General features: G+C 42.2%; 4 protein-coding genes across 5 annotated transcripts; 2 read left to right on the top strand and 2 right to left on the bottom strand.

Annotated features, from left to right (window-relative positions):
* Positions 1-16,773: 16,773 nt before the first annotated feature.
* LOC308305301 (free fatty acid receptor 2) lies at positions 16,774-17,847 on the bottom strand (the record flags this gene model as incomplete). The annotated part of the gene is made up of 1 exon (XM_080750070.1): positions 16,774-17,847. The coding sequence occupies one exon, from the start codon at positions 17,845-17,847 to the stop codon at positions 16,774-16,776; it is 1,074 nt and encodes a 357-aa protein (XP_080606196.1).
* Positions 17,848-27,152: 9,305 nt separating this feature from the next.
* On the top strand, positions 27,153-29,884 carry LOC308305352 (uncharacterized protein). The gene is made up of 9 exons (XM_080750131.1): positions 27,153-27,330; positions 27,517-27,588; positions 27,835-27,891; positions 28,040-28,110; positions 28,234-28,311; positions 28,425-28,504; positions 28,656-28,742; positions 28,850-28,927; positions 29,159-29,884. The coding sequence occupies exons 6-9, from the start codon at positions 28,466-28,468 to the stop codon at positions 29,261-29,263; spliced, it is 309 nt and encodes a 102-aa protein (XP_080606257.1). The 5' UTR covers positions 27,153-27,330; positions 27,517-27,588; positions 27,835-27,891; positions 28,040-28,110; positions 28,234-28,311; positions 28,425-28,465; the 3' UTR covers positions 29,264-29,884.
* Positions 29,885-69,385: 39,501 nt separating this feature from the next.
* On the top strand, positions 69,386-75,467 carry LOC308305342 (uncharacterized protein). The gene is made up of 6 exons (XM_080750118.1): positions 69,386-69,716; positions 70,260-70,316; positions 71,149-71,514; positions 72,929-73,168; positions 73,748-73,850; positions 75,001-75,467. The coding sequence occupies exons 2-6, from the start codon at positions 70,265-70,267 to the stop codon at positions 75,062-75,064; spliced, it is 825 nt and encodes a 274-aa protein (XP_080606244.1). The 5' UTR covers positions 69,386-69,716; positions 70,260-70,264; the 3' UTR covers positions 75,065-75,467.
* A 17,756-nt stretch (positions 75,468-93,223) lies between these two features.
* Positions 93,224-121,015, bottom strand: ago3a (argonaute RISC catalytic component 3a; the record flags this gene model as incomplete). Of its 2 annotated transcripts, XM_080750029.1 has the most annotated exons (18): positions 93,224-93,650; positions 94,611-94,810; positions 95,748-95,849; positions 97,512-97,646; positions 97,744-97,938; positions 99,322-99,412; positions 101,912-102,071; positions 102,469-102,653; positions 104,488-104,621; positions 107,060-107,182; positions 110,340-110,459; positions 111,103-111,250; positions 112,470-112,557; positions 112,753-112,887; positions 115,454-115,590; positions 118,700-118,908; positions 119,856-119,976; positions 120,900-121,015. In XM_080750029.1, the coding sequence occupies 18 exons, from the start codon at positions 121,013-121,015 to the stop codon at positions 93,542-93,544; spliced, it is 2,508 nt and encodes an 835-aa protein (XP_080606155.1). In that variant the 3' UTR covers positions 93,224-93,541. The 2 variants fall into 2 exon arrangements, with proteins under 2 accessions (XP_080606155.1, XP_080606156.1); XM_080750030.1 differs by lacking the exon at positions 95,748-95,849.
* Positions 121,016-144,179: the final 23,164 nt, after the last annotated feature.

The following is a 144,179-nucleotide window of genomic DNA, read 5'->3' as shown; positions in this document are numbered from 1 at the left end:
GGGATTCTTTTCATCCAAAACGAGGAGCAGTCGATGAAAGTGTAATATAATTTGTAATGTTTTATGTATTTGACTCTTTTTTGTTTTGTCATGCTGTTAACTGTATTATATGCACATATACATCATATTTGTCCATATCATGTGTCTCTCTCAGACCAGCTTGATAAATTATCGGAAACAATGTAAAGTCTCTGGTCCGTGACTGTAAGTCGGCCCCCATTCGGCCAGAGCACTGGGATGTGATTAGCAGTTACCTGTGGCTGGCTAAGTGAAGAAGCCTGGGCCCCCCCCTGACCCTCCTGCCAGCCTGTGATGGCCCCCATAAATCAAACTCAATCCCGCCACTGACAGGAATTCTCTTCAAGGACAACCTTGCATTGGTGCGCCGCGTCCCTTCTCAAAACGTGTGCCCGCGACATGCAGGCAGGCATCGGCCCTATGACCTCCCCTCCCCTCCCCACAACTCACGCATACATACATACCCACTATGTCCAGACGCCAGTGAAACCCCCTTCTTCACAGAAACATCGTCACATATCGCTGTGGCTATATGCAAACGCACCTCATAGAGCCTGGAACGAAGGGACGGTTTCACCTCAGCTGAACTGCGACTATTCCTGTGACCTTACATATACCACTCAGTATTCAGTAGGTTTGTCAGAATGTGTTTTTATGTTTGCTTTTGTTTGAAACCAGCAATAACCCCCCCAAACTACTACTGTGCGAAGAGGCATCGGATACGGCTCAAGCTGTGGTGTGATATGTTAACCCGGTTGCCATTGACAAGCTGTAACAAAAGTACGTTTGTTGTTGTAATATTGCTCCGTACGGTACTCTTAAGATGATGTGAAGCGCTGTGTAGACGGCATGTAATCTAAATCAAAACATGTTGTGCTTAAGAGTCTTTGTCAGTGAACAACGCCCTCTGAGATGCCGTCAATCTTTTGGGTCCGTCTGTATGACAAAACACACATCAGTTGTACACATATTCTGTTGCTCGGAAAAAACATCACAACGGACTCCATTTCAAGCACAAGATGCAGGTCGTTTGGTCAGTGCTTCTATATTTTCTGTCTCAGACGCTTTTATTCTCTCACAGCCTCCTCCCCGGTCTCTCTCTCTCTCTCTCTCTCTCTTTTGACATAATGTATGCACCGTTCTCCATGTCAGCATCCCGCTGGGTTTGTCAGTGGCATAATAACATCTGTATGTACATAATCTGTCCTTGATGATGAAGAAAAAGAACAAAAACAAAAGAAAACATAAAAAAATAAACAATCTGTCATGTTTCTCAATGTGGGTTTGAAGAAGAAAAAAAAAGCACGTCAATGTGAGTTCATGGGTGGATTTTGAAAAAAAGAAAAGAAAAAGAAAAGAAAAAAGACAGAAAGCAAAGCATTGTATATTGTGTTTGGATTTTTTTTGGCGGGGGGGGGGGGGGGGGGGTTATCGGTGGAGAAACAGAGAATACAGTAATGGGGATAAGTAAGATATTGTCGTTGTTGGGTGGAAACCTTGTACAGTATGTCATTTTAAAAATAATTTAAACTAGTGAAACACGAGGCGTTGTGTTTTCACTATTTTCACTACTTTTGTGCGACGGCCTTGTATGATGAAGCAGGGCTTTACTTAGCAAAAAAAGGTACAAATTTAAAACTTGGAGATACAAGATTTCTGCCCGACAGTGACGATAATGTGGACATTTCTACAGAAAAAGAAAAAAGGCAATAAGAAGTGTCACGAATGAGTCACGATGTGTAAATGCTGTCCGCAGGTGGGAGAGAGGAAGGAAAGCTGGAAAGGGAGCAGAGTGGAATCCCGGATGCATGCTGCAAGGGCATCTGTGTACCTGTTTGAAGTCAGTCAGGCCCACTGTGTGTGCCGTGGGAGGAGACCTAGACTACACAAACCAGAGCGCTCTGGGCCAAAGGGAGACGCCATGACAGTAACCAGGCAGTGAGCTATCCTTTTTTAGGAGGAATACAGGCAAACACTCATGTTTCAAAGCTCAATCATGCCCCCCCAAAGGATGGCACACCACGAGTTATTTATGGTTACTCTATATGAATAATAGCATTTACATAGCTTTGATCACAAATACAGTATGGCCCACTAATTGTGGATGGATTTATCAGCCTCTATGGCAGAGGTTCAGTTATTCTATAGTTAGAATAAGATATTGCTTGGTGTATAATTACTGTACACCCAGCACACCCTGGTGTGAATGTATTGATTGGCTTACAGTATGTAGCTGAACCATGTGGTGGCAGCACTCAGATGTATGAGATAAAGCTGTGAATGCTGGGCATGGTTGCAGTCATACTGTATGTGACACTGTTTTCTATGTCCATAAATATAACCTTTTTAGAGTATGGGCTTGTAAAGTACTTTGACATGGCATTCAACATTTCAATAATCAACAGAGTGGAGTTTAGCATATAGATATTAGATGTTATAAGTGACAGAATTTCAACTGTTGGTGCAATAAGCTTTAGTGACATTTTGAAAAGAGAGCCCATGGCATGGTGGCGAAATAGCAACTGGAAGCAGGTGTGAATGTACTGTAGTCTTCTCTTGGTTTTATACTGGATGGCCAGCTCTACAATACCTTACCATACTCTACAGAGAACAGATCCTTGACAGACTCAATTCAAAACGCAATGGTTAATCAATACATTCGACAGAATGGCTTTGAAATAGAGCAATTTCTCCCAGGCCTGCACTACCAGGTCCTCAGAAGCAGGATTGATCAAGTGTCTATGGAGCAGCCTTAGAATAGAGAGCATAATTCATCATGCTTGATACAAGACACCCCTAATTGTGCATTGATTTTAGGCCCTTCCCCGAAACTATTTGGCTGAGCTATAATGTCAGCCGGGTAAACTGTGTATTCAGAGGCAGACAATGAAGAATTAATAATTTAGCTCTTCTTTTCAAGTCAGTCCAACAGTGAGGATTGTTTTTCCCCTCCCTGCGTTGATGGTTAATGCATGTTTACCATACCCATTTGCTGGGGTCTTACATTGCAATACATTGCATTATATTTGATTAAAATGATTGAGACATAAAATGTTGGTTTTGAAAGTGTCAGTATTGATACTATGTATCTGTCTGACACATCTGTCTGACACATACAGTCACTTGGAGGATGTACAGTAGAGGTTAGAAAGATAAGCCAAGGGCGAATGATGGAAATATAATAAATGTGATGGGAATAATTTGTATTTAATTTATTTATTTTATCGTGGCAGACTATCAACATAATATTTTGTATTCATGTCATGTATGTGCCGACTGGTGTTGACATGCAGAGTAAAGAATATGCTTAAATTCCCCTTTGCCTGTTACAGCATAGCCCATTTGAGTCTTAAATAAAATGAATACATGTTAACCTGTAATCTACAGGGACACTCACTTTTCATAGGCAAAGTTAATGTTGTGACTCTTTAAGGCACCAGTGGTTTTCCATGTCTACACAGCTTATCGATAGACAGCCTGTTAGGCAGTACTGAAGCAGAATAAGGCTTTGAAAACACAATCGTGCGTCACACCATTTCGTGCTTCAGATGGCAACAGAACATCGATGTTTGTACATATGGAACCAATTTGTTTCCATTTGTACACTGTCAAAGTTAAAGGGAGACCTTTAAATTTTGTAGTTTGAGAACAACTGCAGTAGGAGATAGATAGATAGATAGATAGATAGATAGATAGATAGATAGATAGATAGATAGATAGATAGATAAGATTGATGGATTGATGGATTGGTTGATGCTGTGCTCATTGTGTCATTCATTTTCTGTACATTTTTAAAGCAGCAGTTTGGAAAAAGATGCAGCTTGGCTTTAGTGTAATCATGCCCACCTCCTCCTTGCCGTCACCACAGATGGTGTCTTGTCAATCACTCACCCTAAGAATGTGAGTGTCTGGCTAATTAGCAGTTCCGCTCAAACCACCAGTTGAGCAGCACAGCATGTAACAGGGTGGCATGAAACAAGCTGCACAATGGAGGAATCTCGCCCACTATGCCTCCTTTAGTCATTAAGTCGCCCACCTCACATCCTCAGCATAGAGAGAGCCCCATTACTTGGCCGTTTTGAATCAACAACCCACGCCTTGCCCTTGGTATTTTCCTTGTCAATCAAAGTAGGGGGTAAATATTGGTTTAGCTGCTGAGGACTGTAAACTTGGAAAAACTTGCCTTTCGTTGCCATAGCATCAACTAATGTTTTTGTTATATTATTATTATTATATATTTTTTTGTATTGATTTATTTTCCAGGTATGAGGGGGTAGGGACTCTGTTTAGCTGAAGCCACTGAGGCAGACTAATAGTAGTGTCTTATTAGCCTACTATTTTTGCAAGTTGTACTACATGACAAGGCTGCGATGATGGGGAAAGGCCAACATGCGCGCATGCATTGAATGTTAATGGAAATGTCATTTTGATTAATCTGGAAATTAATAACATATGAGTCCAATGCGCTACATTAGCGTGAGGACGTCTTAAATCTAATTGACACTTTTGGCGTATGGCGGTGTTGCTTGCCAAAAAGAAATTCTGATGATTGGGTGAGCGACACCATAATGCGACAAAATATAAATCAGACTTAGATTTCACTCTCTTTCTCTTTTAATGAAGACAACATGCCCGAGTACATCACTTATGTCCTGCCACTTTCCTTTATGCCAGGGTTGCTCGCTTTGGCATAACTGTGGTAGTGTGTGTGCGTGCGTCTGTGTGCGTGTGTGCGCGTGTGTGTGTGTTAGCCTAAAGTATAATAATGAAAAAGAGACACTGTCTCAATGTGTATTTACTGGTTAAATAAAGGTTAAATAAAATATGCATGTGTGCGTGCGTGCGTGCGTGCGTGCCGTGCGTGCGCGCACGTGTGTGTGCGCGCGCGCGTGTGTGTGTGTGTGTGTGTGTGTGTGTAAGTGTGTGTATCCTGTGACGTTTTCAGGGCATTTTGGTTTTGTTCAACCCCAGACCTCAGTTTCTTCTCCTTGCTACTGTATACAGTATTAGCATACTGTGTGTTTTTAAGCATCTTGCCAATGGAACCACATAGGATAGTCACTGAACAGATGAACTAAACATTTGTCTTCCACCCCCGATTATGTGTTTTTCTTTCCTCTGTGCTGTGAAGTGATGACTAAGCTTCTTTTGATTAATTTAACTGCCAATCTGTCTGACATTTATGTTTTTCTGTGTAGGCCTATTTTATTTGTCTTTTTCTTTTTTCTTTCTTTCTTTTTTTTCCAAAATCCATTAAGTGGAGTCAACATGATATCAAATGGAGGGAGAGAAAAAAATAAATAAAAAAATACATTTTGTTTTTAACTGAAGTTGTTGTTTGTGGTCTGCTGCTGTGTTCTGGAGTCTTCTTGACCTCTGTGGTTAAGCCTGAGGTACTGTAGATTGTATCAGTTTGTCTTGCACTTCCTGCTGAGCAAGTCCTCGTGTGCTTTTGTGGTGTTTGCAGTTTTGTCTTTGAGACATTTTCCTTTGCACTAGAATGGCTGCTGTCTGTTTAATGCGTTGTCATCAAAAATGCTACTTATGCAATGTCAGGTAACACTCGCTAGGGTCACTGTAATTGTTGTTTTTTAAATCATTATAAGTAGGGATGTCCGATATTGACTTTTTTTTACCGATAACCAATATTGTCCAAATCTTCATTTGCGATACCGATATTAATCGATATTGGCCAACTCTTAATTTCCGATACCGATATTAACCGATATCGATATATGCTGGCTTTTTCACCAAAAGTCTATTAATTGGTAACATTAGATATCTATTACAATAAAATAACTATAGTATCAATATAATATCTAATAGATCTCCTTATATATATATATATATATATATATATATATATATATATATATACACAGTATATATATATATATATGAAAGCAGAACATCACATCAAAAGAATGAGATATTGTTTAATTAGATTATAGTTTCGAAACTACAGCTCATAGATCTGAAGTCAAGTTAAAAACCTTAAGCAGAGAAATCACCATTTGAATGTCACACATTCAGAGATACCAATTATTCTGTTCTCCTTCAAAGCCATCCATCTATCCCATCATGCTTTGTGTTGTTTAGCATTTCTGATGGGCCGTTCTTTGTTTCCTGTATGGTCTTTGTTGACCAACATTTTGTTGACCAAAATAGCATTTTTGAAATCGCAGGCTGATACGACGCGCTGTGAGATTGTAGATCGGTTATTTTCAAATGTATTGTAATGTTTAGCAGACTGAGTGAGGCAGTTCGCTCCCAAACCGGGAAGCGAACCCCAGCCCCCCACTCAGCAGACAAGGCAAGCAAGGGTCGTTACGCTACCCCCTCCTCACAGGGGCGCTCCCTCGCGCTTCACGCTTCATGGCCGAGTCCCTCACGTCCCTCACGCGAGGGCACGCACCACGGGTTCGCCTGTCTGACACCAATGTAACGTTTAGCAGACTGAGTGAGGCAGTTCACTCATCAGACAAGGCAAGCAACCCGCGACGCCAAGAGAGCTAGCTCACTTGGCATGGCGAATTCCGGCCTGATCTCTTGCAGGGTCATTACACTATGCTACGGTCATAGACTGTAAAAAATATGGACAAGTGAGGGAAGGTCTTCACTCTGTACAGCCAGTAGAAGCCCTAGAAACATACCATAGTATATAATCATTTATTAAAGGCATATCATGATAATTGAAGAAAATACATGAAACTAGCGTTTGAAAACATAGTAACAAAAAAAACAAGTATTTATGAAAATGTGTAGCAAGGTAATAAAATCAAAGTCCGGCCAAAACCTCATTCACTTGAATGTAGTGTTAGTACTTCTGCCGCCAGCAGGAGGGGAAATAACGATATCTGCTGGGTCATTCATGAGAACTGCATGCTGAAAATCACTTCCTTGTCGGCTTCAAATCATGGCGCTTCCTTGCCGCCTGTGTACGGCATATAAAATATCATACAAATTAAATAAATATAAATGTAAGTAAAATAAATATATGAACGTTTATTTAGATACAAACAAGGAAGAAATCTACTTCTTTCATTTACCTATTAAATCAATCATCAAAATCATCATCATCACCAGCCGCCATTATCATCAACACAAACTGTATATTTTGGGAACGCAGTGGCTCAGGATCGGTAGAGTGTCCGCCTGGGAAATGGAAGGCGGCCACCCCGGTGGTGTGTGTGTGTGTGTGTGTGTGTGTGTGTGTGTGTGTGTGTGTGTGTGTGTGTGTGTGTGTGTGTGTGTGTGAATGTAAGGCTCATTTAAAGCACATTGGATAAAAACACTATATAAACCAAATGTAGCCCCAGGCACAACAAAGGGTTAATCCTGCCCTGCCTGTAACATTCTATCTTGGTGTACGCCACACATGCACTCGCCCACTTGTGAAGAAGATGGTGAAAGAAGACCCAACTGAGTCTTCAGTAACCATAGTCAGTCATGTGATGTACACCAAGAGAGAACGGTAAGGTACTATAGCGGCTATAGTACTGACTATGTTACTAACTATGATTACTGACTATGGTACTGACTATAAACAAGATCGTAGCCCAGGCAGCACAAAGGGCTTACCGTTCTCTCTTGGTGTACATCACATGACTGACTATGGTTACTGAAGACTCAGTTGGGTCTTCTTTCACCATCTTCTTCACAAGTGGGTGAGTGCATGTGTGGCACTGTGCCTGGGGACCTTTGGTGTGCCCCTGAGAAGGCTCAAGTGTGCCCCTTGAAACTGCTTTAAAGCCACCACCTCCACCCCTCCCCACCTCTCCCCCGAGAGAACAATGGGATACATGTGCTGCCATTGAAACTAACTCCATTCACTGCAGCTACTCTCATACATAGAAATGCAAATAGGTCTTTTGTTTTCGCCTGTACTCACCTGGCAAGGTACGGTATAAACAGGGTAATTTTGCCACAAGCACCCCCCGTATTATGCTTGTTGGTGTGTATGGATTCTTGGGATATGAAAAGTGTGCCCATGCAGAAAAAAGGTTGAGAAACACTGCTATAGCCTATAGTCAGTACCATAGTCAGTACCATGACACTAATACTGACATGATACTGACCATGATACTGACATGATACTGACCATGATACTGACATGATACTGACCATGATACTGACATGATAATGACCATGATACTGACATAATACTGACCATGATACTGACATGATACTGACCATGATACTGACCATGATATACGCATGATACTGACATGATACTGACCATGATATACGCATGATACTGACCATAATACTAACCATGTAACCTTGCGTCACCAGGCTTTCCCGGGTGAAAGCCTGGTATTCGTTTACAACAGGCCGTTTGATCCGGTCTAGGCGTAAACCACAAGCAGAAGAAGAGGCGTCGCTTTGTTTTGTTTCCCCCCGTTTGTTTCCCCAACCCCTATTAAAATGCTCGAGTAGCCTAGTGTAGTCTTGCCAGTCACTACGGGTTGGACTAAAAGATGCATATACCAAACGAAATTTCCAAAAGAAAAACTACGCCGCATCAAGGGGTTTATTAGGTAGGCCCTAAAAGTATGTCCTTGAGCGCAGGGGAATTATTTTGGGTTGAATCCTTTTTGATCTTTCCGGACAAATTGTAGTCCTTTGAGGACTACAACATGATGTAGAGTGGTTTCCGCTCCTGACCGTATCAAACCCGGAAAAGTGAAGGGATCCCAGGCTACTGACCATGATACACATGATACTGACATGATACAGTACAATTTGTGTTACCGTGGCTGTTGTTGAAAAGACAGTAAATACCTATAAACTTCTTTCATTTACCTATTTAACCAATCATCATCATCATCATCATCATCATCATCATCATCATCATCATCATCATCATCAACAACAACAACAACAACAACATCAACAACACAAACAGTACCCATACTCAGTAACCATTGTACCACAGTAATCAAAGTCAACATTGAATATAATTTTTTAAAGCTCATAGCAGACACGTGTCTAACTATTTTATGTATGCATCTACAGTATATCACACCCAAACTTGGCCTATAGAATAATTGAAAAGGCTTTTGCTTTGTGTTGCATGCATTGCCCCTGTCAGCATGCAGACAGGGGACCTACTTTTCTGCAAAGGCTGTGTAGCTTTTTCACTTAACAGGCTCTGAGATTTGGGTCTGTGTTGAAGCATGACCTATTAATGAACCATCACCCCGAGCCACAGAGTGAACTTGGGGAGGAAGAAATGTAATAAAAAGCTGACATCAGATTTTTTAAGCAGAGGGGGCTTCAATCCCCAGACGGGCTGAGAAATTATTTCATCACTCAGGCTTGGTTTGAGGAACAGCGCCATGACAAAATTGCTTTACCAGGGTTTCTTTCTTTTGATGGCAGGACCATCATCAGGTCAGTGTGATGTTTATTACATCTTCTGAAGAGAAAATTGCCTTTTTTTCTACAAACCTATGAAGTATTTTTTACATTTCTAAACAAAGGTCTTCCTCTCTATGGGCATTCATTCATTCATTCATTCAATCTTTATTTAAAACAATCTAATATAATTCTCTATTAAATATGTATACACACACATGCACGCAATCAAGCAATGTAGTATATATTTTTATGCAATATAGACATTTCATTCATCCCAGCAATACATTTCACATTTTTATAATGTTCAGTATTGTTCGACCTAAAGAACCTCAGAAATATATGTTATTCACATACAACCACGCACACGCACACGCACACGCATACACACACGCACTTACACACAGAGTAATCAGTAAGAAACTTTGCTGTATGACAAGAAATAAGTGAAAAGCAGTAGAGTGAGACTACAGATTTAGCCATAACTCATGGTATACTGTGGCGGAAGATTGTACATTCTTTTGAATATGTGGGCTATATGTATGATCTCCAAGAAAGCCAAGAAAGTGTTTTATATTTCTTAGGTTCGTTAGGTCGAAAAATACTGACCATTACAAAAACAAATGTATTGCTTGGATGAAATCATTTGTTATTTTAGAAATGTCTATATTGCCCAACACTACAGCATATACTGTACTGTACTGCATTGTTTCACCAATGAAACTTTTATTCTTGTTCCATGTGGTGTGACATTGTTTCAGTGGTGACTGCCTCTGCCCCGGCGGTGCCCTCAGGGGGGCTGAGGGTGAGAGAGCACCCCCCTGCCCTGAACGTGACGCGGGGTGACACGGCAACCTTGACGTGTCACTTCAATGTCGACTCCGACAAGTACGGAGTGCAGTGGTTCAGAAAACTGGACCCGGAGGGGCCGATCTCCAACTCGTCCAGACGGTTCCTCTTGGAGAAGAAGAACCAGACTTCATCCTTGGTGATCCATGAGGTCTCGCTGGAAGATGCTGGGTGGTACTACTGTCAGGTAGTGTTGGTTTGTCGAACTAAGACTATGACGAAAAATGTTCATCGACTCCTTTTTTTTCCACTGCTGAAAACTAAGAACTTAGTATTCAGCATTGAAAAAATAAATAAAAAATAAGCTATGATGACTAAAACTAAGACTAAAAATATTGACAATTTCGTCAACAAATAGAAACTAGAATAAAATGTTAGGGAGGGACTATAAAAGATCCAGTAGAAATAAAAGTAATTATGTTGTGACGCGCTGTGACCTTGAAGATCTTATATTTTCAGCACGCAACCAAGTGTGAAATCAGTCATTATTTACTACGCCATCACGGCACCGCCAAAATGTATTTTTTGTTGACAAAATAAACCGTAGATTTAGTCGACTAAAATCTTGATTTTTACTCGACTAAAACTAAAAAATTCAGATGACTAAACTAAATGAAATGTTACTCAAAAGATTATGACTAACACTAAATCAAAGATTTGCTGTCCAAATCAACACTTTACTGTCAGGTCAACGTCCTGATGAGAGATCCGGAGACGGGGAACGGCACGGAGCTCTTAGTCCTGGGTGAGAAACAAATGACTCAGATAACAAATGAAGGCGCCTGGTGCTGCGACTACATGCTTTATTGTAATTCATTAGCATCGCTCAGTGTCGTTTTTGTTTGTGGGTTGACGTCGCGCTTGCTTGTAATTATCTCTCATTTGTATCCTTTGAACAGTTGAGCAAGGATGTTTAGTGTGCCGAGATTCGATTTAAGTGCTCGTGTGGGCTATGCATCACCATAAAGAGACTGGCCGGGCTCTAATCTATAAAAATTCAAGCCATGTGAAATTCCCTGTGAGTTCATCTTTTTGCCTGAGCAGTTTCATGACAGATCTAGGAATAATCACCCCGGTGCCATGCACTGCGGCTTGTATTGATCTTTCTCTGGGAATTGAAACTCGGCACAAAACAAGGCGGGGAGGGATGGCCAAATTATTATGTGGAAATCCCTCATGCGGAAGAGAAGCTTCCTTTTAGATTTTCTCCGCTTGCTACGTTGGCTCTACCCCTATATAGAGATACATACGGTATAGGGGAAACCATTTACATCTACGGTGTATGCAGTGCTGTAAATCATAGGACTATACATCTTCATTAACTTCCTTTTCTTGCTTAACGTCATTGAATTATCGTTTTGCTATCTATAGCTTACTGCCATTCAACCATTGTAGGCTACCGTATACATCTTATTAATTAATATTGTTACTGTTGTTATTCGTCACAGTCGGGCATAAACCTTGTATCTTCAAGTTTCAAATTTGTATTTTTTTGTAAATTAAAGCCCTACTTCATAATACAAGTGTCCCACAAATCTAGTGAAAATAGCAGATCTACAAGCACACAACGCCTCGCACCACAAGACGCTGTGTGCTTATAGATCGTCTATTTTCACTACTTTAACTTGTTTTTAAAATAACATAAAAAGGGAACGGTTTTGGACATACAAGGTTTCCTCCCGACAACGACGTATTGTTGTTGTTATTATTCACAGAGCTCTGACACACTCTGACAGCACACACACACACACACACACACACACACACTCACTTCTTTCTCCCTTATTCCCTTACACTTATTCCCTTATTCCCACACTGCCAGCATCTCCTTCGGCCCCCAGGATCTTTCTCCAGGTTCCTACCAACCCACAGGAGGATCAGTGGGCCCTCCTGTGCATCACCGGGGGATTCCACCCGAGCCGACTGACTCTCACCTGGACCTACCAAACCGACGCGGGTATTGACCGCCCGTCAGTCGTCAACTGCACACTTCCATCCATCAATCATCCCGTTGACCTCCTGGTGGGGCTGGTCCCGGGGGTCCCTACGGCGTCAGAGCGGCAGGCGGCCCCCGTGCTGAACTCCACCACATCTCAATATCCACCCGAGTGCTTCCAGCTGATGGACAAACACAGTCGGGAGGTGTACCTTGTCAGCGTTCTGCCCCTCCCGCCGAAGCGGTCCCTGGACGCCGGGATGGCCTATGTCTGTAGCGTACACGACCACCCGGCTCTGAACACCACGCTGTCTGCTGCTCCCTTCACCTGGGGTGAGAAGCAGATATCTGTGTTTGATGGGTAAAGTGTGCATGTGCAGTACTGTATCTGCATGTCACTGAGGCCCTGGTGTTATAGGCTCACTCTGACGAGTCATGATGCGACACGCTGAGAGCTTATAGATAAAGTCTGGCTAGAATGAGTGCATTGTGGAGGTTGTGTGTGTGTGTGTGTGTGTGTGTGTGTGTGTGTGTGTGTGTGTGTGTGTGTGTGTGTGTGTGTGTGTGTGTGCGCGCGTGCGCTTGCGTGTGTGTTTGACCAGCAGTACCATGGAGACACAATAAGTCAATGAAAAAAATATTTGTACTCGAATAGGGTCCGTAACTGGCATAACGTCAAACGTTGGGGAGAAAAAGGGAAGCAAAAAACATTTACTTAATGGGATAGTTCACCCAAAAACAAACGTTTTTCTATCGATTACTCACCCCATGGAGAATTCATGGATATTTATTTTGTTTTTGTCGCATTCCTAAGCCAATTGATGACGAACAAGAGTCTCTTCAAAGTATTGGCTTAGGAATGCGACGAAAACTAAAAAATATCCATGAATTCAAGTCTCCATGGGGTGAGTAATCAACATAAAAAAGTCATTTTGGGGGTGAACTATCCCTTTAAGTACAGTACTCAAGTAAATGTTTAACTTACTGTCCACCAAGGGAAAGGACCACATACCATGAGACACTGCCACAGTATTTTCCCTGCTGTGTTAATGTGGGTCATGCAGACATTGATCATTCCAAGGCAACGCGTTGCCTGCAATATTGCATACTTGAGCGAATTAATGATTTCCCCCCAATCGATGTTTAAACACCTCTTCTCCCCGGGAGGAAGCAAACGTCCATCAACTAAAGCCAGTTCAACCTTCCTGATTTAATTCTGTCTCGCTCAATACGACCAGAAGTCTGTACTAATCAAGTGTTATTTTGTTGTTGCTGTTTGTTGTTGTGGTTATTCGTCGTCACCTCAAATGCCAGATGCTTCCCCTAATGAGGTGATTGCGTACCTGAATATTCTGAAGATGTGTTTCTTGTCCGCAGTAACCATGGTGTTTTTACTTGAAGGTAACCGATACATTTATCAGATCAAATCTTACAGCAAGTAGTTAAGAAAAGCTAAGAGGATAATGGGTGATTTTGTCGTCACAGGACTCAAGCATCTTTGCATGCGAAAGAAGAGGTCTCATCTGTGTGAGTATACCCGCCTACCTTTGGTAAACATGTCAAAAACGTCATGAGCCCATGAAATACAGTATGTCAGAAAAAAGACAACTGTTGTACAACCACTATTGTGCGTTATGTGCTGTTAAATTTACCAAACAATTTAAGGTATAGTGAAAAGCCTGTGTGGTATTTCTGTTGTTGACAGTAGCCTAATAATCCTGCTGCACTTAACTATACTGTACTCAGGCCTGAATCATTCTGCACTTAACTGTACATTATTGTTAATGTTACATATTTAATACAAGTTGCTCACTGCTTAACGGCAAGCAGTCTGTGTGGTCCCCCTTGTGTGTTAATGTGATGATGTCATCAACCGACAAGTAGACTTGCAAAAATCAGAAGTCGTTGATGACCTACGTATTTGGCCATGGCTACACGGAGCTGGATATTTCCGAAGCTAGACATTTTTTTGTGCTGTTGGGGCTTGCAGCCACATGAAGCTGGATATTTTGGCTGCGAAGCTGGATATTTTTTAAACCGGATAAATAAGTGAAGACACTGAAAAATATCTGATTCACTGGATCCGTGTAGACAGGGAACCCGGATATCTCTGAAGACTTTACTGTGTGTGTGCTTGTAAGACCTAGATATCTTTGTCGTGTGGACCTAGATATTTTTCTATGTGGATATCTGAAAAACCGGGATATATGAAATATCCAGCTCCGTGTGGACCTAGATATTTGTCTATGTGGATATCTGAAAAACCAGGATATGAAATATCCAGCTCCGTGTAGCCAGTTTTTCTTGTCGTTCTCCGTGAACGGCCTTGCTTTTTCCTTATGTGCTTTAAATTATGCCAATAATATTATTCCTAGTTCGAGCAGTTGTAGTTTATCATCTCGTGATTGAGTCACCAATGACTCAAGCCCAGGGGCCTGGCCCTGCACACACACATCGATAATCTTTCTTTAAAGTCATATCTCGTTATCTCCATAACCAGCCACTGTTATACAAAATGTCAACAATGTTGCAATCCACATTTGACCGACTATACTGTCTTCCAGATAATAAACCATGAAACACATGAGACCGCCAAACAGGAGGACTGTGCTGCTTTGTCTGGCTCATCTCAGCAGACCAGCCCTTGACAAACAGCATTGTACAAATTCAGATCCTGCATCACCTCGAGAGAAGAATGAGAAATGAGCACAACTACCAGTTAATGTCATGTCAGACTGTGAGTGTGCTGTCAGCCCTGTCCTACATTATATTATCCAAGTTGCTGTCACGTTCAGAATCCCCTGCTGTAACATTTTTGCTCGTTTCACTCTCTACCAAGTACAGTAGCCTATTACGCAATGGCAATTCTTTTTTCCCGTACATTGTAAGTGTTTTAACTTTGTGTCTTTGTGTTGGTGAATTCAATACATAGGACCACAATGGAAACAAGAACTTATTGGATATTTTTGATGCTTATCTTTAGGATCATTGTATAATTGTACCACTGTCTCAGCTATAATTGGCAGCCGCCATATACAGTATGCCATGGCAGAGACGCGGTTACTTATACACCATAGAGTACTGAGTGACATGCTTATTGTATTATGAAGACATAAATACTGGTTAAAGTGTGTGTGTGTGTGTGTGTGTGTGTGTGTGTGTGTGTGTGTGTGTGTGTGTGTGTGTGTGTGTGTGTGTGTGTGTGTGTGTGTGTGTGTGTGTGTGTGTGAGAGAGAGAGAGAGAGAGAGGGAGTTGCTGGTACTATACTGTAACTGCATGACTATATTAGTCATTCACTCAGGTCCGTAGTGTACGTCAAAAAGAATGCTTCATGCATGATGTGCCTGTCAAATAGATGCAGTAATCAGCTCAACCTTATAGCTGAAGTCTAATCCCCTAGATAACAGGATTAGAGGTGATGCGAGTGCTTCCTGGTGTGATAGGATTGTTTATGTTTGCGATATGTGGGGTGTGTTCTCAATTCACATACTTGATGAAGAGGGGTTTACTGTATATTTTCTCCCACTCACACTGACAACGATACACAGGAACAATAACTGTACTGTATATAAATGGTTAGTACAGTATTACATTCAGGGTATGCAGATGTATAAATACATAATTGACAGGCATTCAAAGCTGTAACCATTTTTTCTTATTTCTTTGCAATACAAATGTTTATATTTACTTCCCTGCCCGGAAAGAAAGCTTTTGTTATAGGCTATAAGATATGTATTTGTATATCCCACTTCAGTGCCCCATGTTCTGATATCTATTGATAAAACAAACATGACTCATTTCATAAATTCATACAGTTATGACGCAATGGATCTTTAAACATTACCTTCACATTTAGTCAAACCTTTTTTGCTTTGCTTTAAATCTCTCTCTCTCACACACGCACGCATGCACGCATGCTCACACACACACACACACACACACACACACACACACACACACACACACACACACACACACACACACACACACACACACACACACACACACACACACACACACACACACACACACACACACACACACACACACACACACACACACACACACACACATGAGCGCATGCACGCACACACAGACAGACAGACAAACAGAATTACCTGCTACATAAATATAGCTGGTGTTATTTGTGTGAACTGCTTATCTCTCATTTCTAAGAGATGACGTTTGAAGGTGTTGCTTAGATAGTCCATTTGTTGGCCTCTAGCCAATCTTCCTAGAATGTCTGTTTGGATAAAGGAACCACAATATTTCACCATCTTGCAAAGTCTAATTGTCATTCAAGTCATTTTTCATTTGAATCTGGCAATCCACAACAACCACTGTATTAAGGCAAAGCATAGTCACTGAATGGCAGCATTAATGTTCAGGAAACTGCTATTTTTTTCTTTCTTTTCTCTCTCCTCAGATAAAGGTCCACATATCCTGTCTCTAATCTGAGTAGGAAGTTCACCAATGGATGATCAAACATCGTAAAATTACAACTTCTCACGTGTAAAGGTAGACACATGGCTCACATTTCCTGCTTCCAGGAAACAGTGAAATAACAAATTAGTGAAGTCAGCCACTCACGACTCCCATTCAGTCAGGTTCAGATAGCATTGATCTCCTCTTGTTTGGGTGTCTTATCTTTTGCTGTCTTGGTAACTCGCTTCCAAAGGGACTGGAGCATGTGACAAGACATGCACATTCGACTCTTCACCCCGTCCAACACGCTGCCCACAGTGCCCCTCACCGCAGCCGAGGAGAAGTAGAAAATAAGAGGGTCCAAGCAAGCGTTAAAGGTGCTACACAGCAGGGCCTTGTCTCTCCAGTCAGGACTCCTCCATGTAATAAAACCCACAACGTGGGTCATGTTGTAGGGCCCGAAACACAGGGCGAAGACCAGCAGCGTTCCCAACGCCATGCCTATTGCCCGGAGGCGCCTGCGTCTGCCGATGTGCTGCAGCCTCAGGAGAATCTTGATGAAGTTGATGTAGCAGAAGCTGCATATCAGGAAGGGAATGCAGAAGAGCACCACGCAGAGCTCCAGCCTGACGGGCAGGAGGACCTTCAGCTGTGCCTGCGTGAAATTCTCATAACACACCTCTACCGTGTCATGGGGCAGGCCGTGCCCGCCATGCACGAGATCGGAGCCGTTCAGAGAACTGACGTTCAGAAGACTTTCATTAACTCCTACGCCGTGGGTAACGTTCAAAGGAGAGTCAGGGCTTCCAGTGCCGATTAAGGGCATGATGAAGACGATGCTCAGGTTACCGAAGGAGAATATCCAGAAGAAGAGGCTGGCGGCCACGGCGTACCTCGGCCGGCGCTTCAGGGTGTGCTGGATGGGGAAGGCCACGCCCAGGTAGCGCTCCACGCTGACGGCGGTGAGGAAGAAGGTGCTGGTGTAGATGCACATGTAGAAGACAAAGCCGGACATGGGGCAGAGCACTAAGGGCATGTCCCACAACATGTTGTTCAGCACCTCCTGCATCTTGAAGGGCAAGAAGAGGAGAAAGAGGAGGTCGGAGATGGTCAGGTTGAGGAGCAGTATGTCGATGGGCGTCGGCTTTTGCCACACCTTTCTGCTGAACGTGTAGAAGGCGAGGGAATTGGCCGGGAAGCCCGTCACAAAGGTGATGAGGTAAACCGACAGGCACAGGCCGGTGTGGCACTCCTGCATGGTGGCCTTGATGCTGGACAGCCAGTCAGTGCTGAGGCAGGGATGTGTCACATCACGTCTTGGACTCACAAGGGAGATGAGAGCACTCCTCTGTCAGACGGTTTGAGGCTCGGGAGTCCAAAGAGTATTATTGGTCGGCAGTCCTGGAACAAACCCAGTAGACAGTGTGGTTTCCCTGTCCTCTCATCATCTCCTCAAGGGCTTTGAGCTCTGCAGATAAGGGAGAATGGGAAAAGATTAGCTCACTGACACTTGCACTTAGAGTCCACGGCAGTAATTTATTATTTGTAGTATTTTTTCATAGCATTCTTAAACAGACTTGCTGATTTGTCTTCCAAAACTGGATAGAAAAACTACAAAACATTTGAAAATAAAAATGGACTTTCAAGGTTTATTTCAGTGACCCGATGCTTTGCCATAGCAATACTGGAGTGGAGACATTAAAAATCAAACCAAGTTTGAAGTGAGCGGTCGTGCGTGTGTGTGTGGCCGTGTGAGTGTAGCAGTTCATTCCAGGGTGTGTGTGTGTGACGCAACAGTGCCCCTTGGTCACCAGCGGTATTGCAGTTAATGCTCAGGCTACATACACACATAGATATTTAGTAACAAACCTACCTACACACACACTCACGCTTAGGGGTGGTGTGATCACCACTCAAAAAGAAACCCCAAATTTATCCTCATGCACTCTGCCCTCGCATCAAGAGATGTGTCTCTCCCCATGTGAAAAGGCCTTAAAATTTGTCTTCTATCGAGCTTGAGGACACCATTCAAAGTACCAGGGCAACAGAATAGAACAGGGCGGCCACATTCATTGCGTTCAATTGAGAAGTGGCACCCAGTTCTATTTGGTTCCTCAAGCTATAGTATAGAGCACCAGAGACCTACATTGTAATTGCCATCTCTTAGGCAGTACAATCACTAGTAGATGTCATGTCACCACACAGACATAAGATCCAATGGAGCACGGTGGCGCAGTCGCCTCACAGCTAGAAGGTCCTGGGTTTGATTCCCGCCGGGGGACGCTGTGGGCGTCATCAGCGCCCACACCCACACCCTAGGTGGGGTTGGCGAAAGGGCCTTTCTGTGTGGAGTTTGCATGTTCTCCACATGTCTCCTAGGGTAGAGACCCTCACAAAAACATGCAGTAATCCTGGTCTATAATGCCAGCCGGGGCACCTATGATGGAGGGGAAAGGAACCGGTTTGAATAACATGTTCCTTCCACACGCCTACGTCCAACCGGGGAAGCTTCCCCCTGTCAGGCGATAAGAAGCGGCCTGCTCACTCCTCATGCACTGAAGGACGCATGAGCTCAGTTCGGGACCCTCCCCAGGTTGGCAGAGGGAGAGCAGAGCCCAGGATTACAGCTTAGGCAAATGGCACTGGGTGAAAAATGGGTTACAAAATCGTGGAATAAACATTTATATATAAAAAAAAATCAAACCTCGGTTCGAAGTGAAGCGGTGAACTTTTATTCTATGTGTTCTAGAGTTATGAACTCTGTGATCTATACATTCTTTATATTCTGAATGAATTAATGATTTTATCTGGAGGGCCGAATTGTCATGTGAAGCTTGACCAATCCTCAAAGTATCCAATCATCAGACCGGGACGGACACTACACACACACATACGTACGTACGGACGGACGGACGTACGTACGTACGTACGTACGGACGGACGGACGGTCGGACAGGACAGGACAGGACAGATAAAAGCTATTCATTCTGAACTGAAATGGCCATATATGGACATGGGACACACATTTTGCTTTTTGAAAAAGCCTATTCATTCTGGACTGATATTCTGGACGTACGAGACAGAAAAAACCTGTTCATTCTGGACTGGAGTGACCATATATGGACATGAGGTGACATACATTTTGTTTTTGAAAAGGCTGAAATGACCATATATGGGCGTGGGACACACACAGCCACTCATTGGAAGTGGTTTTCACCGCTTAAAAAAAAAGATCCAAAAGAGCTGATAAAACTTGTTCATTTTAGATGAATTAAAAGTATGACAAGTTTCACATTAAAGATAGATGAAACAGTGAAAGTAGTGTTACAACTAAATGGAATGTAACTGTCGATCAGATGGGGTGTTGGTGGGCAGTTGCTGTCGTGTGATTGTTAAGGCATTGATAATGCAAAACGGGTGGTTGCTAGGCTAGAGCAGGCGGTTGCTAGGACAACATCAGCGAAGGACAGTACTTCACTGTGATTGGTCAAATGGTCTTCTTTCTCATTGGAAATACTGTAGAACAGTGGTTCTCAACCTATTTACACCAAGTACCACCTCAGAAAATATCTGTCTCTCCAAGTACCACTAACTGATGTTAAAATACAGGTGTATAGACCTACCCCATCCTATTCTCATTGTTAACGCAGAGACCAATTTATTCCTTGAATTCATGTAGATTTCTTTGTTTTTGTTGCATTCAAGCCAATAATTTGATGACGGGTCAACGGACAGATTTAGCTTTCTCAAATCTTCTATTAACGGCTAGGTGTGCTGTCATTCTCATTAACTACCTGTAGTATAATATCAATATTTCACTCCACTTTTTTTTTTCTTCTTTTTTGGGAGACTTCTCTGGGTACCACCAAAGGGGGGCTCAAGTACCACCAGTGGTACATGTACCACAGGTTGAGAACCACTGCTGTAGAAGATATACTCAGGGCACATTCATACGCCTGTCTGTCTGTCCGTCCATTCTTCCATGCAGCCTTCATTCCAGACAGTACCAATGTAAATATTTAACAAAAACTGGAGACACTAAGTTGGCCTACTGGCAGTGTGCACAAAAAGAAATTAGCAATGCAGTCCAGTGGATAAGTGGTTTGCGTGCACTCATGCACTCATGCCCTTACACACACCTCTTACAGAACCACATAAATAAAAATCTTTGAAAAAAATTCTTCAGAGACTGTATCAAGTTAAAGTAATAACAAATAACAGAATAAAGGTTGTCTCTTAATTCTTCATTTATGATGAAAGTTGAACCATCACAAAAGTTAACTATGAACACGTTCCATAAGGACACAGAACTGTTAATTATGGCCCAGCACGTTTTGTATGCAAAGTATGATAGCATAGTTTTACTGCTTCCTCTGTCACAAATACAGTACTATAATAAATGTCTTATCGTTAACCTACAACCACCTGCAAACAAAGGACAGGTTGTAAACTGAAGACACAATGTTATGCTTTGTCACGTAAAGGTGTTGCTTGCTTAAAATAACAGATTTTCAGCTACAGTGGTGAAAACATTGCAACAAAGCACGATCAGCCTCAACAACACATGTAATTAAATGTTAAAAGTGTCTTGCAAATGTACATGCACACGCACGCACGCACACGCACGCACACACACACACACACACACACACACACACACACACACACACAGTCTTTTCCTGCTGAAGCACCTACTACTGTAGGCTAGCGTTTCTGAGACGGATCCAGATGTGCCTTGGAATTTTGTTACAACAACATTATTATTGTAATACACACACCTACAACAAGGGGATTGATTGATTGATTGATTGATTGATTGATTGATTGATTGAAAACTTTATTAGAAGTTTGCATAGGAAAAGGTACAGTTTCATGACAGTACAGTTCACTGGTACAAGGTCAACTAAAAGGATACACCCAAAAAAGCCTATGGCTTGTTTCAATTGAGGTCCTTTTTTAACTCATATTGAATGACAGACAGATAGAACCAGTGGTGGAAAAAGTACTCAAATATTTTACTTGAGTAAAAGTATCAATACTGCAATGTAATACTCTGTATACAAGTAAAAGTCCAGAATTCGAAATGTACTTGAGTAAAAGTACAAAGGTATTGGCATCAAAAAGTAATCAAAGTACCAAAAGTAAAAGTACAAAATGTTTGAAAATAGCAGATCTACAAGCTCACAACGCGTCACGATGCGACACGTTGTGAGCTTGTAGATAGGCTATTTTTAAATAGCCATGGTATAAAATAGGGCTAAAGTGGTTTATGTATGTTTTATAATATTATAATTTATATCTGCAAACTAACTAGTAAATAACGGTTTCAAATAATTGTAGTGGAGTAAAAGTACAATATTTGGACCCGAGATGTAGTGGAGTAGAAGTAAAAGTATTGGGAATTGGAAATACTCAAGTACCCAAAATTGAATAGTATAAGCAAATGTACTTAGTTACTTTACACCACTGGATAGAACACAGTACTATGCAGAAGATATCATCAGAAAAACACAATGCAAAATAAATGGTATTTACAAAAGAAAGTTCAGGGGGAGGTATGGATAGGCTTTTTTTCTTGACCATAGTGGCAAAAAAGAGAAAAGCTTCTGGGAACCCAGATTAGGATGACCATAGCTGAGTGGGCAGAGAGACAGTTTCAGAATCAGGATGTCCCCGATTCATCTCCCGGCCTCTGTCTATGTGTCCATGAGAAAGACACCTAACCTAACCCCTAACTGCTCCCCACACTCTGTACTAATAGCGCTGCTCTTAAAAGTTAGAAATAGTAGAGGTCAAATTTCACATAATGTGCAAATATTGAGTGACACAGAATACCCGAAGGAGTGGGAACTAAATGATTAATTATTGTTAAGATGCTTTTAATTTGTCAGTACTTTTTACATTTACATACATTTCATTTACTAATTTCCCAATACAGAGGCAAATTCTACAACCGTAAACATATATTTTAACCAGTTCAACTTGGGTATTTTGGGCATGTCATTTTGGATAATTCCAGCCATTCAAATAATCAACATTACGGTAAAACTAATCACTGTTAAAAGTAAAATATAAAGAAATAATATAAAAATAACACTTGCTAATAGTACAAAATAAAGTCTAGTTATTTTCCCTATGTACAGGCTATACTGTACCAAGTAAAATTCAACAGATACTATATATATTTAAAAAAATATATGTTTTTAAATAATGTTCCTGTCTTTTATTGACCTATATGACTAAATTGGGGAACTTGTCTTTACCACAGTGGAATGTAATGAAGAATTGACAACCAGTAAAACACATTCATCATCTTCACTGTGGCGGTTTTGGTGCTACACGTATGTTTATTTTGCTATATTTTCTTCTCCCTCTGTTTAGTCATTCAACGGCCTATGTCTTTTTTATATATATATATTCTTAAGAGAAGAGGTGAATTGAAGCTTACCTCATTCCTGTATTTCTTGGCACAGTTAGCTGTACAGTAGCTATTACTCAACATGCTGTGTCGTGAGCCCCTCTGTTCTGCTGCCTGGAGCTGCTACCTGCTGTCGACTGGCACGTCCCTCTATTTACTAGATAATCTAAACATCCAGGGCAGATAATGGAAATTATTAGTAGGCAGATACCGCCGCAATTTATCTCCCACGCTCGCCAAACACAGTTTCCGTAGTAACAACTGGCCTCTCAACATGAGCGTCTATGGGTGGCCATGGGCTCCACACGACTGTCTGCTCTGTGTTATTAAATCTTGGCAGTTACAATATCTAGCCCCAGCACTCCCACATACACCTTACCAGGCACATGCACAGTGCACACATAGACATCAAAGGGGGCTTGAGCCCCTGCCCTTTTATCTGTCTGTAAAAAGTGCCATACCTTAAAGGACCACAATTTTAGTATTTCAGCATACAACAACTGGTCATGATGCAAAATGCATCATATGACCAGTTGTTGCATGCTGAAATACTAAAATATCTAAAAACACAGATTGAAAGATTGAGTCCCAAACAATAAAATAAGATCTGGTTGTCCCAGAGGTGAAGTGGTCCTTTAAGGCAGCATTCAAGAGAATTGCCTTGTCCAAACGCTCCTGAACTTGAATGCAGCATCTTATGTTGAAAGAATTGCCCTCTTTGTGTAGAAATCCATGCCGTTACGCCACACATCTCCAGTATTGGTGGGATTATGCTTAGTTTGGTGTGGTATCAAGCACAGAAAAGGAGGTCTGCTATTTTTGATATTTTCACCAAAAGGCCCTTTTAGGAATGTCAGTCCCTGCCTCTCTAACATTCTCTGCACGTCCCTGCACATATACACCTTACTGCAGTGTTTCTCAACCACTGTGCCTGGGGACCTTTGGTGTGCCCCTGAGAAAGGTCAAGTGTGCCCCTTAAAACTGCTTGAAAGCCAGTATTGTATTGTAGTGAAAACAGCCAATCTACAAGCACAACGCTTGTAGATTCTACAAGCACAACGCCTCGCGGTGCGAGGCGTTGTGTGCTTGTAGATCTGCTGTTTTCACTACTTTTGTGCGACAGCCTTGTATGATGAAGCAGGGCTTTGCTTTGCGAAGAAACGTACACATTTCAAACTTGGAGATACAAGGTTTTCTTCCCGACAGACAGTGACGATATTTACACCCCCGTATTATGTTGGTGTGCCCATGGATTCTTGGGACATGAAAAGTGTGCCCATGCAGAAAAAAGGTTGAGAAACACTGCCTTACTGTATGTGGAAGGACAGGTGGAAAGACATGGACACAAAACAGCCCCTCCTCTACAGGGACACCTGCTCTGCTATTCAAACAGCTCTGTTGTTGAACTGTCTATACTGCACCTAATAATAACCATGATTTACAGGGGAATGTACATAGAGTGATAAGACATAATGTATGGGGTTATTATTAGGCCAATACTAATTCGTATTCGTACTTTGCCTTTTTTTTACTCGTAAACATTTTTACCAAAAAAACTATACGTAAACAAATTAATTGGAAAAAAATATCCGTAAAAAAAAAAAAAGTATGAATGTTTTTGGGGAAGCTGCAGTGATTATAATGCCAAAACAAAAAAACAAGACAAAATACGAATATTTTCTTACTGATTTACGAGTGGTTTTGTTGGTTACTTCATCACGAATGCTTTCGTCATCTCACGCACACGAATCTGTATCACGCGCACACGAATGCATGCCTGGAATCAAACGGCCAATAATCACGTGATCAGCAGAGAGCCAATGGAGTGCGGCCTTTCCCACTAGCCAATCATAATTCTCCATTCTTGGCAGCGGTTGCCATGTCTGGTAAAAGTGAGTAATCTCTGCTTTCTGTTGTTTGTTCCTCACATAATATGCCCTATATAAAACCTATATCCACACGATATTTGTTTTTAAACTATTGACTAAATTGACTAATCAATCATTTTTATACATTAAATAAAATAGAAATGCATATATTATTAATACACACGATAAAAGCACTGATAAAGGTAATAGCCTAATGTATTTTATTATTCTGTCATTTAATGTTGTAGGAATTGATAGATAGGCTACCCCAGTGTAAAAAAACACCCCAACATCTTTTTTATTTCTCTTTTTAGTTGACCTTGTATCACTGAACTGTAGCTGTCTTGTACTTTTCTTTTTAATACTTTTAGTATAGTATTCAAGCAGAAGGGGGAAGGGGCGGGCGCGCAGAGGCGTTTTGTGTACTTCCGGTTCGTCCACAGACAGTGTTGTGTTGTTGTCGTCTTCGTTAGATAAAAATGCTTTCTTTTCACTTTTTTCTACTTTTATCACTTGTCAAAATACGTTTTATTTGGATGCTTCATCTTTTTACCGTTCATTTTTTTTGTTAGTGTTGTCATCGGTTTTTATTTATAAAAGGGAAACGTATGTAACTATGCTACAGTCTTCATAGCCCTAGAATGTCTCCAATATTCGGTCGATTGACTCTCCGAGTAATCCCTCAGATGTGGAGCCATAGAACGCTCCCATGTCGCGGCGGTTAGCACGAAATCTCCGCGGCACTAAAGTGCTGCGCGCTTCTTGTGTACTCACCCAATAATTAATTCCTCAGCCTGGGAGAAAGATATTGTCCTGTAGTGTCATATCCATTTGAAAGTTCTGGCTGAAAACGTGTACTTTGTAAAATATCTCCACTTATCTCGAGCCAACACGGACGACTTACACGACCGGGCGGGAGGGGCCCGGAATGACTGCTGGACTGAATATATCAAAACTTCCTTTTGGAAGCACAAAACGTACGGGGCACACAATCACGCAGGTGGTGTGATTAGTCACCCCACGTCAATCACAAGCACCTGTCAATTGTGTGCCCCGTACGTTTTGTGCTTCCCAAAGGAAGTTTTGATATATTCAGTCCAGCAGTCATTTCGGGCCCCTCGCCCGGTCGTGTAAGTCGTCCGTGTTGGCTCGTGATAAGTGCTGATATTTTACAAAGTACACGTTTTCAGCCAGAACTTTCAAATGGATATGACACTACAGGACAATATCGTTCTCCCAGGCTGAGGAATACATTATTGGGTGAGTACACAAGAAGCGCGCAGCACTTTAGTGCCGCGCAGATTAGTTGCTAACCGCCGCGCCATGGGAGCGTTCTATGGCTCCACATCTGAGGGATTACTCGGAGAGTCAATCGACCGAATATTGGAGACATTCTAGGGCTACAGTCTTCACAGCAGAGCCGACAGACAGAGAAAGGTAAGATAACGTCGCTATTATTATCATAAAATACAGCAATCTATCTATTAAAACGTTTGTTAAATGTGCTTAGCAGTAGTGTCTTTTAGGGTTTAGTCCGGGGTCTTTATTTGATGTAAAGAAAGTTTAATATTAACGCTAGCCTCATTAGCATCTTAGCTCCGTCTATAATAGGCTACTACATCATTACGGGTCCATAAAGGGTCCATTTGGTTCCATCTGGACACAAACGTACCATTACATTAAGCTGCCAGCACAACAACTTCTATAGAGTGTCAATGGAACCAAATGGACCCTTAACGGGTCCATAAAGGGTCCATTTGGTTCCATCTGGACAAAAACGTACCATTACGTGTGGTAAAAGTACTCAATATTTACTTTAAGTACAAATATCAATAATGTAATGTAGAAATACTCTTTTACAAGTAAAAGTCTGGAATTCAAAATGTACTTGATAAAATGGCTAAAGTGTTGGCATCAAAATGTACTTAAAGTGCCAAAAGTAAAAGTACTCTATGCAGAATGTCCCATTTCAAATATTTTGAAAATGGCAGATCTACATGCTCACAATGAGTCGCACTGTGAGCTTGCATTGGAGTAAATGTACTCCAAAGGCACTCAGCTTGTTGTGTATTAAAGTACAATAATTTTGATCTGTGATATAGAGGAGTACAAGTATTGGAAATTGGAAATAATTCAGCTTGTAGTGGAGTAAAAGTAAAATATTTGGATCTGAGATATAGTGGATTAAAAGTATTGGAAATTGATAATACTCTAGTCAAGTACAAATACCTCAATATTGTACTCAAGTACAGTACTTAAGAAAATGTACTTAATTTCTTTACACCATTGTGTTACCCTTGATTTTAACCCTGTATTCTCCTTTTATTTTCAGTATAACATTTCAGGATGATGTATTCTATGGAGGAGCTGTGTGCTTTGGTTAGCGTCAAGTATGTCAGGGGCAGACATGACGAGGCAGAGACTGTACTAGAGAGCAGTGAAAGCAGCGAAGAAGGTTTGTGGGATAAAAAAAAATAGAAAGAAAAATAGGAATAAGTCAGCTCAGTTTAATGATGTGTGTAGTGATTCTGGCTGTGGTGCAACTTGTGTGATTAATTTGGAAATCAAAGTGTTTTAATCATGAATTACAATAATTAGCTGCTGTATTCAGTGTTCTAATGATAATCTGTATCTTTCCAAGATGCACTTGATTGTGACCAAGTTGATGCTGCCAGTGCTGGGTCAGCTGTTTTGATTCAATCTGGGAGTGAAGGTATGTGGTGTGGTGTGTTATGAATTATAGTGCATAGAAACACATATGTGTGGTTTTGTATTGTACCTGCTGTCCTAGTTACAAATCCCTAAACATGCACTAAGTACCCATTTTGAATTGTTGCTGTACTAGTTTCAAACATAGTATTATTACCTTAACACAAATTGTTAATCAGTATCTGCTGTAGTATCACAATCTTAAAAAGTAGCCATTTCATTAATTTGTGTGACCTTTTTCCCCTTTCAGCAGGAGAAGCAGCAGGAGAAGCAGTTGTGGAGGACTCATCAATTGAGGAGATTGAAGGTTTGTCTTTGTCGCACGCACACACACCCACTGAGAGAGAAGTAAGGTTTGTGGTAAAACAGATTAAGGGCAAAGGATGCAACATCTTGGCAATGTAATTTCTACTTTGCATTCACTGTACATTGTGTTCCTCTTATGTTTTTACCAGAGGGTTTGATTCATCATGGAACCTTAAATTAGAGTTGGATAATCCTGGTGCTGCTGAATCTGGATATGAAGGTAATATTAATAGCTGTATAGAGTCTTTCATACAAAAACATGACGCACACATGTGACACTTTGCATTATTGTCAATGCTGCATGTTTTCTATTTGACATTCAGTCTCTTCTCTTTTTCTGCAGCAGAAGTTGTTGCGCCTCACTCAAATGAGGGAGGCGAAGAAGGAATTGAGGATGACTACTTAAGTGGGGAAGAAGAAGGTTGGTGTAAAACTAACAAGTGCCAGGGAACCGAGGCTATTGGCCAGAGCAAAGCCTGACACTGAATTGCAGGTGTGTTAACATTGCATTCATTTTGTTTCTTTCTTTCCCAGATCCACTCGACCACTAACCCTAACATCTAAACGTGACCAACATGGTGATTCTTCTGGTGCTGCTGAATCTGGATATGAAGGTATTATTATTAATAATCACTGTAATAAACACAAATAGTGACTGCTGAATGTTGCATTTTCATTTTTTTCCTTCAGAATCATACTGTACATGACCAGAAAGCGCCTCACACTTAATGTGAGAACATCTCATATTTCTTTTCTGTTCTTTAGGTGCAGACAGAGTTGAGCCGGACTCAAATGTGGAGGATGAAGATTCTGAAGGAGTTGAGGATGACGACACAAGTGGGGACGAAGAAGGTTTGTGTACAACCAGGCTTAAGTCAGCCAGAGCAAAGAATGCAAAGTCCTAGCAACACTGAATTATGTCAACGTGTGCATTCTGTTTGTTCCTCTTTCTTTCCCAGATCCGCTTGATCGAAACTGGACACCTGAACGTGACCAACATGGTGATTCTCCTGGTGAATCGGAATCTGGAAATGAAGGTGTTGTTGTCATTATTAATATGGACACATTGATGCACATGTGTGTAATGTAGTATCTTGCATGGTGCATGTTTGCTATTTAACTCTTTTCTTTCAACTACACATCCATACAGTACACATGTACATACCCACACAGATGTGCACGCAAGGGGCTGCACAGATACACACAGAGAGACTCGCACACTAATGGTCTGAATGACAAATCTTCTCTCTTTTTGTGACACAATATAGGACTTGAGGTGGAAGAAGACTCCTCAGGTGTTGATGCTGGTCTCTGTAGGAAGAGGAGAAATCCAGAGGGCTGGAAGAACAACATCCAGAAGAGGCGTAGAATGATAGGCCAGTCATATCTGGCCTAGGAAGAATAGAGAGTCAGTGTTAAAGGAGGGAAGAAAAATGGGTGTGTCATGTCAGTCTGCAGCCGGCCACAGGTCCAGTAAACTGCACTGCAGAGAAGTGGAAGAGTCGAAGCGAGAAGAGATCTTCAAGTACTTCTGGGAGAAATTAGACTGAGAGAGGAGAGGAAGATTTATGTTGCATCATTGGTAGAGGTGAGCAGTGTAAAGCGACGGAGGACAGGAGCAGAGAAATCCAGGAGGTCGGCATCCATTTTCTGTCACCTTGTCGTAGATGGCAGGAGACTCGGAGTGTGCCAACGCATGTTCCTGTCAACCCTAGGCTTGAAGCAGTGGTCTTTTTTGAAGTGGGTAGGAAGAAGAGGGAAAAGCCCTACTGAGGAAGATAAGCAGAAGCGGGTGAGGGTAAGGAAAGAGGAGTCTGACTTCTTGAAGACCTTCCTTCTGGACCTTCCAAAAGTTCCCTCGCACTACTGCCGGTCCTCGTCCTCTAAGATGTTAGCCTGCTTCCAGACCAGAGACCCCGCCCACTCTCAGAGTGGACTCTTTCTCTGGTCTGGAGCTGAGTACAGGAATCACTTTTTATTTTCGGCTGCTCCAATGAGCGCGGGGGGTGGGGGGTGGGTCTAACGAATATCCAATCCGCGCAGCAGTTGAAATGATTCAAACGAAGTTCACACACAGGCAGGCTGAGGAAGGCACACACACACACACGCACGCGCTGAGTTCACCAAGCTGTTTATGTTGATTACATGTTTCTGGTTGCAGTTCTGTCACTGGCACAGACAGAGACACACACACAATCACACACACACAGTCCGCGACCGTGCGTCGCGTCCACCGTGCGTGTCGATCACTCGCGCGCGCTCGCAAAAAAGTCCCTCCCTGTAAATCGCTTAGAATAGAGCACAGTTTCAGACTAAAGCGTGAGCTGAGTCTGAGATCAGGCTACTAAGATGTACCTGGAGCCTGTGTTCAAGTCCATCAATCACCTCCATGCAGAGTATATCCGTTCCAGTGCAGACCATGGCATCCAGGCGCTGTCAAGGCAAGTGTTCACCAGAATGTTTAATGTTTGAATTACTCTCTTTTTCACCCGAAGAAAGACCAGTGTGATACCTGCTGTGCGTTCAAGGCTGGGAACATTGAGGCTGCCACATGGAAGGAGCACTGCAACAAAAAGGACACTGCACAAGCCATGAAGCAGAAGGACAAAGACGAGGCAGGTGAGAAGACCTTGGTGACATGCATGGATCTTCAGGGGCTCCTGCTCTGCTCCAAGCTACAGGCCTCATCCCTCTATTTCAAGACCAAGCTCTGTGTCCATAACTTTACCATGTATGACATGACTTCACATGATGCATCAAATTACTTATGGCACGAGGGTGAAGCTGGTCTCTCTGCCAACGAGTTTGCTTCGTGCATCGTGCACTTCCTCGAAGAACATCCCTCTTATGATGAGTACATCCTGTGCACAGTGTGATTGAGAGAAGACTGAGGAACAGAGACATCTGCGTTCCAGCTGAGTATGTCGTTGCCATCCGGGAAGCCCGTACCAATCCCAGGCCATACCAAGTGAAGTATGTAGACCACACTTTCTTCAAAAACCTCAGCCAGGTGAACCTCTGCAAAGCCATCCGCCCGGGAAAGGTCACTGGGGATCCCACCGTGCATGACCTCTGAGCAATCAGGTATTTGAATACATAATAATGACATGGCTGCGGAAACCAAAACAAACATTATTTAATGAGTATTAAAACCTGACTTTTCTCCCCTGTCACTGTCCTTGTATTCATCCTAGGTACAACGTTGATGGCAGTATGGAGTACAAGATCGACCACTCAGACGCCTGGAAGCCCTACGAGTCCCCATCACTGAGGAAGAAGAGCAACATCACAGTGTCCCCACTCTACACCTGCCGCCGCACCATTAAAGCGATGAACTTCAAACATCTGCAAGAAATGAAGCAGGTGTTGCCCAGTGATTTCCATGGCTTCTACAACGCCCTCCGCCATGAGCACGAGGAGTGATGGTTTCTCTGTTTTTCTCTCTCTCCGTCTGACATCACCACATAGAATCGCAAACTTGACTGAATGGACACCTTTACAAGATTTCATATTTAGATTGTAATTAGAGAAAAGACAAGATGAGTGTTAAAATGTGTTAATTTTCTTCTATAATTTTAGCAATTTTGATTACATTGCTTTCAGTGCTTGGGGACATGTGTACAATGGCTAAATATGTATTTTTAGATACAATAAGTCCATTCAAAAAGAGGCACCACAATCTTTCATGGGCAGATGTTACTTATGGGGGCTAGTAGTGTCACTGTAAATTGTAATAAAATAAATTGCCAGCTTATTGTGTCTAAAAGGACACATTTAGGCACTTGCACACATGCACTGAAATAAAGTATTTAAAATCGCTAAAACAATAGAACTAAATGAAAACATTTAACTCTCCCATCTTTGCTTTTCCCTAATTACAATCTAAAATTATGAAACCTTGTATGATATTCTTGCTCTGGGGTGGCATCGTTACCAAAGTTCCTAATTCCCACTGGGTTCATGTTCCTCCCTGCCTGGACAGGTGTTATGTCGACAAGTGTTCTGCTCAAAGTGTCGTCCTCCCTCGTACAGTCTTCACTACCTGGAATCCAGCACACAGTGGTTAATGTGTGTCATGTGTGCTCTGTTACTGTTTAAAAATAGTTTAGGGCAGTGCAATGTTTCTTTATTTGCTTATTTGTATTCTTATTTATTTGCCCATTTCTAATATAATTACAGCAGAATGCACTTTTGAGATGTTGAAATTTGACACCACAGTAGGGACATCTATCTTCATTGTTGAGGTCAACTTAGCCAATGAGTCTAGCCTTAGTAGGTTGAAGAGCGTTGTAGAGCTGAACAGACACTTAACCTATGGTCCTTCCATTTTCAGTTCTATGTAATGCCCTTTCCAGGCACTGTATTACTGTTACAACCAGGCCTGGAATTTCATCGTTTTAGGGGCAAGGCCACTTGGCCTTTAGTGTAGTCCATTTTTTGAGGGTCCAAAAGCCAAATGCCGGGGCAGGAAGGCCATCAAATAAAACAACAATTTTAGTCCATTTAAATAATGAATTTAATTTAAATGTTACATTTAATATGTAGAATATCTGCTGTGAAATAAATAAATGGGTATTTACAATCTGATGCTCAGCCTCATGCCCTGAGGCCACTGTGGCCTCAGGGCATGTCATATTTTGGAGGGGCACAAGGCCAAACTGAGGGGCAACGACGGCCATGGCCTTCATGGCCTCCCTGAAATTCCTGCCCTGGTTACAACACCTACATTAGAAATACTGAAACCCTCCTCCAAACATCCTTTACATCTCTAAACAATCACATCGATAATTTTGTACAATTAATTCTGCAAGTTCTATTATAATTAGTTTTCATGTAGAAAGAAACTAACAAATAAGATTCAGCAATTGAACACATCATTGAAACGGGGACTCGGCAGGAAAATCTGTTTGATTAACCTGGTTGCCACACACTGTGGAGCCACTGTCTAATAAAATATAATTCTGTGCATTTGTATTTGACTATTGTAGCATTTTTTCCTTCCAGCCTAAAGTTGATCTTGGTCATCACTGTCTGCTAACATCAATGTGAAATAACCTATTGTACATGAACACTTATTTAGCTAGGTTATAACATCAGAGGGTCTGCTGGTAACTAAATAAATTACATTAGGAATTGATTGCATTCTTTATTAGCAAAATGTTCATTAATCCAGGTTGTACAGTCAAAGTTGTACTGTAATCTGTTATGAAACACTGTTCATCATAGTAACTAGTTTGTTTTGGCCAAATGGTCTGTTTTTGTAATCATCCATTTCACATTTCATGGATGCTATGTACATTAAATGACAGAATAATAAAATACATTAGGCTATTGTGCACATTGTATCATCAATCATAAGAAAAAAATAAGAAACAATAAATATTGTATTTACAGTAAAAAGGTCAGGGCCGGAGGTAAGGTTAATTGTCTAGTTTTGATTTGCAGCATCTGTAAGTCAGTGCTTTTATTGTGTGTATTAATAATATATGCATTTCTATTTTATTTAATGTATAAAAATGATTGATTAGTCAATTTAGTCAATAGTTTAAAAACAAATATCGTGTGGATATAGGTTTTATATAGGGCATATTATGTGAGGAACAAACAACAGAAAGCAGAGATTACTCACTTTTACCAGACATGGCAACCGCTGCCAAGAATGGAGAATTATGATTGGCTAGTGGGAAAGGCCGCACTCCATTGGCTCTCTGCTGATCACGTGATTATTGGCCGTTTGATTCCAGGCATGCATTCGTGTGCGCGTGATACAGATTCGTGTGCGTGAGATGACGAAAGCATTCGTGATGAAGTAACCAACAAAACCACTCGTAAATCAGTAAGAAAATATTCGTATTTTGTCTTGTTTTTTTGTTTTGGCATTATAATCACTGCAGCTTCCCCAAAAACATTCATACTTTTTTTTTTTTTACGGATATTTTTTTCCAATTAATTTGTTTACGTATAGTTTTTTTGGTAAAAATGTTTACGAGTAAAAAAAAGGCAAAGTACGACTACGAATTAGTATTGGCCTAATAATAACCCCATAATAATGGACTTACATTTCATTTTTCATTTACTACCATGTCAGTTCATTTTGTATCCTATAGCCCGGCTGCGGTGGAAAAGTCCCAAGGGTGCACTCCAAGACATCTGAGAGATCAATGTACTTGCAGGATTTGGGTCAAGTTTCTCACAAGGAAGTAAAGAATTCCACACAAGTAGTCATGATGATACATTTCAAAAGGTTTGAAAAGGGGGGGCTTTGGCAAATGTGTACAAAGAGTCCTTTTGAAGATGGCTTAATATATGTAAATTGATGTGAGACATACACTCTGAGCTTGGTTCTCACAGATTGCTTTTAAATACTTGGTGAATAAGTGTTGGCATTTTGTTTGTGACTTACGCCTTGTCTCTATTCAACGTTTGTTCAACATGATTTTTAAGTCCTTTATTTGTCCCTTAATGCAGTGGTTCTCCCTGTGGGTCAGGAACCCCAAATTATTGTTTTGTTGTTACTGTTTTCGCACTCAACAGAGTACAATTCCCTTACTGAAGTTTTGTTTACTGCCTTGTTCATCCGTAGACATTTATTTTGAGTTGCCCCCGCTACTCATGAATTTACATGATCAGACTGTATTATGCAAGTTTGTGGATCCCATTCTAGGTAGCGCTTTTTAAAAGTGACATTGGAGAAGATGCGGTGTTGTAGTGTGATAGATATCATCACGGCAATTGCAATAGAAAAATAAATTACATATTGTAGTTCAATATTTTCCCTCATAAAGTACAGTAGTCACAAATTTGCTTCAACACGGTAGATTTACAGTATTAACAGACTACTATAACACCACAAGAAACAAGGACAACATAGTTAGTTTAAATGTATTTATAAACAGCTCTCTTAACAGTGGAAGTAGGCCCCGATCTGATCAGCAACTACAGGCCAATCACAAACCTGCCCTTTTTCTCAAAACTTCTCGAAAAAGGAGTTGTATGTATACTTTAACTTCACACTCGTTGGATTTAATTATTGTTGCTTTTAATATTGCTCTGTTTTTTATATGCAGCCCTTTGGGACATCATTTGTGATATTGAGCTATAATATAATTTGACTTCACTTGAAATTCGACATTTAAATTCATTAAGTCCTTTCTGAAGCCTTTCTGAATCAAAAATAGATAATATATTTCATGAACAATGCATGGATAAATGGAGAGTTGCAGTACATAGGAAAAGATCACATTACTTTTAGAAAAGGAAATAACAAGAGTTATTGAGAACCAAGAACCAAACAGATGTAGGCATACAATCTTCAATACAGCAGTGAATAAAAGCACAATACTAAATTCCTCTATACACATGAGTTTGCGTTGTTGCGGTGATGTCCAGAGCTGGACAGACTGGGGCAGTGCAGAGCCTTAGCAGGACAATTAAAGCAGCCTCTCCAGTCTGCCTGATAGCTTCTTTAGAAGGACACTGGATGCTCTTCTGAAGGCAGAGGAGAAGAATATGACAAGGGATTCAGGCAGGCATTCAGTGTGCTAGTGAGGAGGGCAATCTCCTGCCACTGGATGCTTTCCCACTTTGCAAATCCCACAGCGTGAGACAGGTTGTAAGGCCCGAAACAGATGCCGAACCACCAGTGTCGCCAAAGCGAGACCAATTGCCCGGAATCGCTTCTCTGTGTTGAAGTTGGCCGGTCGGGAAAGTATTCGGACCAAGTTGATGTAGCAGAAACTGCATGTGAGAAATGGCACACAAAATAGAACCAGAAAGAGTTCCAGGCACACCGGCAACAATACTGCAAGCTGCTGTGGAGAGAACTCCTCAAAACAATACTCTGCTTGCTCAATGGTGCGGTTGGGATGAGAAAAGTAATGCATGACATATGTTATAGAGGCATGTGCTGATGACATGATCCAGGAGAATAAACTGGCCACCACTGTGTACAAAGGCTGTTTATTGTGACCATTTCTCACATGCCCCTCTTCTAGCGCCACTGAGGCCGATTCTTGCAAAACCCATTTTTGGACACTGCTCCTACACATTTTGCCCTAAAATCACGCAAAGCGTTACACTGTATGTCTACAGTCATGTCATCAACATGGATCTGTCCCATTTAGCGCCGCCATCAGGCAGAATTTTGCAAAACACATTTTTGCACACTGCTCCTACAGATCTTTCTCTAAAATCACGCAAAGCGGTACACAGTATTTCTAAAGTCATGTCATCAACATGGATCTGTCTCATTTCCCATATTCCCTCCTGATTGGCTACGATTGCCTTCTAAAGTTTGTGTATGTATATCTGCTATTTTTCAATAGCTAAAGTATAAAATAATTAAGGTCCCTCCATCTTGGGCCCTAGTAACTCAGTCCCACTTTTTCCCCCCTTGCGACGCTATTGCTGACGTGATCGGGCTGAGGAGCAGGACGTCAATGGGCTTGGTGGCTTTCTGCATCACCTTCTTGATGAAGATGTAGAAGGCAAAGACATTGGACGGGAAGCCCGTCACAAAGGTGACAAAGTAGATAGACAGCACAAGGTTTCTGTTGAGATCAGCTCTCAGTTGCATTCTGAAAACAAGTGTGGAAATAAAATAAACATAAAGTTTATGCTCAACAAATTAAAGTGAAATGACAGTGATTCAAATCCAAACCTGTGCATTTAGTTGCTTGGGAATGTCTCTGTGAACCCATAAGCTTCCATCATATTGTGGTGGGAAAATCTAACAACACATTCAACACATTGTCCCATCCTGACACAAGGGTTAGGGTTAGGTTAGTCTTTTTGGGGTCGCATTTGATCGACTCACCAAGTAGGCCTATGCTCTATTAACAGTCCTCATTACCAACGCCACCAAAACCAGTGATGTCCATCAACATCATGGGGCTGATGACCATAAGTCAGGGGCTTTCAACTGATTGTGAATGAGGGAATCAACCAGGGGACCACTGTTGTGTTGGGTTAAGATCAGTGCTTTGGTTAACACTTGCTATGCATCCCATGTCTAATGTCTATACACCCCACTGTTTCTCAACCAATGGTCCACAAGACTAATATAGTGGTCATAATTAGGCATAATTAGGCCTGCAGGTGGTCCACGGGAAAATGTTTTAAAATGTAAATACATAAATAATATGTTAAACATATTAAAATATGTTAAAATAATACTCCATCAAATGTAAGAAAATGTTTGAATTGATAGGCGTGGTGCAGGAGAAAATGCTTCAAATTAAATAATGACTGTTAAGGGCTTGATTTAATTTGTTGCACGATACTACGTAGAACAAATGATATCAAGGCCATGCAAGCATTATTTAACTGAAATATGCGAGTGGTCCAGAGCTAAAAAAAAGTTGAGAACCACTGATCTATTCCTATCCAACGGTTACCCTTATTCCATTCTCTTACTTACTTATCCAAAATTCCATTAAACTCATGTTAACTAACATACTGATTTGTATCTTATGTATGTGTGAGCATACAAATGCGATTACATGGGCACATTTCCTAATAATGATGACTCAATCTGGCAATCCGGTAAACTTCCCCTTCTTGAGAGTCTTTTCTGTGAAATGTCTTGACCTCCGTGACAACTTTGTGTACTTGTGAAGTCTGATTATTAAGGACAACTAACCTACTTACTTATGCCTATCGCTCCTTTTCATGGAGCATAGGCTGTTGGTCACAGTCCGCCAGAGTCCTCTAGTAAGGACAACACTGCCCAAAAAGAAAGCACAGACTTGGAAAAGCACACAGCAGCATCTTCACAAGACTCCACTACATCTGGAAGTCCAACATCCATAGCCTGAAAACCAAGATCCACTTGCAGTGCGCAGAAGATAGGACCCAGAAGTGTGGCTCCTATGACTCTGTGGGGTGACTGGGGTCAGGCATATTTTATTCCTGGTGACACCATAAAACATGACAGGAAATTATAAGCTTCTACTTTTCCTCAAGAATGAGGTCAACCTTTCAGAAGGACTGTTGGAGACTGCAGTAGGCCTATATATACCGTACGTTATTAAGGCTAAATAGACTTTAAACCCTGAGCTCCCCTCCCACGGCAAATAAACACTTTTACATTACTCACGTCAATGCCTTCTGTACAGCAATACCTGTATAAATCCCCCCGTGTGCCTCTCACCAATAGCAGAGTACTCTCATTCTGTCGTGACACTCTAATCCAATCAATACTGGAAGCCAAGTGGTAACACAAAGCAAAGGCAAAGTAAAGTCTGGGCCATGCAAAACAGTTAAAGAGAAATTAGATAAACTACCAAGGACGTTAGTTAGCTAAAGGAAGAGGACTTTGTTATTGATATTCGAGACCTGTCAGTGGGAACGGGGCCAAATTATACATCTGCACAATGGATCTGGTTAAGGGCTTTTATTGGCTTATCACGTGTTGCTGGGAACTCATGAAGGGGTTGTAAAAGCAGAGCTGATACCAAGGCTCTTGAATGCACCAATGTGTTTGGCTGTTTTTGGAGCTCATTAAGGGCTACTCTCACATGAACTGAACTCTGACGCCTGATCGAGTGTTTGAGGTTCCAATGCACATAAGAACACTCTCGTGAATCCTGCGTCAACGAAGAAATTGATGACGATAAATATGCATAACAGGGGGTAAAAAGCTTGTTAATTGTTTACTTGTTCACCTGTGAACAGCCTTACTTGCTATTTATTTTTTAAGCAAAATACCACCGTTTGCTTGTTTAATTGTGTTGTTGGGCTTGTTTTTTTTTTTTTTTGCATACACACAACTTTATTACAACAGCCCATGAAAAGATTTGGACTCTGGTGAAACTGCGTAAAAGTAGCAAGAGCTCCATGCGGATAAGCTACTGATCCTTACACTAGGATGAACTTTGCTGATTGAGATTCTCTTGGATCGTGGCGACCTACGCTCTGAGCAAGATCAAAAAGCATAGCACTTAAAATGCAGCTCATTATGGAAGCAAAAGAGATTGTACTCAATGGCTAGGTTGAACAACAGTGATTGGCGAGATATAAAGTGACCCACTTGGACCAGCGCCACGAGACAGACATCACACTCATTTGTGAAGGTCAAGGAAATGTTACAGTTGCTTTTGATAAGAATGACAAATCCTTGGGACTGTGAGGCATTCCTTGCTTGTGAGCGAGAAATGCCCACCGAATAGTCAAATAAAGTGTGGGTTTGACTGTGGACTGCGTCGCCCCTGTGCGCTTGAGCCCCTTTTTTGCTTTTGTTCTCGTTTTGTGTTTTTGTCTTTTGTTGTTGTGTGTTTAAAAAAAAAAAAAAGAAGGAAAACCTTGAATAAAGTACTAATCATAAAAAATCACACCCGTGTGAAGTGGAGCTGTGTGTGTGTGTGTGTGTGTGTGTGTGTGTGTGTGTGTGTGTGTGTGTGTGTGTGTGTAGATCATGTGTACCGATTTTTGTGACATTTGAAGAAAATATGTAGGAAAAGGAGCAAAAAGTGTGTTTTGGAGAAAATTCAAGATGGCGGAAAATCTATCCTAGCGCAAATGGGCGTGGCCTATATGGGGAGATGCGTCTTGACCCAAGGAATCCAGGGAAAAAAGAATTTTAATTTTCCGATCTACGGTTCAAGAGTTACGGGGCAAAACGTAAAGTGGGCCGTTATAGCGCCACCATGAGGCCGAGTGATGTAATTATTTTTCGATTCATTCTTAAAATCATTATGAATCTCCTCTCCGAGGTTTGAAACTGTAGCTCCTATGGTTTACGAGAGAAAAATACTTGAAAGTGATTTCTTGCATTGTCCCATTATAAGTCAATGGGGACAATTAAGCGTCGTTTTTTGCCGATTACGTCGGCATGGTAAGGCGGATCGGAACGAAAGGTAATAGAACACCATTCCCGGCCGAGCCGCACATTTTGATGTATATATTGCGCGAGTGCCGTAAATGGTGCGGCACTAGTTACGCGCCGAAGTCAGGCTACATACACACAGACAGACAGACAGACACACACACACACAGACCCACACAGCCACGTATAGGGAGCTGCACACAGCTCCAAAAAGAGAGAATGATGAATCCTATAGCCCTGGGGGAAATAACCCAGTACAAAATAAATAGTATAATAGAAAGCATAAGATGTGGGTAATCAAATTAGAAGTGTTTGAATTTGACTAATAGAGAATACTAGTAAGACACCTCAGGGTAACATGCAAGCGTCAATTCTTGGCCATCTGGCCAGTGATGTATATGGGACCAGTTACTCTTATGGAGACCCCTGCATGATAGTCAACAATGGTATGTCAAAACATGCCCATATATGGGCATTACCAAATATGGGCATTCCCAGATATGTCCTGATAACATAATATCCTTAATAATGTCCTTAACTCATCTGGTGCCGATCCCGAACTAGTTCGGCTTTATTTCAATCCAATACAATCTTTTTTTTATTAATTCACTTACCCCGAGCTGCTTGTAGAGTCGTGGGTGGTCCTGGCTCGCTAGCCGCTAGCCAGCTAGCCGTTCTACTCTGTCCGACGATATATTCCATTAAAAATGGTTTAAAATACATTTTTGAGCTCCCCAATGTTCACCCGATGTTCGGCGCCGCTTCCGATGAGTACACGAGTGTGCCGATCCCGAAGTAGTTCGGCTTTATTTAATTAAATGAATAAAATGATAAGAGGCCTTCTGAAGCCTGGCTTGATTTTTGTAGCTACTAGCCGAAAGCTAACAACGTCCCAGCCGGCCGTAATTTGCGAACGCAATCGCCAATCTCCGCCTAATCCAATGAAAGACCGCATCTTTAAAGGCTTATATCTCTTTTTTGTGTTTTAGGAAAGCGGCGCGAGGTTTATTTACGGCGAAATCGCCCAAAAATGATCTTTTAGATGACAAAATGGGAATAGCCATTCTGTTAGCATCTTCATCCGGGACATTTCCATGCCGTGCATGAACGTGAGCACGTCAGGTCCTGGAAGCTGAAGTCCTGGAAGCTAAAGCGCTCGCCTATGAGAGATGCGCTGGCATTCTTTGGCCCCTAGAGGGCGCTGGCACGCAAAGAGTTAATATTGATAATATATAGGAATCTCCATATATGGGCATAAAACAGATGTTAATTAGTAAAGCCAAGCAGGGCCTTGGCGAGTTAGGGCCTGGGTTTCGTTTGATGCCTGGGGATCTCCATATATGGGCATAAGGGGGTACCCTAACAGGGCATCATCTGGGAATGCCCATATTGTATATGGACATTTTATTTATTGTATCCTTTATTAATATATATCCATATACATATATGGACTTAATATTAACATTTTCGGCCTGGGATTGATCACATCAGAAATCTCCATACAGTATATGGGCATAAAAGAGATTTTGTTTCTGGGAATGACCATATATGGACTTTCTATTTTATTTTATCCTTTATTAATAATATCTATCCATATACAATTATACATAAATATATTTTATGCCCATACATGGAGATCCCTATCTGAACCAGCCACACAGATATGGACCATGCCTTTGCCATCTGACCAGTGACTTCCTGTACTGACGGACAAGCTACGACATTTCTCATGGTATACTGCGACCTTCGGTCACAACAACAAGCACCCGGGATATAATAATACAATGTCTAGTAATAGTATTACAGTAATATCTGAGTATAAGATAAATAATACTAAGAGCAATATCCCTGTACTCAAAGCAATTTTTACCTCTTTTCAAAACCTCTTTTCATTGTAAAATCTGCACTCAGAATTCATTTAAGTTATTTCAATGAGAATTATAGGTAAAAGAAAGGAGAGAAAAATGCATATTTCATACCTTATTCTGAATTACCTTAAAAGCAATCGCTCAAGTGTGCCACGAATTGTATCTCAACAGGAAAAGCCCTGACGTTTTAGATAAGAAAACCAAAACATGATGCAAGTCGCATGACAGCGTTCACCAAGATGATGCACACATATCAGGATAGAATATTTGATCAGCTTCTGTATGTGTTCTATGCCAGTAATATATACCAACATTAGGCTGTCATTTCAGACATTAAACAAGTATCAACCATTTCACCCTCAAGAGTGTTCTGCTTATTTATCCCACTTCCAAGTGAAACTCATACTAAGCAGAAGCAAATATATATTGGCAATGAAAGATATAGCAAAGTTGAATGGGTTTGCGGGTTCAGCTTCAGTTACATTTCCAATTTCGAAATAAATGTATAATTCACTGTGATACAGCCATGAAAAACGTGTGCTTGCTGTAGCTTTGACATGAGATCTCACGCATAACTCAGTTTTGTTGGATTGACATATTCCGAGCTTCTTCTGGTCCCCAATTTTCAGCGTACAGTTTAGAGGAAATTGGATTTAAAAATGGTACCCACTTCCAATCATCCAAGGTCACTTGGCTACCATTTGGTTGGTAGTCTACTTCTAATGGTGTGACACTGATATTTTTTAAGACATCAAAAGTGTCTCTTAAATTATTATCAGTGGCATCCAGGAACGTGCTGGCCATTGGGAAAAGCGGAACAACTCCCGAACGGCCGGTTCATTCCCGGCCGGCCATTAGGAAAAAAAATCAAATAAAATGTCGGCCTTCGTTCCATTTTGGGGGCTGGGCGGCCAACCAAGTAAATCGTCAATGTCGGGCAGAAACCTTGTATCTCCAAGTTTCAAATTTATATATTTTTTTGCAAAGCAAAGCCCTGCTTCATCATACAAGGCTGTTGCACAAAAGTAGTGAAAACAGCAGATCTACAAGCACACAACGCCTCGCGGTGCAAGGCGTTGTGTGCTTGTAGATCGGCTGTTTTCACTAGTTTAAATAATTTTTAAAATGATAAATACAAAACAAACGGTTTTGGATATACAAGGTTTCCACCCGACAACGACGAAATATAACTCATGTACAGTAATTGGCCCACTGGCTTGTCACTTGTCATGATCTGAAATGGCAAATCTTTGAGTAGCAGCAGCACTAGAGAGAGAGATCTCTCTCCAGCGCGCAATGAGGGCCTCTACAACTCTTTTTCCCGGGCTGAATCAGGGGCCCAGCACGTCCCTGTGTGACACTGATATTTTTTAAGATATCAAAAGTGTCTCTTAAATTATTATCGGTGGCATCAATTAGCAGCATTCACTCTGTTTCCGCTGTGGTTGCCAAAGGCTCACACAGAATTGCGAAGATGACGTAAATTTGTTCTTGCCCTGATGAAGACCTTGTAGTCGAATCTTGTTGGTTTTTAATTCATTTTTGAGTGCTCGGATCTCCTCTTCTTTATTCTTGTTTATTCCCACTGATCCTAGCACCATTATACTTTCAAAGATGTTTTTATTTCCGTTTAAGCACCCGGTTGGCCTCTGTTTTTTCTCTATGATGTAAATTGGGTTGAGGTGTTGACCTCGACTAGACTTGACTTGAGGTGTTATCTCTATAGGCTCTGTCGAATATACTGTAGCCGTGTATGTACAAATACATTTGATCTAGGGTCTGACTTTTAAAACAGTCCTATTTAACTCCAACAGGTCTACTAATCACCATGAACAACACTGCTGTGATTGTGTTCTCATCTACTCTCCATTCACAGCCCTTTCCCAATCGTGCCCTAATAGCATAATCAGCTGTGTGGTGTGGAGTGTATGATCCATCTAGAAGGTGTCATGTAAATATAAATCAAGATAATGGCAGAGCAGAGCACAAGCTTCCATTCGGGGCGGGTATTCAACCCATTAAGGCCTGGGGACGATTCTACAAATAACTTCTAAATCAGTGGTTCTCAAACTTTCTCGTGCCAAGGACAAAAAACGAATCTGAATTATTATAGTGAGTGTATGCATGCATATAATAAAACTATTAAACGACAAAATGTCTGTCTGTCCGTCACACTCAGCCAATAAGGGACCAGGTTGACCTTTGATTGGTGAAGGTTCACGTGACTCAGGGGAAAAATAATGTACTTTTTAAACTTCACTACAATTATCAGAAAAAATGTGTTACTTTGCATGTTTGTATTATTAATACAAAACATACATTAACCACTTAAGCCCTATTTCATATTTCTGATCCTATATTAACTCATTGAATGCCATTTCAAGATGGCCCCCAAGTACCAGACTGCCACTATCCTAGATTTCTAGTGCACGGATCAATTTTTAGTGCACGGATCGTGCACGCCCATGCACCATATATGCATCATATGTGTAGTACTTTTTAACAGCTTTCAAACAAAAAAATCCGCTTGGAAATCCGTTCAGGCATTCATGAGATACAAGCCTTCAAAGTCAGACAAAACAGCCATTTTTGACATTTTGAAAGATGTGTTTGTTATGGGGCTAAACATGCAATTTCGCAATTGCGATCATGCCTAATACATTTGAGGCATTTTTAGAAATTTTTTTTTAAAAAAAAATTTGAATTTTTTTTTTTTTTTTTTTTTTTTTTTTTTTTTTTTTCAAAATGGCTTCCAACTCGGGAAACTCGGGCTGTGGCAGCCTGGGAGTACTGTAATAACTCGTGAAACTCGTGCCTTGGCAGTCAATGAGTTAAAATTGGCTTAAAGTTGTACCATGTAACTTTTTTTATAAAACAAATCTTAAAATTGTCCTAACTGTTAAATCGCTAAAGTTTTAGAACACCCACTCCGTTATTTTCAGCTTCTGAAGCCTTCTCTTTATATGTTTTCTATGATCCTGGCCGTGGACCGGATTTCGCGCCAAAATGACGTAATCTGCATCATCTGTATACGTTGTGTATACGTTGCCCAATCACATCGCCGATCATGCACACATGGTACACTACCGGCCAATCACAGCGCATCTTGAAGTGGGGTCGCCATATTTGTAGTCGCCCGTGTGTCTCTTTACTCAAAAGGTAATCTCGCCTACCAGGCAGGGTGAAGTAGTCCGTTTCTCCGGAATGCCTGAACGCACAGGAACCAGGGACCCCTCTAAAGATAGCTCTCGGCGTTGTGGAGGCAGACGCGGGGGTGTGAAGGTACGAAAAACGGGCGAAAGACGCGAACGCGACCGCGGTTTGCTATAGGGCTACTGACCACTAGTTGAGCATCTTACACAGTATAGCTTTAAGGGAGGATTGGCTGAGGCGCTCGAGTGGAACAGAGGTGAAGTCCCTGCCCAACAACATGGAGGTTGTGGTTTTGAATCCACCGGGGTGCAACCGGCTTTGTCGGGCGTCTGTGCGAACACAACTGGCCCGTGTTCGGGGGAGGGAAGCCGGGCAGAGAGGGTGCTATTGGTCACTGCATGTACTCCTACGGGTTGGGGCGGCACCTGTCAGCGGGGAGTGTTGGGCGGGAGGAGTAGGACGAAGGCACAATGTCCTCCCTCTGAAAAAAGAGAAGTAAAAAAAGAAATCGCACCAGTGCGAAGTGAGCGGTGCAGATACAGAGATCTCCGTATATGGGCATAAAAGGGACAAGGACTGACAGATATAGAGATTGACATACATGGGCATATCAGTCTGATTGGCGGTGCAGCGTAGGTGTGAGGTCCGCATAACAGCCCGAACTTCTAGTATTTGAAAATAGCCGATCTACATCTTCTATATTATGCCTTTTTTTAAAGAGTACTCTTATCTTTGTTGCGACCGTCAGGTCGCAATTACTATGAAAATCTCCACTGGCTGTCTGTCAGTCAGTCTGTCCGCCATGTTGCGTCACACTACTCTTATCTCCCGCACCGTTGCCCCTATCCATGCCAAACTTTGCACACACTCTCCTTGGCTGGCAAACCACAACCTCCGCCCTGATTTCTCACATTCCCCGTTTCTAGCACCACCATAAGGTTGCCGACCTGACGGTCGCTTATCCCCCGATTAGGGAGTCTTACTGGTTTACTTTATTGTAACAGAGTATGTTTTTATTGTGGTATTGCTACTTTTACTTTGAATAATAACTAAATAAACAGAGAACTTCCTCCAACCACTAGAAAGATGCCTGTGGTTTAATCAGGCCTATTGCTCACTGATCAGGGAGGCCCCTGCAGCAACATACTGTAGCCTACGCCTCCTCCCCAGTCACATTTGTGCTGATACAGTGGGTCCTGCTCCAAATGATAGATGATGAAGCAGAGCGATAGTGTAATTATGGCACTCTGTTCTTTATCTCCACCAATAATTATTTGCAAACCTCGATGAAGGAGACATACGTGGAGCAAGACACAAGTTCCATTTATCAAAACTCATCCGACTGGTTTTGGAGTCCTTGTGCTGCCATGGCAACAGGGATGTAGCTGTGATGCCAGATTCATCCTCTGATTAATTTCCACTGATTTAAATGTTTTTGAGCAGTTCTAACCACTCCTACGCCAGGCTTTGTGTGTACTGTATGTATGTGTGTCCGTGCCTCCATGTACAGTATGGAGATAACTGACCTCACGGACAGAATGGCCCATACAAGGAGATGTGCACGATTGCATGTGTGTCGTGTTTGATACCATGTGCCGCTCACTTCACATTGGTGCAATTGTTTTACCTCTGGGGGCATGCCTGTTTTACTGCATGGCATGCATAAAAGGAAATCAGTTTCGCTCCTCCCCTTATGCACATTTTAATTCTGCTCCATCCGGGGTTCTCCAGTGTTTACATTTAAAGCAATATGTGTTTGGGATTTCTTTTAGTGCCGACAGATCCTCAACGTATATTGCAGGATCTGTCTTGAGAGATTACCCTTCTGCTGCTATAAAGTGTGTTTGCGCGTGAGAGCGCGCCCGTCGGTGCACTGTCAAGTTTGCAGACGTGGTTCTTAATCTCTACAAGACAGATCAAGACCTTGGGAGTGAGCATGTGTTGTTTGTGCGCATGTGTTTATTGTATGCAGTGACGTTCCACTAGACCTTGGAGATCTGCCATCCATCAAGTGGTTTTCTGAGGAATTGCCTCTGCCACGGCCCTGATTCCTGCTGAGCGTAGCCTAGATGTAGCCCATGTCACACAGTCATTGACTGATCTGCCTTTCTTCAAACAGTGGAGCGCTAAAAAAGAATCCATTCTTGATTTGCATTTTCATTTTTGAAAAATGACATTGTGCCGTTGAGCTTTTTTTCTGAGGCTATTGCGAAGGCTAGTGCTTATATGTTAGCCTATAGACTGATTTCCTGAGCGCTCCCCTGTAGAGAGCGCCGTAGAAGTAAAAGTATTGAAAATGGGAAATACTCAAGAAAAGTACAAAAACTCAAAATTGTACTTACTGTACTTAAGTAAATGTAGGCTACAAGTTACTTTATACAACTGCTCTCTAGGAAATCAGTCTATAAGTGCATGTAGGCTAAACCATGGATTCTCAAACATTTTTGGCTCAGGTCACCCCTGAAAATAACCTTTTTATCCACGGCACCCCTGAATTAAATTGTTACTATTGCTCCTTATGTAATATTAATGGTACGTAAATATGTCAATCTTTCCCCATAGAGTATACAGTATGTCATGAAGAAAACTTGACACCGTTTCCATTAGGACAGATTGAAAATAATTGTTATACCTGGTGCTGTGGGCTTGTAATTCTGCTATATTTTGTGAAGAGACTTGGTGTAGGCCTACTGTAGACTGAAAAAGAACGTACCAAGTAAAATGCAAGTGACATTGATAAAATCGAAATATTATCAAAGTATTCTGCGGGGCACCCACTTTGAGAGAACACATGTGTCTGAATACCAGAAGACTCGCCAGAAAACACAACCGCTTGGGCGTATATCCGTCAGAACGGTAGAACGGTCTCTGCCTGGTCTTCCACCAAGCGGTCAGCGTGACGTTGGCGGAAAAGAATCTAGGCAAGTGTGTTTTCCGGCGAGTAGTTGGTATTCTTAAAGCTATACTGTGTAAGATGCTCAACTAGTGGTCAGTAGCCCTATAGCAAACCGCGGTCGCGTTCGCGTCTTTCGCCCGTTTTTCGTACCTTCATACCCCCGCGTCTGCCTCCACAACGCCGAGAGCTATCTTTAGAGGGGTCCCTGGTTCCTGTGCGTTCAGGCATTCCGGAGAAACGGACTACTTCACCCTGCCTGGTAGGCGAGATTACCTTTTGAGTAAAGAGACACACGGGCGACTACAAATATGGCGACCCCACTTCAAGATGCGCTGTGATTGGCCGGTAGTGTACCATGTGTGCATGATCGGCGATGTGATTGGGCAACGTATACACAACGTATACAGATGATGCAGATTACGTCATTTTGGCGCGAAATCCGGTCCACGGCCAGGATCATAGAAAACATATAAAGAGAAGGCTTCAGAAGCTGAAAATAACGGAGTGGGTGTTCTAAAACTTTAGCGATTTAACAGTTAGGACAATTTTAAGATTTGTTTTATAAAAAAAGTTACATGGTACAACTTTAAATGTAACCTCTGTAAACTATGCCTAAATAGTTAAACCTAACCTTATTCCTAACCTTAACCTCTGTAAAACGGTGCCAAAACCTAACCCTATTCCCAATCTTAACCTCAGTAAAACTATGCCTAACCCTAAAGTTATTTCTAACCTTATCCTCGGTAAAACAGATACAAGAACCGCCACACCTAGCGGTCAGTGTGAGGTCGGTGGAAAAGAAATTAGGGCAAGCGTGTTTTGGGGGCGAGCGATCTGGTTACCCTTTGGAAAACCCTGGGCTAAACAAACAGGCCGAATGCCAATCCCTTTGGAATATTGAACAATGAACATGGAAGACAGATGTGTAATTAAAGTAGAACTAATAAGTAGCCTTAATAAGAAAAGAAAAAAACACTGCAAGGACACGGACCTGCGTTCTCCCTCTTGGTTTAGTCGGTTCTTTTTTTAGAATACGGTATAGCCTATATTTGGGTCATGCATCTGTGTTTTCTACGTTTCCTATAGTCATCTTTCTTTTTTGTGCTGACACGTTACCTTCGTTATGAGCAGAACTATCTGCACAGCAATTTGAGGGAACAGCTTTTTCTTTGAGATGTCCTGAAAGTTTTCCATATCCTCAAAGTAACTAACTTTCCTGCACATGATAACTTGTGTTCAGTGTTCCTGCTTCCCTCTCCAGTTGTGCTCCCATGGCTCTATGTGTGCTCCATGATTGCAGAGCTAAGCAAGTCTCAGGGTGAAATGTTTTTTTTTCTTCTTTATCATAGCAGTTCTCTAAGCACTGACACGTGGCGTGGTAGGATGAAAATAGCCAATCAAGTTCACAAGGTACATGTGATGCACATCTTATGAGGCATTGTGCGCTTGTAGATCTGCATTTCTTTGCCGCACTGGCGTATGACCTGTATAAATTAAGCATACAATCAGGCCCCAGGCTTTTTTTCCTCCTCTGCATGACATGCCTAAAATAGGGATGCCAGGGTTAATGACTAAGGTGGTCAAAGTGTTGGATTTTTACATTGCCTGAACGCAATTTCGGTATGGAGATAAATTATAAATCATAGGGGTCATATTTTAATTTTAAATATGACCTCTAAATAAATACGTTCAGAGTATTGAATAATGCATTTCCTACATATATAATGGGAACTTCAGTTATAATACGATTTAGAATTCTTACTGTGGAAACCAGTCATTGAAAACGTGCTCTGTTTTTAGTTAAAGGTGCTGCAAGTGATATTATTTTGGTTAAAACAAAAGGTTTAATTTAAGATTTAAAGCTCTAGATTCTAATCGAATCATTGTTATATAGAGTGTTTGTTCAGCAACAGGGGTCTCCTCAACTCTACAGCTATTTAGTAAACAGAAAATACATTTTCACTGGGTTTACCAATTTCATTCAAAATTGGTATTGTAGGAGAGAGAACCAATTCATCAGCTTCATTCAAAATTGGTATTGTAGGAGAGAGAACTATTTTATTATGTTCCAATTCCAATTCTATCTGCTCTTTTTTTCTCTCCCCTTTTTTATAAATTCCAATATGATTTGTTTATATCCTGTGATTTCTCTCTCCCGATTGGATGAAACTGGTACCCTGGCCAGAACATGTATTTTGGGTTTACTAAAGAGCTGGAGAGATGGGAGACTGACCAAACACACTATAGCAGTGATTGCTATGGCAACATAGAGCCATTTAACACTTAATTTGTAAAGACCACACCACCTCTAAATAGAAAATAATACTCTGCACAATAAGATCTTAATTCAATCAACGTGATATGAGAAATAATTACAGCTCTAGGACCAGTATTGCATTTTAATCATCATATTAATCACCTCACCCAGTTATTCAGACGTGACCATCTTTAAATATGCCCTGCTGCAAACAACACGATTCTTTTCCAGGATCGTTTGACTGGTGGACTTCTGTTACGGCTACTTTTACCCTATACAGCTTGCATTTTGATTTAATGTCATTGAACAAGGAACCAAATTTAATCTGCACAGATGGTGAAGGTCTGAAGGAGGGGCAGTGATCAATCGATAATCTCACATCTCAATCCTCTCTCTTGGCGCCCTCTAGTGGGACATGGAGGTGTGGAGTGCTATGCCCGTTTTTATGCCAGTTTGATATGCATTAGGATTAGGCCACGGAAACCAATTTGATAAGATTTGTATCTCTGGGATCCTAATCTAGGCTACACTGTAAAACCATCTGTGTTCATTTAAGTGTGTTCAAATGGACCTGTGATGGTGCATTTGGTTTCATTTTGTTACAGGCCTGCAAGGGTCCATTTGGTTCCTAACTATCAATACTTTAGCTGGGGGCCCCCTGGGGTTCCCCAGACCCCACACTGAAAACCAGTGCACTACATAACACTTTGGTTTATTGCAGAATGGGGCCACATGACCATTCACTCACTTTACAGGTTTCCCCCCCACAAACTATTAGGTCAACCAGTCCAATTAAAATCATGTAACATCTTATGCCCAGCTTAACTGTATCTCTGTACTGTGGATCTCCAGTTTAGCACCCATTACATCCTTATAGCCAGAGGGACTGTGTATGGGGGGCAGACACACATAGGCCTACACCAGGTCGGGCATTCATCAACAGGAAAATGCAGAATTTGCACACGCCACCGTTTGAATTATGTTTAGCTTTAATTTATGCCTCCAAAGGGATGCGTAAACAATTACAATTAGTTGCAGCAGTCACAGTAAATCATAGTGAATCAGGGTACCAAAACAACAAGGGTGGATTTACATGCAAATTGGGTCTGGGGAAGTTGGCCGCATCAGCATTTGAGGTTTACTGTATATTCAGAAATGCACTGTGTCTTGTAATTCTGCTCTAATGGCTGCACTTTATAAAATGTATTGGTCCATTCACAAAGCACATAGTAGCTACTCGTAAGGCTCTGCCACATCAAACTGAATTGTACTTAGATGCTCTAGTAGTAGTACTAGGTCTGTTGACAAAACTACAGCAAAAATATGTTTTCACCTAATCCCTAGTGAGTAAAATCATATCCTGACAGTATTAAACCCTCCAGATGCACTTGATACAACGGAGTAGCTTCAGCCAAGAAGTCTTGGCTGCTCTGCCAACTCTTGTGGCAATGTGGCAACTAGTGAGAGATGTATTTTCTTGTTTGGTTATTCATTCATATGAACACATTATGCTTTAACCACTTACAAACCCTATATACTGTATTAATAGTGGACATGACACAGCGTGAGCTTGTAGATCTGCTATTGTCGCTGAATGTTCCCCCCCAGAATAGGGATGCTAGGGTTAAAGAAAGTGTTAAAGTCAGTGCAGATGTTTCCAGCAGATGCAGATGTTTTCCTGAATTACAGCCACAAGGTGATGTGGTAGACCAGTGGTTCTCAATCTGTGGGTCAGGACCCCCGGGGGGTTCTCCAAATTATTTTGGGGGGTCCCCAGATGATTAACTTAATGTGCAACATTGTTTTCTCACTCAACAGTAAACAAAACAACACAAGGTTAAAGTCTATAGAGGGTGTATGCACATTTCTAAAGTGACAATTTAAGGACTTTTTAATACCTCTAAAATGACAAATTAAACATTGGCCAAACGGTCAAATATTAGAGGCAGAAATTGTGAAAATAGCTGTAATGCCTCAACTCTTAGTGCTCGTCAGGGTGGGGGGTCCCCAGTTAAAATATGATTATCTTGGGGGTCGCGGCCGGAAAAGGTTGAGAACCACTGAGGTGGACTAGGATGTTGCTCTCATACACCATCTAGACATCAGTGCTGTATACACAGAGTAGCCATTCTGTTCTTACCTCATATTATGGGGGTATTGGGAAGTGTTCTTACCTCATATTATGGGGGTATTGGGAAGTGTTCTTACCTCATATTATGGGGGTATTGGGAAGTGTTCTTACCTCATATTATGGGGGTATTGGGAAGTGCTTCCAGAGTGATAAGAGCATCTTTGGAAGTGTTCATCAGGGGTGACAACCGGATGGAGTGATCCAATCGCACCAGACCTCCACAGCAAGCTGGGTGAACAGAACTGGCTGAAGAGAATCAATAGCAGGGTAGCAGTACACTACATGGACAGGTGCTTCATAATTAGAACCACAGATCAAAGTCAACAGAAATATGTTGAGGCTGAAATAAAAGGTTTATAGATACAGAAAAAAGGCATGGCTTTCCGATGGTGGACTCAACACCACCAAGTGTCAATAAAAAGTATTTGAAATAACAACAAAAAGACCAAATTAGGTCCTTGCAAGGCATTGAATGAAATAATGTGATTCCTTCTGTAAAGGTAACTGGTCGAACAAATGTTTCAAGGAAAAGGTCTAACTCAGTTCAGTGTATGAAACCCAAACATTGATGTACACCACTAATACAGTAAAAAAATATATATATTTTTTTATTTTTAGAAGCAAACACATTTGGCCCATTAACACCTACAACTGCTATTGTATAACCCTGAGAAGATTCACATTTGCAGAGGTGGGTTGAGATTCAAATTTGTTTTACCAATATGGTACAGCGTATTAATAACAAGTATTTTTGTTTTCTTGGCAAATGCAAGGTGATATTAAAGGTTTTGCTCTTTAATAGCAGCTGAAGTGCCCAAATCACTGCATAGGTTCCCAGTAGTAAGTGCTAAAATATCCTATTTGGACTGTAAGGATGAGACCAAGGGAACAGCAGTACCTCGGTAACGTTATCTTAACAAAAAGAATAGACAAACTCATCAGTTTTCATAAAACTTCTGGTTACATCAAATGATATCAAAACAATACCCACCTCTCCTACATATCCATGTAATGCACATCCATGTGCACGGACTTAAAACAACAAAAACAACAAATAAAACCACCAAAATAAGGAAGATCAATAAACAGTAAATGCATACTCTGTATGGCAACATAATAGAGCTATATGTTGTGTTATCCATGGCATAAAGAGACTGACTACTCCCCGAGTGAATTGTTACAATGAGATTTTGTTCAGGGGAAAGACTAGAACACCCGGCCTTTTGTGCTGTGACCTCCTTCACGCACGGGTGTGATTATTTTCCGAGTCATTTAAGTCACATAAAGGCGCTTAATTAATAAGCGCTCATCCATTTTTAGGGGGTCCCCTTCATAGTCAGCTGAGCATTGCGGTCATGCGTCACTGAGGCAAATCCCCCTAATTGAGAACAGTCAAGAGAAGCATCTGTAAACAGGAGACGTTAAATAAATAATTCAGCATAAATACATGGCTACAGTGGGTTTTCCTTCTTCCCTCATCATTTTCAGTTCCCAAGGGACATATTCCTCCAATCTGCCGGAATCCATTGATGGCTCTTTCTCCTTTACACTCACAATGAAGGCGGCCTTAATGAGCAACAAATACATTTGTGCAAACATCTCAAACGTGCGTGAGACATTACAATCGGAGATCTGTGTGTTTCCTCAACTACTCAATGTACTGCTAAAAAACAAACACCATTTTATATCTTGCATCTAGTTAAACATTTTCTTTTCAAAGTTAAAAAACTAAAAAAAACTAAAAACTAAAACAAAATCACATATTGGATTGAGATAATATCACTTGGTTTAGTATTCAGCCTGTTTCAAGGTTTTTCTGAAAATAAGTGACAAAAGATATGATCAGCTCTATTGTGAACAACCAGTCACAGTATGATCACTGAATATCATAACATCCTTCCAAATAATGTTTCTGTCAGAGACAAGGGCACTGCCCGAAACTGCACAGTTGGATCAATGCAAGTTTCTTTAATAAAGAAAATGCCACACTTTTGGTCGGATGACCTTCATCAGGGCAAAGGTCATCGGACCAAAAGTTTGACATTTTTATTAAAGAAACTTGCATTGATCCAAGTGTGCTGAACCTCCTCTTATATTATATACTTTTCACTTTTTCTAGCACCACGACCCATTCTACCCTGAGTGCAACGGTTTTCTCCTGGTAAGGCATATATATGTGTGTGTGTGTGTGTGTGTGTGTGTGTGTGTGTGTGTGTGTATATAAAGAAATAGATAACTTGCACTTTTCAATATACTGTCACTTGTTTCCATTATGTTTTAGTATAAAACACATTAGAACAAGTGTAATGACCTCATCCCAATGTCAGATATTTTCTACTGGTTAAAGAATAAAAAAATAGATTTTAGGACCCAAGGCGACTTCATGCGATGTGGGATATTGCGTAGTCAATCTTGCTGGCTTTATAGTGAATCCAGTCTGTCAGCCGTTGCTTTTGTTAGTGGCTATAGGAAGATACGGCGTAGGGTGTCGACATCTCATCTTTTTGGCCTCCCTCTGTGATCCTGCTGTTAGAAAGACAGAACAAGCCCTTCATTACAGACATGTCATGCATGAGATGCATGGCTGACATGGTCTACTTTTAACATTGTGACAATCGAACCAACAATTCTGTAGTTCCAAAAAAAAAAGAAACGACTAAATGCATTTTTATGGCAGGGGGTGGCAGAAACGACTAGCTTCACTAAAAGCTGCTGTCAAGCATCCTTCAACAAATGCACATTCGTAGACAGAAACACAATCTGCCAGAGGGCGTATGTAGGGGTAGAAGCCTGGCAATAAAAAATACACTCTCCCTCACTATGCAAGATGACAGGATATGACAAGCATAAGTGCACATCTGAGATAGAGAGCCATGTGGTGGAAATCTGCAACATCACTGAACATATGGCATGCGTTGGCTGCAATATAAAACTGTGTTTCAGTCACCTGGCGTAGGTGGGCTGGGTGGGCAGGATGCCTGTGGCCAGGTGCATGGCCATGCCTGTGTGCATTGCCATGTGCGTGGGCATTTCCAGGGTGGTGATGCGGGTTTGCATGCATGGCAGCAGGGAGGTGGTGCGCATTCAGGCGCTGGTGCATTTGCGGGTGCCGCTGAGCCATGGGGATGTTAACAGGGGGCCTGGGACCCCTAGTTGGGGATGTGTGCCGAGTGTGTTCCTTAGGCAGTGCCTGGAACTGGGCCATGGGGATGACTGGAGGTGGGTCTGGAGGCCGCTGAACCCCGGGGGTAGTAGCCTGAGGCTGCCGTCCAGGGTGGAGCAGAGCAGCCATAGTCTGTTGGTTGCGATTTTGGAAGGTTTGAGCCTTCTGTGTGTGCATCTGTAGTGCAGCCGGTGTGAGGTTACTAGGCATTGCAGAAGGGTATGGGACTGTAATAGTGTCTCCTTGGCGGGGTGGATTGGCAAATTTGGCACTCTGCAGGACAGGCTGCGTCTGTGGATGCAGGCCCCGCGATGCCTCGTGTGTCTGTTGCTGTGCCATGTATGCCTGTGGGAGATGATTAGGATCAGCCAGAGCTCTTGTATCAGTGCCCTGTAACACAGCCGGTCCCTGTGGCGTAGTAGCTGCTTGTGACGCATTAGCGTGGCCCATGGAGCCCTGCAGCGCCTCGGGCCTACTGCTGTGTACATCTGCCTGCCTGGGGGCATTGTGGCTCTGAGGCATGCCTCTGAAGTCTTGCTGAGAGCGTTCCCTTTGTGAACGAGGTGTTGTGTGCACGTGATGGTCAGCCTCGGGCCGTCTCGTATCGGGGGTGTTTTGTCCCCGGAGGTTGGTTCCATGAGACCCTCTGCCCGTCGGTGGTGAAGCTTGTGGTGGTGCACCTCTGTTCCCATGGGTGGTCTGGTTTTGCCGTTGAGTCCGAGTCCTGTGGGGGGATGTAGCCTGCCGTATGGGAGGCTGGGAAGTGTAGTCAGTGCTATAGCCTGAGGTGGAGTGAAGCGATGCCTGCCCTCTGTGAGCTGTATCATTGGGATACGCCGGGGTCCCTCTGAGACGATCCCATGGCATTTGGCGAAGGCGGGAACCGGCACTCGAAGGGGCACCGCGGAGCAGGGAGCCTCTATCACGTGGCGCCAAGCTACCATCCCGTGGCACAGAGATGGCATCACGTGACGCAGAGTTCAAATTGTGTGGAATCGTGTGTTGTGTGGTATTATTCACTGGGTCTTGTGGGTAGGTCTGTGTGTTGGTATGTTGCTGTGCAATGTTGTGCCTGTTGACGTGCGTGTGTCCCGTAGGAATAAGCCCAGAAGGTGGTTGACGACTACGGTCTAAGTGATCAGTGTGTTGGCGGTCATCAGGATATGACAGTCCTCTTTGCCCCGTCGCATTCATGTTCTGTGAACGGTAATTACCGTTCTGTGAAGCGCTATGATTGGCTACAGTGTTAAGAGGCAGCAGGGTTCCGTCTTGTGGGTTATTACTAGGTGGGAGTGGCTGATGTGTTGGTTGGCCATTGCTCGGATATGAATTTAAATTGACGTGAACGGTAGGCAGCTGTGCATTGTTGTTTTGCTGGCCGGTTTGTGGCAGAGTGTTGAGGTTAACATGTACCATTGGGGGCTGGGCACCGCCAGGGGCAGTGCCAGCCTGTATCAGGATATTAGAGCTCTGCTGCGGTGTGTGTGGAAGTGTGTTTGCGCCATGAGCAAACGCGTGTGTGAATGCTGGGTTATCTATGCCATTGTGCGGGTATGAATTGACATTCTGAACGACATTGTGTGGGAGTCCATTTACGTGAGTAAGGCCATTGTGTTGCTGTATGTTAGAGTTATGAGGGCCGTTCATTGCTGGCGAATGTCGGTTCCCATGGCCTTCACGTGGGATTGTGTAGAGGCGGTTATGGTTCTGTATGTCTGTGTTGGAGTCATGGAGGGGTGGATGGGGACTTTGCTGCAAATCCCTTGTACCATGTGGCAGTGGATCTGGTGGCTTAATGGGAGGAGAGGAGAGACAGAGTGGAGGTGGGGGGGAGAGACACACACACACACACACACACACACACACACACACAGAAAGGTGTTAGTTCTGAAAAGCTCTACAGCACCATCCCATGGTCAATAGACGATGGCAGACCAATGATGCATTGTTTGTCAACATTGCAGTGTCTTACTATAAGCCGGGGGTTTTGCCTGGACTTCAGCACTGGCAAAGAATCTCTCAACCTTCGGTTTGCTGTAAAAACAGATGACAGAGACAAATGTCACTTCAGCACCAGCAGACACAGGCATATTACTGTGGGAGTACACATTTACTCATACGTGGCCAAATTACTGTAGAGTATACACTTACTCACACACAAAATGAATTAAGTTGACAAAGCTTATGACTTAAAATAAATTACATGGATTTGTAGAATTTCATCAATAAAAGCAATCTGTTGTCTGTTACTGTACTTCTGAATGCAATAACATTACTATGGGAGCGGAAGCTTGTAAGCCAATGGAATATCTTTTTGCAATCAATATTTTGTATCTAATTATTAATTTTGTTTGCAAGTAGCCGTGTAATAAGCGGGATAATGTACAGTGAGGCAGTCATTATTGTAAAGTAAACCTTTTCACTGTCGGGTTCATTTCCCAATAATTACCGCCTCAAATGTACATTATCCCTTACTTAACAAATGGTTAGGCGGACATTAGCAGAGAAACACAGACACAGTCATGTGTGCAAACCCACACACACACGCACGCACGCACGCACGCACGCACGCACGTACGTACAGCGGGCACTTAACTGTTTCTATAGCACACCAGCAACACAATGGCCAGGATGATTAAGATCAGCGCAACCAAACAGGCAATCACGATGCCCGCCACTGCACCTCCACTGAGACATGTGCCTAAGACAGAGGAGAGGAATTAATAACGATAATGAGTCTGGGCCTCAGACAGGCAGTAGAAGGGGGGGGGGAATAGGACAGAAGATTCTAAAAAAAATAAAAGGGTTGATGAATTGATAGCGGAAAAGGAAAGGACAACACACAGAAATGGTGAGAAAGAGATGAAAATAGAAGTAACGTGAGCAGAGAGACAGTCAGACGGAGAATTGAGAGGGAGAGAAGAGTTTGAAAAAAGAGAAGAATGCAGAAGGAGAAGAAAATAATTGAAGGAAAAATGGCTGAAAGTCACTCAATGACTTTGACCGGATTTTGACCGAATCGGTGTTGCACTCTGGTCCTCTGTCCCGTCGCCAAGATGGATACACAGAGACGGAGACCAAAAATAACAGCAATCATTATTGTTCTCATACAGTAGGAGTTGATGTTAGGGATGATAAAAAAACACTCACAATAATCGTATTTCAGTTTATCGAGAAATTATCCTCCGTCATGCACTGGGTTAAATTCACCCTATATTTGCCGAGCTGCATATCCGGTACCATTTAGACCCTCTATAAAACAGACCTGGAAATAACGTACTTGATAGTACGTGATGTGAGCTTGTAGATCTGCTATTTTTTGGCAAATGTTCTGCCCCAGGATAATGGATGTTGGGGATATATTATTGCGATAATATCGTAAATCGCAATTTCTTTGGTCACAATAATCGTGATATGAAACTTTCATATCGTCCCATTCCTAGTTGATGTCCACTGTAACAAACTCACCCACAATGGCCAAGTCCGTCCCCTGCTCAGACGTGCCTCCAGTTATAGCATTCTTGGCCACGCAGGTGTATCGGCCACTCTGATTGGCCGAGAAGGTCTGAACGCTGAGCACGCCGCTGTCTGGCTGGCCGGAAGCCACGGGCTGCTCGTCGTGTTGCCACGAGAAGAGGGCGGGGGGAAGCGAATCCGACACGCAGGTGAGTCGCACGGTCTGTCCCACCACGGCATCCCCTCCCCCAACACACTCTGCCGGTGTGGTCTTGGTCAGCACAGGGATGTCTGGACCATCTGGGTGGGTGACAGAGTGAAGACATCAGGATGAGCACCACTTTAACAACTTTCAACCTGGCACCTCTATTTTGGCCACAAAAACAAATCGCCAAAAATGAAGATTATTGTTTTTGCCATATGACAAAGTTGTATGACGAAGTATGAAAAAGGGTTTAAGTGGTTAATGGGTGGGATGGATAAAAAGGCTCTGGGATGCCACATTCTCTGGACACTGTGTTCCCAATCTAATCCATTCCCTAAGCATTCAAACCAGGGGTTTACATCAGTGTTGTCTCCAAATAGAACATCTACTTGCTACATTAGATCAGATTTATGGCTAAATGTAAATGCATTTTTTATCTTGGTGACTTTTGATAGGTAACATACAGCCAGAACAGGGACCTCTTGTTCAAAATTTCACCAACAACATTCTGCACGCACTGGTGGCCACTAAATGAGGTACTGTCAAATCTGTCTTCGTAACAATGTAGGCCCCAGCAAATAACACTGGGAAATTATGTTATGTCAGAATCAGTGATGTGTTCAGGACAACATAAAAAGCAGAAAAGAAGAATCCAAAATTGAGACCTCAATGTGCGGCTTCAATAAACCATGGGAAACGTTGACTGTTTAGAATGAAGAATGCACAACTAAGCTGCTCAAGAGCTATAGGCAATGCTGTGAACCACGGGGCCAATAATATCCATCATATTCATCTCAGCGTGATAACACACTCCCTTAAGGGGCTACTGTAATACAGCTATGTGGTGAAAACTGAAAAGTAATTAGAACAAGCAGTGTGTTCATCTGTTGGGTCTGCTACAGTACTTTAGTTGACATTTGTAGCCGTTTTGATACACACTATGTAGCACTCCATTTTGTATTGACCTCGTCACCATCAAGGACCAAAATGATGTATCAAATAAGGAAAACATTCCCGTATTTAATATAGAGGTTGCAAAGGTATATTAATCAATTGCCAGGGTCCTGTGGTCAGAGTTCTGGTAAGTTTCTGATGAGTATGAAGTAGTTCCAGCTGCCATTTGGCAGGGGCCACTCATTAAAAATAGACTACTCCAAAAAACTAGCATTTATGTTGTTGACCTATTTTTACCATATAGCACTAGTTTAGTTCTGATCAGCTCACTGCAAAGCACCTTGTTTTTGGGGGATACGCTGCTGGACACAAAGAAAATAGTACCATGTGACACTGACAGATGGGGTCAAAGTTGAACAAAACTAGCGCCATATGGTAGAAATAGGTCAACAATACAAATTATGCTAGTTTTGTGGATTCATTCATTTTTAATGAGTGGCCCCTGGGCCCCGCCAAATCACCGGAACTACTTTATATTCATCAGAAACTGATCACGGGACTCTGGCAATCAATTCATACCTTTGCAACCACTATATTAAAGGCAAGTATTTCCTACAGCTTTATGTAAAAAGAAATCTGTACTAACACCAGGGTTCCCACACATTTTTTCCAATGCATTTCCAAAATGTTTCCAGAATATTTAACCCAATTTCCAGGACTATATCGTCGTTGTCGGGTGGAAACCTCGTATCTCCAAGTTTAAAATGTGTACGTTCTTTCGCAAAGTAAAGTCCTGCTTCATCATACAAGGCCGTCGCACAAAAGTAGTGAAAACAGCAGATCTACAAGCACACAACAATGGTTTTGGACATACAAGGTTTCCACCTGACAACAACGATATAACAATAATTCAGCGCAATAACGTGTTGCTTAGTGCAATGCCCAAAGACAGGCATAGCAAAAATAAAAGTAGCTATTTTTTTTCCAGACTTTCCAGGACCCTTGATCAATTTCAAAACTTTTCCAGTACCGGAAAAAATATTTTTCTAATTTCAAAATATTTCCAGGAATTTCATGACCGTGGGAACCCTGTAACACTTTAAAGTTGTCCTTTATCCATGATCCAACCCCATCCCAGCATTTGAGAAACACCTGCACTAATAACTCACAGTAGACGGTGAGGCTCTGCTTAGCAGTGCGGGCGCTGACAGGGTTGCTGACCGTGCAGCTGTACTCCCCGGCATCGCCCCGTCTGGCTGGGTTGATGACCAGCGAGCCGGCTGAGATGGTGATCCTGGAGTCTGGGTTGATGGCTGATCCCCCTTTACCCCACTGCACGCTGGTCTCGGTGCCAGCCGTCCACGTGCAGCTCAGGGACACGTTGCCTCCCTCCAAAGCCACCGAGGGAACTGACAGACTCACCCCGGCTACTGCGTCTAGGGATGGGACATTCATCTTTATTATCGTTCATCGTGATAAAAAAAAAAAACACTCAATAATCGTATCGTGGAGATTTAAATGTATCGTGAAATTGTCCTCCGCCATGCACAGAGATCAATTCACCTTTTATTTGCCGAGCTGCATATCTGCTTGGTTCCACTTAAACCCTCAATAATTGGTAAAACGGACATGGAAATAACATACTTGAAACAGTCTTTTTTTTCACTCTCTACCAAATCTCTTTGCCAAAAAATGCTTGTAGATCGGGCTCGGCTATTTTTTGACAAATGTTCCGCCCGAGGATAATGGATGTTGGGGATATTTTGATTGATCGCGAGAATATCGTAAAACTGCTTCACTGAAGAGCGACCAAGGATGAATTACTGCTCAGGAAAGAGTTAATAAATGTGACATTATTTATACATTATCTCACATGACAGACTAACGAGAGAACATCAAATGTCACAAGTGACCAAAGAATGCAGGCCGTATTTTAGTGTTTTCTGCTGAGACTAATTTGCTGCAATCTAAGTAAATGAAGGTGGAGAAAGGATGCATATACAGGGGGCACAGGCACAGATGGCACATAAAGGGGCAGACGGTACGAGTGGTGGCTGAGATGCCACTTTGGCCAGCAGCCTAAGACGAATAATTGGAGTGAGGGAAAGCAGTGTATGGATGGAGGAAGCTGTGACTAAAAAGACGAACATGCAGCAAAGGAATATATTTGCTCTAAGCACTTATCACTTTTGCAGTAAATTCTGCAGCACGCCCTTTGCTAAGGCCTGTGTGATCCTCCCATGGTAAACATTGATGTGTGACGCAGGTGCTAAATTGATTGAGGAGTGTTACACAAACTCCAGTGATGAGGGCTCATGAGCTTGTGGGGGGAACGACAGCTGCCCACTGGACTGATGCTACATTAAAAGTATATTCAGTTATTCATTCATCAATTACCAAACGGGTTTCCTATCCTATACATCTGAGAGTGCTAAATGGTTTTGTATGTCACCTTATCATGACAGTTGTGGACAACTGGGGAGACCGTCCGAAAGTCATATTTCTTTGCATACATTGACAACTTGCCTGACACTCTGAACTGTACTCATTCAGTACCACTCATTGCTCAATGGGTGGTATGTGCAGCGTAAAACAAAAATGAGAATGCTATTTGACCAAAGTCTATTGGTCAGTGGTCCTTGATTAGCTCTCCTGCTCTGTGAATCTTAATTAAGCTAAGCCCAGGGAGTGCGTTAAGAAAGTATTTAATTAGCATAAAAACCTGAACCACTTGCATTATTATTTAACACCCCATTTTTCATTTGTTCTACCTCTCCGGGTCACTATACCTCTATCCCCACACAACCCTACTCTCTTTTCTTGAACCTCTTTCTCCCTCAAGTCATTGCCCCTACTGAAACGGTCTCTTCTATGGAGATGTCTGTCCCCTCCCTCCCCCTTCATACCTTCTTCACAAGCGATCCATCCTTTATCTCAAGGCTCTTCAACAGGGGGTCCATGACCCCTAGGGGGTCCTCAGAGTCACTACAGGGGGTCCTCCAAATCTTTGTGTGATAGAAACCTTTTTTCTCCTTTTTTATATCAACCACTTGAACCCAAGTGTCCATATTCTTAGAACTTTAGCCAAAAATAGCAGATCTACAAACTCACAAGGCTTGTAGAGAGCTTGTAGCCATTTTCAGCAAAGAGGTTTTGTAGAGGGGAAAAAGAGCAGACAAAGTACAGAGTGAAAGGTCAACTTTAAGTATTAAGTATTGACCGTTCAAGTGGTTAAATATCTGAAAACACAAATTGACATGAATCCAAAACACACTGATGATTGTGCTGAAAAACAACGAAACTACTGTATATGGAATCTACAAAATAGTTGTGGGGGTCCCTGCTTCATCTCTCTCTCAACTAAGGGGTCCTTGGCCTGAAAACATTGAAGACTAGGGCTGTCACAATTATTACATAATCGTCTAATCGTGATTATTTGACATAATCATGATTATTTTTCATAATCATCACAATCGTTTCCATGTTGAACATTTTTCATATATATCTTTTTAAAGTAAAAAATAGTGGAAATAGCAGATCTACAAGCTCACAACGTGTCGCATTAATGTTCTTTTTTAAGTATAAAGTTGTCAAATATGTCAGTAATTTCTTTGTATATTTAGGTTATGTGTCATATCTACCATGTGCAACTTCAAAGCCTAAAAGCCAAACAGAAATGTAATTGTCAACGACAAAAACACAATTAAATCGTTAATCGCAATTATTTGAGTGACAATTAATCGTCATGTAAAATGTCATAATCGTGACAGCCCTATTGAAGAAGACCCCTGCTTTATCTCTTACCGAACACCCTCAGCTGTATGGAACGGGAGTTGGTGCCGAAGCCTGTGGATTCCATGGGGGCCACTTCCACCGAGTAGTCCCCAGCGTCTCTGAGCTGGGCATCGCTGATCCGGAGCTGGGTGGCACTGATGGTGACCCTACCCAGGTACTGAGCCACGTTGTTAAGGCCGGGCCCTCCGTTGGCCCAGAGACCCAGGGGCGTGTCCCCGCCGGGGTACTTCCACGTGATGGTCAGCACCTCTGTGACAGTCAGCACCGTGAAGACTATCTCGCCGCGGGTCTGGACCTGCACCGGGTCGATCTGAAACCGGATGGGAACTGGGTCTTGGCTCGTGACAGCAGCTGGGGGGACCAAAACATTTCCAAAAGCGAGAGAGAGAAAGCTGGAGGTCATTAAAGTGGGATTAAATATGTACAAGACACAGAAAGGAAGACAGTTTTCTGTGGAAGTTGGAATCATTTCTTTTCATCCTCGAGGCTTATCGGTTTGATAAGCCTCGAGGATGGAATTATCACCAATATGTTCAATGTTGATGTTTTGTGAGAAGAGATTTTTCAAATATAACTTTGGCATGGCAATAATTTTAGCAGCAGCGATATGATGACGAGTACAACACAAGTGGGGAAATGAAAGTGTAGGCCTCATGTCCGATGAAAAACTTTTTTTTTATTTTATTATGCAGGCATTGACACTGAGGCTTACCCTTGAAGGTAAATAAAACTTTCGGGCAGGTGAAGTTTGCTTTCAGGTTGCCCGGCCGGGCAAGTGCTCATTTGAGAGGGGACGCAAACGTCTATAAACACAACCCGAGATATCTGTCTAAACACCTGAACGCGGTCAGAGTGCTCTGTCTTGTGGTGTGTGGAATGTAAATTAAGAGCACTGTTTACTTATAATGTGCTGTTTTCACTGATAATTTTATAATGGACATGACCTTTGGGCAAGTAGAACATGACCTGTACTTGCCTGACAGGCAAGTGCCTCAGAGACCTTAGTGTCAACCCCTGATGATTATATATATTTTTACCCACATAGTTTTGGAGTTTTTTCTTTGAAATACAGTTTTCAGTTCAAATGTAAAAACAGCATTTTACACTTTCAACACCAATTAACAGACAGGTAATCCCCAGGGATTCCAACAAAGGGAGTTTTTTGTCAACGGCACATAAAACTGTGCAAGAAAGCCAAATGAATAATAGAGAATGAAATCAATATTGTCCTGATCAACCTTGCAGGAATGTGTTTACAAGGTACCATGCAACAAAGAGCAGAATGACAGTCTTAACACTGAGATGGATTGCACACAGGCTCGCTGTATTGATCCATGACTGTTTTAAAAAAAAAGTGTATTTTTGTTGTAGGCTACCTGATTAAAATAATCTAGAGTCTGAGATGGTTTTCCACACTGACACTGGAGTGGAACTAAAAATATAGGCCTGAGTCACAAATGAAACTGACGGTAATTTATAGAACAGCAGTGGTGAGCAGACTGGAATGCAGTCAGGCAGGTTTAAGAGCCGTTTAGGAGTGACTTGTAATGTTTTGTTTTGAAATATGCAATACTGTATGACGTATACTCCCAGTGGTGTAAAGTAACACCTACATTTACTCAAGTACAGTACTGATACTTGAGGTATTTGTACTTACTTGAGTATTTCCAATTTCCAATACTTTTACTTCTACTCCACTACATCTCGGATCCAACTATTGCCACTTTTTAGCTACTAGTTACTTTATAGATTTAACCACTTCAGCCCTGTATACATTTTGGCAATTTGAAAATAGCTGATCTACAATTTTGAGCTTGTAGATCTGCTATTTTCAAAAGATTTTGATACATTTGAAATGGGACATTCTGCATAAATGAGTAATTTGACTTTGGTAAATGTAATAGAGTATTTAACTTCTATATTTAAGTATATATTCGGGCCATATGTCACTGGGCCAAGTAAAACATTTGAGTACTTTTTCCATCACTATCCCTCCCTGGGGAAATCTCGCTCTTTCGATGTGTCATTCTTTCCACTCCCTCGTCTGTTTTCCACAGAGAAGTCAGGCTCTGTCAGAGCCATAGAGCCCTGGGAATCTCCTGGCTAAATGGACATTAGGTGAAAATGAAATCAAATGTGGCCCAAGAAAGCGTATTTTACCTGCCCATGACAGAACAAGAGGAAGAAGAATATGTCCCTTCATCTCCTCAGTCGGATGCAGTCTCAGAGCGACTGAATGTGGCTGAGAAAGAAAAGAAAAAAAGTCTCCCATTAGTGCTAAAGACGTTGTGTGACAAGAAGATAATACACCATAGCATATTCAATTAGCCTACATTTAGCTAACACATTTGTGTCCCCTAAAAAGGCTTCAGACTTACGGAAGCGTTTTTCCATTGCCTTCATGTTGTTCATAGAGCTACACCATCATCCCTGTTTATGTTTGTTTTTACAACTAATCGTCCACTTCCTGCTCCTCCCCTGCTACCTCAGCAGTCCAGAAGACACACCTGTTGTCTTAAAGGAGCCACAGCAAGGTAAAGAATAGCTAGCTACACTCATTATAACTCTATGGCTACACTGTATCCTGTAGATTAGATGTGTCCATTCCATTTTGATCTAGCTGCATTGCGCATATTTAGTTAATAACACAAGTAAGTTACTCATTTTTAGGTAGCTTTTATTGTCCTTGTAGCTCATACATAACATTAGAAGGCGAGCTATACGTTTATTATCTTTATCTATCATACAGATAAACAGGAAAAAAAAATCTCTATCTCCGTTCAAGTGGATAGTAAGATACAGATAAAAAATATAGGCTATCTTGTCACAGATATTATTATTTTTTTTTAATCTGTGACAGATTACTATATTGGTTCATCCATGGCAATACGATACATTCAATGATTTAAAATCAATTCCATGACTAGCAAAGAAATTAAATATTTGTGGAATGTGTGTTGCACAAGTCACAAACAACACACCTTAACACGTTGTAACCATAGAGTTATAATAAGTAACACGTTGTAAGCTTATATGGACCAAAATGTTAGGTGGATCATGCAGGGAAACATTTATTATTTGAGATATAAATAAGTAAACACAGTGATTCTCTGGACAAATACTGTACATGGACATTGTATTTGAACACACACAAACAGGGCAGGAATTTCATGGAGGCCATGAAGGCCTTGGCCGCCGTTGCCTTGCCCGCCGTTGCCCCTCAGTTTGGCCTTGTGCCCCTCAAACCAATGGCATGACTTGAGGTCACAGTGGCTGGCTGGCCTTAATGCCCCAGCTGACTGTGCCACTTTCTCCTCTGTCTCTTTCTTGTCAATATGTATTGTAGACAGTAGACACCAGTGTCTCTTTCTTGTCATGTAGATGCCAGTGTCTTATGTTGAGATTCTGAACTCCCCCGAGTCCCCATCTTTAAATCAATCCAGTGGCTTTGTTTGGTGCAGGGCTGAGCATGGATCAGATTGTAAATTCCACCATTTATCTTCACTGCAGATTAGGTTATCATCCCTAACTCTTAGATTCAACAAATTCTTTCAATGGACTAAAATCTTGTTTTATTTGATGGCCTTCCTGCCCTGGCATTTGGCCTTTGTGCTTTCAAAAAATGGACAAGACCAAAGGTTAAGTGGCCTTGCCCCTAAAATGACGAAATTCCAGGCCTGCATACAAATTTCCCACACCCGACATGAACACATCATACACATGTCATCAATACAATCGATTATTTGCTTTGCAAAACGATTCGATACGATACAAAGTCAAACGATACGACATGTTGCTGTTTACATATGAAAAAAATAATACTTGGATTGTTGAAATTAAAATCCATGTATCGATGCAGTTATACTGCATACACTCCCTCCCTCCCACCCTCCTCTTATAAAAAGCTATACTGTGATTAAGCCTATTCTTCGGATTGATCGGAAAGACAACTCAAGCAACTTTTAGGAACCCTAATTTATTTGTAACAGCATACAAAGCAGCAAACAAACTCAACACAAGGCAAAGGGATGGAGATGGGTGCTCCCTCTAATAATGACCCCTATCTATCACAATGATGCGACAAATACACATTTATTTCAACACATAATACATGAACCCCATGACACATTAAACCCAATAAACACACTGCTTTGCACATATTAACTAGTAAGCACAGTAAAACATAACGGACACAGAACACGCCCTGAGGTCTCTCCTCAGCCACTAGCAGCTCATCAGCTATAGGATGTTACAGTAATTCCCTTTTATTGAACACATTTCTCATATTTCTCACATATTTCTCACTATTATTTTCATTGGGGAAGAGAAACATGCTTTTAAAGTTAATAGGATGGAACTAATTATATTGGTTGCTAGTGAAATGGTGTTTTAAATTCCATTACCATTGAGCCATAGGCCTACTTCTTCATACAAGGATTGTTCATTCCTCATATGAGTTAATATAGTTCAGATGAGAGATGTACTGTATCTCGACTGTAACACAAAGTTGACCTCCAAAGTGAAGTCACTGGTTTTGAGTTGGTGTTGGTGGTCAATAGTATCTTGACTTTAATACCAACAAGCTTCTTAATCTTAAAGGAGTAGTTCACCCCCAAAAATACTTTTTTTCTATTGATTACTCATGCCATGGAGACTAGAGTTCAATAATATCTTTAGTTTTTTTTGTCACATTCCTAAGACAAAAATGTGATAACAATAAATTTACCCCTATTCGTTCCGGATGGGGACCCGTTTCGAAACTTGCATAAACCAGTGTCAGCAAGTTAGCATTCACCAGCGTTTTTTTTTTTTTTTTCCTGAACACTTATTTGAAAGGGGTTAAGAATTGTGTCAAAAAATCCTAATAATATAGATATATTGGACATTAAATCCGATATATGCACCTTAAAATACAAAACACACTACTGTATATGCCCTGTATTGTTCCTTGTCCTATACTAGGCTACTTACTGTTCCATAAAGTAATTAATAAACTTCAACACCTGCAGAGACTGTGTCTTTGTCAAAGCTTTACTGGCGCCATGTGGACTAAAATGATATATAGAATAAATGTTATGAATTTTGCGCCAAGAGCCAGATTTATTACCCCAAAACATTCAATGTTATCTGTCTTCAATGCATTACAAAGTTGAGGTAAGGACAAAGCATTTTTCATCTGATATATTGGTGCCACCCACTGGCCGTGTCCAGCTAACAAGACCTTTTTCTAGAAGAACAACAAAAGAGAGAGAGAGAGAGCGAGAGAGAGAGACGACATAGAATAATACATATACCAAATACATACTATAACCTTTAACACTGTGTTTTTTCTGAAAGTATATTTTGAATCAAAATCATTATCAGACTATCATATCTGGAACATAAGTTGTGAAACAAAACTAAACTAAAAACTCATGAAATGGGTTTTATTTTATACCCATTTCATGGCATAACATTCTAACATTTTCAGCAGCTAACCTATAAAATAATGTAATTTCATTCCATTCCATTTTATTTCATTTATGATTCTGTTTTTATCTACAGGTCTGTTTGATAACAGTGACGTGGCTGGAATCCACATCCACGCAATCAGACTTGTTGCATTGTTGTGGGAGTGTGTGCTCGCCTGCCAGGGCCAAACTGCTGATAGAGGTTGGGGATAGAGGGAAGGGTGTGTGGGGGGTTATGTAGGGTTATGGGGAGGGCTGTTATTCAACTGGAGAGCGTAACTATTTAAAACTGTGCGATAGCAATGGCAATTACTGTACAGGAAGGGGCAGAGGAAATCGCACAGCATGGAAACTAGGTAACGCCTACAGAACCTCTCACTACTTGCCTGGACATGACAAAAGCTCAGAGAAGCACACAAGTTCCTGGGGCCTTTTGTTCTGCTCAAATGGACATTTTGTCACATGCCGTAAACATCTAGGTTTTGGAGTGCTATATTCTTTCTTTCGGAGCCGAGATCTGCAGCTATATTCTGTTCCTGGATATGTTTTGTTGACAGCATGGCAAGTACATTGAAAACCTGTCTGAAATTGTTTTATTTGGGTCCATAAAACTGCAAGCAGACATTGTCCCGCACTGTACCCCTGGGTAAAGTCTTTTGAATGTGGAGAGGAAATTGTCCCAAGACTCAGAACAGCTCTGACTCATCTGTATTGTGTACCTGCGTGCTGGGAAGGTAGGTGAATTCCATTTTAGCAGACTGGCTTTTACCCCCTGTGCAAATTACTGTGCTCGGCTGGACAAATTGAAGTTCAGTTTTCATATAACACCCTTCAAATAGAACATGAAATTTCCAAGTTACAGATATTTGTCTACAAAGCTTTGGTCAGTGTTCCTCCACTGCTGGGAGTATTTTCCCTATGATTTTGTGTACTGTAACAGCAGTGCTCCGATGTACCTAATTTGTTTTTGGCCCCATACACATTAGTCTCTGTTCTGGTCTAAGTCGTGGTTCTACTGCAGGTTGCAGTGCCACAATGTGGTGGTGTTTATAATGGAAGACATTCATTCTAAACGTTAGGAGACCACTTAACAGGGCAACCAGTTAAATTGTAATGTTTATTTGTAAGCCTTTGTATTATTGTGTCTGGAAATGGTGTAAGTGTCCTTGCTGTGCTTTGCACATCCCTCCCATGTGAATAGAGAAAACATGTTGCAAGAAAATGTGAGGTCAAAGTCTATTAATTCCCTCACAAAGTTTCTGCCTTTTCACCAGCAGGTATCATGGATCTTCATTATTTCCGATGCTGGAGAGTTGCCCTGCTACTTCTCTTAAGTAAGGCCTTTGCAAATAAACTGTGTGTTGAGGTTTCTGATTAAATCAGCCAGTCTAGCCAGGTTATTGTCTTGAAATATAATTTCCTGCACTTCAGCAGTACTACCGTTCATTCAGTGCTGTAGATTGTCCACTGCAAGGGAAACGAGGTCATCTCAGGCTAAACCAATAGGTTTCTGTCCAGATGCAAGTATGTAAATGCATGGTAGATTGTATATGCAAGCATGTAAATGAAATTAGAGATTATAGACGCTTAAACAGCCTTTTACACTGTCTTGTAGCCAGAGTGCATTACTTAGTATGTCCCGGTTTCTCATGTTTCTACCGAGCTACTGCACGCTTTGGGACGCGTTATTAATAATTTCCCTGTGTGAATACCCGGTCCACTGCAACTCTGTGAATACAGAGGGGCTTACTGTACCTGGTCCACTGCAACTATGACATAGATTTTAGCGTACTAACGTGGTTTGATGGATATCACATTAGGCACAGCTGTCATGGTCCATAAATCACTAGCTGACTTGGCCTGACAGGAAACAGGCATACATATTCATAAGGCCCATGCTGAGGAAAAAGTTGTAGGAATGACATCCTGGTATGCCAGTCTAAATTGACAGAACCGTGTAGATTACTTATAGCAGCTGGCAGTTTTAGTCGTCATCTCAATGCACTTCCCTTGGGCGAACAGCCAAAAGTATATAGAATGTAAGTCAACCACGTACTGTAGTCAACCATTCATTTATCACTATACAAGTGCACAAGCAGACAGTCCTCAGAATGCACTATTAGGAAGGAGAAATAACAATGATTCCCACTCTCTGTTGTCATGCAGTGCCGTGTGGGTACCGGTGCATGTCTGTGCACATTGTGGATGAGGAACCCGTCCACGTAATCCCCGGCACCAGTCTGGTTCTCCATGCCAAGATCAACCACGGACCCCTGGAAGAGGTCGCCATGGTAACCTGGGAACGGGAACCAGAGACTGGAAGAGACCCCAGCAAAGTGACAGTGGCCACGTGTCCTGGCAAAAACAGAACGTGTGCTGACAAACTCCCAAAAGCGCATGTGAGTGCAGAAGAGCAGGGGACAAAACTGGAGCTGAAGGAATACACGCAGGCAGACAGCGGTGTTTATGCCATAACCGTGACGGATCAAAGAGGAGTGAAAACCACTGCACAGTGCATTGTCAGAGAATATGGTATTATCAGAATCCCCTTTTCTGCACACTACAATCTCCTAGGTTTTGTTTCTGGATTATTTCGTCATGCTACGCTTTTTCGCTTCCTCATGGAGGATTATAGGTTTCCAGTCAGTTCTGGTTTTGCTATTTTTCCTTTTAAAGTATCCTTGCTTTCATTTTCATCAGCCTCTGCTACCACTGTCAGTTTATCGGTTCCACTGTCCCCTCTATCTGTCATCTCGACTTCTGTGCTTCTCCATTTCATTCTCGCCCCTAACATGAAATCACACTATCCCTTTTAGACATCCTTCTACTTTTATCTGAGGAATATACACACAGTCTCTAGTAATAAGATATTCTCCAAATCTCACCATCATCTCCACTCATTACAGTTTGATGGTCTCTAGTTTACAACAGTTTAGTTTAAAAGCAAAGCCATACAAAATGTAATACACAGATGTAAGCTGTTAACGTTTTTTATTTTTTATCTAACCCCACAACACACACAAAAATAGATTAAAATTAAGATGTGATGCATAGATGTGACTGTACTGTGTAACATTTTCAATTGAAAGAGCTTAACAATAGGTGCATAAAATGGCAATTATTACACAGCAAAATCCAGAGTGTTACAGTACTTTCATTCTGAGGTACATTTCTACACTTACTTCCAGGGGGTCCCCAGCTAAATTTGTTAATATAGCATCACAATCAGTTTAACGCTTTAACCCTATTTTATACTTTGGCTGTTATTATTTCTGCTGGGCTGGCACAATAACTTTTCAGGGTGTCTATATAGGGCCTAATATTGATCAGGGTAGTTGAGAACAACTGGTACAAGAGAAACAGAACAGGCAACATCATTGTCTCTAACTCACAGTTTATCACTATATGGGCACTCTGAATCCATGCCTCTGCTGTTTCATTTCAAATCTTTAAACGTTAACCCTAACCCTAACCCTTTAAAAAATAACCAAAATAGATCTACAAGCTCACAGCACGTTGCAATGTGACATGTCGGGAGCTTGTGGATAGGGTTCACGTGGTTCATGAAATGTCTGCCCCTCCGTCTATAACCACGCCCTCCCCAAAATCGAACCCTGCATCCAGGGGTGTCGCACCAAATTCTGGGCCCTGGGTACAAGGGTTCACTGCGGGCCCCCCATGAATGTTCTTCATATGGGGGGAGGGAGTTAAAGTTACCCATTTAGACTGGGAAGGCATTATTTTGTGCTTAAACTATTGAAAAATAGCAGATATACAAGCTATTTTTCAATAGCTAAATAATTAAGGCCCCTCCACCTTGGGAATAGCTAAATAATTAAGGCCCCTCCACCTTGGGCCCTAGTAACTCAGTCCCACTTTTCCCCCCCTTGTGACGCCCCTGCCCGCCCTCCCCAAAATCGAACCCTGCATCTATCTGTCTCCGCAGAGCCTGTGCACCACGTCTCGGTGAGCGTTAACGTCTCTCACTCCATCCTCGTCTGTGCGGAAGCCTGGGGGACGGACCCACAATTCAGCTGGCTCTACGAGAGAGCAGCCGTCAGCAAATCTGTGGGGAATGTGTCCAAAGATGGGAAGACCCTGTCTGTCTCAAGCACGCCCATCTGTGGGCACTTCACCTGCATGGTCACTAACAAGCTGGGCCACAGCGTTGCCACGTACACAGCAGGTACTGTATGGCTTCAGGCTGGTTCACTGACCAGTGCCATCCATCTGCTGTTAGGTCAGACACTAGCAATGCAGTCCTTGTTATGTGCACTGCCATTTTGTGTTGAAATTCTGAACCCTATGTTTATAGGGTTCAAGAATAAAATGGGAATCTTTTTTAATTTGTTGTGTGTGCACGTGCATGTTAATATGTGACACGCCCCATATGCATTTGTATCATAGCTGTTTGTGCTATGAAGGGATTTCCCAATCTGGGCCTCAGTAACGTAGGCTAATAATACAGGGTGTAATACTGTACAACCAGAAACGACTAATGTTAGAAGCCTACTGCTGCTACCAACACTACTGTTGATACTTACTGTAGCTATAATGATGCTGAAAAAAATGCACATCTTCCCATCTGGTAAAGCGGCACAGTTCAAAGTCATGATCCAGGTCAGGTTCCTCTTGATGCAGTTAATTAATTCAGTGACTGCGTACTAGGGTGTTCTTGTTTGGATTTCTGTCTTCTGTGAGAGTGTGTGTTGTGTGTGCTTGTCTGAACTGTTCCTATGCCTTTTTCTGTGCCTGACACCGACAGCACCATGCGAGACAGAGGGCAGGGGCCGCGCTACGACGGCGGTCGTGGTGTGCCTTGTCATCCTCGGAGCGTGTGGAGGAGTGTTGGCTTTTCTGCTGTGGAGGTACAGTCAGGGGCGGCACAAGGGGGGGGAGTGGGACTGAGTTACCAGGGCCCAAGGTGGAGGGGCCTTAATTATTTTGCTATTTTTGAAAAGTCATGAAAATGTGTGCAAATATTTGAATATATGTATTTTTTTAAGCGAACATTTGATCCTCAAATATTGCTTCTGGGGGGTCCCTGGAACTAAATATTTTGAGATGGGGGTCCGTGGCCAAATACATATCATTTTGGGGGTCCTTGACATGAAAAAGTTTGAGCACCACTTACATAGAAACATAGTACAAAAGAAAAAAACAAATGTTCAAGATTTTTCAAAAATAGCAGATCTACAAGCTTGTATATCTGCTATTTTTCAATAGTTAAAGCACAAAATAATGTGTAATAATGCGTTCCCAGTTCCCCCTATGAAGAACATTCATGGGGGGCCCGCAGTGAATCCTTGTACCCAGGGCCCAGAATGTGGTGTGACACCCCTGGGTACAGTATGTTTGCCTGCTGACACCGTGGGGCCAGGAGTCACACTGCACTGCACAGATACACATCTCTCTTCAAAACTGCTCTTATGCTAGAAGCTTAACCCATCCAAGACCTGAGGCCGATTGTCAACAAAACGTCTTCTAAATCCTATAACAGTCTTCTGAACAACGTATGTTTGCTATATCAGTCGCTGTCGTTCTCAAACTTTCAAGAAGTCAAGAAGACCCAAAATGATATGTATTTGGCTGCCGACCCCCATCTTAAAATATTTTGTTGCTGGGTACCCCCCAGAAGCAAAGATTTGAGTTTAAAATGTTTGCTTTAAGAAAAAAATATATACAGGTATATTCAAGGGTTTGCACAAAATGTTTATATTTTTCAAAAATAAAAGATCTACAAGCTCATAGTGCGGCACCAAGTGACACACTATGAGCTTGTATGTGCTATTTTCGAATAGCCAAAGTCTCAACATCTAAAATGCTGCTGTGGGAAAATCTGAATATTGCATAGAGATTTTTTCCATACGGGGTAGAGATATAATGAGGCATGATCGCACCATCTTTGTTAACAACGGAGTAATTATTATTAGGTTTTGTGAAGCTGGTGTATTTACTGTATGCCAATTCTGTTTGAATCATGATATGATATTTGGTTTTCTATTATTCTATATCTAGGAGGAAAAGACTACACAACAGCAGGGGCGAGCGGCTGCATGACAACATGCATGAGAACATCTGAAAGTATGTACTCTACACATTTCCCCCAGTGGCTTTGACATTGGAAAGCTGCTGGACGTTCCGTTTTCCTCAGCCCTGTTACTGGTGCCGGGGGACTGAAAATGGACGCCACTCCTCGAGAGGAACCTCCTGTCCCGTGAGCAGCATGACCTCGTTGTTGAATTTGACAAATGTGGAGAGTGAACTGCTTGCCGGCAAATGATAGTGTTCCATTGATAGATTTGTCAAATATTATCCGACTCCTTACACTGTGCCGTCATTTTGTCCTTAGATGGCCTCTTGTCGAGCTACTACTACTGACATTATTATGCATGCAAATATGAAATGGGAATAATTTTTCATGAAAGAATATTAGTTTTTACCTACTGTGCATTAAGCTACACTGTCCTTGTAATGAAATAAAACCTTCCACCACAGGCAGCATGTGTATTGACTCACATATTGATATTTGAATGAGCTAATTCAAATAGAAATCTCCACAGTGGCATGGATGGGTCTGCAGTAAGTTAGTCTTGTACACTGTATACATGAGTTAGAGTATGTGTGTATCTAGAGTGCATCAACTCCATTGAACAGTTTCCCCAGAGGGTTCTGTTCCATTGTTAATTCTCTTGCTTTTGGGAGTGAGATGATGAACCCCAGGGATGACCTGTTTGAGGAGTTTTCTTTCTCCACATCCCAGAATGCAAACAAAGTGTATATTTACAAAACTCGCTACCTGAAATTCATCCTACACTCATCCCTCAGGGGTCTATACTTAGCCCGCCCGTAACATTGTTTCCCTCTACACCAACTCGCTTTAGCCGATAATTGCCGATCGACAAGATCACAAGTTGCAATGCAATGTCATGTACTTCATTTTGTGAGCTTGTAGATCTGCTATTTTCGAAAATGTTCACCTATATGACATGCACAGATTAGGGATACTGGATGTCATGTGTCCTTCCAATCCTTCCAAGTCGGCCATCCCCAGCCATAACCCAAAATTGCATTATAAAACAAAATGCCAGGCGCCAGGGGACTTTAACAGGATTAGTGCCATGTCCTAGCGCAGGGGTTCACAAACCTTTAAGGCTGTGACCCAACCCCATAGGAAATAATCATATTTGAACTGGAGACCCCCCTCCCCCCCACCCTGACAAGCACTTGGAATTGTAGGAGTTGAGCTTGACTCGGTTCCAGAGGACCACATGAAGGAAAACCTACAGCAACCTAGCAACCCAAAGTTAAATGATGGATGAGTGTGGGAGGGGAGAGGATGATGGAACATCTGCCATGAAAGTTTAACTGTTCCTCTGGGAGATTTAGCTAAAGATCTTGTCTGCTTAAAAAAGTGCTGACGTTTTGGAATCAGTCAGGGTTACAGGCCTCCATTTGTTCCATTACAAGACCTCCATTACCAGGTCACCTTACAGGACCTCAACTCAGATCCAAGAAGGCTAGAAGAGCACACCACAACAGTGCCCGAGGAACACATCCTGTGGGTAAAAAGGTGATGATGCAACGTCATGAAAATGGTAGGAACAGTGAACAGTGCGAGGGGGCGTGTAAGACAGGAGGATTACACTCTCTTATACTGGATCAGTGTTCAGTTTCTATGGAGGTCTGCGTGTCCTTGTTCCGACTCTGATCCAGAGGCCTAGGATGGATGAGGAGAACCAAAAGAGCACAAAGTGGACACGCACGATACATCGACTTTTGAAATCCATGTCCTCCGCCTGGCACATCTCCTCCCTCAAACAGCTACTGCTGGATTGACATTTTTTGCAGTCAGTCAGAGAGATGCCCAAGTTGCCCTCTATAGAAGTTGTAATTGCTCTTGGTAGTTTCTAAATGTGCGAGTGTGATTTTTGTGTTTGGTACTCCCCTATCTTGCAGATATTACACAAAGGCATTACTATACAGTAAATAACAATGTGATAACGAAAACTCTGCGCAGGCTTCAAGGCCCATTATAATTCCTACAGCCCGGAGAATAAGACAAATGAAAGGTCTACTGTTACGGCGGTCCACTCAATAATATCTTATCATTATCTCAATTCTTAGTGGCTCTTAGCCAGCCCACCAAACACAATAGATGATTCATAGTTGCTCCTTGTTTGGGGAGATGCATTGTACATACAGGAAGCAGTAATAAAGAGCAGTCCAGTGATCCATTACACATTCATGAGAAACATTGGCAGCCACTCTTCCCTGTGTTGAAACCCCACTTGTTTAATGTCTCCGTGCATTCCAGCTTCTGTTCTTGTTATTGCTACTGTTCTTGTTATTGCTACTGAACTTCCTTTGCCATAACTATAGGTACTCATGTTTATATAGAGATAGGGACCAACGATTGGAAAATGGCTGGTCTGTTTTGATTAGAGCGCAGATCGGAGGGGGAAATTGGCATTGGCCACACACAGAACAGCCATGGGGGTAGAGAGCCTCTCGATAATGTTGTATATGCTGATAAGAAAACCCTGCCTAAAGGAAGGAAGGTGTACATGTTGGGTATCTCTGATAAGCCTTTTTTGTGACAGCCCTTGTGAGAACAGCATGGTTAGTATGTTTGTGACAGTATGCCTGTACACTACAGTGTAGTTGTGGTAAAAGTTCAAACATTTGACAGAGACAGTGTATCGATTACATTTAAATTTTCTGCAGCGACATGTACTAAACCTCTTCATCAAATTTGCTAAAATGGCCCTATAAAGGATCCATCTCCATAACAAAATACAAAATGGAAACAGTTGTAAAGCTTTTTAAAATGCTGGCTTTCTATCTCTGGAGTCCTTAAAAACATGAATAAATTGAAGTTCAAACTTAGATTAGCTGAATCTGTAGCTTTAAACAAAGCACTCAAAGCAAGACAGTGAAATTGCATGTTTACCTATTGCATATTTGGTGTAGATGATGCTGTTATGTACATGGGTGTTACTCCCCTCTGCTACAACAAGGGAAATTACACCAGAAACAGAATGAGGAACTGTTTATTTGTGCAACAACGTCAATGCACGCAAGATAGATTAGATTAGACGTTCAGATGTCCAGTAGAGGAACAAGGAGCACAACTGCACTAACGTATATAATATGAAAAGAGGGCAGCAGGGACTCGTGGAATGCAAAGTGGCACAATATAATGTGCTAGCTGAGGAGTGTAAAAAAATATAGCACAGATCAAATCAGACAAATTGAGATGGAATAGGAACTTGCAAGTGTGGTTGCACTGATGCGTGCCGCGAGGAATCCGTGGGGAAATAAATTCCGTCTTGACATTTATATAATATATTGTGATGTCAAGTGAAGCATGACAACAGGGACAACAGTGTGTGAAACATGACCAAAAGCAGGTTCACTTTGCTGGCAAAAGATTATCGGAACCGAGAACAATAGTGTGTTGTGTCTAAAAGACTGGGCTTTTAAATCAGCGTTTCAACCCTGTTTTCCCTTAATTTCAGATCAAGCTGAAGATAAGCATCTTTGTACTGCTTAAATTCTGGATGCAAAATATTATTTGTGGGTTGTTGAAGGCTAAAGGTGAAATATACAGACAAGACAGAGGACAGATTACCACACACTTGCATCCTGTTATGAAGGGACACACATGAGGGAATTTTGGTTGAAATGAAAAACAGCAAATGCAGAAGTAACTTGGTCACTCATGAGACAGCAGTTGTGGGGAAGTGAGGTGTATATACTGTATACCGTCCCCTTCAGAAGGCACATTTGGGCTCTACCCCAGCGAGAGGTCGCACGCCAAAAGGCCTCTTGCGCCAGTATGACAGAGAGAGCCCCCAGGATTAACAATTTTAATTCTGTAAAAGAAAGTATGGAATGGATATTATCAACTGTTTGGTGCATCTCTAACCTTTGAAAGGGTAATAAGAATTTATTCTGCTTTCTTACTATGATGATTATTATCATTATAGTGTAAAAATGGAAACGATGATTTTGACTAAATTGGGAACATTGATATACTTTGAATGCTTTTGCCTTTTTTATTTCTGTAAAACCCTTATTGTCTTTAATAGATTTACTTGCAAAATAAATCATTCTAAAATCAGATTTTTATAAGCATCATTATGAAATGTATAACCATAAAGATCTGCTTAAAAATGGTGTGTTGAACCTATAATCTAAGTGTGGCCTAACTTGTTGGGATATTGATTCGAAGGTTTAGTTAATATTGAAAAACACCTCCTTGGATCTAATTATCCTAGATTCAAAATATCTACTCTGGTACCACAGCAACAGTCAGATCCAGCAGCGAGCTACAGTTAATCTCAGGTTACAGAGGAGGACCACTGCATTGGGTCATAGGCAGAGGATTCTGATGTTGAAATTAGGAGGGACTGAGAGATGGATGTAGTTAGTGTTCAGAGTGAGATGTCTATTGTTATTTAGACTTCTAAAACCTATTGAAATGGATAGCGTAACGCAATCCTGTATGGGATTGCGTGGATTAATAACAGTTGCCTATAGCAACCACACTAATAAAATCAAGGCATGGGGCGCAAGCTGGCCTACTGGTCCAGGTGCATACCACATAGGCATTGATGCCTGCCCTGATGGCGTCGCCGGTTCGATTCAAGATCCGGACGACCTTTGCCGCGTGTTACTCCCCATCTCTCCCCCCTACTGTCCTGTCTAATAAAGGCATAAAAGCCCCAAAAACAAATATTAAATATTTAAAAAAATCAAGGCACAATACAGGTAAGCAATAGTGATAAAGTAATAAAGAGAGTGTATCAAGTGTGTACAGTAAGTACTGTATGTACTATGTGTATGCAGGCCTATAGTGTGTATAAAAAATACCAGATTTGTGTGGGGAAAAAAGAAAAAGAAAGTATCAATACAGATAATTGATATAGCTGCAGAAGGGTGTCCAAAAGTATATACAGCACATAGGCCAGTGCAAAAGTACTGGAGATGTGCAGCAGAGGGCTCATCACACATGCTCAGGTGTTGTGTGAGGATGGTTGAGGTGTAACTGCCCATTACCTGGGGTGTGGCAGTCAGGAAATACAGTATAGGATCAAGGCACACCGAGTTCAGTCCCACCGAGTTCAGTCCCAGGTTAGATGTAATCATGTTTTAACAGCAATCCTGGTAGCGACTGAAAGCGGCGATCAACAAGCTCTCCAGCAAGGCGATGAGTTGAGAGGTTGTATATCTAGCCCATTTTCTTTTTTAATAGATTTGTTGTAGAGGGAAAAAGGAGAGGACCAAATATAGACCCCTGGGTCTAAATCAGTGGTTCTCAACCCGTTTTTGGCTCAGGTCACCCCTGTAAATAATGGTTTCATCCACGGCGCCCCTGAATTACATTGTTATTACTTTATAGCATTTATGTCATATTACAGTACGTAAATATGCAAAGCGCAGATCTAAAAAGCTCACAACATGGTGTGAGCTTGTAGATCTTCTATTTTTGGAGGTTTGGTAGTCCACCTTAAGTACAGAGGGTTTATGAGGCTAAACCAAAGTGATATTGATCAATTCCAATCCAAATATGATCATCATTTTCTGCAGGACCCCTGGACTTGGGTCACGGCACCCTAGGGTGCCACGGCACCCAATTTGAGAACCCCTGTCCTAAAATATAGGGTTTAATTTGGTCAAAGCTGATCTGAGGTTAATAAAGCCTAACTAGTAAGCTTTCATATACGGGCAGGATGACATCAGGGATCTCTATACTGTATATGGGCAGGTCAGCCACAGGCATTGAGGTCAGCTATAGAAATTGAGGTGTTACAGAATCATACTGATGTACTGACAGGATGTGCCGGTTCTGATACTAAACTGCGACCTACGGTCGCAATAAAGTTGTTGTAGTCCTTATAGCATACATGGGCAACTGGCGGCCCGGGGGCCACGTGCGGCCCCCACCTTCACTTAATGCGGCCCGCAGATTAATACCGGAATACTGAATATATTATTGATTTCAGCTGTTACAATTCCAAACATGACCTGCTTTAATTCCATCAGTCTATATTAGTAGCTTAATGACCAGTATAGTAGTATTAATTAATTTTTTTATGTCCAATGTATTTGTATTTAGGTTCATAAAGTTAACATGAGTATATAACTAAATGTGTTTGAAATTAAATCAAAATTTTACATTTCAGGATTCCAATTAAGAAATAACAAAAAAGAATTCAGAAGTTCCAATTCAAAAGAAGCAAAAATAGCCGATCTACAAGCTCAAAACGCATCGCAGCGCGATGCTTTTTGAGCTTGTAGCTATTTTTGCTTCTATTGTATGTGATACTAGAATGACGAATGAAGTACAACGTAGCAATAACGAATGTGGCCCTCTGGAGTGAAGGTGGAAATATATGATGGCCCTCGCATCATCTAAGTTGCCCACCCCTGCCTTATAGCGTTTCCTGGGCATGGAGACAATCAACGGGGCCCTCATGGAGCATGTGGGGACAACAAAGATCAGTTCTCTGACCCGACCGGAGAGCTCTGGGACAGCTGCTTCCCTGGTGTCCACCCTTTTCAGCACCTTATCCCTGAAATGTAAACATCAACATCCTTTGGTAAAGAGGGCACGTACAGCAGTATAGTATACATACATAGTGTGCCTTTGTATAGGGAGAAGTAATGTGAGGACAGGCTCCACTAAGTGTAAACTATGCCTTTGAGTTATGCAGTGACATCCACTTCCAATCCACACTCCCTCGAGTCCTTTTATGACTCCCCCTGCTATGTTTCAATCTCAGCCTGGATACTGATTTCCTCCAGGATTAACCCACAGAGCCTGTCCTCAAATACACCTCCCTGCACAAGGCCACGCAACGTAATGAAGCCTTATACTAGCCTACTGCTGTACGTGCTCTGAGGCCTTGGAGTTCCCTAGCAGCTGGCCTGTGTCTCCTCTTCAGCACAGGCCAATTTGTTCTTGGTGAAGTGCTCCTTCTCCTGGTCAAAGATGGGACTGCAGGATCACTACAACTGGTGTTAGTTTAGGTGCTTCTGGGTGTTCTCCACACAATCCAGTTTACTTGCTTCACAATTCACTTTGGTGTTCTTTGCTAATATTAATCCTTATTTCAAGGATAGTGTATAACATGTCCATTAAATACATACGTTTTAATCAAACCCTTTACTTCTGATTTTGTATGTAGTCTGTATATTGACCAGGCAGGAAATGTATTATAAGATATTATGTCCTTAAATTAAGGAGGTCAATCATCTAGTGGCACTATAGAGTTGTGGTTCAATCTCAGGTGATTGTTCTGTGAGGGTTAAGGCTGATGCATACTGCAATTTCAATGCCGAAATAAAATCCGACATTTATTTAGGCCCTAGTGTAGTATATGCATTGGCCGACAGGCTCCTACTATATGGACCATAGCTGTAGTTGGAGCCTGTCTTAAAAGGCAGATGCATACTACACTAGATATTCTTCAGGCCAGAATTGAAGTGCAATTCCCACTCAGTTTCAGAGCAAAAGAAATTCCCATAACCACATTATACCTTGTACCCCTATTTTGGAAAATGTTTAAACAGTCAAATTGTATAAGGAGTTAATTTTTCTTTTATAGTAACAATAGAAAACCTACAAGCTCAATGTGTGCATGGCTATCCCGGTATAAATCAGGCTTAAGTGGTTCAACTTTCCACTCATTTGTTGTGATTGCTTTCCCTTCCTTAAAAAAACGTAAAAAAAAAAAGTTAACTCTAGACTTAAACTGGTCCAGAGTTGGCTCTGTACATGTACCATACTTTTCGTCCATACCAAATCTAATCCCATTGCCAATCTATAAGCTCACAATGTGTAAAGTTGTTGTCATGCATTGTGAGCTTGCAGATTGGCTATTAGACTATAGCAATGATGTAATTACTGGCAATGCCAATAATTGGTATTTCCATTTCTAGAACAATCCCTATTTTATAGAAGACTTACATGAGGCCAAGTTTATTTTCTCTCCCAGAGGATGCTTCTCTCTCTCAGAGAAGCACCACTCTTCTCCCATGCATTGATGTAACATTTTCCTAACTTCTTCCACAGCCTGGACAAATATCTGTACAGTACATCCACACTGGGTCCTTGAGTATAGTCAATAACTGCACACCTTGTTGAGGAGTAAGCCTTGGCTTATACAGTATGAACAGCTTTTTTCATTTTAATATAAAGGCCTTTGAACGCTAAGTATCTTTTTCATTTGATCAATGCCTCTAAAGTATGACAGTATCACAAGATAAAGCAAAGCTTTTTATTGCGAGTATTAGTGAAAGATACACTTCAAACTGAAGCAAAGCAACACTAAAAGGCCAACAACCTAAGAGTTATAAAACAAGATAGAGAGACATTGAACTGAAAACAGAAAATAATTCAAAACCGTTGGTACAATGAGTCTTTGCAACATACAGAGGGACAGAGACATGGATCTCATGATGGTAAAAGGTCACTGTTCGACGCAAAATCCATTTGCTGGTGCCACACTCAATGGTATCGGAGCCTACGACCTTCAGTTTTAATTGACAATGATAACCAAACGTCATACTACATTGCCTATGTCCCCAACAATCTGAAGAATGGACATACAGTACAGTCACGTTTAATCCTTGGCCACTGTAAAACATCACCCATAAACCACTGGCCATATTCACAGCCTTTTGCTCAGTCATATGGCTGCCATGTGAATATGGTCAATTATTGTGTACACTTGGGGGAAAATACAGCATCAGATAGCCTAATCTCTTGAGCAATATTTGGTTCATAGTCATTATTGGAATGCTAATGGACTGAAAATAAATTAACATCTGATAGCTCAGGGAAGTAAACATTAGAGTAAACGTACATTAAACCAAAACAAAACAAAACAAAACAAAACGAAAAAAGATTTGGCTTAATGGATGGAGGCCGGGCCTATTTGCTTTTAACCCATTTAGGCCTAGAATTATTGAATGCTTTAACCAGGGAAAAATAGCAGATATACAAGCTCACAGCGCGCACTGCGAGCTTGTAGATCTGCTATTTTTGAAGAAGTTGTGATAATGTGTGCAAATCTTTGAATATATGTATTTTCAAAGCGAATGCTTGTAACTCAAATTTGGCTTCTGGGTGGTCCCTGACTCCCTGGAACTAAATATTTTGAGATGGGGGTCCGTGGCCAAATACATCATTTCGGGGGTCCTTCACATGAAAAGGTTTGAGAACCACTGACAAGTCTGACATAGTAGAACAGACTAACTGAGCTCCAGTTAAGTGAAAAGGACCGTTTCTTTGACCATGGCGAGCCAGATTGCTGACATATAGAAACATCAAAAGACACTTATAGAATCAGGTCAAAATTCTAATTTTCACGATTTTTCATAGTTAAAGCATTCAATAATGATACACAATAATGTGTACCGGTTCTAAATGGGAGGATTGACAGCCCCCCCAAAGCTCCATGTCTCTGATCCCGTGATGAAGAGAGAGACAACCAACAGACAAGTAAATTAAAAGGGAACAATTCATCATCACAACACCTTGGTTCAATATACAGGCACAGGTCTCTAATCCAGCACTTTGAGGAACACCTCTGGGTCCAGGCAGACCCAAGTCAAATAGCACTAACAGTTCTTTTCATGATTTGCTCTACGTTCTGGTCTGGATGCCACGTCCATGGAGGTTGCCACATGTTAGGACACTACATTGAGTGTTTCTGTGACTGAGCAATTAACCTGATGCTGTCAGAACGGTCCTGATGTGGCATACTCCACATCGGCAGCATTCTTTTTTTGTAAAATACAATTTAACTGAAACATGGTTCCTGTTTGCACAGCCATTTAAAGGATAAAGATGAGTCAAGTTTCAAACAGCTGGAACTTTTTCATAATGTCAGAGCTCACCAGTACTGGTTAGTGGTTAAAGTGAGAGATGCAACCAAGGATGCCTATTGGGGGAATGAGGGCACACACAGCATGTAGGCTTCCCAGGACAGGAATCCCAAAGTCACACATGAATCTAAAGAACCCACTTAAGGCAGAGGCATGTACTGTGGAATGAGACCTACTCCTGCTGTAAAATGTTCTGGCACAAGAAGAGAGCTTGACAAGAGACAATTAAAGAAGACAGAAGCAACTAAAAAAAAAAAAAAAAAAAAGAAAGAAAAAAAGACCATTGTTCATATACTTCTGCCTTTAAAACAGTCTTTCCTGCTATTCTCTATGCTCTCCCACCAGCCCTGTACTGGCTTGGGGATTTACATGGCTAATGTACAAACTAGCAGCTTGGGATGAGAAAGTCAGCTTTTTGTTTTAACACTCAAGTCAGTGTGGTTCAGAAATGGTTCCCTTCGTCAACAGAGATGAGCTGCAACATGTTGGGGGTTGGCATTCTGCCTCCTCAAATGGTTAGAGAACATTGGAGGGTAAATGGTACAAACAAAGGAGAGGGTGAAGAACTGACCCGTTCACTTTTTTGTGACCAAAAGTGAAACTGCTTGACACAGGTCTATATATATACCTGACAACAGGTCACCTCAACCCCTCCTCAACTCGGACCCCTTCCATGTTGTTGTGCTTGCGTGTCTAGGGAGAATAAGGCGTCAACATGGAGGGGGAGGGGCTCAAGGCCTCATCCTCCAAGCTCCGCCCCCACCATGCTGCAATGTGATGCGGAGACTCCAGCCGCTTATATGCACTCTCAATAAATACACCATAAAATATTTCGCATATATACCGTATTTCATATATATATATTTAAAGTACAACACATTTAAATAGGACAACAAAATAAAGTCGGCTCAAGAACATTTCTTTTTTTCGAAGTCGAAGAAGTGTTAAGACAAAACAAAGAAGATATTTTACAATTATACTTTTTTTTTGTCTCTAAAATAGTTATAAGAATATCGCAACCAGGCATTACTCAAGCATCGAACTGTCATAATAAAAGCAATATTTGCAGTTTCCTCTCATGTAGTATAACATATGCAGCATACCTAGGTAAGTGAGGTGCAGTGTTTTGAGATCTCTTGTATTAGAAAGTCATGACCCCCCTGGACTCACAAGGTACCCACAGTACGACAGACCACCCTGCACAATACCGCTCCGGGACAAGAGGAACTGCCGTGCTCCCTCCACCTCCCCCACCCACCCCCAATCCTCTGAGGACAACATGGCAGGGCATTGCACTAGGATGAAAGAATGCCATGGGCTGTTACTAAGGCTGGGTATCGTTGAAAAACGTGATACCAATACTGGTCCGTTTACACCCCCCACCCCCCCTCCCATACCTTTCTCGACAGGTCTCATCATGCAATAGAGTAACTTAAGTTTAACATCCATTCTCGACATAGTACTGCTTATAATTCCTCAAAAAGATGCCCGTGAAGAGGGACAAAATTGAAATTCGTTCTCTAACAATCATTCATTTTCAATGCCTTGTGATGATGCTTAAAGAAGTAATATAAAGCAAGACAAAATCTGTAATGACAGTAATCTTCTTTCTTAACAGCCAGCCCTAGATGTTATGATTTGTGGTGTCCGTGTGGGTTGGGTGGGTACTCAACCGAGCTGTCAGTGAGGTCACATGAGCATGAGGCACACTTTTAATGACTGACTGCTTTGTTTTGTATATCACCATCCCTTCGGCTCCTCATTCACTTCTTTTCAGTCTTTGAGCCCTTCCTAACTTGAACCTGTAGCACGAAGGGATTGGAGGGATAGAGATCAAAAGCTCTTGGCCACGTGTCTGTCTGTGTGAGAATGGCAGTCTATAAAGTGCTGTGCTATGTTTGTCATTCATGGGCTGGGATGTCTCATCATACCACACCTGTGTTACTATGCCCTCTTTTTTTTTTACATTTTGTTTGAAATTCCCTCAATACACATTCTACTGTACCAACGACACCATTGGTCCAAGACACTAAACGCAAACACTAAGCGAAAGCTCAAACACAATCACATACTTGGCATAATAGTCTATTTATATGTACGCTTTAAGTCTTAATATTTAGGATCACAAGTTTGCATCCTTAATTCATCTCTAGAAAATAAACTGTGTACTGTATGCGCGTGTGTGTGTGTGTGTGTGTGTGTGTGTGTGTGTGTGTGTGTGTGTGTGTGTGTGTAAATGCAGCCATTTCTGCATTGCAATGCCTTCTTGAAAAGGTTTTTTCTTTGATTTGATGTTTGTCTTTCGTTTGCAGCACCATCAAGAGGAAAGGCACTTTCAGTGGACTTTATTTTTCTTCACTCTCTTTACTACCTTCCACACCAAATACAGAAAAAACTAAATCTGGGATTTTTACGCATGAAATACACCTTCAGCTTAAAGTATACTACATGTGACGTTTTCAAATTGTATTTGGGCATTTTGTCTTCCCCAGATGTCTGTCACATTGTGGGAAAGGTTTAGACGTTTGTTTTGACACCCTTCAGTTTGCCCAAAATTGGCTTTACAGAACATTTTCACATTCTTCACTGAAACCAAGGACAGGAGGCTGTCAGACTGAAAAGCAGCAGCGAGAAACTGAAGCACAAATGTCAACCTTTATAACCATATGACAAGTGTTGGTAGGGGAAAAGGCCACAAAAAATGTCTAGTGTTGTACACACAACAGACCCCAAGTGGTCTTTTTCATGTTAGGTCACTTCTCCACTAGCTAGGATTCGCAAAGCAGAACTGATGGTGGCTTCGGTAAGTTTGTAAGCCAGGCAAACACATTTGCTATGTAAACATGTGTTCAATTGCACTCAAGAGTTTAGTTTGGACACAACTGCATCAAAATCCATCAGAAACAGCAGATATTCAGCTTTAACGGCAGACCAATACTCGCCTATATCAAGAACCTTCAGTGGCATACAGACCAGACTTCTCCAACAAACAACATGACCAACCGCATACACTCAGAACTAACTACAATCAGCATAGATTCTGAACGAACTGCACACCGTGCTAGAAAATACAACAGAATCCATTGGATCATACACTTCGGCTCTGTGTCCACCGGGCACAACCTTTCTTCAAGCAAATAGCACAACATATTGGAGAAAGCTCTCCAAGCACCAAAGACTTATAACATGCCATTCTCTCAGCACTATTGGAAAAAATGCATTGTTTACATTGAAACAGTGCATTGTTTACATAAGAAACAACAAGGTCAACAATCCTATGTACTGTACATACAGTACTACTGCAAGCCAGATTCACTTCAAAGGGTAAAAGCCAAGCTCTAAAGGGGACGGGCATATGTTCAAAGTAGACTGGATTGGCTGATTTTTCACTGACTAGGACCAATCAGGGCTAGCCTCTCTGTTCCATATCAAATGTTTTAGTTTTTTCACAATCCATTGAAGCAGGTTGAGCCCACTTCAGCGAGAAGAACCCTCTGACAACTCAACATTGTTATTTTTGAACATTTGAGGGGAAAAAATTATAATAATAAATAAAGTTGCATACCGATAGGTGGATAATTTACAATCAATTTTGAAACAAACCTACCAAGTTTGCAAAGTAGTGTGAATGTCGGGTATGTGTGTGCATTGTGCACGTGTGCCCCTGTGTTTAGTTGTTTGTTATTTTTTGCAGAGGTTCTATTTATTTCAAGAAAACATTGGCACAGAAGATTAGACATCAGAGGAATTAGGTTGAACACATCTCTCTCAATGGCTGCCTCGACTTAAGTTTTCGAAAGAGTTCTCATTCGAAGAGAAAGACGAAGGATATATGATAGTCTCTGGGTCAACCTCCCCAAAGTCTCAGAATTGAGTAAGTGGTTTGAAAGCATTACTATACTATTATTAGCGATTGGGATTGAACAGAAAGGATTGTATTGCCGTAAGGTTGGAAGGTATAGAGAACGAGGTACACCCATCTCTGTTGCCCAGCCTGATAGCCAAATAGCTTGAGTTTTATCTGGTTAAGCGAACTATTAGAGGTACTATCTCAACTTATTCTAAAACTTTAAATAGGTAAGAGGCCCAGCTTAACGGCTCGGAGCGGGCAAGGAGTGCGAGTGCCCAGTGGGCCACTTTTGGTAAGCAGAACTGGTGCTGCGGGATGAACCGACCCAGTTTCTTTTTGTACTGTAAGATTTTGTTAGGTGACAATAAAAAAGTATAAGTATATAGAAAGACTCAATGTTGGCCTGCTGAAGAGAAAGAAGATGAAGGCTGAGAAGATGCAAACTACGTTCAAGTCCTTGAGGCGGGAATCAACACGTCCTATTGCTGTGGAGTTCTGGAAGAACCAGTTTGAAGAGGCTAATGTGGCCCAGGGAAAGTGAAGTCTGGGATTCTCTGTTGCAGCCATTACGTCCATAATTGTACTCCGGATAAGCGGATGAAGATGGATGGATGGACATTAAACTTTTAGAAAATAAATGAGACCAAGTTTCATACAGATAGGGTGGGAACAAAAAACAAAAACAAGACTAGGTTGAGTCGAATGTTCGCATCTAGAAATGTTGATATGAAATGTATATGAAATACATTAGATAGAGATTAAATAGAGATCCAGTTTTTACTTTGTGCTAAGCTCTGCCCCTTTGGAGCTAGGTCCCTCCCATTTGGAACTGCTCTGAACAGCAGAACAATCCAGAGATGACGCCAGGTGGACACGTGACCTTACTGACCAAACCTCACTTCTGTCCTTCTGTCCTAACCTTTCCTATACGTCCTAATGGGTTGGATGGGACCCCACTGGCTGTGGAATGTAGTCCTCTGGCATTGGGGCTGAACAACCAGCAGTGGAGGGAACCATGAGATCATAGTCACTGCAGTGGAAGTGCTCAGGTGAGGAACGGAGGAAAACAACCAAGGTCACATGCTGACATAACCCCACATCTTAAAATAAAATCAACAAATTCCGCCTGCGAATTATTCTTTCATCATACGTGTCCTTGAGCTGTGTCAAGGAGCAGCTGTGAGCACCAGTTGATCAGAAATAATAACAAAACATTCAAGAGCAGGAATTATGCTCTTATAAGTCTAGCTACCCCGTTTATATTGTACTGTATATGTATATCATTATCAGATAATCACAATAGGGAGAGGCTTGCAACAATACGTTTCAAGATTCCAACATTCTGTACCACAGGCCTCTCTCTTAACACCAACAAAAAAGGGTACAAATAAGAATTTAGAAGCTCGCCATTCTCTTCTTCCAACGGAAGCAACAGGTGGCCAGTCCACAACCTTACCAATAAGAGCTTAACAGTCCAGACACGCTTTACTAATAGTAATAATAATAACCCCATAATTGTACATAGAAATACACTATAAGTTATACAGTGACACAGGAACAAGTCAACAGTCTATTGGAATAATAAAACGTCATTATACTTTTTAACCGTAAATTATCATGGTACAATTATTACTAAGATTAATAACTAGACTACATTTTTTAGAACTTTTCTGTTAGCAAAAATAAGTAGTGTGCATTACATCATTTAAAATGTACAAATATACTTTCGATCTGGCTTTTAAAAAGGCTTTCGGACACTAGTGAAAATCGTGAAGGCTCAAACCCCTTTGGCTTCCAATGCGGGAAGGCTAACCTTGGAAAGGCATTCAAATGCAACAATGTAGGACGACGGGGCAATGTACCCTATTCCTACTGTTACACCTCACTGTCCAGCCAAGGGGCAGTCTTTGCCACTGTACCATATGCAGATTTGTGTTTTTGCTCACAGTAACTGCTGAGCAAAGTCCTAAATCCAGAATTTGTCTGCAGAAACGATACCAGGAGGTCCTTCTCACACACCTCTCAAAGCATTATCTATTTGTATCTATATGTTTATGTACCATGCTTGCCCACCCCCCTATCCCACTCCCTCTCAACGCAGAGACTCCAAATTCAGAGTGAATAGCACCACGCCTGTGTTCAGTCGGATACACATGCTTCATTTAGTGCAGATTATCATTATAACTCTTTAAAAACACCACAAGACAAGCTTCAGACCACTTAGGGCACAGAGGAGGAGCTATGTGGCGAGTACATCCCCCAACACTAAACACACCCTGTCATTTCATAGGAGTTCTGACAGCTGGCTCACATTATATGTGTCTTCTAGTGAAGAAGCAGTCAGCCACTCTGGTCCTCTGTTTGGGTCTGAAGCCACTCCTAAACCCTTACTTATTAGGGACTGGTTTTACCAGACATGGATTTAACCTAGTCTTCCTAGGTGATAAATGGCCCATGGTCTCAGGCTAAACTGAATCCATTATGTGAAACTGTCCCTTCAAGTACTAAACAGAAGATAGCAGCCGGATCCATGTCTGATGAAGATAAAACAAAAGCCAGTGCAGCTTGCTCTGCTGGAATACTGCTGCTAAGCAAAGGCAACAGCTTAACTGTTGTACAGTATAGGCAAACACCATACATAATCATAATCTGTCTTGGGACGATTAGAAGGAGATGTACTGTATGGAACAGTCAGGCGATGGAATTTACTGCACAATCCAAAGCTCTTTGAGGAGAGTAAGAGGCAGTAGCAGACGCTGGCTTGCTTCAAACTGAGTTACGCTGCCCCTTTGTTCTGAACACAACGTTTGTTCATTTGAATAGTTTTGTTACATAATGAAAAAACAAAAAGGGACATTTACCATTTTAAAATGATAACACATTATTATAAAACAATGGTATTTTGTAAAGAATTATAGGTAATGTTACTATTTAACTGACATGATGACACTTAAACAAACTGGATCCTCTATGTTTTAGAGATGATAAACTTCAGGTGATGTGGTTGAAAAATAAAAGAAGAAAAATAAAAACGTTTTAGAACTTAACTCCTAATTTGTCCCTATTGAAACGGGACCCTCTTAAAAATTACACCGGTTTCAAAACACTAAACCCTCCTTCCAGGCACTTGACTACTACCACCCCATTATGGCATAAATACTGTGTTGCTACTGGGTGAAAACCTTGCATCTCCAAAATGTCAACTCAACGGGAATTGAGAAAGGCTGCCTCGTCAGGCCGTCTGCCATGCATTACTTTGTTAATTTATACATTGATTTTAAAGGGGCTTCATAACATCAAGGTCAGAACATTTTCTCAACCCACAAAAGGTCCATGTAATCCTCCCATTCAAGTAAAACATTAAAAAAATAAAGAGTTACCAGGTTTTCACCTAACAACGTAACCATAAGAAAAAGACCTTCCTCCAAGGACCAATAAATAAAAGTGCCATATATGTGGCAAGCTTTGTTTCGTTTTTAAGAAAATGCGTATTTGTCAAATGAGACGTGCTACTTTTCTTTCGATCCACGTACACTCCGCTAATATCTCCACCCCCCTGTTAAACAATTATTGCACTAGAGGAAACTCAACAAGATCTGTTGAACTAATTCACCCATCGCCACAAACTCTGGAGAAGGAAGTGCAAGATAAAACAACAAGCACAGAGTGGGAATTAAAGCAGCAATGAATACCAATAGTAAAAACACAAGCTTGCCGGATTGATAGAATCAATAAATATTGAAAGGCCTGATTATAAAAATAATAATACAATTTAGGTTCATATAGCCATGTTACACGTTATAAAGCTCCATGGATGGCTGCTATAGAGCAATTGCTATTATACCATCATCGAATATGATCGGTGCCACTGTTTAAATATGGCAGTTCACTGCTCAATGCGAACGGAAATTAAACCTAAATCATACAGATTCTAGAACAACCCCATTAATTGCGTATTTAAACTGTGTAGCCTAAAGGTGGCACTGCACTCCAAAATAACAGCTTGTTTTGTACACATAAGTGATGGATTGACACTCTCGTGGCAAGTCCCCATAGGCTAAAACAGATTAGACACAGGAAAAGAAAACAGTGGAGGTCTGGTGCACCCATCATCTAATGCACCAAAACATAAGCTATAATCACCACTTTATCGCCCCAGAAACTGACCTCTTCTTATTCTCTGCTTCGACCATTCAACAAAACAGAACAAACAAACAAAAAACTCAAAACGAACAGTAAAACTGACAAGAATGCAGAAAAGTGCGGCTGCTCAAAATTATTTAGGTACTGTAAAGGGCATGATATTTAGGGGGGGGGGGGGGGGGGGTAGATTTGTGGATTTTAAATAGTGTGCCGAGCCGCAGGCCAGCCATCGAGGGGGGAGCGAAAACAAACAAGAAAGAAAATATCTGCTGGACCAGAAGTGAAGTGAAGGCAGGCAAGGGAGGGACGTTGGGCGTTGGATTGAGGGGCCCTATATGAGTACGAAGGGGAAATGAAATAGTTGGCTGGTTTAATATTGCATAATAGTGCCAAGTTTCTCTGGTTCTTAAAGCAGCGTTTGCATCCTCAGTCCAGTGTGGAGGGGACCGCCTCCTCTCCCTCCCTCCTCCCTCTGCACAGTGTCAGGTCCGGATTTGACTGGGTGTAATGGGTGTGTGGAAGGGGCATCTCATACCTACAAGGACTCCTTGACTGGCAGGCCAGATGTGTTATAGGGGAGTGTGTATCTGTGTATTTGTGAGGTGTGTGTGTGTGTGTGTGTGTGTGTGTGTAGGATGGCGATATCTGAGGAGGTCTGATGTGAGCTCAGGCGAAGTACATGGTCCTCAGCGTGTCGTGGTGAATCTGAACAGCTTTGGCCAGCGCCTGAGGGTCCCGGCCGTTGCTCTGACCGGATACATGGCTGCCCTCCGCGCTGAGGACGGGAGAAAATGAGAAACAGATGATCGTTAATCATCGCACAAGTCCCCCCCTTAAAATAGGGTCGGGGGAAACGAGTGCAGGCAAGGTCGCGAGGAGCGCAAGCTGCACTTCCTACGATGAGAGCTGATCTTGAACAGTTGTTCTCAACCTGTGGGTCGGGATCCCCAGAGGGGTTCCCAAATTATTTTGGGGGGGGGGGGGGGGGGGGTCCCCAGATGTTTCGCTAAATGTTAACATTGTTTTCTCACTCAACAGTTAACAGACCAACAAACAGTTTAAGTGTATGGGTATCTGCACATTTCCAAAGTGACAATTTAAGGACTTTAAAGACTTTCTTAGTACCTCTGGTCAAACATTGGTCAAATTGTCAAATATTAGAGGCAGAAATTGTGAACATGCACACAATGCCTCGCAAATGGAATAGATCAAGTCAAACTAAGGTGCCGGCTACACGGAGCTGGATATTTCTGAAGCTTGACATTTCTTTGTGCGGTTGGGGCTTGCAGCCACACAAAGCTGGATATTTCGGCCGTGAAACTGGATATTTTTGAAACCGGATAAATAAGTGAAGACATTGAAAAATATCCTATTCACTGGATCCGTGTAGGCATGGAACCCGGATATCTCTGAAGACTTTACTGTATATGTGCTTGTCCCCCTAGTGGAGGTCTGGGGACTTTTCTATGTGGATATCTGAAAAACCGGGATATATGAAATATCCAGCTCCGTCTGGCCTAAGCCTAAATGTAATGCCAACTCCTACAATTCCAAGTGTTTGTGAGAGTTCAAATATGATTATTTTGGGGGTCACGGCCTGAAAAGGTTGAGAACCACTGAGCTAGAATAACGCGAGCAATAGTGGGTAGAAAAGAAACCTAGGAGACATATAATAAGCTAAGGGTCTATTTTTAGCGAACCTCTGCTCCCTTCGCTACCTCCTTTACCACCTCACCTGTCGTGCTCTTTGTCCACCAGATGGTAGCGGGCACGGAAGGCCACCAGGTGCGCGTAGTAGGCTGGCGCGGGGATGGAGACGGAGCGGGTACAGCGCACATAAGTGTGGCACAGCTGGTAGGTGAGCAGCTGGAACTCGTCAGCGGTGAAACAGTTGTCGTCCCACAGCACATGGTAGTGGGAGGGCCGACTGGTGCCCTTTGGGAGAGGCAGACGACGGGTTGTGGTTATGAAATAACATGTAAAATAAATACTGATGGATTGCACACAAACATGCGCACACGCACACGCACACACACACACACACACACACGCACACACACACAATTTATAAATATCATTATAAACACTCATTCTGAGAGATTCAGCAACCAAAGAGCTTTCAATTAGCCAGTAGCTATGTCCCTCCCAAAAAGCTTTTGTCCAATGCTAGCTTAGAATAACTTCCTGCTTGCCAAGGTTTGCCTTGGCAACAGCCTTGGCAAGCTGCCTAGCATTGGACAAAAGCTTTTAGGGGAGGGGCATAGCTACTGGCTAATTCTCACCGCAGTAAACCCCTATTTTCCTCAGACCTGATCTACTCTGTGTTTTGGTTCCAGCACAAACAAAGGCTAACATAATACAGTTGGTTTCAAACATTTTGTGCTCAAGCCAAGGCACACCAATGAGCAAGTCAAAATCTCAAGGCACACCTTGAGTATACATAGCAAAAACAATAACAGACATGTCGTGATGTATTTTTGAGATATTTTCACTATTTTAGACATCTTTAAAGAAATACAAAATAATAACTGCAATTATTTATTACTAGGTAAATTGCAATAATAATCTGTGGTTCTCAGAAGAAACACCTAGACTTGTGTCACGGCAGACGGCAGTAAGTATAAATACTGCTTTTAATGACATTTTTACAAGCCATAATTCAGCCTTTCTCAACTCATGAACGGTTTGCAAATGTCTCACATAAAGTAACTGTATTTTTACGCCATTTGTCAACTTAGAATGCAATTGCTCCACAAAAGCACACAGCCTGCAGTCTTCGGGTGGGCTTTTAATTGGATTTCAGAGATGCACACTGCATTGCAGATTAGGTAGAAGGGCTAGGGAGAGCAGATGGTGCGTGGCTCTACGGTACCTGTATTCCAGCGTGACTGCAGAGGTAAAAGTCAAACTCGTAGGGGTGCGTGATGTCCGTGTCAACGGTGGTGCCGGCAGGAATGTTTCCACTGCGTCCGACCTGACAGAGAGGAAGAGGAGGACTGTATGTTAGAACAGGGGTCTTCAACGTTTTCAGGCCAAGGACCCCTTTGCTGAGAGAGAGATAAAGCAGGGACCCCCACTATGTATCGTAAATAATTGTGTTGCAGAGTAAAATTGTTTTAAATTGTCTTAAAGGAGTAGTTCACCCCCAAAATGACTTTTTTTCTGTTGATTAGTCACGCCATGGAGACTAGAGTTCAATAATTTTTTTTGGTTTTTGTCACATTCCTAAGACAAAAATGTGATAACAATAAATTTACCCCCATTCATTCCGGATGGTGACCCGTTTCGAAACGTGTCACCATCTGGAATCAATGGGGGTAAACTTACTCAAATCAAATTGTTGTCTTAGGAATGTGACAAAAACCAAAAAATATTATTGAACTCTACTCTCCATGGCGTGACTAATCAATAGAAAAAAGTCATTTTGGGGGTGAACTACTCCTTTAAACCGTGTATACTTGTTTGACAGCACTATCATGTTGGTTTAATGTGTATTTTTAGACATTGAACAACTTGAACCGTCAATACTTAGTCTGCTCTTTTTTTCCCTCTACACCAAACCTATTTGCCAAGCTCACTGTGAGCTTGTAGATCGGCTATTCCTGGCTAATGTTCCACACAGAATAGGGATAGTAGGGTTCAAGTGGTTAGTGTAGAAAATGTAAAGTTCTTATCACAGAAAGATTTGGAGGACCCCCTGTAGTAACTCTGAGGACCAACTAGGGGTCCCGGACCCCCTGTTGAAGACCCCTGTGTTAAAATCTTTTACCACTGGCCCCTCCCTTTCCAATGCCCAGACTGAATTTTCACATTTTCTATACCAAACCGAAAATAACAGAAAGACTAAAATGAACATAAGGCCAGAAATGCAAAAAAAAAGTCACAGATTTAACTCAGTTAGCAGACTGGTCCATTTATTCACGTCAGGAAGTCTACTAATTATTTACTGGTTGCTGTAGTGACGCTGACATCTTCATAAATGGAACCATGTTTGATGGACATGTCCTGGCATCATGTAGCTTAGTGACTGCTTCCCAATACCGACCAATTAAAAGCCCAATTCTCCAGTGAGAGGCTTGGCCCACTGTTTGTGAGAGCCTGCACTGTAAATGAGGTTGTTAACTAAGGCGAGTCTCGCTGCGGGGACCTTGTAGTAAGTGCCACTCCAGAGCTCTGGGTTTGTTGCATTGGGCCCTAATGCTTTAATCGAATATAATTACAGGGGTTGGGGAGGAGATCAGACCCGCTGACAAGAGGGGTAATTAAGGAGGCCCATTTCCAACCATCAAAGTGCTGGTAGTGAACCAGCACATTTCCCTAGCCTGGATATTTTATATATTTTTTTACTTGGCTTCTCAGTCTGGTAATGTGCAAGGGGCGGTCTCGGACGCCCAGACGCCAAGGATTCTGATCGATTTGTGGGCGGGGCGGGATCAGAGCCTTCCAATGAAATTGTTTGTGGGTGGGGCAGATCGGAGCCTTCCAATGTAAAATTGTGTGTGTGTGTGTGTGCGCGTGTGTGTGTGTGTGTGTGTGTGTGTGTGTGTGTGTGTGTGTGTGTGTGTGTGTGTGTGTGTGTGTGTGTGTGTGTGTGTGTGTGTGTGTGTGTGTGTGTGTGTGTGTGCGCGCGCGTTACCCTCTCGTTGCGGTCGGCACAGAAGAGGCGTGTATGGTGGCGTTTCTGCACAACGATGTAGGTGATACCTGGCTGATATTCCTTCTCCAGGGCGATGCAGGCCTCACGGATGGCCAGCAGCTCATAATACAGCACCTGCAGATGAACAGATGAATACAGCACATTTATATATAGAATTACATATTCCCAGTGGAGCAAAAAAGTAATTCAGTCAGGAGCGGGAGGTGCCGACCTGTCTGAACTGGCCTTCCGACACTCCGTCCCTGTAGAAGATGATCCTGGTGGGCTTGTAGCGGGTCGACTTGTAGAACTGGATGAGCAGCTCACGCACCATGGAGGCCAGGTCCTGGATCACCTCCTGTCTGGGCCTCTGGACCCTCACTGTGGCACAGTACCTGCTGGGGTGGGCGTCCATGCTGCCTACCACCTGGAACACAGCGGGCAGAGCAGTGGCTCTCAAAACGTTTTTCAATTTGACCAAATTGTATTTCACCGCAGAACCCCATTTTGTGAAGATTTTGTGCTCGGGACCCCCCATTAGAGTGTGCCGTTAAATCTTTTTCAAAACAATAAAAAACCATAATCATTAAGTTTCGAAAATAGCAGTGAGTCGTGATGAGACACATTGTAGATGTAAGGGGTGCTATTTTTGTATTGGTTTAAAGTGGTTGTATTAACTCATTTGATGCCCACGTGGTGTCAACGCGTCAATCTCTTTGATGTCTACGTGTGCCCATCAACGTGTTTGACGCGTTGTATAGTAAACTATACAGTACTGTACTTGGCTAACGCGGTGATGAAACAAACTCCATTTCCCAAAATGCAGCGCGAAATCACGTGACCAGGAAGTGCTGTCTGCCTCGTTCACTGCCCTGTAAAGCTGCTGCACAAACATGCAGTTTTCTCCGGATCTTTTTTTTTCTTCTTCTTTTCGCGTTCAAAACGCGGCCTTCTCTACCGGCCGTCACACAAACGCTGTGGCGCAGGATTGTTAAAAACCGGTCCTGACTGAAAGAAAAGATTTTCGCGAAATAAACAGGACATGCTTGGATTACATTTACTCGGATTACTTTTTTCGCCAGGACCTCGAAGGTAGGCAAAATGGCGGGTTGCCATGGGCACCAGCAAATTAACCCTTGAATTCATCGTCGGCACCCGCTGTGTTAATGCAGTGGTTCTCAAACTTTTTGGGCTTCAGTACCCCCTTTTCCTGAATGCTGAATCCAAGTACCCCCTTTAATCGACAACAACATTTTGATTAGACAACATTGACATCAAAAGTCCTGATTTGATATCAATATGTTGAAACAAAAGTAGCCTATTGTTTTCAATTCACTAACAGTTGTGGTCAAAAGTCTTAATTCATTTGGTTTACTGCTTTACAGAGCAGCATTTTAACATGCATGTGTCAATGTTTTATCATTAAACATAACAGTAAAATAAATGTTTCTTTTAGTAGTAGTACCTCTGCGTACCCCTAGGGGTACACGTGCCCCCATTTGAGAAACACTGTATTAATGCATTTGCTGGTAAAGGGACCTTGGTGGTCCCCAGACCCTGCTTTGAGAAACAATGGGGTAGAGAGTGAAATTACAATGAGAGAGATGGTGTGTAGAGGGCAGAGACTGTGTAAAAGAGTTGTGAGGGAGACAGAATGTTTGTGACGACGTGAAAGCTATCCACCGACTTCAAGATGCTGCGCACAAAATCCCCTACACTACACTGCACTTTTGTTTAGAAAGATAAATGTTTACATGCTGGCAGATAATGAGGTAGTGTAAAACAAAAAAAAAGGGATTCTGAAACTTACGGCTGCGATAGAGGGCTTCTTCCCGTCTCCTGCTGGGGGATGTGTGACGTCTGCCCCGAGGAAGATCACTGGCTGCTGGAACACTGACGGCCTGGGAGATGGGACGGGACGCACAGTCAGTACAAACAACATTATAGTTCTACTCTCTCTTTTCTATTTGACATGTCTTCACTGTTGGGCAGTGGTTGAAAAATCTCACATAAGACTCACATATTTGACTTTACGTAAAAGTAGCAATTTCTGCAATATAGAAATACTCTGTTACAAGTAGAAGTACGGAATTAAAAATGTGCTTGAGTAAAAGTACAAAAATATTGTCATCAATAAGTACTTAAAGTACAAAAAGTTAGAAAATAGCAGATCTACAATCTCGACACGTTGTGAGCTTGTAGAACGGCTATTTTCAAATAGCCAAAGCATAAAATAGGGCTAAAGTGGTTTAGGTATGTTTTATGATATTATAATGTATATCTGCAAAGTAACTAGTAACTAAAGTTTTCAAATAAATGTAGTGGAGTAAAAGTACAATACTTGGATCCATCCGAGATGTAGTGGAGTAGAAGTAAAAGTATTGGAAATTGGAAACACTCAAGTAGAGTACAAATACTTCAAAAGTGTACTTAAGTACAGTACTTGAGTAAATCTACTTATTTACTTTACACCACTGCTGTTGGGTGGAAACCTTGTCCAAAATACATAACTTTTCAATATTTATTAAACGCCAACAGGCAGACTTAACCACTTTCAAACTGGCTTCCCTATTTTGGGCATACGATTATGGATGAAAGTTTTCAACATTTATCAAAAAACAGCCAAAAATAGCAGATCTACAAGGTTGACAACGCATCGTATTGTGAGCTTTGTAAATCGCCACTTTTCGTGTAACACCCGGGTCTCTCCCGCGTTGAAAGCCAACATCTTAACCACTGGCTAGACAAAAAGGAAATTCCTCATCGACTGGGGAGGAGACCCAGACAATTAGGTTATCAGGCCAAGGCTGTGACTGTGAGCCACTCCACACTACACTCGCACGACAAAGTGTGAAATGACACACAAAAAGATGAAATATGGAGTAGAGGATTTCTGGCCGTCAGCGACGGTATACTAGAGTGTCCCCTGGCACCCTCTATGAAAGTGGTTCCCAAACGTTTTATCCTGTGACCCCAGAGTGAAATTAGACATTTGCCCGGGGTCCAAACTAGTGAAAACAGCAGATCTACAAGCTCATTGTGAACTTGTAGATCGGCTATTTTTCACTACTTCTTAAACATTTTGTGTTCTAATTTATGGAATTTCTTAGATTTTTCTTTGAGTTCTTCATGAAATGACTGAAAGAAATGATTGAATTTTATTTTTAATTCATGAAAACAAAATGTAGGAAACTAAATATTAAGGGACCCATAAAATGTCTGCGACCTACCAATGGGTCCTGACCCAGTGCTTGTGAACCACAACCAGTGTACTGTCCCCTGGTACACTCTATAGCTGCGTCCCAGGTTCTTAAATCAAATCCAATTTCCCATCTCCTTGCTTGTATGTTAGTCCCTCCCACTGAGGAAATAGAGAAGAGACGTTTCTGATGATGACAACATCCCAGGTGATGGGGCCAACTCCCTTGCAGGGGTGTCTGTCAGTGGGCGGGACTAACATACAATGAAACAGGAAAGAAGTGTAGGAAATAGGATTGAGACGCAGCTCAAGAGGTCCTGTTGACCTTGTACCATGTGCACTTATATTTTGCACAGCAGATCGTCAAGTTATCCAGTTGCACCTGCACCAATGTCACCTACAAACCCCCTGCTCACTTAGGGCACATTTGTCATCATGACAGCTCTGACTTATCCAAGGTACTCTAGTAGTACTGCTTCTTAAGGTGGGGTCCGGGGACCAGCGGGGGTCCTTGAGGGGGTTCCAGGGGGTCCCCATCTAAAAACAGAACAAATTTAAACACTGACGATCAAATTTTTTTGATCTCCCAAGTAATTTGAATACCAAGGACTTCCGACGTAAACAAGACGATGAAAGGACTTATTTGGGATGTTCCTTTTAGGCAGGGTGTTGAACTGTACTTGTACTGTACTAAAAAGGTGTATATATTTTTTAGAATAGGTGGTGGTCCGCACTGACCTACACCACAGCATGGCCAACAATACCATTCTGGTTGAAATGTGTCACAACTGAAAGGAAATTGCAGGTATAGTAAAACAATGCAACAAACAACAATTATAAGTAACAAATAATTGACTTTGAGGGATATTTTGAATTGTAAAAAATAAATGAAAAATACAGAAAATAGCAGATCTACAAGCTCACAATGTGATGCGTTTCAATTTTTGCACAACACCGTAGTACAATGATGTATAAAATACGGCAAGTTTTAGTCGATTATAAAAAGTCCATTCAATTATTTCTGTTTCGATTCATTGATATAAGAAAAAAAAAACATTTTCTTAAACACGCTTCTCTATTATTCAACTAATCAAAAAAATGTATCTATAGAGTAATCGCTAAGAAAGTAATGGATAGTTGCAGCCCCGGCAGAAGCGCTGAGGAGAAGTGAGGAGAAGGAGAAGAGGGGTTTCGTCCTGACCGTTGGTGAGGTACCAGGATGTTGTTGATGCCTCCCAGCTTGACGTTGATCTTGAGGCAGAGGTTGGAGAGGGTCTGAGGGGACGTCTTCACCACATTCTTCACCTGGACACACTGGGTGGCCATGCCTAGGAGGGTGTCTCCCACACGCTTCACCTCCGCTGGGAGTGGACCGGAAAAATCAATTAAGACCTGGGATTATTTTATACTTTAGCTATTGAAAAATAGCAGATATGCAAGCTCACAGGACGGCACAAAAGTGCCACGCTGCGAGCTTGTAGATCTGCTATTTTAGAAGAAGGATTTAGAAGACATTTATAAAATCGGGTCAAAATATTCAAAGACTTGCACAAAGTCTTCATGATTTAAAAAAAAAAATAGCAGATCTACAAGCTTGTGAGCTTGTATATCTCCTATTGTTTTAATAGTTTAAGCATAAAATAATGGTTAAAGTAATAATGAGTAATAATGCGTTCCCGGTCTTAATTAATGGGTCAAATAAAAGGAGTAAAAATATTAAGTCTTAACATAAAACTGCTTTCAGATTCCTGTTCCTACCGTAGACTGGAGTCTTTCCGGGCAGGATGACGATGATGAGCTGCAGTCCAGAGTAGGTGTTCTTCAGGTGTCTGAACATGGGCTCCACGCTGTCGGCCCCCTGGGCGTATTTACAGAAACATGGCTGGCCCTGGATGGGCATCCCAGCATCCTTAGAGATCTTACGCAGCTGGTCTGTGAAGCCCCTACATACGGAGCAGGGAGGAAGAGAAGATGGAACCGTGTAAACAATAGGATCTCATTTAGGTAATGTGCAGTAACCAGACCCTTAAAGGCCATTCTGTGGTATTTTAAGATCGTGGGGCTTAGTTATAAATACACAAAGGTTAGGCTAACTTGGTAGTGTTTCTCTTAAAATCCCTTAGTGTTGAGCAGTTATTTCATTCAGCCTTTAAACTGTGTAGAAGGGGGGAAACAGATTATGCAGAAGACATCATTAACACCCATGGGGCCAAACTCGTTCAGTAACAGACAAGGCCACTGGAGGTCGCTGTGCCAAAACTCAGTTGTCTCGTTGAGAGACGAGACAAAGGGTTAACTTTGCAGCGTGCAGCTGCGCGCATGTTGTGTGCTCTGTGAAAGACCCTGGTCCATACGTCATAACGTGACTCGCACAGAAGCAAAATGGAGCGTCTATGCTGCATAGACTCCCATTCTATGCTGAAACATAAAAACAGCTTTATTTATGAATAAGGTGCAAAGAACGCCAGGGAAGCAGAGATCTGCTTGTTTTCACTATACCGCGATGGTCGGCCCCGGTTTGGATTTTAGTTTCGCGAGCGTTTGTAAACAAATGGATTATCTTCCTCAATCGTCAGCGGACACTCACGTGCACACGCACAAAGCTTCCAAGGCTCTTCAAAATAAAGCGTAAGTGAACGGTGGCACCAGCAACAGCTAGAAATGTTAGAAACCTTGGCTCCCATTGTGTTAATATACTGCAACAAGCCAGCAAAAATGTCTAGTTAGTAGTAAGATATCGGTATATCCTATTGGTACATTAGCAAACATCTAAAGATACACAGCTAGGATGAAATGCTAAACAGAGTCAACATCAATGACTTGTGATGCAACAAGTTGCAACTTGCAACCACTTGCAATAGAATCCTAAAACTATGGTTTTCAATGATGTAAAACTGGACACTCCACAGTCTCCACACCCAGGGGCCAAAGCAAGCATCTCCAAAGCAACAATATTGTCACAGTACCGCTGGGGTATGGTATATAAACAATAAACAGTGACGGACACATCAACGCGAGGAGCAGAGATAGTTTACCGTTTTCCATAGCATATTAACCGATTATATTATATTGTATATCGTATACAATGGGATAAAATAATAGAATAGCTATACAGTAAGCGTTTTACTTTCTCCCATTCGCTCGCTCCATTTCTCTCTCCTGACCTCTGGTCAGGTGTGTGCGGTAAAAAAAAAAAAAAAAAAAGAAGAGACTCACACGGTGTGTGCGTTTGTTATGTACGTGTGTGTGTGAGAAAGAGAGTAAATGTTGATGTTGCAATAGAAGATTAGTGTGAGCAAGGTGTTTGTGCTCAGAAATGAGTTGCATCTTGTTTGTTTGCGATTAGACAACTTGAATCACTTGCAACGCATTGAGCCAGCATGCACGGCCTGCAACAAGGAAATTCAGACCGCTGCAGCTTTTCTCTGCAACATTCAGCCACGGATTCACCACCCTGCGAATCATTGGTGTGGACTGGGCTTCATACACAACATACTAAAATATACAGTATATGAAAGAAAGGAGTTTCTATTTTTGTGTTTTGTCTTACGAACCATCCAGGATTATAAGACCTCCTTAACAGCTGCAGAGTAAATGCTATACACAAAGAGAAGAACAACACAACAAATAATAGTTGCATCGCATGAGCCAAAAATAAATGTACGATAAGATAAATAGATGGGGAGAGCGATAGAGAAAGAGAGAGAGGCAGACAGACAGACGCTAGCGTTCTACAGAACGCGGTTGTAAAAAACAGGATCAGTGAGTAGTTCTCACTTGAGGATCTCTTCCCGACACTGCCTCTGCGTGGCGAAGCAGGCGATGGCCCACATCTTTATCTCCACCCCCGTGTGGAACTGTTTGCCCCTCATGTCCCACACCCCATGGCTGGGCGTGGCTACGGTGCGGTTCTGAAACGACAGCATGCCGTTGATCTGCTGCCAGGCCTCACCATAACATAACATGCATGACTGATACACTGTATATCGTCGTTGTCGGGTGGAAACCTTGTGTATGTCCAAAACAGTTTTTTTGTGTTTATCGTTTTAAAAATGATTTAAACTAGTGAAAACAGCCGATCTACAAGCACACAACGCCTCGCGGTGCGAGGCGCTGTGTGCTTGTAGATCTGCCGTTTTCACTACTTTTGTGCGACGGCCTTGAATGATGAAGCAGGGCTTTGCTTTGCGAAAAAAACATACAAATTTGAAACTTGGAGATACAAGGTTTCTGACCGACAACAAAGATATGCAGACATTCACATTTGTACCATCCACACATGTTCATACTATAATACACACACACACACACTAGGGCTGTCTTCGACACAGGATTTATGAAGTCGATTCGAGTCGCGGGGGTTAATCCGACGCGTCGACGAATCGTTTTATAGTCTACTTTGTGTAAAAAAAAAAAAAAAAAAGTGTTGCTTTAAACCACGTCAACATAATACAATAATACATTAAGAGATGAATTGAATACACAGTGTTTTCGGTGATATCGGTGCGCGAGCACAAATGTTATCTGCATAGCAGTGTACAACCATAGAGTTATAACACACCGTTAAAACAAATAAAAACATCTCCGCTGTTTCAACTCTGCCCCGTCTCTCTGCACTGTCTGCAGCGTGCAGTAGAGATGAGACATTCGCGAACGATTCCGCTCTCTTGAACGGCTCTTTTAAATGAACGATGGGATCCAGTCCGCAGTCGCGGGACACAGAGCACTGGCAGAGTAATGAGTCAGTGTCGAGAACGGATTCATTTCAGAAACGGATCATAAAAAGGTGGAGGCACAGCTCCCGCTTGAGCCAGTAGTGTGGACATGTCATGGACGCAAACACAGCGAAACACAATCATTCATCATGGATTACAACACTGGAACAATTCAGAAGCACTTTAATTAGAAAATGTAACTTGTAGCCTACACTTGTGTATGTTAATTTGACTTTAGAAGATTGTTTACTACTTCGTGGACGCGCGTTTGTGCTGTGGCAGGTTATTTAATATGGGATTTTGACAGCGTGCTTCCTCCTCTTAACGGAACACTGTCCCGGCTCTGAATGTTTTAACGAAGCGGCGGTCTGAACCGTTCTGGCCGTTCCGTCTCACTTTCATCCCGACGCTGGTGTGAGACAATAAATAACTGTTCGCCAATTGCTACTTCTCATTGGAAGTACATGACACCACACCAGTCCAGCAGTGCACCGCAGTACTGGCAGTAGTAGGCTAACTGGTGATATAAAAAAATATATATTTTCGCTTCGACTCAAACAATTGGCGTCGATTCCCGGGGCTTAAAACGACGCGTCGATTCGTCGATTTTTAGAAGACACCCCTAACACACACACACACACACACACACACACACACACACACACACACACACACACACACACACACACACACACACACACACACACACACACACACACACACACAAATATAGCACATCTTTCAGTCCTCATTAAAACATTCAAGCACTCATTTTCCTACATGCACACTCAATAAGGAAGACAAATGACAAACAGATGCTACAAACATACAAATAAACACACAGACGTAGATTTAACATGCATATTGTATGTGGATAAACTAGATATTGTAACAAAACGATGTATATATGTTGTCTTTTTTTTTGCCAATGCCTAAAGTGTGTTGCTGGTATGGTTCAAAATCTGTTAAAAGTATGCATACTCAAAGAGTGACATAAATATTTAGATATTTAGCACATACCTAGAAGTACAGTGTGTGTCTCTCTCCTTACATTGCATTTGACTTGTATTTGTATTGTTTGCGCAGACTAGATAAGTTGAAGAAGTGAATTGTTTGCACAGACTAGATAAGTTGAAGAAGTGAATGTTAATCAACACAGTGGATTCAGTCTCAATGAGTTGCTTCTTGATTGAGTTCCAGAAAAAGAACAGTATCACAAGATGATTATTGGTAAATGTTTTGTTTTGTCTTTCACGTTTGTCCATTCTACCTCTTTTTTGGTATTAAAAAAGGTAATCGAGCTAGCAAAACTGTGAAAGTTACTTGTTGCAATGTAGACTCTAGCTTGAAGTGAAATTTAACAAGGTGAACTAAATAAACAAATAGATAAATAAATAAATCAAGGATATACTTTTGAGACTCAACCACATAAATAACAATATACCAAACGGACACACAGATTGCATCAAGTCCAAACAGAAAGCAAAAGCCTGCATGTGTTAGTGTCCTCAGTGAGAGTGGAGAGAGAGAGAGGCCGAGTGGGGCCGGAGGAGGAGGAGAAGCGTGTCAAACGGACAAACAGAGAGAATGGGCGTGATTTAAAGGAAGGGTACCATAAAGTGCTCTGTGCTCACCCTGCCGCCGTATTGCAGCATGGGGGCGGGCAGCACGCGGCCCGTCACATGGGCCATCTCGTCGCGCACCTTGAACTGGAACTCCTGCACGAAGGGATCAGCCTCGTAGTTGGCACTGCGAACCTAGGAGGAGGAGGAAGAAAAGGCAAAGTGAGGCCACAGTGTGAGTGGGAATCTGTGTGTGTGTCAGCCTGGTCTACAGCAGGTAACACCATATGATATGCAATGTGTGGCACTGGCAAGGCTTTAATTGAGGGTCAAAGCACTGCAGTTCCTGGAAATGTTTAATTTTTTATTTTATTTGTATTCTTTTTATTCTTCTACCCCAAAAGTTCTCTGGCTCTCTGGGACTTAATAGTTGGTTAGAAAACTTGGCATATGGGTTAAACTTTTCAGCTGGCAAATACTTTTTTCTCTGATGGACTCCTTGTGTAATGATGACTCCACATATGGATGTTCATTTTCACAATATTAGATTTTCTGCCAATTAGAGTTTTGCCCAAACCAGTTTTTCACTACACTTCCAAATAATTTTGGAAGAGTAAGGTTGGTACATCTGAGTTATCAGATAATGTTTCTTCCACAGTTTTTTATTTTATTTGATACAATATATTCAATTTATCTATAATTACTGTAGCTTCCATAATCTGAACAAATGCTAAGGGGGTTGGGCCTATTTTGCCAACACGCCATAATTACACTCATTAATGCATCATGCCATCTTAACCAAATTTTGTCCACAATGTGCAGGGATAGAGACACACGGGCGCCTACAAATATGGCTGCCCTATTGTGATAGCGACCCCACTTCGGGTAAGGATGAGCGGTGAACTGCAGCTGCCAATGCAATCCCAATGAGAGGAATTGTGAAATATCATAATTTCAGTGGTTGACTACTGAGGCAATAGCGATTTTTTTTGTGTTCTAACAAAGTGTCCCATGAGTTTAATTTTGCCTTTTTAAAGTGTCATATCTGTCATCTTGATACACTGCCTACAATATACTGTAATATACTTCATCTGTGAGTCAAAAGTCCTAGCATTGGAAATCTTAAGTTTAGGTGGTCGCATGGTACACACGTCATGGACGCATCCCTTGAGGTTTTCATTACCCAGATACGCTTGTCTCTCATGTATAATTAGGCTGTTTATTTTTGGAAAATGATCGCATCTCGCTTCTTCCAAACGGAGTCTTGCAGGTTATATTTGGATTAATACTAACCTGGAGAATCCACTCTGTAGTTGAAAAGGCCGGGATCTTCAAAGTCGGCGCTCATAAACGCACAGCAGTAAAGACAGTGATGTCACTGAAAAGCGACAGGTTTTCTCTCTGCCGTTTCCCCTCTTCTCTGTTAACATTATGGGTAACCCATTCAAGTGGCAAATTAAACGTGACTCACATCATGTATTTAGCAAACAAGAAGATATGTTATCAGGGTCGGGCCATACATTTGAAAACACATTTTTATTTAAATCAATATAGTCTTCAGTTCGTGTATGATTATTTTAATATTAGGCTAACCAAGGGTGAATTGCAATGACTTTCTATGGGCTGGCTTGCAGTTCACCGTTCTCCCTTACCCGAAGCGGGGCCGCTGTTTCAATTGTGGGCGTGAATTTGTAGGAGCCCGTGTGTCTCTATTGGCTTTGAAGTGTCATGCGGAATTGGTGCAATTTCACCAATAGATGGTGCAATAGCAACATAACTTTATCACATGTCATTGGTCATAATAGTATTAAGTAGTAGGTAACACATAATGATTCCCCTTAAATCTTTTGCACAATTATCATCATCATCTAAAAGTCATCTTCAGGGAGCCCGATAGCTGAGTGGTTAGTGAGGCCCCGGTTTGATTCATGAGCCATTTGCTGCATGTCACCCCCCCATCTCTCTCTCCTTGTTTCCTGTCAATCTGCACTGTTTTATCACCTACAGTATCTTCAGAACATATTACACAGTATGGGGGAAAAAGGGAGATAACCCATGATGTAGAAAACACATTGTGAACACATGCGCCACAATAAAAAGATGCTCTTGGTTTTGAGCCCATTTCTAACAGCTTATCTCACTGTCCTCCTTCACCTCTCATCCACTTTCTGCAATACCATCAAGAGCAAGAAAGCACATGCTGTATCTAAAAGAAAACAGACAGACAGACACAGTGCTGTCTCTATCGTGTTATCTTGACGGCAGGCTCAGTATTTCATTCCCGGGTTGGAGGCGTGAGGAGAGCCTGTTTTAATACGGTGACAATGTCCTGGATATAAGTAAACAGCACTAATCTGATGGTGGTTGGAAGCAATGTACTGTCTGTGTCAGTCCAACTCCAGACAACACACTCCAGTCCAGAGACACTTCATACACATACACATTAAATCCATTATGAATCAGGCAATTTATTGAGCCAGGTGACTGCAACCCAATTCATAACACAGAAGTGCTGGCATTTAATTGTGACACTAATGCATGGTGAGCAGTTAGTAGCTAGTACTGTACAACAGTTAAAGGAGCTATAGTCAACTTTTTCATTGTAGGGCCGACAATTTGTTTACATCCTAGTCTATAGACTAGAATGTAAACAAAGTGTCGGTCTGACAATGGCCAAAATAATTATTCTATCATTATTTTACGCTTTTCTTGGTCATTTTTGAATCGAAACACATGTATGAAGCTTATTTTTTTACAAAATATTCTCGAAACATTATTTTTATTTTAGCATCCGTTTTTCAAGAAAAAGTTGACTATAGCTCCTTTAAACAATGTCATGTAACAGAGAGTGGAGAACACCAAGGAGTGTTGTTGACTACCACCAGAAGAAAGGAAACACTGTGCTGCAGTAGCCTGGTCAAATCCTCAGTGTTCATTTTAGAGTATACAAATGTACATGCGCTGCTTTACCAAAGGGATAAATTATCCCAGAATTAATTTAGTTTGTAGGATCAACATTCAGACGGGTATGTTAATCATGCTGCAATGCTTGAGTGTACTCCGGAAGGTGACAAGTTCTGCATACTAAATGCAATCCAAACTAACCCCAACCATCCAAAGCATCCTACCCTCCTTTTACTAGTAGGAATTAGTATTTAAGACGTTATCACACTCTTTTCCATGCAGTATTTTTCGGATCATTCAAAATTAAGCTTAAAACAAAGTACCGGTGAGTCATACATACGTACTAAATGTTGATCAAATCTGTAAATTGGAGGAACCGAATTGAGGACTACATCCACGAGAGCTAAAGGCAGACCTCCGTCCACTTGGGGGCTCCACCACCACTCACCAGTCTGCTGATCTCCTCCTGCCTGTCGGGTGCAGAGCGAGCTGTGGCTTTGATCATAGTGGAGGTCTGATTATCAGTCAGCTTCTTGATGCACCGCTGACCTGCTACAATGTTACACACCTGCAGGGAGACAATGGCAACCACTATTTATAATGCAACATATAATCTTGACTCTGTAGATTTGGGCTTATATTAATTTGTTTCTACGGTTTTCAGCACTGCCCTTCTTCATGTGCATACAGTTATGCACATGAAGTACACATTAACATGAATTCAACATTCATAGAAAAGATGTGTAAACAAAAAATGTCAGTATCATGTCAGCATCATGGTCAGTATTATGTCAGCATCATGATCAGTATCATGTCAGCATCATGGTCAGTATCATGTCAGCATCATCATGTCAATATCATGTCACTATAAGCTATCAATGAAATTTGATAAGAGTCCATGACCTGAAGACCCCTGCTCTACAATGTGACGATTAGCGGAGAATCGCCACTAGTTCAAGTTCAACGTCATTACGCTGCGAGCCGCACACGCCGCTCCGACCACTTTTATGAATGAACTGTGACGTCACTCAAGCTGTCTCCTCGCCTGCAGACTCTCAGCAGCCTGAGTGACGTCACAGTTCATTCATAAAAGTGGTCGGAGCGGCGTGTGCGGCTCGCAGCGTAATGACGTTGAACTTGAACTAGTGGCGATTCTCCGCTAATCGTCACAACATGGATTGGACAATTTGAGGTCATGATGTTTTTCTCACCTCCAGGGGCAGGTAGGTGTGCTTCTGTTCCTGTCCCACCTGTAGACATGGCAGGTGGGGATATTTCAGCTGCAGGTTGTACTTCTCCTTGAAGTACTGAGCTACAGTGCGCTCTACTGTTTGACCATTCTCCAACTGCAGGGGGAACCTGTCCAGTGTCAGCAACAGAACAGAACACATATTTAAAAAGAACTGTTCAGCTCAGTACTAGACCCCAGAGGAGCTAAACTACTTAATAAGTTACTCTGTGTGGCGAGAAAATGCATTTTATTCAATTTGATTCATGAAAAACCTCCATCAGTGACTCAGTGGTATAGAGAATTGTATAGAGTACTTCCAATGAAAAGACTCGGTGCCAAATTTAAAGAGCGGGGAAACAACTCTATACTGTAAATCAGAGGCTGCCATTTAGTCATAAAGGAAGTGATTCATTGGATTGGAAAGCCCTGGTTGTACTCTTTATTTTTATTTTCTTTATGTTTGACTGTATGTGTATCTATAGTTTCATGGTCATTGTGTGCTGCTTGCCCTTGCTTCTTTTTGTCTTCATTTGGGTTTTTTCTTTTTGTATTATTGTGTGCCTTTAATTTATACCATTCCAGTTTGTCCAACTTTATTTGAATACATTTATGTAATACCTTTCTGTGAAAAAAAAAAACCCACATTTTTAGTTTTAGTGGATTTTATCAGAACGAGCTGTCGAGAGAGATAGCCCTGTGGTGATTAAATAGTCTGCTATTAATAAATACATGAAAGAAGAAAATCCTGCACAACCTCTTCAAGTGCAATTAAAAAGTTTTAATGGGAATAACAACATTTCGGTCTGTTAGTTAGACCTTCATCAGGTTCTCTTTTTTCACCTGATGAAGTTCTAACAGAGCGGAACGTTGTCGCCTTCGTAGGTGTGCATACAGTGCAAGAGACTTGCTTTTGTTTTTAATGAATAAATAAACACAAAATCAAAATAGCGTAAAATTATCCCTGCCTAAAAGATGACACGGCAAAGAGACAAGCAGTCGCATGCAATAATTACCCCTGATTTATACTTGGTTGCTTGCGGCGTCGCACAACTAAGTAAGTTTACTAAACTAAAGGATGACTAATGCCCGTTTTCTGTTTTGGCAATCTCATGAGTCAGCCATCATGTGGTTTTGTTGGTGAATTGGTGATCCCGGTCCCACTCAAGTCACCACACTCACGCACGCACGCACAGTCGCACACACACACACACACACACACACACACACACACACACACACACACACACACACACACACACACACACACACACACACACACACACACACACACACACACACACACACACACACACACTCTTCCTCTGGCCCCTTTCCTCGCTGACTCACGTCTGATGGCTGGCTGGCCGGCGGGTCACATTGCACACACGGTACTTCCTCCGCATGGTTCCACAGTGCGTCACCTCCACCTTCAGACCTGGTGAGTAACAGAGTGGGTTGGACTAATGTGGGAGGGTGAGCATGTGTACAGCCACATGTTCAGAGTAGTACACAAACGCACATACACGTCACCGTCATAAGCATTCACATTCATAATACAGACAGACAGACAGACAGACACTCTTCACAATGAACGATAAGCATGGCAGTGTTTTGGAGACATTTCCCTCACCCTTGATTTCTTTGGTGAATTTGACCCGGTGAGAGTCTGTAAGGGGGCGAGGCTGCTCATCTATGTTGTGGATGTCCAGTACTTCACACATGAACTGGATCACTGGCTGGGCTTTATAGAAGGCGGTGGCAGACACTGCAGACAGGCACAGTAGATAAAAGAAAACCTTGAGTTTGACAACGTTTTGATACAACGGTTCTACTCTAAACAACTATTAATCAAGTAATGGGATCCAACCACTTATGTAGTCAATGATTTTGTTCGCTCCACCAACAGATGGTTTCTTCAGCACTCCATCAACAACAAATGAACATTTAGCAGAATAACACCAACTCTTCTAGTGTGACGAGATTCAACACATTTGTGTTTTAGCTTTTAACGTTTGTCTGAGGCCAGGCAAACTCATTGGCTCAGATTCTAGGAGGTCGGACATCTGCAGTGGCCGGACATACGGCTCTGCTTGGCAGTCATGCAGGACAGAGCAAACAGGGACCTAATGCTTCGTATTCATAACATCATATGGCAATGGCAGTTCAGAATGGCAATTTGCCAAGCAACAAAATTGGAAATCTCCACTCAATAAAGTTACAGACACTCTCAAGAGTTCCATGAATATGAAATGAAGACAGACACAGGAATTGATTTGGTATGCATGAATGTGCCCTGTAGCTATGATGCTATTTAGGTGCTGAGAGACTTTATTTTTGACAAAGAGAGAGAGAGAGAGAGAGAAACAAGAGAAAGAGAGAGATGCTGTTAATTCCAAACTACCAATCCGTGACAGCATGCACACACCTACACACACTGCTAGACTGTTTCAAAAGGTCTCACTACCATCATGAGGCGATATCACTCATAATTATTTCCTTGCCCACGCTTGGCGTTTTGTTTTGACAACCGTTTGTTGATCTCTATGAGTCAGAGATGTAAACGTAAACTCCAAAGGTCTCACGCCTCCCTAATCAAAGCCTTTTTTTCTCTACATCCTCTTTTGATCATCAGTGACACCGCATGTGGATGATGGCATGCACAGGTGCGCAATGAAACGCAAATAGTTTCGTCGTTGGGCCCGCAGTAGGGGGCCTTCTCATGAGACCAGTTTCATTGCTTGAGCGCACATTGGCAAATTGAAGATGGGTTAGAAATAATTTGCAGATGTTATGATACTTTCGGGCCTCTTGGTTAATGTTTGAACTGGGGTGGGGGGAGACCGACTGATTTCATGGTACAGTGATGGCGGGGAAAAAAACGAGAGACAGAAAAAGAGACTAAAACTGAAACGGCACTTAAGAAAAAAAGCGCTCCTTAAGAGTGTTGCTACCCTGCCAACCTTGGCACCGCCTACCAGTCTCACACACGCTGCCCTCTGTCTCCACAGCAACCGCCTAGGCAGTTCCTCTTCAGCCAAAAGCCCACCTTCCTCCATGTTCCTCTAAACCAGGGACCCCCAAAATAAACATATTTGAACTGGGGACCCCCACCCTGACAAGCACTTGGAATTGTAGGTATTACATTTAATGTGACTTGGTTCCACAGATAAATATTGTGAAAATGGATATATTTTCACAATGTTCACCTCTTGCTTACTTAATATTTGACAGTTTGGCCAGCTTAAGGTCTTGAAAGTCCTTAAATTGGCACTTTATAAATGTGCAGATACCCTGTATACACTTGTACTTTGTGTTGGTTTGTTTACCATGGAGTGAGAAAAAAATGACATTAAGCTAATCATCTGGGGACCCCACAAAATAATTGTCCCGACCCCAAGTTTGAGAACCACTGCTCTAAACGCATATATTATACACATAGAATCACTTTCCTACACTCTCTGTGGACTTGCTTTCCAACAACCACCTGCAGAGAACAGAAGGCAAGGCACATTCTCCAACACGTTTTCACAACTAAAGTCACTAATGGTGATGGTTGACGGTCTTGAAACAAGCAGAAAATAAGATCTTCTTTGCAAATGTAATATGGCAATTAACTTCAGGATAAGACCCACACTTCATCAGATAACAAAGTTCATCTCCCTACAACACCAACTTGCGATTGGACAGTCATAAAAACGGTCCACATAATAGGCTCATTTCTCATACGGTTTTATGTCAAATGGCGGTGCACATTTTTGTTTATTTTTACGGACCATAGTCTGACTCTGAACGCTACCCAATGTGCCCAATGTCTGTTTTTTTATGTATTTTTCTAATGTCTGTCTCTTCCAGCTATACAGTCTTTACTGTGTCCAATATCTGTCTCTTCCATTTATGTTTTTAAAATAACTAATGTCTCTTCTCTTCTACATTTACTGTCTCCACTGCCTCTGATGTCTCACCAGCCATTTCAAATGTCATAGCCTCTTCTACCACCTGGCTCCCAAGCTGTGAAATCCCCCTGCCCCCCCTCCCTCCCTCAGTCAGGCCTCAATCCCACTTTTCGTCCGAAGTCTGAAAACTCACGGCTGGCTTAGCGCTAATACAGTCGTGGTCCATTCAAGCACACCAGCTTAGCCAGCATAATCTTTACCACGTATGAATGAAAACTTTGGAGACACTCTGCACCATTAAAGAAATACACATGGCATTATAACCGTGAAATTGTTCTAATTGAATTGCCTGCTTTCCCTCTTCCTTCCACGTGACCTATGCATTCTGTTTTCATTCAAATACAGCGCTGGGGGCAGGACAAGCATGATCCTCCTCACCGTCAATGTTGAGCATCATCTTCCACATGGCTGGTCGCACAGACTGGTGGAAGCCAAACCACACCTCCCTGCCGCCGCCCAGGGGATGGTCATAGCCCTCTGGAGCAGAGAAGAAGGATCGACCCACTGGAGTGTACCTGAGCGGCAAGGACGTGCACAGAATGTTAGAGAGGCAGGGGCTGAAATTTGTCAAAGGGCCTTTCGGTGGAAATATCGAAAATAGCCGACCTCCAAGCTCACAGCGCGTCGCGCTGCGGTGCGTTGTGAGCTTGGAGGTCGGCTATTTTCGGCGCTTAATACCACACTGAACTAAGCATAATCAAGTCTGGAGGTGTCAACATAAGATGCTGCATTTAAGTTCAGGAGAGGTTGGACAAGGCAATTTGAACGCCGCCTTCAGGTATGGCATGGAAAGGAGGCATTTGCGTTTCTTTCACCATAGTAAAAACTGCATTCATGCCTTCATGGTCTGGAGAGGGCACTTTTTACAGACGGATAAAGGGCAGGGGCTCAAGCCCCCTTTGATGTCTATGTGTGCAAGTGCCTGCTGAGCAGAGAGACGAAAGCATAAGCATTTTTTTTTTCATTTGTACATAATGCCCGGTACTATCATAGCGGTCGCAAGTGCTTCAGCAGTTTCTCTACCCTGAGACAACTGAAGAGTTATTTAAGGTCTTGGACAACAATAACTGAGAAGATTTTAAAATTTAGCTCGGCCGGCGAGCGACGCACGGACACCCACGCGTCCGCCTCGCCGTCCCGGATCCAACGAGGTCCCCCACGGACCCCTGCGGCCCACCGTTCCCAAGCCGGAAGCCGATATAACTCTGGAAAACGGTCACCGTAGCAGATCCACAAGCTCGCAACTGCGCGCACATAGGTCTTTCGGCCGTAGCTCAAGGAACACAAAATAAACGCATGCCAAATAATTGAACAGTATGCAAGGGCAAAATACAGGAGGCTACAATTGATTGACATTGAAATGCTGATGCTGTTTGGCTTCATGTCCTGTGCTACAAAATAAGTAAATAATTATATAGACATGCTCATGGTGTCTAGAAAAAGAAGCACCTGTTTTGCAATTTTTTTGTTTATATTGTGTTACATTTAGGTAAAAAGAAGCCATAGAAACCCATTAAAACAACAGGACAAAACCGCACAAAACCCGAAATCTTTCACATGCACATGAGGAACCCAGCCTGTTTTGCACCCCCTGCTAGCAGAGGCTAGAATCGCCTATGGAGGAAAGCGATAGGGGACAGATGAGTGGAGGAGGGGGTGAAATGGAATGAAAAAGAAAAAGGAGATTGGAGGAAGATAAGAGGTCAAAACAAGAGTGAAGAAGACAAACAATAAATGTATAGCATGAAGGATCATGGCATGAGGGGGCAGGAAATGGGGAATTAGGATTAGTTGACACAACCTGAATTGATAATGTGGGTCAATGGCAGTTTGTAGAGTGTCACATCTAGCCGCTGTTCAATACATCCTGGAAATGCCATCAATGAAATGAGATGGTGGCAACGTCGCTCGCCTGGCTTTATCGACATCTTATCGCTCTGTACAGGAGCCATTAATAATAGTGCACGGACCATGGGCCTCTCCGTGTGAATCCCGGTCTGGACAATCTATCATGATGCCAATGCATTCTGGCCCTCTAGGCACATGGCGAATAAGAGTCAAATGAAATCTGTCGATAATGCCCACGTTTTAATAATGGCTGGGGAACAGATTTTCATTATAAGGGCCTCTGATATTGGCTCCGACGCTGGCGGTGATATGGTGGGGTTCAGGTACAGCATGCACGGGGATCATATTTAAGACACATTTGATTTCCACAGGGATTACAGCATTGATATTTGGTGTCGGTCCTACGAGAAAACTAATATTGCCCTCGGTATCAGAAAGATCAAAGCACACAGTGTGTGTTAAACTACTGGCTTCCCACGTCTGTAGTTTTAACGGCTTTTGACAGAGGCAGGTCAGAAGAAAGTATAAAATACACACTCCACAGTCAGTAATGCATTTCACCTTACGTGCACATTATAAATGTATAATAGGCCTACATGTAGGAACTTGTGACTGATTAAAATGGCCAATATAATGGCCGGAAACAGCAAATCTACATGTCATGTTTCAGGGTGTCATGTTTCACTTCCAACACATTTCAAAACATTGTCGGTTGGAAACCTAGTATGTTCCAAACCGTTCCTTATAATAAAAATAGCAGATCTACAAGCATTACGACACATTGTGTGTGAGCTTGCAGATCAGCTATTTTCACTACTTGTGTGTGACACTCTTGTATGATGATGGGAGTTAATTAAGACATTGAAATCTGGACATGCAAGGTTTCTACCCGACAGCAACAAAAACATGATCAACATGACCTATAATAAGTATAACCATGCATCTCAGTTTAGAGTGCTAATCGAAAAACTGAATCGTCTCCGCCAGTCCGAAGGCGTGGCCAACACTATATTTTCACCCCCTTTTTGCTTAACACAAAAAATGTTGTAACTACTGCTACAGATTTTGTCCAAACCTCAACGCAAATCGGTATACATTATCTTTGTAGTCATGCGTAGGGCTGTCACAATTATTACATAATTGTCTAATCGCAATTATTTGAGGTAATCGCGATTATTTTGCATTATCATTTCCATGTTGAGAAATGTTAATATAGTTTCAAACACTTTTAAAAAGTAGTGGAAATAGCAGATCTACAAGCTCACAACGGATGCGACGCGTTGTGAGCTTGTAGATCGGCTATTTCCACAATCAATGTTATTTTTAAGTTTTTAAGTATTAAGTTGTAAAATATGCCTGTCATTTCTTTGTATATTTAGGTTACGTGTCATATCTACCATGTGCAACTTCAAAGCCTACAAGCCAAACAAAAATGTAATTGTCAACGGAAAAACACAATTAAATCGTTAATCGCAATTATTTGAGCGACAATTAATCGTTATGTAAAATGTCATATCGTGACAGCCCTAGTCATGCGTTCAAGACGATTCTCATATTCCATTCTGATAGGCTATGATTGGCTTCCAGAGGTGGCCCATTTTGCACAAAATGGCACACATGGTGAACGCAGCGCCCGATCGCAGGGAAACTTTGCACACACGTTTTGAACACAGTAAACATTCACATTCAATCACAGCTGACAAAGACAGTCAAAAAAAGAACTCTTGAGCTGCTATATTTGCGGCATAAAAGCTCTGCAGGACATCAGTGACTCACTTCATGGAGGGCAGGTGTCGTAACACCACGTCCACAGCGTGTACAGGGTTGGTGCTGATTGGCTTGTCCAGCTCCAGGGGCTCAGGCACGCTGCGGCCGGTCAGCACCTCGTGCAGCATGTGCCAGCTGACCAGGGACACAAACTTGATGCTGACTTTGAACGGCCGGTCCTTCCCGCCCTCGCCTGGAAGAGTAACGTCCAGGTCCACCTGAGGGGGAGAGGACAAGGAGTGGTGACTAGGGATGGGAACGATATGAAGATGTCATATCACGATTATTGTGAAAAAAGAAATTGCGATTGACGATATTATCGCGATAATCAAAATCCATTATCCTTGGGCAGAACATTTGCCAAAGAATAGCAGATCTACAAGCTCACAAAGCGCTGTGAGCTTGTAGATCAGCTATTGTTTGGCAAAGACATTTGATAGTGTGAAAAAAAGACTGTATCAAGTACGTATATTATAAGTACCTTTTACCAATTCTAGAGGGTTTAAGTGGTACTGGATATGCATCTCAGCAAATAAAAGGTGAATTGAACCCAGTGCATGACGGAGGACGATATCACAACAATATCACAAAGATTAAATCTCCATGATACGATTATCATGAGTGTTTTTTATCACGATATACGATAATTTCTCTTATCGTACCATCCCTATAGTGGTGACATGCCAAGGACATAATGTGTGACTGTGTATTCAAGACAAGTACGTAATATTTTTAATTGGAAAGTAAACTAAATTACTTTTAATTTTTAGCTCTTGCCTTTAACCTGGAACTAGGAACCATCCGCTCTCCAACACCATTTAACCATGAAGGTTTACAGTAATACATTCTGTCTCATTTGATCCGGTACTTGAAAATGATTGTGAGCAGAGGTATTTTAGCTGAGGTAAACACCACTTCTGCTAAAAGGTTTCACCTCTGCTGTATTTCCTTAAAGCTGAACCAATTTATTTTGTATTTTGTATATCCAGTATTATCTTGTTGTATATATGTCATTGTTAGCAAGGCTGCGGAGTATGCCACACCAACATTTCATTGCTTGTACTTATGAGACAAATGACGAATAAAACTAAAATCTTTCATCTTGAGTCCGTTAACATCCAGGGTCTATATATTGGCAGTAGAAACAGGTGTGTTGCCTTCTCACCCCAGCGGGAGCCACAGGCAGTGGGTTGGCTGTGTACAGACTCCTCTTCCCATCGTAGACTGGCCTGCGATCCCCAAAGATAGTCACCTTGAAGTGCTGCACCATGGAGTCCACCACCTCCCTGCACAACAGACACACAAACCCTTCATTTCCAGTTCAATGTAATGTCTAAAAACCATGAGTGTGATTCATCACGTGCTGAAGAGTCTAACAAAGCGCACCCGTTGTGCAAAACCTATTTTTTAAGGTTTATTTGGTTCCTTATAGGCAAAGCAATTTTCCTCTACCCTGCTAAATCTCTTCAGCATGGTCATTAACCAGAAAATAAGGCTGTTTACTCCTAAGAACTATGTTTTCTTTTGAAGACAGTATCGATATCTCGCAATACAAAACCCCAACAATAACTGATGAAGATACTATAGACATGCTATTGGCTTAGAACTATTTGTGCAATAACACAGAAGGAATGGTAATAAAATAAAATAATGAAAACAGTAAGATGAGAATTAGCCATATTTCCAGGTGAGTAAGAGGTATATAAAATCCTCTCACTGCGAACGGCAAAAAAAAAAGCAAGAAGCAACAACAGAATCAAGAATCTAGATGTGATCAAGCAAGCACAGACACAATGTTACACCATTGTATATAGTGAACAGACTAATACATGTAGTGTTTCAGTGTGTTCACTTACTATACACATGGTGGAGTCTACACACCATGTGTAAAGTGAACACACCAACACTATACCATGTGTAAGGTGGACACACTGTAACACACACATGGTGTAAAGTGGGAACACTGTAACACATATGGTATAAAGTGGGCACACTGTAACACATATGGTGTTAAGTGGGCACACTGTAACACATATGGTATAAAGTGGGCACACTGTAAAACATATGGTATAAAGTGGGCACACTGTAACACATATGGTATAAAGTGGGCACACTGTAAAACATATGGTATAAAGTGGGCACACTGTAACACATATGGTATAAAGTGGGCACACTGTAACACATATGGTGTAAAGTGGGCACACAGTACCTGTTGACTCGTCGTGGGCACTTCTCCGGTTTGATGTCCACCTCATAGAGGTAGACATCCATCTTGGGGATCTCCACCTGGAAGCAGTTGGCCAGCAGCTTGATGGGCTTCCCCATGGTGCCATAGCCAGGCCGTCGAGGCACGGTGAACAGGGACTGGGCCCCAACGGCTCCTGGGAGTAGAGAAAGGGAGGTAGGGAGAGGAGAGGGGGGGGGGGGGGGGGGGGGGTTAAGAAAAAGAATGGGGAGATGATAGCAAGACAGAAACAAAATAATGTTATTGCAGATCTGATCCATCTTTGCCACTGAAGCACACAATCCTAACCATAGTTCACTTAAAGATTTATGCAGCAGAGTCTTCGAATGGGCTGTACTGCACAAAACAGAACCAGTGACTTAGGAGGTGGCTCAGGAGGTAGACTGGCCACTTGGGAATCGATCCCAGCTCCACTGTGTGCCGTTTTGGAATCCGTAGGAGATGCTTGTGGAAGGAGCGCTTGTTTTCGGTGATGACGATGGAGACGTGCCGTCTCAGGCGACCTTGAGCCATGTGAGACACCACCAAGCGAGCGGTAGCGAGCGAGTCGCCGTTTCGAGCGTTGCGAAGTTCGCATGAGCCGACTCAGAGCCGTCCGAGTTACATTTACTGGGGTACAGAATAATAAATCTTCATATACCCGACTTTCGCCACCTCCGCGCGGTCCAAGTGAACACAGCGGAGCACTCCCGACTTCCGTTCAGCCAATCATAAGCCGCGGATTCTAATGTATTCAGCCCCGTATCCTACGGATTCCATTATTGTCCACTGTGTTACTGTCGAGGTGTCCTTGAGCAAGACACTGAACACCTAACCTCCGCCGGATGAGCAGGTTGGTGCCTACCTAGACCCTTTTTGTATTTGGGAAGGCGGTAACCACCAGGTTCCCTTGAAGGTCTGACCACTCTCCCTGGTACACACGGTCCGGGTACCGCGGACAAATATAACAACCCCTCTTCAAAGATACTAACAAATGCAGTAGGCTACCGCAGAAACGTGTGTGAATTGGTGCTAATCGGCATTGCGTTCAATATTTTCAATCTATTAATTTTAGCTTCTCTTCCTTTCCTCTCCTCACTTCCCATGTCCCGCGTTAGGGTGCGTTCAGATATGAGTGCACTGGTACCAATAACCAATACACAAGTCCGCTCCCAGTGTATATATTATATTGATATCGCTCACAGAGCACATACAGTACATGTACCATTGGAGATCAAGTCTGTGACAGCAAGTGTGTGCAAATCAAACGGCGTATATAGTGTCATTACAAAGTGCCTGTGTGTATCAGTGGTGTAAAGTAACTAAGTACATTTACTTAAGTACTGTACTGTACAATCTTTAGGTATTTGGACTTTACTTGAGTATTTCCAATTTCCAATACTTTTACTTCTACTGCTACATCTCAGAATCCAAACATTGTACTTTTACTCCACTACATTTATTTGAAAACTTTAGTTACTAATGACTTTGTAGATTTGGATTACTATTACAAAACATAAGTTAACCACTTCAGCCCTAATGAAAATAGCCGATCTGCAAGCTCACAATGCGTCACGATGAGATGCATTGTGAGCTTGTAGATCTGCTATTTTTAAAGATTTTTTCTACATTTGAAGACTTGACATGGGACATTCTGCATAATGAGTACTTTTACTTTTGGTACTTTGAGTACATGTTATTGCCAATACTTTTGTACTTTTACTCAAGTACATTTTGAATTCCAGACCTTTACTTATAACAGAGTATTTCTATATTGCAGTATTGATACTTTTACTTAAGTAAAATATTTGAGTACTTTTCCCACCACTGGTGTGTACACAGTATAGTGTTGGGTATAGTGTTGGTGTGTAACCTTACCATTCTGAAGACAAGAAATAATTAAAGAAATAATCCCTTTGCAAAAAAAGATTATAAAAGAAATAATCATTTTGCCAAATAAAACCATAAAAGAAATAAAAACAACATCCATGTTCTGTTCTTTGTCAACAATGATCCAAATGGGACGTTTTTAGCAGCTAGATTCATGAAAGTTTGACATTGTTTGAGCAACACAGTTGCAAAGGTGGAACTCGTTGAGCTTGATTGCATTCACATGCTGTGCAGGGCAGCCTGTTACCTGCCTGTTACCCAAGCCAATGCACTTCATATGCAGTCATAGTAGCCATTTGTTTGCTTGCTTGAACTGTACCGTCATGAAACTGTACCTTTTCCTATGCAAACTTCTAATAAATTCTTCAATCAATCAATCAATGCTTTGTTTATTTGATTAGTTTATTTTTCATTTTCATTATTTGTATTTATATTATTTATTTGTACAGGAATAAAACCCTTATAATTCAGTTCAAAGAAATGCTGCTACAAGTGAAGTGGGAGCTAATTAGAATGCTGCATAGAACAAAACATTTTTGGGAGCTATTTATGTATAGAGATATAGATATTGATAGATAGATATGTAGTGCTGAACTGTTTCTGGGTGTATATCTTCCTTTTTGAAATCAACTAATTACTTCTACAGCTCAGGACTTTTTATTAAATATGGAAAACATTTCCATTTCAGTATAAGGACGTGGCAGTTTTCTCTACAGTTCAGCATTTCAGTATACTTGGCAGAAAGCAAACATTAATGATTATAGTATACAGCCACAAGAACAAATGAGAGTGTTAGCGATACAGATTTTATAGCCTGCCAGTATTTTCCCCTCGAGGAACAATTTAATTTTGTATCCGTTTGTATTTGTGACTTGCAATGCTAACCACAACCTATCCAGGTAGGTTGCCAACTGCCAAAGGATGACAGTAAAGACTGAAAAATGACAAAGGATCCCTTCATGTCACTTCAACGGGAACCCACACATTAAAGAGAACATACTGAGCTGCCTACCTTTATTAACCTTTATTAACCATTATTGTTTGATGTGCACTCAGTTCACACACACACACACACACACACACACACACACACACACACACACACACACACACACACACACACACACACACACACACACACACACACACACACACACACACACACACACACACACACACACACACACACACACACACACACACACACACACAATGGAAATAAGCTATCAAGCTTTAAGTGATAATCATTTTGACAGATATGTACAAATATATGTTCATGTATATGCATGTAATGTTGTTAAGAAAATACATTTCGAGGGGAAGGAGTTTCTATTTGTAATTATATTTTATATCTTTGTGATAAATTAAACTTTAAGTCAACGCTGTGTATAGTTCGCCCCTGGGCTTTGTAAAAAGAACGGATAAAAAGATTTGAAAAGAAAAAAAGACCTTTCTCTACAGACAGAATGACCTTTATCATTCATAACGAATTACGCTTTCTTGAATTATTGACTTATTCTTAAATTTCATTATTCTAATTAGCAGCCTATAATAAGATGTAAAAGCAAGCAACTTTGGAAAACGGCTAAGTGATCATGAGTGAAGAGTGTAAACACTGACACGTGCTGTGTGTGGCAGTGCATCGCTCAAAGTGTGTGCGCACACACACACACACACACACACACACACACACACACACACACACACACACACACACACACACACACACACACACACACACACACACACACACACACACACACACACACACACACACACACACACACACACACACACACACACACAGAGTGACCACAGAATGTTTTAGACATGAGTCAGTTTGATCCAGAGACACTGTTCCGTCCCAACATTTGTGCCACACACACACTCATCTAAGCGCTATTTTTGGTATGCTGAGGCTTGCCGTGTACTTGCATCATACTGTACTTGAGGATACAAAAGCGCTTTCGCTGGGTGACTGTGTGTGTGCGTGCGTGCGACGTGCGTGCGTGCGTGCGCGTGCGAACGCACTGTTTGGTTTGAACTGGAGATGCTATCAGCCGTTCTGCTATTCTTAAGCAACAGCCATCTGAAACCGAAGCTCAGATACCAGGCACTTCAGTCGCCTCGGCTTGTGCCGATTTGTTTATTGCACTCTCAGTGACACTTTCTTCTTTTGGTTGTGTATACGCTACACTCCCTCCCTAACCCCTACCCCCACACACAGACACAAGTTTCCCCTCGGCTCAGTGCTCCCCGGTCTCCACCAAAAGCAGAAACTGCCCAAATGTGTCATTGATAAATGAGAGTCAGTGTTGAGAGTGATTCATCATCACTAGCATTGAGTCACACAGGCTCACATGCGTGGGTGATGGGGAGGTTTAGGGCCCCGTGGAGAGGGGGTACTTTTACAAAAATACACGTGAAGAAAGGAAAAGAAAACGCCATAACGGTACATAACAGAGATCCCTTCTTTCAGGTCACGGCAGAATGCTATGAGCCCGTCGTGTGGCATGATGAGTGAATCGTGTTTATTTATGGTCACGCTTAAAGGGGAAGACCACCCATTTTCAATATTGAACTAGGTCGGTGTGATGTCATCACGTTGTACTTTACAATACAAACCCCAAAATCAATCCTCCAGTTCTAGGCAACACAGAAGGGGAGGAACTTTTTTTTCTATTTCCACACAACTCCTCTAAGGTATATTAATGACATAGTTCCAATATTGAAAATGGGTGGTCTTCCCCTTTAACGAAGTGCAAGCTTTTTGTCATGCTCCCCACCTTCGTGTTCTGGTGGACCTATACTATGGCGCAGAGGGGGCTCAATGGGGTGAGGGGAGGTCTGGTGCTGGAATGTAAGGACAGCGGAGGGAGAGAGAGAGACAGACAGAGGCGTGTGGAATTCCAGCCAGTTATCTCCTTTCTACATGCACATAATATACACTTATGGTCCTTCGGGATCTCAAACCCAAGCATGTCAGATGCAGGGGTCTTCAACAGGGGGTCCAGGACCCCCTAGTGGGTCCTCAGAGTTATTACAGGGGGGCCGCCAAATCTTTGTGATAGGATCACTCTTTTAAATTAACAACTTAAACCTCGCATCCCTATTCTGAGAAGAACTTTAGCCAGAAATTGCAGACCAACGCCTCGCAGCAGAGCTTGTAGATCGGCTATTTTCTGCAAATAGGTTTGGTGTAGAGGTAAAAAAGAGCAGAACAAGTACAGAGTCAAATGTCAAGTTAACTAAAACACAAATCCAACATAGACTGATGACAGTGCTGTCAAACAAGTCTAGAATCTATCTTTGAAATCGATGAAAACCTGCATCATACATTTATACAATATGTAAAGGGGGTCCCTGCTTCTCAGCTAGGGGGCCTTGGCCAGAAAAAGTTGAAGATCCCTGTTCTAACATAAGGGCTGGTTGATATGGACAACATTATCAAATATAAAAATATTTGAGAACAAAGCACCTCAATATCGATATTGTGACAATAATCCTGTATTGTAATGAAAATACAGTATAAAAGTATAAAAATAAACTATAAAAGTATTAACTCATTCTGAGCCCAGGACATTAACGGATTAGGGGGTCCAGAGTGCCCCCTCCCGGCCCCATTAACGGCCGCTGTCTTATTTTGAAGGCCAGAAGTCTAGACCGGAAGTACTTCCGGTCTGACGTCATCGGATCGTGCGCCGGAACCGATGCGTGTCCACGTGGAGTTGTGTAATGGCCGACCGGGAGCTTTTATAACTGTGTAAAATAAGCGAGCATCTGCCTCCATCCTAGCTTCTAAAGTGTAGTTTTGAGATAATGGACATTAAAGATGAGATCGGCCGTCCACCTCAATGTTATGGGATGACTATTGTGTGCTCGTGGAGCCGTGATGATGACAAATCAGCGCGGATTTCGTCTCCGGAGCGTCGGCCATTGTACTAGGTATTTTTACTCGCCGTTACAGTAATATATTACTTTTCACGCGACATCGCGTGAATGGCTCTATAGATACTCTATTACTTTTCACGCGACATCCCGTGAAAGGCGCTGATTGAGTTAAAAAGTGTAAAGTAAGGCTTAAAACCAAGAAAAGACTACGCTTGTGGGTGTGCCATATCACGATATTACAATATCCGAATATAGTCTCATATCACGATCAACAATACTATTTCTATACCAGTAAGACTCCCTAATCGGGAGATAAGCGACCGTAGGTCACGTATCTCCACAAATAGGGCAAAAATGTGTTTAGCCAAAATCTTCCTGATCCATGTTGATGACATGTGTAGACATACTGTGTAGTGATTTTCGTGATTTTAGGGCAAAATCTGTAGGAGCAGTGTCCAAAAATGTGTTTTTAAAAATCGGCCTGGAGGTGGCGCTATATGGGAGAGATTCATGTTGATGGGATGAGTGTAGACATACTGTGTACCGATTTGCGTGATTTTAGGGCAAAAATTGTAGGAGCAGTGTCCAAAAATGTGTTTTGCAAGAATCGGCCTCATGGTGGCGCTAGAAGAGGGCCATGTGAGAAATGAGGGGTGGGGTCTCCGCGCCGGCAAGGCGGACGAATAGGTACCGGCCCCGGCTGTCCCGGTCGCTCCTAGCCGGAGTTACGGCATTTTATGTGAGCTGCAGTGTAGGGGGTCCTCCACTGGGGGCGCCACCACTTTTGCATCCGTTCTGGAGCACCAGGAGTCGGTGGTCCCCGGGAATTCCCCGTGAGCAGCCCCGTTGTGGTGGTCATTTGGTCAGTTTAGCACATTTGGTCATTTTTTACATCTGGGGGTCCCCCAGGGACCTGGGGGTCCCTGGAGCTCCGGGGGTCCTTGGAGGTTGTAGTTTGGCAGGTAAGGAGTGTGTGTGCAAAATTTGGCATGGATCGGGGCAACGGTTGCGGAGATATGAGCAGGGCAAGAGTGTGACGTGTGAGGTGTGACAGACAGACTGACAGACAGACTTACACTTTGTGCAGGGTTTGATAGTAAATGCGACCTACGGTCGCAATAATGACCAGCCCTACTCTAACTTCATACATATCCACACACTGAGTGACACAGTGAGGACTACAGGCTTACATGATGTAAATACACCCATCACCACATTCAAATCCTGTGAACCTACAGTAACAAATGTCCTGTCTGTCCGTCAAATATGTTTTAACCACATGACCTATTCTGGTGGGAGAGGAACAATTCTGCGAAAATACTAGCAGATCTTCAATCTCACGGCGCGTCACAACACCAACACACTCAGGGGAAGGTTCTCCTGTGTTGTGGTGGTGCTGGCCTGGCAGAGGGAGTTAGGGTGGAGTAGGACCATGTAGCAGGGAGTGGTGGAGTTAAGAGAGAGGGGGCAGGCCTGGGGTTTTCATGCTTTCATCTGCCTCTCAGACAGCAGGCAGGCCTCGTAGCGAACTGGCATCCACTCAGCAATGAGTCACACAGCCAATGTAAGCGAAGACACACTGACACACACAAACACACAGGCATCCAACAGCACTTTTGGACCCAAAGGACGCAGCACTACAAGAACTGCTGGGGTTCCATGCGGAGGGAAAAACAAACACACTACAGTGGTTTATACGGTTCGGTATACCATAACCCCCCCATACATGCACACACAATGATATCATAGATATATTAAAAAGAAATGTTTTATTTATTTGCATACTAAAAACAACACACTCTGTATCTTGGTATTTGGACACACATGATCTCGGTTGTTGTCCCAAACACAGAAGCACACACACACACACACACACACACACACTCTGACGCTACACACATGCAACATGTTTTTTGTACATGCTCTCGGACGCAAAACCGGTCGAGTGGCGCACGCCTGCGCGGCATCAATCCCGCCATGCTGCGAGGATACAAAAGAGAAACTCCAAGGCCGTGCCAGAAACGAAATCTAAGCATGAAAGGGAACAAAAAAAATATATATATAGGAGAGGAAGAAAAGCAAGAGGAGTTAGACAGCCGGCGTCATGGCAACCGTTAAGAGGAGAACGCTGCGTTGCTGGTTAGACGTCAGCAGAATGCAAGACAGAATAAGAGGGATCAATAGGAAAATCAAACACAAACATCCGAGTCTCACAAGCTCCTTTACAAGTCCAAAACGACAGCACCCTTTTCTGGAAGTTGTAAGTGGCATCCTAAATTTGGATTAGATTAACCCATTTAGAACGGGTACACATTTTGTGTTTCATTATTTTATGCTTTAACTATTGAAAAATAGCAGATATACAAGCTCACAGCGCGGCACCGAGTGCCGCGCTGCGAGCTTGTAGATCTGCTATTTTTGAAAAATCGTGAAAATTAGAATTTTGACCCGATTCTATAAGTGTCTTTTGAATCCTTCTAAGGTTTTTTTTGTAAAACCTAAGTTTCTATGTCAGCAATCTGGCCAGCCATCTTCAAAGAAAAGGTCCTTTTCACTTAACTGGAGCTCAGTTAGCCTGTTCTTGAGAGACTACTATGTCAGTGGGTCTCAAACCTTTTCATGTGAAGGACCCCCAAAATGTTATTTATTTGGCCACGGACCCCCATCTCAAAATATTTACTTCCAGGGACCACCCAGAAGCAAAATTTGAGCTACAAACGTTTGCTTAAAAAATACATTATATTCAAAGATTTGCACACATTTTCACAACGTTTTCAAAAATAGCAGATCTACAAGCTCGCAGCGCGGCACTCGGTGCCGCGCTGTGAGCTTGTATATCTGCTATTTTTCAATAGTTAAAGCAGTCAATAATTCTAGGCCTAAATGGGTATTTCAGCATTTCGCGTGCCCTTCGTGTCCAGATAAATGCGCAAAAGCAGAATATCACTGCTGTCAGGCAGTAACCTTGTATCTCCAAGGTTAAGGTAAGGTAAGGTTCTGGGAAGGAGGTTACTTTCTAATCTATTGCAATTTTGTGTCTACTCGTCATGCAATTCATGCAGAGTACCAGAATGTTAGGCTATGCATTCTAAATGCCAGCCATTTTGAAAAAAGTTGAAACTCAAAAATATCAAGTGTACAAACCTAACTCATCTACTGGTGGTCACATTGGCTGGATTAATTCATAATAACTTTACCAGTGTCCTCCACATTACACCATGTCTCATCAGATTTGGAGAAAATAATGATCTGCTTTTAAGAGGGGTAATAGAACAGACCAACATACCAGTTACTCTCATAGCAAATAGACGGTGGCAATATGCCAACCTGCAAACGGGCATCAAAACAAGCAAGCTGTGTGTGTGGGCCAAAATCAAAAACCGGCTTCATCGCCACAACATTTGGCTCATAGCACTTAGCATTCCCCAGCTTCCTGTCATTATAGAAGAACTCTGGGCATTCTGCTCCTCACAGAGATGCTCTGAGTTCCATCTGATATGCTGCTAAGTTGTTCTTCATATAATGTAGTCCTACAAATTGAGTCTTTTTGCATGCAGCTTAAATTAAGCCAACATTTAAATGAGTATTATACGACTTGAAAATGTAAAGTTAAGATTATACGCATTTGCGGCCACCTGCCCCATATTGTATGCATCATCTTTTAAGTTTAAACTAGTCCATGGCTAGAGAACAAACAAAAAGTGCGACACATTGTGAACTTGTAGATCTGCTATTTTTGGTGCGCTATACCCGCACACAACCAAGTATAGCTCAGGCTTTAGGTTCCTGTTACTTAGCCAAGTGTCCTTAAGTCCACTGTCTCCCTTATCTCCCTTATAAGGATCAGCTGAGCTACAAGAAAGAAGCAAGTGTGCTTCAACATGTTAACTCTAATCACTGGCGATTGATCATTGACCATATTAGCCTATAATGTCACTATGCAGTTTTTAGACTATGGGGAAAGCAACAAAATATGTGCACATAGATCTGATTATTTTGTGTTATGACTCAGGCACTAACCTTGATCATAACTGTCGAAGTGGTTATTCCCAGACTTTGCCACACAATTGTGAATCATAACATACAGTAGTAGGGGCTTTCAGATTACAGGCTTTAAAACTACCCTGATTTAGAATTACTGTGATGTTCCCTTTTATGTGATTGTCAAACACGCGGTTATAAACTCTGTGATATGAAAACAAAAGTCTTGTTGTTAGAATCAGACTACAGACTCACTCCCTAGCTTCCGCCGTGGACTGAAGACTCACCTCTTCAGACTTCATCTAAACCCATAGCACTACTGTAACACTCCCTTGATGACCATACATAAAGCTAGATAGCATTTTTAGGTTTTAGAAGCGTTTTACTGATTAGGTGCGTTGTCTACCTATGTTATTGCTTTTCTAGATTGATATTGCATATTATATGCATTTGTTATATTGTTGTTGATGTACTGATCTTGCTTATTATAATTGCGACCGTCAGGGAGCAGTTTACTATGAAAACCTCCACCGGCCGTCCGTCCGTCCGTCCGTCCGTCACACGTCACACGTCACACCTTTGCCCTGCTCATATCTCCGCATCAGTATGACATCACACCACATGTGTACACAAACCTTTGTGTACGTTGCTGTGGCAACAGTCTGTTGTTGCTGGTCTGTTAGTGTACGTTAGCAACCACCTTAGCAACCATGGTTTTACCCTAGCAACCAACTGTTTACCCTAGCAACCAACTGTTTACCATAGCAACCATGTTTTTTACCCTAGCAACCAACTGTTTACCATAGCAACCAGATACGCAGAGCAGGGATCTCCATATATGGGCATAAACAGGTGACATCACACTGATGTCAGATACTCAGAGCAGGGATTTCTCCATAATATATGGGCATAAAAGGGATTCTGTTAGGGATCTCCATATATGGGCATAAAAGGGATTCTGTTAGGGATCTCCATATATGGGCATACAAGGGATTCTGTTAGGGATCTCCATATATGGGCATAAAAGGGATTCTGTTAGGGATCTCCATATATGGGCATAAAAGGGATTCTGTTAGGGATCTCCATATATGGGCATAAAAGGGATTCTGTTAGGGATCTCCATATATGGGCATAAAAGGGATTCTGTTAGCTGTTAGTGATCTCCATATATGGGCATAAAAGGGATGCTGTTAGGGATCTCCATATATGGGCATAAAAGGGATTCTGTTAGGGATCTCCATATATGGGCATGAAAGGGATTCTGTTAGGGATCTCCATATATGGGCATAAAAGGGATTGTATCCCAGATGATGCCCTGTTAGGAGATCCACACTAACAGAATCCATATATGGTCCTACCGACAGCTGCTATAAGCCAACCCTGGCGATAAGGTCTGAGTCGAAGAAATGCTTCTTTCCTGGCAATAATTGCCCCTTTATAATGTAGGGCTCGTTTGTGTATTGTATGACATCACGCCACATCATCGGCTGAGGACTGTGTGATGTCATCATATCTCCATATATGGAGACATAAGTTGCTCATGCCCAAATATGGGCTGGTGAGGTCAGACTTAGTGTGATGCGTAGGTTATCTCCATATATGGAGATTCAACTTCAATGAGTAACCATGGCAAACTGTCAACTGCCCGTATGTCTTGATAATTGGTAAAACAAACTTTTGGCCTATTTGTGGAGATAAGCGACCAACGGTCGCTTATCTCCCGATTAGGGAGTCTTACTGGTTAATATGTAATGATGTATTACCTGCTTATTGTAAGTCGCTTTGGATTAAAAGCGTCTGCCAAATGCCTAAATTGTAAATTGTAATCAAGCTACCAAATTTGGCAGGTCTCAAGCTCTGCCCAGCCTACCTGGGATACAGTGACTCTAATATGGGCACACAACACAGCTGGCACAAATTCCACCATAACTCCATCATAGCCCCACACAGACGCATTAAAGGCTACTCTAGTCTGTGTCTCCAACTGGTGAGTGTGGACATGATCAGGGAAACCTCCCCCTGTTGACTGTGTATGTGTGATGTGTTTGTGCATGCTTTCAGATGATTACAGGAAGGACATGGTTCTACAAACAGTCAGGACACAAAGAGATCCTCTGCCTTTCAAACTCTCATTTCGTGACTATTTGAACTTTACATGTGCCATGCAAACTAAGCAACGAAAGCGAGCTATGAATGTAGCATATGAGACACATTAGGACACTGTATTAAGGATGTGACTCACCAAGCCAACATAAGATTGTGGTTTGGCTGGCATATGTGGCTGAAAATCTGTCGTAGAATGTGCGGTGTGTACTGTGACATCAGTGGTAGATACAGGCATCTGCATGGGTTGGTCACCTTATTCAAATGTTGACTCTGTGGCAGAAAGTGTAGATAGGTGTGTGTGTGTGTGTGTGTGTGTGTGTGTGTGTGTGTGTGTGTGTGTGTGTGTGTGTGTGTGTGTGTGTGTGTGTGTGTGTGTGTGTGTGTGTGTGTGTGTGTGTGTGTGAACTAGAGATACGCACTTCCAGACTGTTGCTTGCTCCTGAATAAACATAGACATTAAACCTCTAAAGACTTTCAGCTTTCAGCCAAATTGAAACAGTCCTTCTGAATACCACTTAAATTCTCAGTTTTTACTTTTTGAACTGTCGCATGCCGTTATTGACAGTGTATTTTGTGCCAATTTAAGGCTTTCATTACGCAACAATCCTCTCAATCTATAGGTCTAATGCTGTCTTAATATTCAACAAGTTAGGATTTAGGATTTTATTCAAGTAAGTTTGCTCTCTAAATGATAAGGGATATCATGATTCTTTATCATCCCAAGGCCAATGGTAAGAAGGGTGTCTGTGTAGAAATAGGCACTGTACTGCAACATAAACCTACAGTGTACAGGCAATGCTGGCACTCTCTGTCTGTCAAAACAGACACTATGCGACAAAGAAGATGACAAGAATCCGATCAACAGTTTTTTTTTAAATTGTCCCCAGTTTATTCAATTTCCCCCATGTTTGTATAGTTCCTCCCTCATACTGGCAACTCGGGGGAAGGGTGCAGAGACCGCAGACAACCCCATCTCAACTGAACGGGGAGGAGATTCACTAGGAGGGTGTAATGCAGAGGAGCAAACAATCCCATCTAGTTCTGGCCCCTGCTCAACAGGTGCTGCCCTGGACCAACATAGTTGCTCAGGGCACAAACCATGTTGGTCTGGGGGTTAGTTGCCAGTGCAGCAACAGAGAATCATGCCATCGACTGCACAGTGCACACCCTCATCTGCTGGCTGCTTCTCATTCTCAACCGTCATTCTGGCTAGCCATCGTCACGAAAAGGGACCGCCCACTTGTCCCTTTTCTGTGTCAATGGCGTAGCCATCATTGACTCTTGTCTCGAGAGATTGCTCAACCGTGAACGCGGCAAATTGTGTTCATTGGAGCGGCCGGCCAAGCCGGAGGCACCGCGGAGGAATCAAACCCCAGTGTCCAGTGGGCAGGAAGTTAGGAACTGTACCTCTGCACCACCCGGACAGCCTTCTTGTTCGTATTTAAAATGACCGACAAGCAGAATAAGATCATGGTTTCTGGCTAGCAGCGAACCCCTATTAGATTAACTTAAAGCTGAGTTCAGCTGTCTTTTTTTAAAGTAATGAAGCCTGGTCACTAGCCAGGCCGATCAAATCATTGTACGTAATTTACACATCTAAGAAACAAGTATACAGCTGCAGTTACGGTTGCCAAGTCAACATACTATTTGGACTTCATTACAACCCCCCAGCCAAATTCTGGAAAGCCACCACTCCTCTTCCCCCAAGTCTCAAACTTGATGGTTACTTAGTGTCAGGACCGAATGATGTCTGTTCAGGTTTTTGTGCTGCTATTGCCCACTTAATTGAGGACAGACTTAACTAAATCCTTCCCAAAACTAACGACCATGTGCATGTGGTAGCCCGGAGTCCCAGATCTTCATTCATTTCCCTACTAATTCTATTCTGGAAGCACTGCGGGCCATCAATATAAGGATATAATAAACATATAATTATGATCCCTTTTTCTTAAGAAAAAGATGTGTGTGTGACTGTGTGTGTGTGTGTGTGTGTGTGTGTGTGTGTGTGTGTGTGTGCGTGCGTGCGTGCGTGCGTGCGTGTGTGCACAACGGAAATCAGACCACAAGGTGGTCCCTATGCAGAAAGGTGTGGATAAAGTACACATACAGTATACATACAGTATATCGCCCGCCGTGATTGCATTATATCCTACAGCACGTCCACATCATTCTGGTTTTATAGGTAATCACAGCATCACCACATCTGTCAAACTGGTATTAAATGGTTTGAATACTGGTTTAGATTTAGACAGCAGCGAACATGGCGCCTCTATATTCATAGATTTAAGCAAAGCATTTGATAAAGTTGACCATTCTATACTTAGAAGGATTTCTGCCTTTGATTGGGTTGCTTGCAGCTGGTTTCAGTCTGAATGACTTATGGAACAGACATCAGTGTGTGAAGATGGGGGAGGCCAGTTTGAACTGAATTCCAACTGGTTAAAATGGGCATGCTGTCCATTCTATTCTTGGCCCTGTCCGGTTCACCAATTATATCAATGAAATGGTCTATTCCCTGCATGGTTGCCAAATTACTCTTTTTGTGGAGTATACCATTTGTACTGTATTGCTGATTCTATCCAGATTCCAGTTATCCAGAGAGAACATGCAACTCTCCTTTCAAGCATTGCAACACTCCCATTAATCTTCTTAAACTTACACTTAACGTAAATGATTTGATGAGGATTGCTAATATTCTTATTATTAGTTCTGGATTGTGGTGATATAACTAACAGACATGCTGTTGCCTCAACACTTAGGCAGACACTTGGCGCTGCATATTGTTTTCAGTGACAAAACTAGAGAAACATGCCATAGCTGCCCCAGTGCCCAGTTGACCCCCATAATACTTAACATTAGCAGTAGCTCCATTTACATGTTTTGTTGTTTGTTTGGGAACCAAGAACAACTTATTTGTGTTCTTGGGTTTCAGAGTTGTCCAAGAATGTCATTAAAAGAAAAATAATATATGTTGTCAATAAATCAAACTTTTGTTGGATGGCCTTGGCGACGGGACTTTGGTTTTGACTCAGTCCCACAGCACACAGTAGGCAGTGAGCCAGGATATCTGGATAGTGAGAAGCCAGGCCCACATCCAGTCCCCACTAAACCCCCATATACAAACGCTGAACTCGTTCACTCTCTCTGAGCTGCCAACAAGTGCACACGTCCATACAGACACGCAGGCGCGCACACGCACACACACACACACACACACACACACACACACACACACACACACACACACACACACACACACACACACACACACACACACACACACACACACACACACACACACACACACACACACAATACAGCTGTTGTGTGTCTAATCCAGAGAGGCCTAGGCTGTGGGAACAGGGCGAGTGCTCAGTGGTGTGGCACAATGGCGTCAGTCACAGCAGGCCCAGCCCTGACACACACTCATATGTACACACGCGCTCACGCACACGGATGCGTGTGTAAACGCTGTCACACAGTAGCGTATCCCCACGTACAGTACGTGCAGCATCACAGATACCGTTTCACATTGCTCACACGTTGCCAGAACTTGCCACACACACAGTACACTGTTCTGTCTACCAGTCAGGGAAACACTGCGAGTTAACTGACTATTAGGAAGGATTGATAGGCATCAAACACACTGCCAATCTCTTCCCTCGTGTTCCCCTCCTCATCCACACCACAGTGGCATTCCCTGTGGTGCCCATGGGAGCCACTGCCACTCTGCCAGAGATAAACAGCAGCTGGCGGCCAGGTAGTGAGAGGGACTGACTGAGAGAGAGGGGGCCCGGGGCAGTCAGTCATAACAACATGAGAAAATATCTAAATCCCTCTGAGGAACAGAGAGAGACAGAGAGACACAGAGAGAGAGAGAGAGAGAGAGAGAGAGAGAGAGAGAGAGAGAGAGAGGAGATGAGAGAGAGTGTGTGAGGAATAGAGAAAGACAGAAAGGACCAGTAGGAGCAATGAAAAGAAGGGGAATACAGTGGTGAGGAGTGAAGGAGTGAGATGATGAGAAACAAGATAAAGGGAAACATCTGTGATCGTGATGATAACATGGGGGAATAGAGTGATGATGATAATGATGATGACCAGGGGAAAACAGTAGATAAATATTTCCAATCGGAGGACACTGAAAACTGAAACTGAGCGTGTGCATGACACTGCACGTAGTGTTCAGTCTGTAGTAGTTTAGAGGAACAGACATGTACGCACGCACGCACGCTCACACATACAGTACGCACGCACACACACACAGAACATTCTAGCTCTATTAAACTGCTTGAGGATTCTGCTGGGGTAGGTTAAATGGAGCTCTCTGTCTTAGCAGGCAGGGTCAGCATGTTTGGAAGAAATTGGAACATTGGGGTGGGGGTGAGGTTAGGATGAATAAAAAGTGTATGTTTATTAATGGCCAAGGAGACCTAAAGACTGCATTTAGGAGACATGTTGTGATAGTGTGTGTGTGTGTGTGTGTGTGTGTGTGTGTGTGTGTGTGTGTGTGTGTGTGTGTGTGTGTGTGTGTGTGTGTGTGTGTGGAAATCAGTCCTTGTGGTCCCTATGCACAAAGGTGGAGATGGTAGTCTCGCGTAGCCAGACAACTATTCCACAATCTCTGAATGCTATATAGTCTGGAACAGCAGCTCCCGAACGGCGAGTATCGAAAACGGGCATTAACGTTCAAAAAAATATATTTTAAAATGTCATTTCTGATAAGCAGCAAGCTAAACATGCTTATATGATTTTTGGAGCGGTGAAAGCGCTCCCAATGAACAGGTATATCCGTGGGTATGTGGGTGGCTGGGTGGCTGGGTGGCTGGCTGGCTGGGTGGGTGGCTGGCTGGCCCTGTCCGTAGCCTGGGCAATACCTTGAGTGGCCACACACAACACACTAGTTAAAGGAGGGGCGCTGTTTTGTGCAGGCCAGGCACACTCACCACTCACTCACAGGCACAGTTTACACTCACTCACTCACTCACTCACATAGGGTACAGCTGCTCAAATTCACCGCTCCACTTCGAACCGAGGTTTGATTTTTTTTTTATATAATGATAAATATGTGTGATGTGAGACTGAAACGGAAGTGACGTGGGGGCTTCACTTCCGCTTCATCTCGCACTCACCGTTTCTATTTCCGTCTGCCAGACTGTATGCTGGGAGCATTTGACCAAATCGCGGAGGCAACAGTCTGGCCACGCGAGACTATGGAGATGGTAATATATTGTGTTGTTTCCTTCACCGATAGCAGAGCTCAAGTACAAAAGAATATATATTTTACCATATAGTCACTAAGGGTATGAGAAATAAGGTATAAAAGGAAAGACATTTATTTTTTGAATATTTCTCCCTGCCTGGTGATTAAAAGAGAACACTAAATTCTGTCCGCACAGTAAAATATTTTCTGAGGAGAGTTCATATTTTCACACTCCGAGTTAAATTAACACGTACGATTTTACTGTGGTAAAAACAACCCCCACGACGACAAAAATGTCTGCTCACGCTCCTTCTTCTCTTCCTCTTCCCCCACCCTATGTGCCCCTTGCGGCGCCCCTAACAAACAAACCCCTGGAAGGGAAGGGAGAGATTAGCCTGGCGTGGCCTCCAATCCTCCAGACTCACTGACACATCACAGTCCATGGCCTTCCTCCTCCTCCTCCTCCTCCTCCTCCTCTTCCACGGCCTTCCTCCCCCTCCCACAAAGCGCTTCTGTATCACGCCTTCCCCCTCAGTCGTTGCATTGCTTCGAAGAAGCCCACCCACATCAGCAGGCCATCAGCTCATGCACTCCCAACAGCATGCGCTGAAGCCAGGGGCGTCACAAGAAGGGGGGGGGGGGGTCAGTGGGACTGAGTTAGGGCCCAAGGTGGAGGGGCCTCAATTATTTTATACTTTAGCTGTTGAAAAATAGCAGATCTACAAGCTCACAGCACGGCAGCACCGAGTGCCGCGCTGCAAGCTTGTAGATCTGCTATTTTTGAAAAGTCGTGAAAATGTGTCTTTGAATATGTATTTTTAAGCGAACATTTGTAACTCAAATTTTGCTTCTGGGGGGGGGGGGGGGGGGGGGGGGCGTTTCACATGAAAATGTTTGAGCACCACTGACATAGAAACATAGGTTTTTCAAAAAACCTTAGAAGGATTTGAAATATTCAAAGACTTTTCACGATTTTTCCAAAATAGCAGAGCTACAAGCTTGCAGCGCGGCACTCGGTATATCTGCTTGTATATCTGCTATTTTTCAATAGTTAAAGTACAAAATAATGCATAATAATGTGTTCCCAGTCTAAATGGGTTAAACCCCCTTCCCCTATGAAGAACATTCATGGGGGCCCGCATTGAATCCTTGTACCCAGGGCCCGGAATTTGGTGCAACACCCCTGGCTGAAGCCACACTGCCACAGTCAGTGCTGCCGCCGTCTTGCGCGCAAACAACGAACTGTTTTAATTAAGACTTGTTAAGGAAGATGAATAGGGACATTCCTCTCGAGGCCACAGGGTCACACTTTGTAGTCGAGTGGAGAAAGAACAGCCTATCTTGGCGTTTGAAACTAAGGTGAAAAAAAGTTTTGATTTGCGCAATGGGTACAATGTTTCAAAAACAAAAGGGGTAGAAGTGAGCAGGTATGGGGGAAATAAATAAGAATAAGACTAGAAAAGGCGTTCCTCAGCGCACACAGGTCTTTGCCAGGCTGGGTGGCCTACCCAGGGCTGTGTCACTGTCGGACTATCGAGATTTTGCCAGTACTGGCTGCAAATCTTTGTCCAAGGGACAGGGAAATGGTATGGAATATTAAAACCCTGTTTGACGGCCATTGTCATATGACTCACAAGGCCATTTGTACTTAATTTGGTGCAACATTAAGAGGTTGAATAGAACACACTAGGTGAATAAACTAAGTGAATAAAGAAAAATAACAAAATGCTAAAGCAGTATATTGATATTCTGATAGTATTCATTGCTATAGAATGTTTGTTCAATGACAGGGATCACTTACCCTACCTTTACATTAGAATAGAAAGCAGAAGAATCTTTAATGATTTAATCATCTTTCCTCTCACTTGATTAGAATTTGGAAAAACAGTAGAGCTGTTCAAAGGCTCAGTGGCGGGAAATGTGAAAACAACAATGAAATTAAGGGTGTGTATGTGAGCGGGTAAGAGAGGTTCCTTTAAAAAGGGGGGGGGAAGAAAGAAAGACAGAAGAACTAACAGACAACTGTAGCTGTAGTCAACTCCTCACAACAAACCCAAAGACCAACGGCAAACCACACTCTCCATAGAAACCTGCCACAATATGCCAGAGCCTGCCTTATGGGAGGCTGGGGACTGGGGGGTGGGGGGAGGTGTCTATTGTCACTGGGCTGCTTGAATGAGCCAAGAATTATACAAGGAGACTGCAAATCAAGTTGTCTAAGCTCAAGGCCTTCACCACACAGAGCCACCCTACCGGAAGAACGGCGGAGAAGTCAAAGTTCCCCACTGAGGCACAGACAGGGAAAGAAAAGCTTTGGAGAAAGCAAAGTGACAAGAGCGAGGGGTGGAGAGGGGGCATCTGTTAGTGAATGAAAAAGAGCGGGAAGAAACTGGGTGAGTGTGAGAATGGGATTGTCGGGGACAAGAAGAACTGGAGTAAGACATCAGAGAGACAAAAGAGCAGAAAGGACATTCTCTACAATGCATTTCATGTAAGGAGTGCCACTTGAACCTATCTCACCAGTCACCACCATTGCTATATTTAATTCATAGCAAGCTGACTCATCTTCAGACACATAAATCCTACACTGTACCTGCCTGGCTACCAAGTGTAGTGTGACAGCTCGGGGGCCCCGTATTATTAAGTGTCAGTGGCCTTTATTCCCCCCAATATGCCCACGTGTGTGTGTGTGTGTGTGTGTGTGTGTGTGTGTGTGTGTGTGTGTGTGTGTGTGTGTGTGTGTGTCTGAGTGTGTGTCTGAGTGCATGAGTCAAGTCTAGAAGAACCTAGTGTTCAGCCTGAAGTAGTATAGAGGAATTGCGTGCATGGTGTATGTGCGTGTATCTCAGTTAGAGTTGTTAAAGGAGGTAACAGTCCCATTAATTTCCAAAATATTCACTTGTTGATAATGCAATGTATGTGGTGAATTTTGCACATGTAAAAAAATAAACACAACTTGTGTATTATAAACAGTATAGAGACCGTTTCATTCGTGTGGACTGGCCTTAATTATAGAATTAATACGACATAATCTAATATTGACAATTTTTAGATCCTGTGCCTGGTTTGACACGACTGGCTGACAAGTGGTACATGTTTTACAAATTTAATTTCTCTCCAGAGCAAGCAGATTGGCTCTGTAAGCTCAGGCAGCAGTTGAAATTTCAGCGGGAGATCAGAGTTCAAATCCGGGGTTGAACATGAAAGTTACAGAGGGCAACATTAAATCAATCATCAGCATTGGAGCTACTTGTCAAAGTAATATAATAATTTTCCCAAAATCGGGATAGTTGCTTCAATATTTTCCCCATAATTCCCACAGCTTTACATTCAAGTTTAGTTGCACAATGGTTGCTACCACCAGACATCATATCCATTACGACAGGAAGCACCTGTCTTCATGCACTGTTGAACGTGGGTTACCCAACCAAACTGGCCAGCTGGGAGAGAGGATGTCTCATTATTTGGGTTATCCTCATATGACCGGCATAAAATAAACTCTGGCTGGACACTAAATGCCACGGCGACTGACAGTAGGGCTGTCACGATATGACATTTTACATGACGATTAATTGTCACTCAAATAATTGGCGATTAACGATTTAATTGTGTATTTGTCGTTGATAATTACATTTCTGTTTGGCTTTTAGGCTTTGAAGTTTCATATGGATATGACACATAACCTAAATATACAAATACATTACTGACATATTTAACAACTTACTACTTAAAAAATAACATTGATAGTGGACATAGCCGATCTACAAGCTCACAACCGTTGTGAGCTTGTAGATCTGCTATTTCCACTATTTCTGACATTTTTCAACATTCACGATTATGACGATTATGACAAAATAATTGCGATAATGTCAAATAATCACGATTAGACGATTATGTAATAATTGTGACAGCCCTAACTGACAGTCGCTGTAGATTCATGTTCACTGTCTGGCCAGACCACGATATTGTATTATAATGTGTGTCTTCACTCAAGGTTAATGGTAACGATAATAAGATCTCGAAAAAGGTTCGGATTTTGGCAATGGTTTGTACAACAACCATGAAACTTGTGCCAAGCAAAAGCTAGATGGCTACAAACATTCGGTACTGAGTGTTGAACTATTTGTCAGCATGAGATCCTAATACCACAGAGTTGGCACATAACAATGGATTAGATTTGCCCTATGGCTCAAAAGCCCCAACACTCATTTTATCCCTAGCACTAATCTCACCAGAAGAGTAGTTTCCAATCTGCTGGTCAGCCTGTTACTGGTATGAAGAGTGGCTGTTAGTTAGCGGCCCGTGTGATCAATTAGCATTTTCTCACGCCGCTCTCTGAAGCACTGACTGACTTGACTGACAGAGGGCCCCCATTCAATCATTCACTCAAGGCGGTTAACTTTTGGCGGTTGGAGATGCACATTTACGTGCAAGCACACACACACAAGCAGCATGACAGACTAGAGCGCAAAGTTATGCTTTGTCGCTCGCTTGAAGGTGTTGCTTGCTGAAAATAACAGTTTTTAAGCCAGCGACAACATCGTAAGACAAAGTACACATGATGTGAAATGATATGTTATTAAGTGACATGAAAATGTGTACACACACACACACACACACACACACACACACACACACACACACACACACACACACACACACACACACACACACACACACACACACACACACACACACACACACACACACACACACACACACACACACACACACACACACAGTCCTGTTAGCTATTAGGTGCTTGGCTGTTGGAAAATCCCTCCTGTTCTGTTACCAACCCTGGGAACTGTCACACCTGAGAGGTGCTCAGAGGTCACTCTGTCTGTCAGTTAGCTGGCAGAGGGGACTTCTCTGGGGAGGAGGGAAGGGTGAAGGTGAACAGTTTTGCCGTATCACATGTCGCTAGCTGTTCAGAGGTACCTGCCGTCCAGTGTATGGTTGCATAAGTGGAACGCTTCCGTTAGTTTAGACAAAGCCAGGCGAGACAGTGTAACTGCCACTAGTACAATCGACAGGGAGACACTTTTGCCGCCAGTGTGCAAGGCCCCGGGCTTTTTATCTCCAGCTTCTGGAAAGGAATTTGCCAGGGTACTTGAGGTCACTTTAGTATTCAGGTGAGGTGGTGATAGTTAGTGTGGTTGCTATAGGCAACCAGACTATTGTTTTATGTCACCTAAAGTAAACCTGTTTTCATTTAACTTTTCTGTAAACTTTTGTCACCTAAAGTACACCTGTTTTAATTTTCTGTAATCCCAAAAGTCCATTGAATTCAAATTCTGTCCCTTTTCTGATTGGACAATACACATTCCAATCAGACAGGATTGGTCATGCTTCACGTGACATCACAATATCTAATATAAATGGTAAGACGGAAATTCATTTCCCAGCGGATTCCTCGTGACTCGCGTCACTGCAACCACACTTGAAATCTCCAAGAATTGCACCTTTCTAGTTAACGTTAAGCCTCTGACTTTCAAACGCAGTGTGGCTTGATGGGTAGACGGACCACAAAGTAACCAAAATGTCAGAGGGTTTAATGCCCACAACAGCTAAACAAATCAAAAGACATATTTAATTTAAATGCACCAACAACTAGAAGCAGTGCTCTTCCGAGCACAGGTCTCCACCAGGCCGTGCGTCCTGGTGGTGCTACTGTATAATAGGCCAATGTAAAAAGGGTGGCATATGTTCTTCACCTTAGATCTTTCATGGCAATCGGACGCTGCATGCATGATTTCAAGCATTGTTTTCCAAAAATGTGTTTTGCTAAAGTCTACCTGCTGGTGGCGCTATAACAGGACAATGTTAAAAAGGTAGCATTTGTTCCTTGACCTAGTGGGAATATGTGTGGCAAATGTGACGGTAATCGCAAGCTGCGTTGATGATTTGAGGCATTTTGTTCAAAAACGGAGCAATCCTGCAAACTTTGGAAGCTAATATTAGCCAATCAGGATGGAATATGAAATATCAGACGGATTGGACTTGATCACATGACTATAGAGATACTGTGTACCGATTTGCATGATTTTTGGATAAAATCTCAAGGAGTAATATCCAAAAATGTGTTTTACATAAGTCGGCCCAAAGGTGGCGCTAAAAAAGGCTGATGTGAAAAATGCAGGGCAAAGGTTAGCCTCTAGGGAGTGCGCTTACAAAGTTTGAAACTGATCGGTGGA

Source organism: Nannobrachium achirus, assembly GCF_963921795.1.
Source record: "Nannobrachium achirus genome assembly, chromosome: 2".
Taxonomy (NCBI): Eukaryota; Metazoa; Chordata; class Actinopteri; order Myctophiformes; family Myctophidae; genus Nannobrachium; species Nannobrachium achirus.
The sequence above is the reverse complement of the archived record's forward strand: the minus strand, read 5'-3'. Positions and strand labels throughout refer to the sequence as shown.

Coding starts and splice junctions, on each gene's coding strand:
- LOC308305352 (XM_080750131.1), top strand. CDS start 28,466: ATGGTGATTCTTCTGGTGCTGCTGAATCTGGATATGAAG. Junction 28,743..28,849: donor CACAAGTGGGGACGAAGAAG/GTTTGTGTACAA, acceptor TTTCTTTCCCAG/ATCCGCTTGATCGAAACTGG. Junction 28,928..29,158: donor ATCGGAATCTGGAAATGAAG/GTGTTGTTGTCA, acceptor GACACAATATAG/GACTTGAGGTGGAAGAAGAC.
- LOC308305342 (XM_080750118.1), top strand. CDS start 70,265: ATGGATCTTCATTATTTCCGATGCTGGAGAGTTGCCCTGCTACTTCTC. Junction 70,317..71,148: donor TGCCCTGCTACTTCTCTTAA/GTAAGGCCTTTG, acceptor GTTGTCATGCAG/TGCCGTGTGGGTACCGGTGC. Junction 73,851..75,000: donor TTGGCTTTTCTGCTGTGGAG/GTACAGTCAGGG, acceptor TTCTATATCTAG/GAGGAAAAGACTACACAACA.